At 35.6% G+C, this 144,179-nt stretch overlaps 6 protein-coding genes across 10 annotated transcripts in view; 4 read left to right on the top strand and 2 right to left on the bottom strand.

The window, feature by feature from the left end:
* LOC129000463 (uncharacterized) overlaps positions 1-14,328 on the top strand; it is a 15,530-nt gene extending 1,202 nt beyond the window's left edge. Inside the window, exons 2-7 of the mRNA XM_054427426.1 lie at positions 6,256-6,416; positions 7,130-7,231; positions 8,309-8,554; positions 9,464-9,685; positions 11,039-11,162; positions 14,120-14,328. Coding sequence (XP_054283401.1) covers positions 6,256-6,416; positions 7,130-7,231; positions 8,309-8,554; positions 9,464-9,685; positions 11,039-11,162; positions 14,120-14,328 — 1,064 coding nt within the window. The remainder of the gene's footprint in view (positions 1-6,255; positions 6,417-7,129; positions 7,232-8,308; positions 8,555-9,463; positions 9,686-11,038; positions 11,163-14,119) is intronic.
* A 19,201-nt stretch (positions 14,329-33,529) lies between these two features.
* LOC129000462 (uncharacterized) lies at positions 33,530-34,780 on the top strand. Its single transcript, XM_054427425.1, has one exon. The coding sequence runs from the start codon at positions 33,530-33,532 to the stop codon at positions 34,778-34,780; it is 1,251 nt and encodes a 416-aa protein (XP_054283400.1).
* A 149-nt stretch (positions 34,781-34,929) lies between these two features.
* Positions 34,930-37,126, top strand: LOC129000461 (uncharacterized). Its single transcript, XM_054427424.1, has one exon. It carries the CDS (start codon positions 35,195-35,197, stop codon positions 37,124-37,126), a length of 1,932 nt encoding a protein of 643 aa, XP_054283399.1. The 5' UTR covers positions 34,930-35,194.
* Positions 37,127-37,271: 145 nt separating this feature from the next.
* Positions 37,272-40,439, bottom strand: LOC129000460 (uncharacterized). The gene has a single exon (XM_054427423.1). It carries the CDS (start codon positions 40,437-40,439, stop codon positions 37,272-37,274), a length of 3,168 nt encoding a protein of 1,055 aa, XP_054283398.1.
* A 16,444-nt stretch (positions 40,440-56,883) lies between these two features.
* Positions 56,884-89,585, bottom strand: LOC129000459 (ubiquitin carboxyl-terminal hydrolase 22-like). The gene is made up of 11 exons (XM_054427422.1): positions 89,472-89,585; positions 83,510-83,642; positions 79,021-79,236; positions 75,164-75,336; positions 73,684-73,820; positions 65,916-66,023; positions 64,825-65,050; positions 62,059-62,198; positions 60,884-60,970; positions 57,656-57,718; positions 56,884-57,132 (listed from the first exon to the last, which is right to left on the bottom strand). Exons 1-11 carry the CDS (start codon positions 89,583-89,585, stop codon positions 57,090-57,092), a joined length of 1,440 nt encoding a protein of 479 aa, XP_054283397.1. The 3' UTR covers positions 56,884-57,089.
* Positions 89,586-92,390: 2,805 nt separating this feature from the next.
* Positions 92,391-141,033, top strand: LOC128999218 (glutaminyl-peptide cyclotransferase-like). Of its 5 annotated transcripts, none has more exons than XR_008491254.1 (7): positions 92,391-92,525; positions 114,894-115,037; positions 116,082-116,354; positions 116,742-116,897; positions 125,218-125,431; positions 129,748-131,452; positions 131,505-134,244. XR_008491254.1 is itself a non-coding variant. In XM_054425609.1 (6 exons), exons 1-6 carry the CDS (start codon positions 92,436-92,438, stop codon positions 140,642-140,644), a joined length of 1,050 nt encoding a protein of 349 aa, XP_054281584.1. In that variant the 5' UTR covers positions 92,391-92,435; the 3' UTR covers positions 140,645-141,033. The 5 variants fall into 5 exon arrangements, 1 of the variants encoding a protein (XP_054281584.1); XR_008491253.1 differs by having other exon boundaries at positions 129,748-131,458; XR_008491252.1 differs by having other exon boundaries at positions 129,748-131,462.
* The last annotated feature ends 3,146 nt before the right edge of the window (positions 141,034-144,179 follow it).

The following is a 144,179-nucleotide window of genomic DNA, read 5'->3' as shown; positions in this document are numbered from 1 at the left end:
AGGAGATATTGAGGGGTAAATGTGATTTTTCTTTTTAATTCTAAAAAGTTGTTTTTTAAATGCAGGAAAACCATGGATACCCATAAAAAAGTTTTTGTTCTTTGCATTTTCTCTATTAACTTACTCGTTTATGAGCTACAGGATGCGGAATGTACACAACAAGCCTTTTTCCTTAAGTGTAACATGCTGTAACTCCTAAACGAGTAGCTTTTAAGAGAAAATGTCAAAATTAAAAATGTTTTTAAATTGGATTTATTTACTAAAACAATCATAAACTACAGGGTGTTCCATAAGAAATAACAAAGTTGTCGGCCATATTGGAAAATGGCGAACATATTTTTAAAATTGAGAACCATTCCAAATCATCTAAAAAAATAAAGTGTCCCATAAGAAGTCAACTAACTGTATAACCCATGATAAAAAAGTTAGCTATTGGTTCACTTTAGGTGAGACATTCTGTATACAGGGAGTCCTGTAAGTAAACAGCCAAACCCCAGGAAATGGTTCTATGGGTGAAAATAAAAAGAAAATCAAGAGTATTTTTTTTCCAAAATCGCTTCGTTAACCAGATATTTGCCATTTTGTTTTTTTCACAAAAACATTATTTCATCTCTGAATTTTTTAACCGATCATTAACAAACTTGGTATGTATGTTGAGGTAAAATAGACCCACGTTAGAAAAAAAAATCTTAATCCACTAAAAATTTTAAAATGGCGGCCATTTAATTTTTTTAAATTGAAATTGCTAGAAATGGCTAATTTTATGAAAAAATGTCTGTAACACTTTTATTTAGCTTTTAAAATAATAAAAAATAAATAAATATTACGATTTTTATTTGTAAAATGAGGCAACCCTGAATAGCGAAGCCTTAATCACAATAATTTTACAACTAAAAATCGTTGTAACTTCAGTTATTTTTTATTCCATCTTCTTAAGAATTCAAACGGTAGAAAGTTCACCGTGTTCCCGTATCTAGGTAGGTTTGTCTTTTTTAGGTAGGTAAGTCATATTTATTTATATTGTAGTTATATTTGTGATAAAATGGAAAATAAAAAGTGTTACTTAACAAAATTTACAAAATTACTTATGAATAAAATTCCCAACCCCGTTTTCACACCCTCCTACCCAAGACCGGCACGAAAATCAGTGTAACTTTTTTACACATATTAAGGGAGGGTTATTGAACAATTTGGCACTCATTAGAAACTTTTTTTATGGGTGTCCATGGGATTCCTCCATTTAAAAAACAACTTTTTTAGAATTTTAAGAAAAAAATCACATTTACCCCTCAATATTACCTGAACCGTTCATAGTAGATAGGTATTGTATGGTATCTTTTTGTTCGAAATTTAATGTAGATTATATTTGTAATTTGTTATATTTAGAGAAAAACTCACCGTTTTTTTGAGGTATTTGCAAAAAAGTAAAAAAAGTCCTATTTTCACCCCCCCTTTTCTTTTAACCCTCCTTCCCAAATCCGACACTCAAATCCGTGTAACTTTTTTATACATATTAAGGGAGGTTTATTGAACAATTTGGCTCTCATTAGAAACTTTTTTTATGGGTGTCCATGGGTTTCCTCCATTTAAAAAACAACTTTTTTTAGAATTTTAAGAAAAAAAATCACATTTACCCGTCAATATTACCTGAACCGTTCATAGTAGATAGGTATTGTATGGTATCATTTTGTTCGAAATTTAATGTAGATTATTTTTGTAATTCATTATATTCTAAGAAAAACGCACCGTTTTTGAGGTATTTGCGAAAAAGTAAAAAAAGTCCTATTTTCACCCCCCCTTTTCTTTTAACCCTCCTTCCCAAATCCGACACTCAAATCCGTGTAACTTTTTTATACATATTAAGGGAGGTTTATTGAACAATTTGGCACTCATTAGAAACTTTTTTTATGGGTGTCCATGGGTTTCCCCCATTTAAAAAACAACTTTTTTTAGAATTTTAAGAAAAAAATCACATTTACCCCTCAATATTACCTGAACCGTTCATAGTAGATAGGTATTGTATGGTATCGTTTTGTTCGAAATTTAATGTAGATTATTTTTGTAATTCATTATATTCTAAGAAAAACGCACCGTTTTTGAGGTATTTGCGAAAAAGTAAAAAACGTCCTATTTTCACCCCATTTTCACCCCCTCCCCCCCAAACCCGACACTCAAATCAGTGTAACTTTTTTTTACATATTGAGGGAAGTGTACTCAACAATTTGGCACTGGTTTGAAACTTTTTTTTTTGATGTCCCGGTTTAGGTCTAATTGCACCGTACTACAGGTACCACATCTTATATTCATAAAACAGGTGTCCAATCCTGGTAACTAAACTTTTTCATTTTAATTTAAGTATAAGGAATATACCACAAAATTTGTATTTATAACAAACTAGCTGCTGTGCCCGTGCTTTGCAGCGGGAAGAAAAAAATATATAAAAAATAGTTGTTTAACCTTGTAACTTTTTAATGCTATGGAATATCATAGAACCCAACTTGTTGGTTTATTTGAAAGAGCTGTCAATATTCTTTGATTCTTCTTAAATATCAATACCTACAAGGTAAATATGGAAAAATCTAGAACCACTGGGGCGGAGCTCCAAGGGAGTTCAAGAACAGGAATGGGAGTGTATAGAAACCTTCTTGGGGGTGTATAAGAACAGTGCCTCATAAAAGCACACCGTTTTGTATTGTTTGGTTGGAATACACAGTACTGGAGTGCGGCAAAAGTTAGTAAAGCAGCAATTAGCTACTTTTCGTGCTATAATCGGTGCAAGGAAGCCTGTTTAGCCAAGGTAAAAAAATAAGTTTTTTCCAGATTCACTAATCAGCACCTAGCCTACTTAGGTTGCTGAACCATGTGGTGATACAATAGGATGGTTATGTTATATTTGGATTTTCTTGACAACCATTTCTAAGGTCTTAACAGTTTTTATAGAGACCAATATTGCAAACTTAATAGGATTGAAATTTCATTTTCAACCAACATTTTGGTATATGGACGGACAGACATTTAAACATAAAAATACCCCAGCCTCAGCAAACTTGAAGACTAAGTGAATTTCAATTTGTATGATTGGATTTTAATAGTTTTAATAGTTAGTTTAATAGTAATAGTTCCATAAACAAAACATATTTATTCCCCATTTAAATAACACTATTGTACCTGTTGCTCGAGTTCAAGTATTACAGGTGTTATTTTAAAACAAATTTATCTGTCATAATTTTCAATGACTTTAAAAGAGTCGACTCAAAGATTATAAAATACTCACGAGTCACGATGTACATAACGGTTCAATATAATCAAAATTTCTTGTAAATATCTTTTCATTTTCAAAAGCTGATCTTGTTTTTCAGTGTTTTCTACAAATATTTCCCACTCACAGCCAAATTAGGCTGTCCATAATAACGATTACTGTATAAATAAAAAAAAAATATTTCTATTTCTTCTACTGGGAGTGTTCTATGGCTTTCCTATGTTTTCATAATTTGCAAATCGGCTCTTTCAATGATTGTTCAAGAAATGCAGCAAAGTGTTAATTCAGGTTTTTTAGTATATCAAATTGTCCAGGCTTTCTCGCTTTTTTCCATTGTATACGCAAATAGCAAATATTTCATTTCAACCAAGTCAGTAAATGTTTGTAGCACACGTTTCCTTAAATTGCAACTAAAATATATTAACAGCAATTGATCCAGCTGATCATAATGTAAACAAATATATGTTCTTCATAAGAATATCATGGGAACTTTCAAAGCCACTGGGGCAGAGCCCAAGGGATTTTTTCAATAATGTAAGGCCTGTTTGCAAATCTACACATCTAGACGAACATTTTGGTATATAATATGTGGGATTAATTCTTAAAACAAAAAAGCCCTTATTGTTTACAAAGTTTCATGTAGCATAATAACAGTACTGTGGATTTACAAATACTGTACTTGGGTTTTGTTATAGATGAGTGAACGAATCTATGGAGTCGGAGATTAGTTGTCCACTTGTCTGTGACTCTGTGTGTTTGCGTAAAAAACTGAATAATCGTTGCACTTATAGCGTTCAAATTTTGCACAAATAATTATGACACCACTGGGAAGACACCATTAAAATTCTAGACGATTCCGCTCAGTAGTATTTATAAAACCCTAAGAACACATTTTTAAATTTGTCCCATAAGAATAACATTGGACAATAACATAGCTACCGGTACCTTCTTATTCTTTTTATTTGTTTACATTTTGCGACCAACAATTTTCTTGTCTACTTTAGACAAAGAGAATGACTTTTTCACTAAACATTTTTTCATTCATGGAGTAAACAGTTTGACATCTAAGAAGATATAATTGTACAACTTCCAGAATAATAATGTTGTGGAATGTTTGAGAATTGAATTAGTTACGTAATTTAATTAGTGGACTGTATTATAATATGATATAATATGAATATAATAATAAAATTGAAGTATCACTCACGACCGATCCTTTCTTCTCTGTACGAAGCGTGGTTGGCGGCCTGGAGTGTGGAGTGTAGAATTCTCAGGGGCCCCTTGGTCTTGGTCCAGCGGAGATCATCCTGCCATAGTGGATAACGTCGTTCACTGACACAAAGAGAATCCCGGAGGCGAGACACGATATTTATTTAGTTTAAAACCGATCACGGTGTAAAGAAAGTTCAAGGCACAAACTGGTGCGTGATAAGCGGTAGCCGGCAGAAATTATTGTCAAGAAAAAGATAAGAGGAAAAAGGAGTAGGTAATACTACGTAACTGTCAGGATTGCCAACTAGGAAAAGAGGAATAACTAGCAATGAGTCTGTGTTCATGCATGTATGCCAAAATGGGCTAAACCTAAATTAAACTTGATTTTGTCCTTTTTATTTATTAATTATATTATTTACACAACAAATAGATTGAACTTTACAATATTAAGCTACGCGCGCACTACGGCGGCACGGCACGGACGGGCAGTACGGCACGGACGGCATTTTTAAGAGGGGGTGCACGCACTAGGGTGGCACGGCACGGACGGACGGGACGGGACATCCGCACATCCGCAATTTAGGACAGTCGATAGTCTGCAAGCTAAAACTTGTCAGTAATGATGGATGTAGATAAAGTGGTGATGGTAGGTTTAGTTTTAGCCAAAGAACACGAGACATGAAGGCGGAAGCAAAGATTTTGGATGCACCACATAAACAGGAAAAGACTAAGTTTTGGAGAGTTCCACACCTTGTTTCCTGATCTTGTAGAGGATGATGTGTAAAACTTACCAGATTGTTTCAAGATCCCATTTTTGCCCATGTATTTTCACGCCGGACGTTATTAAAATATTTTTGATGTCGCATGTTGTACAGTTTCAGATATTTCTCAATGAGAACAATCAAATAACTAACATCTATGTTTGTTTAGTAAACATAGTATACAACACAAGAAAACATTGCGACTTTGACAGAGACCATTTGAGAATGGCGGAAGTCCCGTGCCGCCCGCCCGGTCGGTGTGCGGTGCTCCTGGTCGGTACGGGCGGCACGGGCGGTACGGCAGCTCGGAAATGTCCCAGAGTTCTCTGTCTCCCGGACTTTTTAACAAACGGTGGAAGCTGCCGAACATCAGTTGACGGCCGTCCTGCCGTAGTGGGCGCACTCATATTACATTCAATGTTATTAACTTTTAAAAATTGCCAAACCGGCCGCCCGTCCGTGCCGTACCGCCGTAGTGCGCGCGCAGCTTTAGTCGGCAGTTATATACAGTTTATGTTCAGTATTAAAATTCACATTTAGAAATATAAAGCCTATATGTACATATTTAGAATTAAGCAGGTTTTACATTGTTCAATCAAACAGATTTTTTGTTATCTATATCCAGGATTCATTATTAAAAGCACAATAATCAAGAGCACTACAAAAAGATAGCAAAAGTTTTATCAGGATTATAAAAGTATCAAGTTTGAAATTTCCATACTCTTACAAACAAAGTTTACACACAAAGAAATGTGATTTCTAGTCGCAAAATGAAACAATAAAGATTTTCTGATTTCTGAGTAAGTTGGCTGCAACAAAAAAGAAAGAGATTGAACATGAGTAGCCCAAGACCACTTATTGAATTGATGGTCCCCAGCAGGGGTCATTGAATTGATCATGTTTGACACTTTATTTCTTTGTCACTTTTACTACCAACTTTTTGTAGTAGTCTTTTGAGACAAGCTCCTCAGTCATTTCCATCAACTTCAATTCCTTATATGAACCCCCTTAAATTGTTTACAGGCTTACTACTAATACTTACACTGCCAGATGGCCTCTTGAGTGATACTTGCATGGATGTAGGAATGAAAAACTTTATTACAGGAAACCTTCATTTTCAAAAAATTGTGCAGCTTCCTCCTCCTAAACCAAGACCAGAACAGGAACTTAAATATGTGTTTGTTGTAAGTACGGTTTAACTTAATTCTTTGCTTTTACAGATTTTTATTGGATATAATCATTACATAATAAAGTACGAGCTGTTGGCCCGTCCTACATACGGGAATCGAGTAGCCAAGTCAATAAAATTGAATATGAATTCGGAAGCTAGTTACACACATAAAAGAGAATCATTCTAGTTCATAATTTATCGTCAATTATTGTTATAAATAGCCTATTGTAGGCTACACTAAACCACATAGTTTTCAAAATGTTTTCAAGCAAAAAATTACCGATTTTAACTGTTTTAATTCAATTGCCATGACCCAACTTTAACAATCAATTGCGGTTTAACTTTAACTTGGCCGATATTAATGAATTAGGTTCACAATCTTGGGTTCATTAATTGTAACAGAGATCTGGGGAATAATTGGTATTTGGCTTAAAAATGTCCTATAAATCGACATAATTTTTATCCTATTTGCTTCACAAAATTATCCAAGTCCATCACAGAGCACCTATCTTTCCAGACTTTGACCAACAAGTAATTTTTACAAAGAACAGAAACTACCGTTTGTCTGTTTAAACAAACTAATCAAATTTGAAAGAATTAGTTATTGGTGATGTCTTTCATGTGTACAATGTACCTACTTTACAAATACACATCTTTTGAAATTAATTCCAGGTCAGTATAAATTGCTCACCTTGTAATTGCATCACCGATTGTTTTCGATTCCAGCTTGTGAAGCATGCCATGGCAGTGCCTGAGTATGATAAAGAAAAGACTTTCCCAGGAGACAAAAACTATCAAAAACATTGGGTTAAAGACAGTCCTACGACAGTAAGTAATAGCTTTGACTATTTATACAACTAGACATTCCATCGCCATGTTAAAGTTGTCGCCAGTTTTTTATCCAAATCATTGTAACTGGTGTGAGCAATAATAGCTTGTGATGATGTAAATTAATGATTTCTGTTGAACACACAAACTCTTTTACCAAATTCAAACTATGGTAACGACTTATTGTGAGATATCTCTGTCATGTCACATTACTATACCCTTCATCATCATCTGTGTCCACAACAAAAATTAAGGTAGAAAATAGAATTTTACATTAGCGTATACTGTAACCGGCTCTCTTAACTTAAACTATGTTCTTTTAGCGAATTTCCCCTATAGGGAATAAGCTATTACCGTAGTACCTACTCATGGTAAGACCTGGACCCGGGACCGGTTTAATTTTTCGTTTTGAGGTCCCTAGAGGCTAAAAACACAATCCGTTCAAATTCATACACACATATATATATATATATATATATATATATACTAGCTGTAACCCGCGGGCTTTGCCCCGTTTAACTTCTTAATTTTCAAGATGATCTCGTTCGCATGGCTAAACCTAAACCTATTCCATGAAATACTACACGTATGTACCAAGTTTCGTGGCAATCGGTTCAGCGGTGTCTGAGTTTATCACTGCCAAATATAAATATACAAACATCCTCTTTTATACTTATAGATTTATTTATTTATGTGTGTCCGTTAGCGTGATAACTCGAGCAAAAATCATCCGATTTTGATGAAATTTTTGTACAAACGTGTAAACCTACGTTTATTCGAACGAGTTTGCGAACCAGCATGATCGGGCTATGGGAACAGGGGTTTATGGGAGGTTTTATGGGACAAAAATTGGTTTTCCCCATTTTTGACCCTAAAAACTTAAAATTTAGCATTTTCTTTCCAAACAATTTTGTAGAGCTTAAAAAAACCAATAATTTAGTACATTGAGGCGTTATTATGCGCCTAATAGTTATGGAGAAAATTCAAAAAAACTGTAAATTTAAAACATTTTTTACACTATACCTCAAGCACTGTAAACATTAAGCAACAATTTAAAGTGTTCACCATTATTTTCAGCACGGACGAGCACTAATGTTAATGATTGGAAGGTCTTTAAATACGAGATATAAACGCTTCATTAAAAACCATGTACCGAATTGGGAAGGAATAAAGGTTTCATGCATAAACAAAGATTATGTAAAAACATTGACAGGTGATATGGTATATGGTCTTCTTAAACAGTCAAAATTCTTGAATGAGCTGAAAACTGATTTGTCCTGGGTGGAGACACAAGAAGATTTTGACAAAATACAAAAAACACTGGTAAGAGGTTTTTACATGTGATGAAAATGTGTTTGTAAAAACCTAAACGAGATCTGCTTTCTGATGCATAGTGTGGCGAAACTGAAACTCCTTTGCTAAAACTTTTTCGCAACGTGCATTAAAAAAAACATACATTTTAGCTGCAGTAGGAAAATAGTATATTTCATCACTAGGGCCTAGGGTGAATATTTTCAACTTGGAGCTCAAGTTTTACAATCGAAGCGAAGCCGATGTCGGAAAATGAGTGGAGGTTGAAAAGACACTTTTTGTTTTGTGTGATGAACTATATTTTTCTTCATATTGCACCAATATTTGAGCAAACTATGTTGCATAGCTAAAATAGTTTTATTTAAAGATAGCCTCTCAAAACTACTTTGTTTTCAATTTTATTTGCTAATGGAAACAAGCAGCTGTTTAGTAAATGATCATATCGTTTCGTCTATTATGATTGTGATGGTGTACATTATACCATCAATGTGTCAAAACTATTTACAATAACACAACGATAAGTTACATTCGATTAAACAATCGATACATACTTTTGATACATGCGATTGTTTAGAATCAAAATTTACAATTGAGTTGACAACAGCTGATTTTCACTCCCTAGGGGTTAATAACTCTTTTTTTACTCCCTAGAGGATAAAAATGCTACTTAAGACCCTCAATGTATGCATTTAAAACAGCTGTTTTTGCTTCATTATGAGGAAAAGTAAATTTAGTGCATAGAAAATCAGCTGTTTGTTTATCCCTTGTTCTAAATTATAATTTCAGAAACAATCTTTCTTTGCCATTTAAAGATGACTACTTTCTACAAAAATATAAACAAAACATAATATTTTGAATCAACAAATGTTATTTTGACTCAACAAATGTTATTTTGACTCACATTAATACCTGGTTGTATAGAGCTCTGGCAAATGCAGATGGATGAATTTCTTAAAGGAACAGTTTTACGAAGATGACCAAGTTGGCCCCAAACATTTCACAAGGTGTTCTGAGGGTTTGTACACTCTGCTACAGGGGTTCATAAAAAACGAAGACAATCTATCAGAGAACGAAGAAGGTTTTGAGTGGGTGATGAATAACCCGGAGCAGATCTACAAACTGTGGTCAATGCTTGTGTTTCAGGTGAAATCTTGATGAGGTATAGGGTGATTAAAATTACTATTTCAATAAAGAGACTTTCAATGAAAAACAATTATAATGACACAGAGATGCTTAAATCTTTGATTGGTGAACTTTTCCTAGAGTTTTTACAAAGTTGTTTCAGGTACTGTGTTATACTTAAATATCCTTGGTTGCTGTGGCAACTATAGCTTAGGATTTTAGGATGAACCATCTCCTGGTCTACCTACAAGGAGTAAAAAAGTTCCTTCTTTTAATGTCAAAGTAGTCTAATAAAATCAAGCACACAAGACACAGACTCAATATTTACAAATACATATTATTACACAAAATGAAAAATACAAAAACATTGAGCAACAATACCGAGTGAAAGTCTCAAGTCTAGTCATTACCTTAGTATATAAGTGGTTTAAATACATTTTGCTACCAGAATGATTCTTATATTTAGGCTACCGGTTTGGACTCTCTAGCCTCTGAGTTTAGACCAGTCCACCGCGTATACGTCTCAGCACGTTTTACTTTTTAAATAATTGCTTAAATTCTTGTGTTTCTGTACGTGTTTCTTCGTGTGTAATTGTTTTACAAAATACTGACTTATTATAATTGAATGGAAATTGACACGTTGTGACTTGATGAAGACTCCCTTTGAGAGTCAAAAATGGTAGCCTAGACCATCCTAGACAGACTACAAGAACCACTACGGTTGTAACAGGTATTTAAACAATTATTATATTTACTACAAGCGATACAGAAGCTAACAACGCATGAAATTGCCTTAGTATTTATTTGTTATAATGGTGTGGATAATAATTTTGTCTGCTATTGGTAATCTGGTTGTTTCAGAAGCAACTATTTTAGCAACTTTTATTATAAAGGACATGTCAATGTGGTTGTGTGGACATCATTATTGTCTTTTGCGACCCAAAGCGTGACAAAATATTCCGCACTAGTGAGAACTCTATGACTATCCGCAGTACTACCATGATAATTAGACCGATTCGTAAATTACAAGGCAAAACTGTGGTTCGGATTCCACTATAAACTGTAGGTCCCTTAGTTGCCATAAGCTGTATGGGATATTAATTAACAGTCCTGTCTAAGGAACATGTCGGCCGTAGTCAGTAAAAAGAGTGCAAGATCGCGCCACTCATCCTACACTCACCTCCAATCATACTTGTATTAAAATACCTACCTTTGTATAGTCGCCATTTCAATGAAAAGTATTTAAGTACGATTAATTTTATTTACTACAAACAAACATGGTCATGAAGTATTTAACAGACAATTTTCCTTTGAGTGCAAACACATGTAGCCTCAACTCGTATATTTTTTTTTAGTTAATCACTTTTGTTACAGATATTACAAGGTCAAAAGGAGCCGGAGTGGGCAAAAGATAACTGGACATGGATACAGAGTTGTGTGTTTGAAAATTACAGAAAATTTCTAACTTATCACCCAGCGATACCTGCCATGTTATCAGGTACATTAATAATAATTTGACTTTTATCACTTTACTATGGAGCTCCTTTAATTTGTTCCCTTTGGGCTGGAATACATGGTTAAAACTAAAGAGTCTAAATCATCATAAAAGTAATGTCTAATAAAGCCGGGTCTGCACTGAACAAACTTTTTACAAAAATGTTAAACAAACAAGTTCTTTAGCACATTTTTGTAATAAACAAATAGTTTGTCATAAACATTGTTTGGCAAACAAAATATTAATGTTTGGACAAATATTTTAGTGTTTGTTTGAAAAAAAGTACAAATGCATTACATTGTTTAACAACAAATACGTACAAATAGTGTGAGACGAGTTAGCAGTAACAAACATGTAAACATTGTGATGTGTAAGGGATGAATGAATTTGTGATGTAGGCTACCATCGCCATCAGCTAGCTTGTTTCACTGCAGCAGTTATGGTAATCAACGAACCTTGACTGAGAAGATGGTGGCCGAGACAATAGTTACAAAGAAAGTATGAATGCAGGGAAGAGGATTTATGAGCATATTTCACAGCTGATTGTTTACATATCTTACTGAGTGTCCAACGCAGACTTCAAAATACTAACTAACTATGGTTTCTAAATAAAGTTTTTTCTTAATTTCTTGGCAATAAGAGTAAGCAATATTTAGGATACTTACACCTTTACTCCTCCACAATAGGAGGGTCGAATCATTCTTTGATATGGTTATTCATTATATCTGGGCAATGAAATAAAGAATATCTCAAATTGTTTCTGAGGTTTATGCTGCACTTTAGAGTCATCAGGAGCCAATAATTTTGCATTGTTGTTGACCGTCAGATGCCAGGCAGTGGTTGTCCTAGCGCCGATCAGCAATGTATTCACATTGAAGCATTTTTTAATCATGCACTGTAAGCTTGATTACCAAGCAGAAAATGTTATGACATTCTAAATATGTTTTTTATAGGAATTTCTTTTCGGATTTTTAAGACTGTTGACAGTTTAATTCAATATATTTATGTAGTTTGTCAAAATAATAATTGAAATAAAAAAGTAGATAGCAAATCACATCTGCGGTTTCAATAGCTTTAAAACGAGATATTTTGCAACTTTTTATCTTAATAAACAATGCCGTTATGGGCAGAAAATCCAAGATGGCTGGCGGCTTATCAGACTACCTATGTTAAGACCACATCTAATCCCAATGAATGTAAAGTGATGACAGCTGGCTTTAAGTGAACTTCACTATTAATACCAAGGCAAAAATGTGGTTCGGATTCCACTATAAACTGTAGGTCCCTTGGTTGCTATTAGCTGTATGGGCTATTAATTAACAGCTGTGTCTATGGAATATGTCGACAACAAGACTACAAGATCACGCCAATCATACTACACTCATCTCCTTTTATACTTGGCTTAAAATACCTACCATTGTATGGTCGCCATTTTAATGTAAAGTATTAAAAAGTAAAGTAAAGTATTATTTCTCAATGTATTGGTGCTCTTAATGGCAAACATATGGTGTGTACAATCAATCTGCAGTACAGTAGAAATCCAATCATCTGAATCAGTTGAGACTGCAGTCCGCAACACATTTGGATGATTAACATTCAAATAATTGAATTTTTCCAAAATTCAGGTATTTTACAGAATTTAGGCAAAGTCTAACTGAGCCTTTAATAATGCAATCGCAGAACGTGCCTGCAAAGATTAAGCAATTGAATATTCACTCCATCGCCATGGCGGAAAATTATGACTTTCTGAGACCTCGGGAGATAGACGATCATGTCCAAATGAACATGCAGATATTCAAGATTTTGCTGAGATCACAGAAAATGATAACAACTGTGTCCAAATGTATGTTTTGTTGCATAACAAGGCTTGGTAACTGCAGGCGACAATTACCGTATCTGTCTACACAACCATGAGAGAGTTTTTACACTTTTCTGCGATCACAGAAGACGATGATGTTTCTGTGACCACGGGGATGATGATAATTTCTTAAAGACTTTGGAAGATGTACAGTACAAGATTTTGACACGATCCCGAAAAACAATGACGCTGTTTCCACGACTGCTAGAAATGATTATGTGTCTACACACAATAGTTTTTGGATTTTGCAGCAATAAACTGTTATTGTGACATCTTCTACCTTCTTTAAAAATAATTCTTATTACGTGGTTTTAAATTTGTTTAAAATTCTTTCCCTAGGCAATTCGGATAGTAGAAGTTCTACTGTACTGCAGAAGTCCTTACTCATTAATAATCAAGAAAAATTACAACAACACACCACTAAATTTAAAATATACAACACACAAGGTTCTCTGGCTAGCAACTGGCATAGACTGTAGGCAAAAATTTCAGTTTTGCTCTGAGAGAAAACATGATCTCCAAACAAATATGGCCAACCCTCGGAGTTTTTTTTTGCTGGCGCATTCATACTGGAATATGACAAACAAATGTTTGTCAAACATTAGGAAGTTTGTCCAAACTTCAACAAACTGTTTTAACAAACATGTTTCCCGATTGTTTGTTCAGAGGGCACTTGGCTTAACATGTTGTATATGAAACATTTGAGGTGTGTGAGCCTGAGATTTTGGGTTGAGTTGAGCTTTAGATAAAAAATTCAAGCCTACAGTTTTTTCAAGCCAAGCTTTTGTATGAGGATCGTTGGTAAATTTAGGTCTCCAACGAGATCTGACGTGGCCAAAAGCTAATTCAAACCTGACACCAGTGGCACGTGCTTACACTTCATTCACTACTGTTCCCACCGGCATACGGCTAATAGTATTGTCTTGGCATAGCTAATACTTAATAATGTGAGAGAAAATCGTGGATCCGCTAAGTGTGAATCATGTTCTGCGATTAGGTTTCTGTGAGAAGGGAATCAACCTCTACTGAAATGCTCCTATATACCAAAGCGTAAAAAGTCCTGTGTTACCATTCAAAAGTATAAGTTTGCTTGTGGTTTCAGGCAGGATGATTCAGCAGATGGAGGAGGAGACAAGCATAGACAGACAAGTCTTGTTCCATGTTCACGTAACCTCTGACATTGCGCTATTGAACATGAACTGGACACTACCCTTCACCACACATTCACACTGGCCAGACCCTGGGGATGCTTTGATATATGAGTTCTACACTGAAGACAAGGTTGAAGTGAGTAAAGATTCACAAACCTAACATTAGGAAAAGTCAATTTTGTTACTTTAATTTCTTCTCTTTATTCATTTCCAATGGCAGTTCTAGATATTATAATCAGCAACTTCACATTTCAGTCCCCCATATTTTTAGAAATTGAATAAACCTGGTTATGTTGAGTGAGGTTATAAGAACTAGCAATCTTATATATATAGGCAAGCATGTTTCTTGAAAACTCTTTTTCTCAGCTCGTGTGCATCACAGGGAAAATCCATGCATGCATACTGTTAGAAAGATATTTGCCTGTAGATGTGCGGAATCCTTTAAAAAGGCTAAAAGATAAGCTGTTATATATTATTTTATCTGTTAGTGTGGACTCATTAATTAATTTGATTTCTAGTTACAGCAGATGTAATATTTACAATTCTAAGATTGAGGAGTGAATAAAAAGGATGGTTTGGTGCACAGAAACGTTGTATAATCCCGTTATCCTGACAGAATTTAGTGAACTCATCAGACTTGAATATTCAATTCAATTCAATTTAATTCAAAACATCTTTATTCATTAGTATATATTGTATATACAAGAATGGTGTCAAATTCATCATTACATAAAATATAAACACAAATAAAAGACAAATACAATACACAAGAACAAAACAACAAAATAATACAGTCATCTCTCAAGTAGGTATAAAACAAAAGCATACTTCAGTGAAAACAAAAATATAGTTCAGTGAAACAGCAATAGGCCTAAAACATTTTAAGTCAATGCTGTTATTGCTTAGCCCAGAAATCTTTGAATTTATAGAGAGCATTTTGTGTGAAATGTAATTTTAGGGCGTTTTTAAATCTGTTGTCATCTGTTTCATTTTTGATTTTTATTGGTAATTGATTAAAAAATTGTATTCCAATGTATGATGGTTTTTGTTTAAATATTTCTTTTTTATGCTTTTTAATTTGGAAATTATATCGGTTTCTTGTGTTGTAATTATGATTATCGACGTTTCTAGTAAATGTTGAAATATTACGTTTAACATGAAGAACAGTTTTGTAAATATAAAGGCTATAAACTGTCATGATACCCAATCCAATAAAATGTTTTTTACAGTGTGCATCAAAATCCAATTTAAGCATTGATCTTATTGCATCTTTTTGAAGATGTAAAATTTTTTTGAGGTTAAAATTTGATGTTGCTCCATATACTTCAAGACCATACCCAATATGGGTATGGACCATTGAAAAATACATTGATTGCAATGTTTTGATGTCACAAAAAGAGGACAATCTCTTCAGAGCAAAGACTCCTGAACTAACTTTTGAACAGACCTCTTTTACATGATCTGACCAAGACAGTTTTCTATCCAGTAGAATACCAAGGAACTTTGACTTTTCAGCAAGGTCAACAGTATTAAGGCAGTCTGTTGGTTCTGTGTCATTCCTTGAATTAACATTTTTACAAGAGAATTTAATTATTGTTGTTTTATTTTTATTAGTTAAAAGGTTCAAGTTACTTAGTCTTTCGTTGACTTTGTTTGTTGCTAGGGATAATTGATCAAAAACATTACTTCTATTGCTACTAGCTATCGTTAGATTAATATCATCTGCAAAAATACAAAATTTGTTATTTAATGTTAGATTTGAAAGACATTCTGGTAACTTTCCTAAATACACAAGGAATAGGAATGGTCCCAGGACTGATCCCTGGGGAATGGAATATTTAATTAATCTAGTTTTTGACTTTATTTTAAATAATTTATTGCCATTGAGGTGTTTAGTTTCCACATATTGCCTTCGACCTATTAGGTATGATTTTAATAAAGCTAAATCTTTGCCAATTATTCCATTAGAAGTTAGTTTTTCTAGTAAAATAGAATGGGATACACACTATCAAACGCTTTAGTCAGATCTAGAAATGCAGAAACAGTATGGTCACCTTTGTCTAATTTATCCACAATATGTTCAACAAAAGCTATGACTGCAGTAATAGTTGATTTATTTTGTCTAAAACCATGCTGTTCCGAATCTAATAAGCTATTTTTTTCAAAATAATCAGTTAGTTGCATCAACATACACTTTTCAAAAAACTTTGATAATGATGGTAGGATTGAAATAGGTCTGTAGTTGGCAGGATCCTTCTTGTCGCCCTTTTTAAATATTGGAATAATTTTTGAGATTTTTAATTCTGTGGGAAATACTCCAGATATCAAAGAAGCATTTATAACATGCAGTAAAGGCTTAAGAATTGCTCTTTTTGAAGCCTTAATGACTTTTGTTGGGATGTCATCGTATCCAGATGACCACTTGTTCTTTACTGAATTAATTATTTTATCTAACTGTTCCTCAGATATAGTGTGAAACTTAAATCTAGACTTATCAGCAATAACAGCATTGGACTGCTTGGGGCTATCCCCAAAGGAATCTTTATTAGTCAAATTTGGAATTATTGTGCTGTCAACTAAGTCTGCATAGTAATCATTCATTATGTTGACAACTTCCACGGGGTCAGTAACGGAATTTCCATTATGTTTTAAAATAATCTGGGATGGTAAATTAGCAGAATTTCTTCCAAGTTCAGTGTTGATTAAATTCCAAGTAGTTTTTGCTACATTTTCAGATAAAGTGATTTTATTGTGAAAGTATTGTTTCTTCTTTTCAATTATGAGTTTTTTTAACCTTCTTTTTTGCTGCTTTATGTTCAATTTAAATGTCACATTTTTATTTTTCCTTTTGTTTTTACAAGCGTTTAATAAGTTTTGCCTTTCTTCTTTGATCTCTCTATCTATCCAATTCTTAAATCCGTGTTTTGTACGAACATTAGTCACAGGAAAATTCTTATCAAAGTAAAACCTTAGAATATTGTAAAAAAATGTAAATTTTTTATCAATAGGGGTTTGGTAAAGTTGTGTCCAGTTCTCAAATTCTAAATCTTTTATAAAACTATTAATATTATTTTTGCTAAAAATACTTTTTGATTCCAATAATATTTTAGGGTTATTGGATTTTTCTTTACTCATAGTATTTATTGTGAGCAATTGCCCATCATGATCTGAGAGTGCAGTTACTAAACACAGCACTTTAATATAGGCTTTGTCAACTATTATAATTATTCCAGAGGAATTGGATTTCGAGAAAAGTAGTCTGCATTCGTATGTTCTTTTGATGGTCTCTGTTTGATTTCGTAATCGAATGCACTTAAGAATTGGGCGTACCTTAATAATCGATGTGCTGAGATGACTGGCATGGCTTTCCTTGGATTGAATATTTGTTGAAGTGGCTTGTTATCTACAATCAATATAAATTTTCTGCCGTAAAGATACTGGTAAAATCTCTTAATACCCCAATACACAGCAGTGGCTTCTTTGTCAAGTTGACTATAAGCCGCTTCACTTTTAGTTAAGGATCTGGAAGCAAATGCGATGGGTTTTTTCTTGACCATTTATGACATGGGACAGTACTGCTGAAAGACCAATAGGTCCTGCATCCGTAGCTAACGTAACAGGATAGTCTGGATTGAATGGAGTCAACACTCTATCACTTGTGATTTCTTCTTTGATTTTATTGAAAGGGTTTTCACATTTGTTATTCCATTTGAACTTAACATCTTTCTTTAGAAGCTGAGTTAATGGATGAATTATTGAAGATGCATTTGGAATGAACTTCGCATAGTATAGTGACAACCCGAGAAATGATCTAACTTCCTCTACATTAGTGGGACGAGGGGCTTTCGTAACAGCTTCTATTTTATTTTGACATTTAGTGACACCTTGACTTGTTATACGATGTCCAAGGAAATTTATTTCAGATTAAAACAATTTGCACTTATTCATGTTTACATGTAAACCATATTTCCTCAACGCCTGGAGACAATATTCTAGTCTTTGATAGCACTCTTCAAAAGAATGCCCTTGAATAAGAAAGTCGTCAAAATATGCAATAGTTCCATCTAAGTGTAACGGTCGTATTGCAGCTTCGTATTCTTCAGGAGCTAAATCTGGATTTAGATCAATTATGTTCCCTGCCATGTCTTTAACCGTAGTGTCTGTTTCAGAACTAGCATTATTAACTAAACGATTAACACATTCCTCCACAACCATGTCCTCGTTGCCATTTTCCGGACACAACCCTTCCTCGAGCGTAACCGAGCCAATACACGTGTCATTCCATAAGGTTGCGGTAACCTTCTGAGTATTCGTCACATAAATAACTGGTGGAGTCATTGCACTTCCTGCCACACAGTAAAGACCCTTTCTGTGTAACATATTCCCATCCGCAAAAATATAAGGGATATCATCTTGTAATATTAAATCTGTCCGAACCGGAACCGCAACTCTACAATGAGGAGGAATTCGTACGTCCTCTGTAGTGTAAACACCTATGTGTTGTTGTAACACCTCCTGTTTAGTATTGAAACTCAATAACCAATCCTTGTCCATACGCAATGTCAGCTTAGAATTATTAGAATCAAACTTAATTAAATTTTCGGCATAATCCAAAATCACATTATATTTCAAGAGAAAGTCATTCCCTAAAAGAACTTTGGAACTTAAATTTGATACAACATAGACATTTTGATTGAAACGAAAATCACCAATTGTAAATTTGATATCAGTTTTGCCTAATACATCTAAAGGAGAATTATTTGCAGACTTTAGTAAAACCCCTCCTGGGTTGACCATAGTATTCTCTTTAACTAGACTGCAATCTATTAATGATACATTTGCCCCTGAGTCTAGTGATATTTGTACATTCTTTCCATTTAATAACCCATTGACATGCAAGGCTAGCGTAGTAGTATTGTGATTGTTGTTTACTGACTCAACAATGTCACCGGACTTACACACCAAGGCCTCAGCGCTGAGCGGTGCAACGTCAGCCAGCACTACTCGAGGTCTCTGCACTGCTACGACCTTCTTGATCATCAACACAAGTATAGTTAATGACCCCCCACCTTAGCATGTCTAATACACATTTTTGTTGTAAGATTTTCTGTTCAATTTTGGATAGAATGTTGCTGTTACCAATATTTTCGAAAATGTCCTGATTTGTTGTAACACAATTTACCTGGGAGGGTTGAATTTCCCCTCCCAGCCCCTCAAGTTTTTTTGATTCCTGTTGTTACATTCCCTGGCAAAATGGCCAAAAGCCCCACATGAATAACATCCCCTGTCTCGTTGGTCATTGAACCTTACTCTCCTATCCTGACTAATACTCCTATGTCCTCTATCATAGCTCATCTCGTTCTGATTATAACCTCGTTCCACACCACGTCTCTCCCTGGACCTACCCCGGTATTCTCTATCCCAACCCCGGGACCAGCTTCTCCTACGTGAAGAATCCCTAACCTCACGAAAATCGTCACGGTATCTCCCTCTCGCCCTATCTACGTCTTGATAATGGATAGGCTCCCCCTTACGTTCCTCTCTCTTCCCGGAAAGATTGGCAACCTGTAGCTGCTGCACCAGCTGGGTTAGCGAATCTAGCTTTTTCTCTAAACCTTCGTTAACTGTCGTGTTAGGGGTGCCACCAATATTTTCCAGCCCTAACCTTTGCCTTATCAAAAATGATGACATTTCATACTTCGAAATGTTCTCCCGTAGTCTCCCCGTTGTCGAATTGTCCAGCATCGAAATTTGCTGGAGGAGGGCTGGGTTGAGTCCTTTTAGGATATGACCACAAATCCTGGCCTCCGACATCCCAGGGTCAACACCCGCACACAATTTTTCTACGTCCGCGAAATATTGTATCACCGATTCCGTTGGCAACTGAACTCGTGAGTTCAGCTTAGCTAACATTAACTCCTGCGATTCAGCTGGAGAGAAAACTTGTATGAACCTTCTCTTAATCTCCTCCCATTCTATTTCTCCATTCTTTCTTTCGATATTCTCAAAAATATCCAGGGCCGTCTGAGAAAGATAAATAGGAAAATATGTCTTAATTTTGTTCTGGTCCCAATTGTTGACTATAGCCGCCCTCTCGAATCGTTTTATAAATGAGACGATGGATTCGCCCGGCGACCCCGAGAAATTCCCAGGATGAAAGAAAGGCTGTTTTTCTTTATTTACGGCCATGTTTGGAAAACCAACAGAACCCGAAGTTGAACTGAAGTCGTCGATTTCTTCGTAAACGTTCTCAACCTCGTTCTCGTTCTGGTTTTCGTAAACAACTTCCCTATTTAAATTTTCATTTGAAAGCTGTTCTTGAATAAAACTAACTCTCCTATTCCACTTACTTATATCCTCATAAAATGATACACCTTCTTGCTTATTCTTATCATCTAATTTCATTAACCTAAGACTAGATCGTAAAAACTCTAAGTCAGCTCCCTTAGGTATAGGTAATTCTAATTTATGAAACAATTCTTTCGCTTGCTCCTTGTTTAAATTTTTTATGTCAGTTAAACTTAGACCCACATCCATTCTCTTCGTAAAATAAACAATTCATTTTCTATAGTAACTGTAACTCTAAACTTCTAAACTAGGTTAAGAGAATGCTTTGATCGAAAATATTGCCTCACTGTATACCTTAATAGACACAATTAGACTGGATTGCTTAATCCCTACTGAACAAAGTACAACAGAATCTATGTAGCAATACTGCTAACTATGCCGAGCTAGCACAAACCTAGCATGTCCTCACAGCAACCCAACTCGCTTTGTTTTGCAAACAGAAATTGATTTACAAACAAAAATATTTTAGAGCCAAATTAAATGAGGTACCAGAATCGAAAATTTTGTAAAAGTTTACAAAATTCCGGCGCCTACACCACTTGTGATATGCAGAAAACCCCCTCGCTTTTCATAGGTTATTCTGCATACGCACATGGGAGCGTAGCTTTATAGCAAACCCGAATCTTTAAACTTATTCTACTTTATGCTATGAGCTGGGTAGCTGTTCAATAAGAGAATCAGATTGTGTTCATCAAATAGGATTTTAATTTGTCTAAAGTAATCAAGCTTTAATACAGTGACAGTTACTCTTAAGTATAGCCTACTAACAAATGCCTGGTAAGAACCGCTCTGGAGGTAGCTTGAATCTTGGATTTATAATCCCCAAAAACGAAGTGAAACTATTCCCTTGTAATCTAATCAAATCAAAGTATAAATCCCCAAAAGAATTCCTTCAAAACAAAACACAAAACCCCAACTAACTTACAGTCCCCTTAAATCAAAACTTCCCGTACAAAACTCCCGACTACAGGGCCTAACCCCAAGATAGAGAAACCAGTACTCACCCAACTCTCCTGGGCACCTTGCCCCGGGCAACTGACCCCTTTCTCTACCTCAGGTGGCCTATTTATTGATCTGACAGCTACTGAGTGCAAAGCCCTCAGTGTTTACCAAAACACCTCCAGCACGCTTCCTAGTTGGCAAGGTCACTATCTACAATTCAACCTCTACAACCTCTAGTTTACATATATCTACAAATATAAAACCTATATCTCCCTTACATAAGTTAGATACTACCTGGTCAATGATTTTGTGAAACTCTTTTGGTGCATTTGTGATACCCATAAAGAGTCATTTTACTTTGTAAGTTCCCCATGGAGTGGAAACTGCAGCATAGTTTTGACTTTCTTCTTCTAACTGTACATGTAAATAAGCTTTATGCAGATCTAAAACACAGAAGTATTTTCCTACATTTAATTTATTTAAAAGATCTTCAATTCTGGGAATAGGATATTGAGTATCTTCTAGTTGAGGGTTTAGTGTAATTTTATAATCTGCACAGATCCTTACAGATTGATCTGGCTTAGAAACAATAACTAGTGGAGTACCCCACGCTGAGTGATCAACTTTTTCTAGGACCCCTTGATCAACTAAAGATTGTATTTCTCTTTTAGTTTTGTCTAGCAAGGCATAAGGAATAGGTCTAGGCTTCATAAATATGGGTTTTGTATTTTCTTTCAGTTGTAAAGAACATTTGAAATTTGGAATAACACCTATATGTTATTGAAATACCTACATCTTTGTACTTGTTTAAGAGTTCAGTTTTGATTGATTCGATATTATTCTTGTCTGGGTCCAAACGGTTACCAGTATTAGTTATCTAGGTGTTAGTAGTTTTAATGATAATGCAGAAATTCTACATGTTTGTAAGAAAGGCTTCATGCTAGACACCCTCGAAGAGTTCGAAATATACAAAGCCACTAAATCCGACCCGTACAACATGCTCAATGAAAAACTTAATTATGGTTCAAACAAACTATTCAACACAGTCTTAGATCACTTTGGTAACAATTATGTTGGCAACACGAGTCCTGGAGGCACAGCTGATAAACGAAATGGAGTGGGGTAAATAGTCAGTCGTCGTCGACCAGTTCAGTGACGTGTGCCGGCCGGCCAATTATGTTAAATGTCTACCGTGTTCGTGTTATGTTTGTTTATGTGTTCAATGTATTTAAGATTTGACGACATTCAACGAATGTAATATTTTAACGTTCCGTTTTTGATAATGACTACGCAGTAGTCGAAACTATAGTCAACGGATACCGACAAAGGAATTGTGGACGTCAAGGTACGTAACCTGTTACAGTTTTTACCTGATTGCAGTCATATTCAGAATCTACGTCGCTTCTTTCAGAAAGGATCGTCTCGAGGTTCACCTAAATTTTAATAAATAGGTACAGTTTTTATTCATGTTGAAGCCTTCCGGAATTGGTAATCAATTATAACAGGTTACGTACCTTGACGTCCACAATTCCTTTGTCGGTATCCGTTGACTATAGTTTCGACTACTACGTAGTCATTATCAAAAACGGAACGTTAAAATATTACATTCGTTGAATGTCGTCAAATCTTAAATACATTGAACACACAAACAAACATAACACGAACACGGTAGACATTTAGCATAATTGGCCGGCCGGCACACGTCACTGAACTGGTCGACGACGACTGACTATTTACCCCACTCCATTTCGTTTATCAGCTGTCTCCATCGTTTTCTGGTCTAGGACTTGCAAGTTGTCTTACTAAATGGGCAAGAGCAGCAGTTTGGGCTTGTAATGTTTCCAATATTGCTTTGTTTTGTTCAGTCACTTTTTGATTATCCATTTAGAATGTCCTGGGCCCTGTTTCATAAAACTACTAGTCTAGTATTTACTAGTCCATGGACTAGTAATACTAGTGTATTTTACAAGTCTACGTTTCAAAAACCTACTAGTGTAAAATACTAGTTACTAGTGTAGGGACTAGTATTACTAGTGGGTTTTACTAGTGTAGACAGCAATGTGTTTTGTCTGATTTGCAAGTTTTGTCTGATGCGGCGTATATTGTTTGTAATACAACACATCGTCTGTCAACACATACAACCGCGCTGCCCTACGAACCTTGGCGTCAGCATTCTCTGGGTCCACAATCGCTGACCTAATGCTAAACAAGTATCTATCTTCTAGCTGCAACTGTCGTATGTTTACTGTTTTAATAATGTTAATCTCAAACTCCTCCTTTGCTGCTTCCTGGTCTAGTTCTCTGTCTATGGGATATCTACTCATCAAATCAGCTATCCTCATACTAGCACCAGTCTTGTGTACAATTTTGAAATCAAAATCCATCAATTTTAATGCCAATCTATTTAATCTTGACGTCAAACACTTGATATTCGTGTAATACTGTAGGGAACTGTGATCACTCTGAACCTCAAAGTATTTTCCGTACAAGAGACTGCGGAAATGATTGACAGAAAACACGATCGCCAATAGTTCTAGCTCCGAAACACTCCACTTATTCTCCGTTCCGGAGATCTTACGACTTACGTAGGCAACGGGCCTCAAAGTACCATCCTCCTGGTACTGAAGTAATTCACCACTTAAACCCTTTCGACAAGCATCTGTTCGCAAAACAGTTTGCTTTTGTTCCGAAAAGAAAGCCAAAACCGGTGGACTGGCCAAAGCTTGTTTCCGTGCATTAAATGATACCTCGTGCTCCTCAGTCCAAATCAGGACATTCCTGCCAACCTTGTTTTTCTTTGTTAACTCAGTTAAAGGATATGCTAACTCTGAATATGACTTAATGAACTTCCTGTAATAAGATGTGGCACCTAAGAAACTTCTCACGTCCTTAAGTGTTTTCGGGGTTGGTATGTCCAACATCGCTTCGACCCTACTTTGTAAGGGTTGGATCCCTTCTCGACCTATCTTGTGTCCTAACAACTCCACCTCTGGATAGAAAAAATGACATTTTTGTGTCTTAATCTTCAATTTTGATTCCCTTAATCTTTGAAATGTTAATTCCAATCATCCCAACGCTTCCTCAAAACTTGGTGCGTATGTGCACACATCGTCCACGTAGACAACTACACCATGATAAAGCATGTCAGAGAAAACCTGGTTAATTGCTCTCGAGAAGCATTGTGTTGCAATACTAATGCCCATCGGTAGACGTTTCCATTGATACAAACCCTTGTGCGTAACGAAAGCTGTATATTTCCGACATCTTTCTTTTAATGGAATTTGGAAAAAGGCCTGATTAATATCCATTGTACAAAAATATTTTGATGACTCCAGTGTGTCTAGTATGGAATCGATTCTAGCTAGAGGAAATCTATCGGGCACGATAGCAGCATTTGTTTTGGAATAATTTACAACCAATCTAAATTTATTACCTGGCTTTTTGACCAAAAATGCTGGTGCAGCAAAATCACTCCGTGATTTCTCAATTACACCTGCCTTCTCTAACTCTTCAATCTGCCTATCCATTTCTTCCCGCTCTAGTTTACTTAATTTATATGGAGGCACAGCTATAGGATCTTCTGACCGCATTTCAAAAGAACTGGCAGGCACCCTCGCCTCATTTAAGTCCTCTGCATCTTTGGCAAAAACATCCAAATATCTCGAAATCAAAGCCTTTGCAGCTTCGTATTCTTCAGGAGCTAAATCTGGATTTAGATCAATTATGTTCCCTGCCATGTCTTTAACCGTAGTGTCTGTTTCAGAACTAGCATTATTAACTAAACGATTAACACATTCCTCCACAACCATGTCCTCGTTGCCATTTTCCGGACACAACCCTTCCTCGAGCGTAACCGAGCCAATACACGTGTCATTCCATAAGGTTGCGGTAACCTTCTGAGTATTCGTCACATAAATAACTGGTGGAGTCATTGCACTTCCTGCCACACAGTAAAGACCCTTTCTGTGTAACATATTCCCATCCGCAAAAATATAAGGGATATCATCTTGTAATATTAAATCTGTCCGAACCGGAACCGCAACTCTACAATGAGGAGGAATTCGTACGTCCTCTGTAGTGTAAACACCTATGTGTTGTTGTAACACCTCCTGTTTAGTATTGAAACTCAATAACCAATCCTTGTCCATACGCAATGTCAGCTTAGAATTATTAGAATCAAACTTAATTAAATTTTCGGCATAATCCAAAATCACATTATATTTCAAGAGAAAGTCATTCCCTAAAAGAACTTTGGAACTTAAATTTGATACAACATAGACATTTTGATTGAAACGAAAATCACCAATTGTAAATTTGATATCAGTTTTGCCTAATACATCTAAAGGAGAATTATTTGCAGACTTTAGTAAAACCCCTCCTGGGTTGACCATAGTATTCTCTTTAACTAGACTGCAATCTATTAATGATACATTTGCCCCTGAGTCTAGTGATATTTGTACATTCTTTCCATTTAATAACCCATTGACATGCAAGGCTAGCGTAGTAGTATTGTGATTGTTGTTTACTGACTCAACAATGTCACCGGACTTACACACCAAGGCCTCAGCGCTGAGCGGTGCAACGTCAGCACTACTCGAGGTCTCTGCACTGCTACGACCTTCTTGATCATCAACACAAGTATAGTTAATGACCCCCCACCTTAGCATGTCTAATACACATTTTTGTTGTAAGATTTTCTGTTCAATTTTGGATAGAATGTTGCTGTTACCAATATTTTCGAAAATGTCCTGATTTGTTGTAACACAATTTACCTGGGAGGGTTGAATTTCCCCTCCCAGCCCCTCAAGTTTTTTTGATTCCTGTTGTTACATTCCCTGGCAAAATGGCCAAAAGCCCCACATGAATAACATCCCCTGTCTCGTTGGTCATTGAACCTTACTCTCCTATCCTGACTAATACTCCTATGTCCTCTATCATAGCTCATCTCGTTCTGATTATAACCTCGTTCCACACCACGTCTCTCCCTGGACCTACCCCGGTATTCTCTATCCCAACCCCGGGACCAGCTTCTCCTACGTGAAGAATCCCTAACCTCACGAAAATCGTCACGGTATCTCCCTCTCGCCCTATCTACGTCTTGATAATGGATAGGCTCCCCCTTACGTTCCTCTCTCTTCCCGGAAAGATTGGCAACCTGTAGCTGCTGCACCAGCTGGGTTAGCGAATCTAGCTTTTTCTCTAAACCTTCGTTAACTGTCGTGTTAGGGGTGCCACCAATATTTTCCAGCCCTAACCTTTGCCTTATCAAAAATGATGACATTTCATACTTCGAAATGTTCTCCCGTAGTCTCCCCGTTGTCGAATTGTCCAGCATCGAAATTTGCTGGAGGAGGGCTGGGTTGAGTCCTTTTAGGATATGACCACAAATCCTGGCCTCCGACATCCCAGGGTCAACACCCGCACACAATTTTTCTACGTCCGCGAAATATTGTATCACCGATTCCGTTGGCAACTGAACTCGTGAGTTCAGCTTAGCTAACATTAACTCCTGCGATTCAGCTGGAGAGAAAACTTGTATGAACCTTCTCTTAATCTCCTCCCATTCTATTTCTCCATTCTTTCTTTCGATATTCTCAAAAATATCCAGGGCCGTCTGAGAAAGATAAATAGGAAAATATGTCTTAATTTTGTTCTGGTCCCAATTGTTGACTATAGCCGCCCTCTCGAATCGTTTTATAAATGAGACGATGGATTCGCCCGGCGACCCCGAGAAATTCCCAGGATGAAAGAAAGGCTGTTTTTCTTTATTTACGGCCATGTTTGGAAAACCAACAGAACCCGAAGTTGAACTGAAGTCGTCGATTTCTTCGTAAACGTTCTCAACCTCGTTCTCGTTCTGGTTTTCGTAAACAACTTCCCTATTTAAATTTTCATTTGAAAGCTGTTCTTGAATAAAACTAACTCTCCTATTCCACTTACTTATATCCTCATAAAATGATACACCTTCTTGCTTATTCTTATCATCTAATTTCATTAACCTAAGACTAGATCGTAAAAACTCTAAGTCAGCTCCCTTAGGTATAGGTAATTCTAATTTATGAAACAATTCTTTCGCTTGCTCCTTGTTTAAATTTTTTATGTCAGTTAAACTTAGACCCACATCCATTCTCTTCGTAAAATAAACAATTCATTTTCTATAGTAACTGTAACTCTAAACTTCTAAACTAGGTTAAGAGAATGCTTTGATCGAAAATATTGCCTCACTGTATACCTTAATAGACACAATTAGACTGGATTGCTTAATCCCTACTGAACAAAGTACAACAGAATCTATGTAGCAATACTGCTAACTATGCCGAGCTAGCACAAACCTAGCATGTCCTCACAGCAACCCAACTCGCTTTGTTTCGCAAACAGAAATTGATTTACAAACAAAAATATTTTAGAGCCAAATTAAATGAGGTACCAGAATCGAAAATTTTGTAAAAGTTTACAAAATTCCGGCGCCTACACCACTTGTGATATGCAGAAAACCCCCTCGCTTTTCATAGGTTATTCTGCATACGCACATGGGAGCGTAGCTTTATAGCAAACCCGAATCTTTAAACTTATTCTACTTTATGCTATGAGCTGGGTAGCTGTTCAATAAGAGAATCAGATTGTGTTCATCAAATAGGATTTTAATTTGTCTAAAGTAATCAAGCTTTAATACAGTGACAGTTACTCTTAAGTATAGCCTACTAACAAATGCCTGGTAAGAACCGCTCTGGAGGTAGCTTGAATCTTGGATTTATAATCCCCAAAAACGAAGTGAAACTATTCCCTTGTAATCTAATCAAATCAAAGTATAAATCCCCAAAAGAATTCCTTCAAAACAAAACACAAAACCCCAACTAACTTACAGTCCCCTTAAATCAAAACTTCCCGTACAAAACTCCCGACTACAGGGCCTAACCCCAAGATAGAGAAACCAGTACTCACCCAACTCTCCTGGGCACCTTGCCCCGGGCAACTGACCCCTTTCTCTACCTCAGGTGGCCTATTTATTGATCTGACAGCTACTGAGTGCAAAGCCCTCAGTGTTTACCAAAACACCTCCAGCACGCTTCCTAGTTGGCAAGGTCACTATCTACAATTCAACCTCTACAACCTCTAGTTTACATATATCTACAAATATAAAACCTATATCTCCCTTACATAAGTTAGATACTACCTGGTCAATGATTTTGTGAAACTCTTTTGGTGCATTTGTGATACCCATAAAGAGTCATTTTACTTTGTAAGTTCCCCATGGAGTGGAAACTGCAGCATAGTTTTGACTTTCTTCTTCTAACTGTACATGTAAATAAGCTTTATGCAGATCTAAAACACAGAAGTATTTTCCTACATTTAATTTATTTAAAAGATCTTCAATTCTGGGAATAGGATATTGAGTATCTTCTAGTTGAGGGTTTAGTGTAATTTTATAATCTGCACAGATCCTTACAGATTGATCTGGCTTAGAAACAATAACTAGTGGAGTACCCCACGCTGAGTGATCAACTTTTTCTAGGACCCCTTGATCAACTAAAGATTGTATTTCTCTTTTAGTTTTGTCTAGCAAGGCATAAGGAATAGGTCTAGGCTTCATAAATATGGGTTTTGTATTTTCTTTCAGTTGTAAAGAACATTTGAAATTTGGAATAACACCTATATGTTATTGAAATACCTACATCTTTGTACTTGTTTAAGAGTTCAGTTTTGATTGATTCGATATTATTCTTGTCTGGGTCCAAACGGTTACCAGTATTAGTTATCTAGGTGTTAGTAGTTTTAATGATAATGCAGAAATTCTACATGTTTGTAAGAAAGGCTTCATGCTAGACACCCTCGAAGAGTTCGAAATATACAAAGCCACTAAATCCGACCCGTACAACATGCTCAATGAAAAACTTAATTATGGTTCAAACAAACTATTCAACACAGTCTTAGATCACTTTGGTAACAATTATGTTGGCAACACGAGTCCTGGAGGCACAGCTGATAAACGAAATGGAGTGGGGTAAATAGTCAGTCGTCGTCGACCAGTTCAGTGACGTGTGCCGGCCGGCCAATTATGTTAAATGTCTACCGTGTTCGTGTTATGTTTGTTTATGTGTTCAATGTATTTAAGATTTGACGACATTCAACGAATGTAATATTTTAACGTTCCGTTTTTGATAATGACTACGCAGTAGTCGAAACTATAGTCAACGGATACCGACAAAGGAATTGTGGACGTCAAGGTACGTAACCTGTTACAGTTTTTACCTGATTGCAGTCATATTCAGAATCTACGTCGCTTCTTTCAGAAAGGATCGTCTCGAGGTTCACCTAAATTTTAATAAATAGGTACAGTTTTTATTCATGTTGAAGCCTTCCGGAATTGGTAATCAATTATAACAGGTTACGTACCTTGACGTCCACAATTCCTTTGTCGGTATCCGTTGACTATAGTTTCGACTACTACGTAGTCATTATCAAAAACGGAACGTTAAAATATTACATTCGTTGAATGTCGTCAAATCTTAAATACATTGAACACACAAACAAACATAACACGAACACGGTAGACATTTAGCATAATTGGCCGGCCGGCACACGTCACTGAACTGGTCGACGACGACTGACTATTTACCCCACTCCATTTCGTTTATCAGCTGTCTCCATCGTTTTCTGGTCTAGGACTTGCAAGTTGTCTTACTAAATGGGCAAGAGCAGCAGTTTGGGCTTGTAATGTTTCCAATATTGCTTTGTTTTGTTCAGTCACTTTTTGATTATCCATTTAGAATGTCCTGGGCCCTGTTTCATAAAACTACTAGTCTAGTATTTACTAGTCCATGGACTAGTAATACTAGTGTATTTTACAAGTCTACGTTTCAAAAACCTACTAGTGTAAAATACTAGTTACTAGTGTAGGGACTAGTATTACTAGTGGGTTTTACTAGTGTAGACAGCAATGTGTTTTGTCTGATTTGCAAGTTTTGTCTGATGCGGCGTATATTGTTTGTAATACAACACATCGTCTGTCAACACATACAACCGCGCTGCCCTACGAACCTTGGCGTCAGCATTCTCTGGGTCCACAATCGCTGACCTAATGCTAAACAAGTATCTATCTTCTAGCTGCAACTGTCGTATGTTTACTGTTTTAATAATGTTAATCTCAAACTCCTCCTTTGCTGCTTCCTGGTCTAGTTCTCTGTCTATGGGATATCTACTCATCAAATCAGCTATCCTCATACTAGCACCAGTCTTGTGTACAATTTTGAAATCAAAATCCATCAATTTTAATGCCAATCTATTTAATCTTGACGTCAAACACTTGATATTCGTGTAATACTGTAGGGAACTGTGATCACTCTGAACCTCAAAGTATTTTCCGTACAAGAGACTGCGGAAATGATTGACAGAAAACACGATCGCCAATAGTTCTAGCTCCGAAACACTCCACTTATTCTCCGTTCCGGAGATCTTACGACTTACGTAGGCAACGGGCCTCAAAGTACCATCCTCCTGGTACTGAAGTAATTCACCACTTAAACCCTTTCGACAAGCATCTGTTCGCAAAACAGTTTGCTTTTGTTCCGAAAAGAAAGCCAAAACCGGTGGACTGGCCAAAGCTTGTTTCCGTGCATTAAATGATACCTCGTGCTCCTCAGTCCAAATCAGGACATTCCTGCCAACCTTGTTTTTCTTTGTTAACTCAGTTAAAGGATATGCTAACTCTGAATATGACTTAATGAACTTCCTGTAATAAGATGTGGCACCTAAGAAACTTCTCACGTCCTTAAGTGTTTTCGGGGTTGGTATGTCCAACATCGCTTCGACCCTACTTTGTAAGGGTTGGATCCCTTCTCGACCTATCTTGTGTCCTAACAACTCCACCTCTGGATAGAAAAAATGACATTTTTGTGTCTTAATCTTCAATTTTGATTCCCTTAATCTTTGAAATGTTAATTCCAATCATCCCAACGCTTCCTCAAAACTTGGTGCGTATGTGCACACATCGTCCACGTAGACAACTACACCATGATAAAGCATGTCAGAGAAAACCTGGTTAATTGCTCTCGAGAAGCATTGTGTTGCAATACTAATGCCCATCGGTAGACGTTTCCATTGATACAAACCCTTGTGCGTAACGAAAGCTGTATATTTCCGACATCTTTCTTTTAATGGAATTTGGAAAAAGGCCTGATTAATATCCATTGTACAAAAATATTTTGATGACTCCAGTGTGTCTAGTATGGAATCGATTCTAGCTAGAGGAAATCTATCGGGCACGATAGCAGCATTTGTTTTGGAATAATTTACAACCAATCTAAATTTATTACCTGGCTTTTTGACCAAAAATGCTGGTGCAGCAAAATCACTCCGTGATTTCTCAATTACACCTGCCTTCTCTAACTCTTCAATCTGCCTATCCATTTCTTCCCGCTCTAGTTTACTTAATTTATATGGAGGCACAGCTATAGGATCTTCTGACCGCATTTCAAAAGAACTGGCAGGCACCCTCGCCTCATTTAAGTCCTCTGCATCTTTGGCAAAAACATCCAAATATCTCGAAATCAAAGCCTTTGCAGCTTCGTATTCTTCAGGAGCTAAATCTGGATTTAGATCAATTATGTTCCCTGCCATGTCTTTAACCGTAGTGTCTGTTTCAGAACTAGCATTATTAACTAAACGATTAACACATTCCTCCACAACCATGTCCTCGTTGCCATTTTCCGGACACAACCCTTCCTCGAGCGTAACCGAGCCAATACACGTGTCATTCCATAAGGTTGCGGTAACCTTCTGAGTATTCGTCACATAAATAACTGGTGGAGTCATTGCACTTCCTGCCACACAGTAAAGACCCTTTCTGTGTAACATATTCCCATCCGCAAAAATATAAGGGATATCATCTTGTAATATTAAATCTGTCCGAACCGGAACCGCAACTCTACAATGAGGAGGAATTCGTACGTCCTCTGTAGTGTAAACACCTATGTGTTGTTGTAACACCTCCTGTTTAGTATTGAAATCATAGATCACTTTGGTAACAATTATGTTGGCAACACGAGTCCTGGAGGCACAGCTGATAAACGAAATGGAGTGGGGTAAATAGTCAGTCGTCGTCGACCAGTTCAGTGACGTGTGCCGGCCGGCCAATTATGTTAAATGTCTACCGTGTTCGTGTTATGTTTGTTTATGTGTTCAATGTATTTAAGATTTGACGACATTCAACGAATGTAATATTTTAACGTTCCGTTTTTGATAATGACTACGCAGTAGTCGAAACTATAGTCAACGGATACCGACAAAGGAATTGTGGACGTCAAGGTACGTAACCTGTTACAGTTTTTACCTGATTGCAGTCATATTCAGAATCTACGTCGCTTCTTTCAGAAAGGATCGTCTCGAGGTTCACCTAAATTTTAATAAATAGGTACAGTTTTTATTCATGTTGAAGCCTTCCGGAATTGGTAATCAATTATAACAGGTTACGTACCTTGACGTCCACAATTCCTTTGTCGGTATCCGTTGACTATAGTTTCGACTACTACGTAGTCATTATCAAAAACGGAACGTTAAAATATTACATTCGTTGAATGTCGTCAAATCTTAAATACATTGAACACACAAACAAACATAACACGAACACGGTAGACATTTAGCATAATTGGCCGGCCGGCACACGTCACTGAACTGGTCGACGACGACTGACTATTTACCCCACTCCATTTCGTTTATCAGCTGTCTCCATCGTTTTCTGGTCTAGGACTTGCAAGTTGTCTTACTAAATGGGCAAGAGCAGCAGTTTGGGCTTGTAATGTTTCCAATATTGCTTTGTTTTGTTCAGTCACTTTTTGATTATCCATTTAGAATGTCCTGGGCCCTGTTCTCTTCAAGCTTGTAAGTAATGTGGTGATGTGAACATTATCACCTGATAATATTTATTATTTGATTTGTTTGTAAATATTGTATTTGTTCTTAACTAAAACATGGTTGTAATTTTGAATGAATAAAAGCCATACTTTTGGTTTACTAAGTCTTTCTTACAACAATTTTATTCATTCATTGATAAACTCAGTTAGTGCTACATTACAATGGAGAAATTCCTTAGACCAGACAAATTGCAAATTGACCCGGAATCTCCAACTGCCTCAGAGGAATGGACGCACTGGTTACAAACATTCGAAGACTTTCTAACCATGACAGAATTCGTTGAAGACAAGGACAAACTGAAACTACTAACTAATCGATTATCTTTTACTACTTATAAATTTATCAAGGAATCTGAAACTTACCAAGACGCTTTGAGAGTTCTTAACTCAATTTACATCAAACAAAAGAATGAAATATTCTCAAGATATTTAGTAATGACTAGAAAACAGCAACGAGGTGAGACTATTGACAAATATGTGTCGGAACTGAAACTTTTGAGCCAAGATTGCGTTTTTGAAGCTGTTAATGCGATTCAATACAGGGATCATTACATTCGTGATGCTTTTATCAATGGCTTAACCTCGTCATACATACGACAGAGACTATTTGAAAATAAAACTTTAGACCTAGCTGAAGCAGTGGAACAGTCTAGAGCTCTTGAAATGGCTCAAGCTCAAGTCGAGAGCTATCCAAAATCTATGTACGGAATGCAAACTTGTGCAACGAATGAATTGGCAAAGCAAGCTTGTCAGTACGAATTCCCACTACAACAAAAGGAAGAAGCGACTGTTTCCGCTATTAAAAATGTTGATGGCAAGTGTTATTTTTGTGGGCATGATAGACACTCTAGAGATCGCTGTCCAGCCAGAGAAGCAACTTGTGGGAAATGTAACAAGACAGGGCATTATGCGAGAGTCTGTAAAAGTAATCCAACTCAACATTTTAAAGTAAAACAGAAGACGTCTAGTACATCAGCTGCACTAATAGCAACTACACATAATACATCTGTATTGAAGGACTCTACTGTTGAAGCTAAAGTGAATGGCCTGAAAGCAAATTGCTTAATAGACACCGGGAGTACATCAAGCTTTGTAAACTTGAAGTTTGTTCAGTTAAACAAAATTAAAATGTATAATGAAAGTGGACAAGTATCACTAGCTGCTTCTAATATGAAATCAAACGTCCACGGGTTTGTTAAAATCAACCTAAATCTGTTGAATCACAATTACAACAATTTTAAGTTGACTGTTCTTGAAGATCTTTGTACTGACGTGCTTATCGGACATGATATCATGAAACTCCACTCAAATATACAAGTTTGGTTTGGAGGTAAGAAACCTCCTCTGTTGGTGTGCTCCTGTGCCAAAGTTGAACCACCCAAACTATTCTGCAATTTAACTCCAGATTGTTAGCCAATAGCCACAAAATCACGACGTTACTCAGATGAAGATATGCAATTTATAAAACAAGAAATGGAAAGACTACAGACTGAGGAGATCATTGAACCTAGTTCGTCATCTTGGCGTGCACAAGTGTTGGTTGTTACAAACGACAAAGGGAAGAAGCGACTGTGTGTGGACTATTCGCAAACGATAAACAAATTTACTCTGTTAGACGCCTATCCCTTACCAAACATAGATGATCTAGTATCCACTGTAGCGACGAACAAGGTTTTTAGTGCCATTGATCTAAAGCAAGCATACTATCAAATACCAATTTCTGACGAAGAGAAGAAGTACACTGCTTTTGAGGCTGCTGGTCGTCTTTTTCAATTCAGAAGAATCCCATTTGGCGTAACCAACGGGGTGGCATGTTTTCAAAAGACCATGGACCAAATCATTAGAAAAGAAAAACTGAATGGAGTGTATGCCTATCTGGATGATTTGACCGTATGTGGAAAGGATCAAAAGGATCATGATGAGAATCTAAGAACATTTTTAGATGCTGTAACTAAGTATGGACTTGTAATCAACAACGAAAAGAGCAAGTTCAACCAGTCTTCAATAACCTTGTTGGGACATTTAGTTTCCCATAACTCTATTCGACCTGATCCAGATCGGCTAGAATCTCTACTGTCACTTCCTGTGCCCAAAGACCAAGTTTCACTAAAGCGAGTCCTAGGATTTTTCGCTCACTATTCAAAATGGATACATCGATTTTCTGATAAAATAAGAAACCTGACACAAGTCAATTCTTTTCCTTTGTCACAGGAAGCGGTTGCAGATTTTGAAGCCCTCAAACTTGACATTGCAAACTCAGTAATTACTCCTAGGAATGGGCAAGAGCCACTGGTAGTGGAGACTGACGCATCTGACATAGCCGTGGCAGCAACTTTGAGTCAAGATAATCGGCCAATTGCTTTTTTCTCACGGACTCTAAACAAATCTGAGAAGCTGTATTCAGCTGTTGAAAAAGAAGCTGTTGCCATTGTCGAAGCCCTTCGAAAATGGAAATCATTTCTTATCGGAAGAGACTTCAGATTATACACGGATCAGCAAGCTTTATCATTTATCTTTGACAAGAGGCATACAAGCAAAATCAAGAACGATAAAGTTATGAGATGGCGACTAGAGCTAACACCTTATCAATATGAAATAGTGTACCGACCTGGTAGGGAGAATGTAAAAGCAGATACGCTCTCTCGGGCATGTGCGGTTCGCTGGGACAATGCTAAGTTGTTTGAATTACACAAATCTCTCTGCCATCCGGGAGTCACTCGAATGTTTCATTGGATTAAAACTAAAAATCTAAACTACACTCTGGATGATGTAAAAAGGATGACGTCAGCTTGTCAAACATGTGCAGAAGTGAAGCCAAGATTTCACCAATTCCAAGGCAAATTGATAAAGGCAACCACTCCCTTCGAACGTCTAAATATTGACTTCAAGGGCCCTCTTCCATCAACAACCAGAAACCGTTACCTTTTAACCATGGTGGACGAGTATTCTCGTTTTGTATTTGCTTACCCCTGTAAGGACATTAGTTCAGCAACAGTTATCAGATGTTTTTCAGATCTATTTTTTATGTTTGGAGCCCCGTCCTTTGTACATTCAGATAGAGGTTCATCTTTCATGTCGCGAGAGCTGACGGACTTTCTTCACAAGTACGGAGTAGCTACAAGTCATACGACACCTTATAACCCTAGAGGGAACTCTCAGATTGAACGCTTCAATGGAACAATATGGCGAACCATCCTACTAGCTTTAAAAAACCACAACCTGCCAGTTGCTGCATGGGAAGAAGTATTACAGGAGGCACTTCACTCAGTCAGATCTCTTTTATGCACTGCGACAAACTGCACACCGCACGAAAGATTCTTTATACATAGCAGAAGATCTACCAATGGAGACTCCTTACCATCTTGGCTATCCGCTCCTGGTCCTGTCCTGCTTAGAAAGTTTGTAAGATCTAATAAATATGATGACCTTGTGGAGCCAGTTCAACTTTTGGAATCAAATCCACAGTACGCTCTCGTCAGAAGAAGAGATGGGTCAGAATCACAAGTATCCCTGAGACATCTTGCACCCGCTGGCCTACCTCCTGGTGATCTACCTCCTGAAGACAACACTAATGAGAGAGAGATTGTTGAAAATATAAATTCAGACATTGACCACAATGAAGTTCAAAATGAAACTCAACAAACGGTATCTCAGACCCCAACTTCAGAGACGGCCGTGGGGGAACTACGTCCAAAGAGGAATGTCAAGCCTCCGTCATATCTAAAGGATTACGTATGCTATACCTACCTTGAAAACTAGTGGGGGAGAATGTGGTGATGTGAACATTATCACCTGATAATATTTATTATTTGATTTGTTTGTAAATATTGTATTTGTTCTTAACTAAAACATGGTTGTAATTTTGAATGAATAAAAGCCATACTTTTGGTTTACTAAGTCTTTCTTACAACAAATTGGTAGTTCTTCTGCTATGTATAAAGAATCTTTCGTGCGGTGTGCAGTTAGTCGCAGTGCATAAAAGAGATCTGACTGAGTGAAGTGCCTCCTGTAATACTTCTTCCCATGCAGCAACTGGCAGGTTGTGGTTTTTCAAAGCTAGTAGGATGGTTCGCCATATTGTTCCATTGAAGCGTTCAATCTGAGAGTTCCCTCTAGGGTTATAAGGTGTCGTATGACTTGTAGCTACTCCATACTTGTGAAGAAAGTCCGTCAGCTCTCGCGACATAAAAGATGAACCTCTATCTGAATGTACAAAGGACGGGGCTCCAAACATAAAAAATAGATCTGAAAAACATCTGATAACTGTTGCTGAACTAATGTCCTTACAGGGGTAAGCAAATACAAAACGAGAATACTCATCCACCATGGTTAAAAGGTAACGGTTTCTGGTTGTTGATGGAAGAGGGCCCTTAAAGTCAATATTTAGACGTTCGAAGGGAGTGGTTGCCTTTATCAATTTGCCTTGGAATTGGTGAAATCTTGGCTTCACTTCTGCACATGTTTGACAAGCTGACGTCATCCTTTTTACATCATCCAGAGTGTAGTTTAGATTTTTAGTTCTAATCCAATGAAACATTCGAGTGACTCCCGGATGCCAGAGAGATTTGTGTAATTCAAACAACTTAGCATTATCCCAGCGAACTGCACATGCCCGAGAGAGCGTATCTGCTTTTACATTCTCCCTACCAGGTCGGTACACTATTTCATATTGATAAGGTGTTAGCTCTAGTCGCCATCTCATAACTTTATCGTTCTTGATTTTGCTTGTATGCCTCTTGTCAAAGATAAATGATAAAGCTTGCTGATCCGTGTATAATCTGAAGTCTCTTCCGATAAGAAATGGTTTCCATTTTCGAAGAGCTTCGACAATGGCAACGGCTTCTTTTTCAACAGCTGAATACAGCTTCTCAGATTTGTTTAGAGTCCGTGAGAAAAAAGCAATTGGCCGATTATCTTGACTCAAAGTTGCTGCCACGGCTATGTCAGATGCGTCAGTCTCCACTACCAGTGGCTCTTGCCCATTCCTAGGAGTAATTACTGAGTTTGCAATGTCAAGTTTGAGGGCTTCAAAATCTGCAACCGCTTCCTGTGACAAAGGGAAAGAATTGACTTGTGTCAGGTTTCTTATTTTATCAGAAAACCGATGTATCCATTTTGAATAGTGAGCGAAAAATCCTAGGACTCGCTTTAGTGAAACTTGGTCTTTGGGCACAGGAAGTGACAGTAGAGATTCTAGCCGATCTGGATCAGGTCGAATAGAGTTATGGGAAACTAAATGTCCCAACAAGGTTATTGAAGACTGGTTGAACTTGCTCTTTTCGTTGTTGATTACAAGTCCATACTTAGTTACAGCATCTAAAAATGTTCTTAGATTCTCATCATGATCCTTTTGATCCTTTCCACATACGGTCAAATCATCCAGATAGGCATAAACTCCATTCAGTTTTTCTTTTCTAATGATTTGGTCCATGGTCTTTTGAAAACATGCCACCCCGTTGGTTACACCAAATGGGATTCTTCTGAATTGAAAAAGACGACCAGCAGCCTCAAAAGCAGTGTACTTCTTCTCTTCGTCAGAAATTGGTATTTGATAGTATGCTTGCTTTAGATCAATGGCACTAAAAACCTTGTTCGTCGCTACAGTGGATACTAAATCATCTATGTTTGGTAAGGGATAGGCGTCTAAAAGAGTAAATTTGTTTATCGTTTGCGAATAGTCCACACACAGTCGCTTCTTCCCTTTGTCGTTTGTAACAACCAACACTTGTGCACGCCAAGGTGACGAACTAGGTTCAATGATCTCCTCAGTCTGTAGTCTTTCCATTTCTTGTTTTATAAATTGCATATCTTCATCTGAGTAACGTCGTGATTTTGTTAAATTGCAGAATAGTTTGGGTGGTTCAACTTTGGCACAGGAGCACACCAACAGAGGAGGTTTCTTACCTCCAAACCAAACCTGTATATTTGAGTGGAGTTTCATGATATCATGTCCGATAAGCACGTCAGTACAAAGATCTTCAAGAACAGTCAACTTAAAATTGTTGTAATTGTGATTCATCAGATTTAGGTTAATTTTAACAAACCCGTGGACGTTTGATTTCATATTAGAAGCAGCTAGTGATACTTGTCCACTTTCATTATACATTTTAATTTTGTTTAACTGAACAAACTTCAAGTTTACAAAGCTTGATGTACTCCCGGTGTCTATTAAGCATTTTGCTTTCAGGCCATTCACTTTAGCTTCAACTGTAGAGTCCTTCAATACAGACGTATTATGTGTTGTTGCTATTAGTGCAGCTGATGTACTAGACGTCTTCTGTTTTACTTTAAAATGTTGAGTTGGATTACTTTTACAGACTCTCGCATAATGCCCTGTCTTGTTACATTTCCCACAAGTTGCTTCTCTCGCTGGACAGCGATCTCTAGAGTGTCTGTCATGCCCACAAAAATAACACTTGCCATCAACATTTTTAATAGCGGACACAGTCGCTTCTTCCTTCAGTTGTAGTGGGAATTCGTACTGACAAGCTTGCTGTGCCAATTCATTCGTTGCACAAGTTTGCATTCCGTACATAGATTTTGGATAGCTCTCGACTTGAGCTTGAGCCATTTCAAGAGCTCTAGACTGTTTCACTGCTTCAGCTAGGTCTAAAGTTTTATTTTCAAATAGTCTCTGTCGTATGTATGACGAGGCTAAGCCATTGATAAAAGCATCACGAATGTAGTGATCCCTGTATTGAATCGCATTAACAGCTTCAAAAACGCAATCTTGGCTCAAAAGTTTCAGTTCCGACACATATTTGTCAATAGTCTCACCTTGTTGCTGTTTTCTAGTCATTACTAAATATCTTGAGAATATTTCATTCTTTTGTTTGATGTAAATTGAGTTAAGAACTCTCAAAGCGTCTTGGTAAGTTTCAGATTCCTTGATAAATCTATAAGTAGTAAAAGATAATCGATTAGTTAGTAGTTTTAGTTTGTCCTTGTCTTCAACAAATTCTGTCATGGTTAGAAAGTCTTCGAATGTTTGTAACCAGTGCGTCCATTCCTCTGAGGCAGTTGGAGATTCCGGGTCAATTTGCAATTTGTCTGGTCTAAGGAATTTCTCCATTGTAATGTAGCACTAACTGAGTTTATCAATGAATGAATAAAATTGTTGTAAGAAAGACTTAGTAAACCAAAAGTATGGCTATTGGCTTACAATCTGGGGTTAAATTGCAGAATAGTTTGGGTGGTTCAACTTTGGCACAGGAGCACACCAACAGAGGAGGCCTAATCTTTTTACTTTCACCCCTGAGTCGCCATTCTTACGTACTTATTGAATTAAATAATTATAACACATAATTGTAAGAACTAAAAATAATGTCTTGTTTTTATTCATTTCTCAATCTTAGAATTGTAAATATTACATCAGCTGTAAATAGAAATAAAATTAATTAATGAGTCCAGACTAACAGATATAATAATATATAACAGTTAATTGCAACAAACGGCCTGGCTGAGCGATCAGTACAAAACTTGAAACAAAAACTCAAAGCAATGACTGAAGATACAGGAAGTCTGATAGAAAAGCTGAATCTTTTCTTATTTAAGTACTGCTCAAGCCCTCTTACCACTGGTGAAACGCCTGCAGAACTATTTATGAACAGGACTATACGTACTAGGTTACATCTCATACGTCCTATGGGAAATATAACAAGAAAAATACCTGATGATCATCCTGCCAAAATAAGATTACTAAATCCAGGAGATAGAGTTCAAGCCAGAAACTATGTAGGATCTACACAGTGGATGGAAATTCGGTACAGTTTTACAACGTTTGGGAAAACTTCATTATCATCGTATTAGACAATCAAAACAAAATAAAGAGACATATTAACCAGCTCAGAAAAACACAGGTTGAAGCTAGTGGGTTATCAAAAACACCAAGATATTTTCATAGATACCAAGAAGCAACCCAAATCATACCAAGTCAAACAAATGTTTGTAGCTCTCCAAATGTCTTGCCATGGAACACACCTTTAGGGGATCCTGCACCATCAAGTTCCTTTTCTCCTCAAATCTTACCTCAGCCTCAAATGGATTCCTCAGAGATAACCACATCTGGATCAAACATGGATTACACAATGTCAGAGCCACCTGTAGGTGCTAGCCAACAAAACATTGAAGAACCTTCAGCATATATTGAAAATATTGTACAACCACCTGTTCATAACCAAACACCATTGCAGTTAAGACGATCTTCGAGAATAAGGAATTCTAAGAAATGTAGTTGTTGCAAGTGAATGATGAACTAACGTTGAAGTCAAGTGGGGGAGAACTGTTTATATTATTATATCTGTTAGTCTGGACTCATTAATTAATTTTATTTCTATTTACAGCTGATATAATATTTAGAATTCTAAGATTGAGAAATGAAAAAAACAAGACATTATTTTTAGTTCTTACAATTATGCGTTACAACTATTTAATTCAATAAGTACGTAACATAAGCACAACAAATTAATTTAAAATTTTGAAGAATTAACGTGGGCCTTATTTGCTGGTGACGAGATATAAACAGAGAATCAAAACAAATGGAAGAAGTTCCAATGACGTGAGTTGAAAAAAGAGAAGTTTGACAATGCATATTTGGTTGAGTTTTCATAACCATGGGGAGACCTCTAGTAGGGGAGAGCGGGGCTATACTGTATACATAAGGGAGATTGGTAGTTACATCGCAAATAACAAAGTAAAAGTTATGTAAACACAAGCAATATATAATTTAATTATTTGGCTACTGATTGTATATAAACATTTTGGAACTATTGCATTTCTTACATGTAAAAATTGGTAATTAAAAAAAGTTATCTTGAACGAAATAGCCCCGGGGGAGGGGGGGCTATTCCGTACTGTAGAAGGGGCTATACCGTACAGTTCAAAAATCATTTGTTTAGGTTAGTAATATAATAGAACTGCAACAAATTATTGTACAAACACATTTTATTACTATATATAGGTTGTAGTTAAGAAACAGTGTATTACAATTTAAACATTTTAGAATAAATTACATTTAAAAAATCAACCTTCATGAAAAACATGAAGTTTATAAAAAACTTATAAAATTGCATCCCAAAATTAAAAGAAAGAAGAAAAAGTCCACAAATGTAGTTCTCTGCAGACTCCGCAGCACTGCAAGCTGAATGGACCCCCCCTGAACATGAGCAGCACCCTGTACCAGAGCTGTACGGTTTAGCCCCAATCTGTACCTCGTGGGAATTTATAAACATAAACTCAAATTCCATCCCTTAACCAATCATCGCTAAACTAAAAGAGAGCTTAAGGGATGTAGTTTATTATGAACTCACAGTTAATAGACTACGATTAAAGCTACTTCACAAACTTTTTATTTAGTACTGGACGAAAATTAGGAGCAAGTGAGTAGAAACATGTTTTTTACTGAAACATTGAAACTAGCACACATAGCAAAACGATACAGATACTGTAAACTTGTGCATTCTGTTGCTAGATAGCAGCACTTGTCGGGATCACCTAGCTTGAATTCTAGGCCAAAAAATGGGTGTACAGTCTAGCCTCGCTGTACGGTTTAGCCCCGCTCTCCCCTATATATACTATTCAGTTGATTTAAAGTTACTTTAAAATCAATTGATCTGATATCCCTTTTCGAAACTGAAGTTGTTATTCCCATATGTTTTTTTCTTAAATGGGGTTTGGTGAACTACAAAGTGTGCTATTTTTTCTAGGCTTACTTTAATTACAACAATGTATTCATTATATACATGACATTCATTATCATCAATACTAGAGGACCCATCATGCTGCTCCGCAGCGTTAAAATAAATATAATTTCCAAGAAACATTCAAATTTATGATTTTTGATTGAGTAATATAGTATCTAAAGCTTAACTGATTCAAACGATCAATAACTCAAATTAAAGCCTATAATTTACTGAATATTTTGAGTCTATAACATATAAAAAACATTAACAATACTGGAGCTATTGATTTTAATCGTAGAAAAACCTTATGAAAAATGATTTTTATGTTGGTTGTTCACCTTGCATTTGCTTGAAACTCATCTGATTTGAATACCTAATAGCTTAAATGAAAGCCGGTATTTCACTGAAGGTTCTTAGACCAAAATATATAGGATTACATAATTATAACTGGTAAAATACATCTTAAATTGATGTAAGAATACGAAAATGAATGACATTATGTTTTTTGGTTGAGTAATACAGTAGGTAAATTGTATGCCGATGCTTGATGTAAAATCTGTGCGTGCTTACCTTCAATTTGAGACATCAATCATGAAAATCGGTCGGGTAGAAGAGCCAAACGAACTCGGAAAAGAAAAACCAATTTTTTAAATATATAAGATGTATGTAGCAAGACATTTGCAGCGATGTTCTCAAAGAACAAGAAATTAAAATCGCATACTACTATGCATATGTTCAATCATTGTCATCTTACTAATATTATAAATGAGAAAGTTTAGATGTATGGATGTATGGATGTATGTTTGTGACAAGTGAACGCGAAAAATACTGGTCGGATTGGGCTGAAATTTGGCATGATGATAGCTCACATTCCCGATTAACATATAGGCATATTCTTATTTCAAAAATCCTTTCGGGCTCCGCCCCAGTGGCTCTGGAGTTTCCCATGTTAACCTTATGAGAAATGGAATTATTGAATCTTATCAGCTGTTTCAATTAAACAAGTTGGTTCTGTTCTATGATGTTCAATAGCATTAAAGTTACAAGGATTACCAACAGGGTTCAGCACTATTATTTCTTTTACATTTATGACAACAGCTAATTTGCAACCAAAAGGTGAGTGAGCGTAGCGAACGAACTTCAACCTGGAGGCGAGTTAGCGTAGCGAACGAGCTAACCTGAAGGTGAGTGAGCGTAGCGAACGAGCTCCAACCTAAAGGTGAGTGAGCGTAGCGAACAAACTTCAACCAGGATCTGATTGAGCCATGCGAACGAGATAATCTTGAAAATTAAGAAGTTAAACGGGGCAAAGCCCGCGGGTTACAGCTAGTCTGGAATAATTGCTTTTAGTGGTGCTTACAAAACTATCTAGCAACCTCTTTTTGTAGCCAATAAAATAATACTTAAAGTCGCTTTTAAAAAATAGTTAAGATATCCAACTGACGATCTTATTGTGGAATCAGGAGTTTTGACAGTCCGGCAGTTAAAAAAAATATTTTAGAGTAATTTGAAACGTATGAATTGTGATGAGTAATAAATTCTCTGTATGAACCAAAGTATTTTACAGGTATGGTCTTTTTCTGGTTGGCTGAGAAATTTTGACCCTATTTTATCAACGACCAGAGAGGAGTTTTTTCAGCATTATAAAAACAGACACATTTATTTCGATGAAGAGCAATGGAACAGCCTTTGTGATTATGACAAAGAAAACAATCCCACAAGTCTTCCTAATATCCTGCTCACTGATCCTACTATAAAAGATGAAAAACTGTTGTTGGATTATAGAGAGACATATGGATACAAAGAAATCTGAACATACCTGAAGAATCCTTAAACTACATGTTCAAAGGCTCTCTAAGCAATAAAGTGTTCCTTAATGCTTAAAGTGTGTTTAACCCAATGGCCTAACAATTGTTTATAACTTGAGTACCGATTTCATAATAAAATAAACTACTGTATATCGAATTGGCCTGCTAGAAATACCTACATTGACAAATTATAACTTTTTTTGTTTGGAACCCATTATTGGTTTTGAATTTTCATTCAGGAATCCAAAGCAATAAAATTTATCTTTGGAAACAAATTTAGAGCTTTTTTTAAACTGAGTTTGTGGAGCTATTTTAATATGTAGTTATAAGAAGTTGTTTTATTTTATAGTTAGTTTTACCATTAACTATTGGGACACTCCCAGTCATGAGAGAGACCCATGAAATTCTTTTATTGCAAAAAAAGTTGTACGAACAATCTGTGGGGCTGGCCCTGTGGATAGCTGTCGACTTCTTTTTATTAACCTTAAAATTATGACTGTAGTAAATTTGTATATTTTTTTACATCCTCCTCTGCACTAAAGCTAAATTACATCAATTCACTTGAAGGGAGAGTACACACTCTTACAATACAAGAGGCAAATCCAATCTAGAAATTCTTGCCCATGGATTGGCCAAAACACATAACAGCCATGAAATAAATTGCATAAGGTCTGGCAGCAAAACTGGTTTCTTTTAATAGGTTTGAGTCTAAAATGTCTGAGTGTCTCATCAAAAATCCATACTATTGTGTAACAGAGTATTAACTTTCTGATGTTGATATTCATTGATTTTTCATTTAGAACCCACTACTGTATTTTTTATAGTTTTAGTTTTTATTTCTATTGACTATGTCTATCCCTTGTGAAAGGTCAATGACAATAAAGCTTTTGATTCTCGATTCTTGGCTAAACACAGATTGACTATCCATTGACTATTCTGTGTATATTCAATGGTTTTACCATAGATAAAACACACTCACTTAGCAGATTTCTCATCCTTATGGAACAGCTGAAGCCAATTTTATTGTTAGTTCTGTCCTGTAAGTACTTTAAAGGTTGTGTTTTGTTAACAATTTGTTTCTTGTTATTTCAGTCCTTTGACCAAATAAACCCCCCCCCCCCCCACAGTAAACCTGCAGACTAAGCGAATTTGTGAAATGTTTATAGAGTTTAATATAAGTGCATTTTCCAAATTTGACCAAAATATGATCATAAACAGGCAAACTTCAACAGTTTTTTAGTTTTTTTATTCTCCATAAGAAATTTAAAATTGCAATTTTTTTGGAAATTTCTCTGTAACCATTAGGCGCATAGTGACACTTCAACGTACTAAATTATTTGTTTTTTAAGTTAGGTATACAAAATGGTTTAAAAAAGATGGCAAAATTTTATGTTTTTAGGGAGAAAAATGGGGGAAACCCATTTTTACCATATAAAACCCCCATAAACCCTAAAGTTCCTATAGTCCGATCATGAGGTTCACGAACTCCTTAAAATAAAATGTAGTGTAGGTTTACACATTTGTACCAAATTTCATCAAAATCAAATCCTCAAGTATCGTGCTAACGGACACATATCTATATCTATAAAAGAGGAACTATGTATGTATATACATTATGGAATCCAAAACCGCTCGACAGATTGTGATGAAACTGTCAGCATCTTCCAAGGATAGTTTGTGTAAAGTTTCGTGCAGATCCGTCAAAAGGGCTCCGCACCAGAGGGTTTTATAAGTGGGCCAATATCATACTTTTTGAACTACAATGTTTACAAATAAATCTATAAAAGAGGAAGTTTGTATATTTATATATATACTAGCAGAGTACCCGTCCTTCGTACGGGGTTGGAAAATAAGTATGCAGTTATACTCGACCTTTGCGTTTGCAATGTGAGAAGACACGGTTTGAGAAAATTGGCTTCCTCAAATTTATGGTATGCTATTGTATTACACTTAGCCATATTGTTCTACCAATTCACCTACACAATAGAGAAAGATAGATTATTAAAAATTCACAATAATCACAAATTATTCATGAAATTAAAAAAATAAACGTAACTGTAATAAAAATCCTACTCTCATTGCGTATCACAGTTTTTTGTTGCTGAAAAAAATAATAGTGCTGCACCCTGTTGGTAAATCTTATAAGTTTTTAATGCTTTTGCATAGGCCTATAATAGAACCAACTCTTTTAGTTGACACAGCTGGCTAAATTTTTTAATTCCCTTTAAAAATACTATTACTCATAAGGTTAACATGGGCAACTGCAGAGCCACTGGGGCAGAGCCCGAAAGGATTTTTGAGATAAGAATTTGCCTATTTGTTAATCGGGAATGTGAGCTATCATCATGCCAAATTTCAGCCCAATCCGAACAGTATTTTCCGTGTTTACTTGTCACAAACATACACACATACATACATCCAAACTTCCTCATTTATAATATTAGTAGGATTTGAACGTTATGGTCTCCAAAACCGCTCAACAGATTGTAATGAAACTTCCCGTCATTATTAAGCATTATTCGAGGATGGTTTGTGTGAAGTTTGGTGAGATCCGTCAAAAGGGCTTCACCCCCATGGCTCTGAAGTTACCCATGTTAACCTTATAAGTACTTATATTTAAATGGAATTAAAGAATCTTAACAGCTGGTTCAACTAAACAATTTGATTCTGTGATGTTCAATAGCATTAAAAAGTTAATAGGCTTACCAACAAGGTGCAGGACTATTATTTTTTTTTTATTTACGACAACAGCTAATTTGTAATTAAAAGCCTAGCGAACAAACTTTAACCTGGAGGCGAGTTAGCGTAGCAAACGAGCTAAACCTGAAGGCAAGTGAGCGCAGCGAACGAGCTCCAACCTAAAGGTGAGTAAGCGTAGCAAACGAACTTCAACCAGGTCGTGATTGAGCCATGCGAACGAGCTAATCTTGAAAATGAACGAGAATTTGACATAAAACCACATTAGGACAGGACGACGCCTGTCGGGCCAACTAGTATAATATAAAAGCAGATGTTTACTTTCACAAAAACTGTTTTGTAGGTTTGAATAATCACAACATTCTGTATTAGTCATGATTTGAAATAGTACCAAAATGTTTCTCCAGAGTGCAGCACAGAAAACTATTTTACTTTTGAATAAGTCCAAAAATATTAAACCCCAAATGCAGCACACCTACGCACTATAAACGTTTAAATTCTCTTGAATAAGTCCAAAAATATTAAACCCCAATTGCAGCACACCTACGCACTCATAAACGTTTAAATTCTCTAACGTTAAATATGTAAACATAAAAACCTTTAATTTGACATAAAACCACATTAGGACAGGACGACGCCTGTCGGGCCAACTAGTATAATATAAAAGCAGATGTTTACTTTCACAAAAACTGTTTTGTAGGTTTGAATAATCACAACATTCTGTATTAGTCATGATTTGAAATAGTACCAAAATGTTTCTCCAGAGTGCAGCACAGAAAACTATTTTACTTTTGAATAAGTCCAAAAATATTAAACCCCAATTGCAGCACACCTACGCACTATAAACGTTTAAATTCTCTAACGTTAAATATGTAAACATAAAAACCTTTATCAAAGTACTAGCAGAGTACCCGTCCTTCGTACGGGGTTGGCATATAAGTATAAATGCTTATTGTAGTTATGGGAGAGGACACGGTTTAAGAAAATTTTGTCTTTTAATTTATACGGTATCCTATAGTGTCCTACAGTATCTACCATAGCCCTAATTTTCTACCACTGCACCTAAACCATGAAAAAAAGTTAAGTTCTCATTGTGTACCACAACTTTTTGTTGCTAGTTGGTTAAAATTAGCGTTAGTATTTTTCGCGTTTACTTGTCACAAACATCCATCCATCCATCCATACATCCAAACTTTCTTACTTATAATATTAGTAGGATAAGTAAACTGTTGTAATATTGCTTGTTTATGGATCAATTTTTATCAAACTTGGCAAATGTATTTATTTCATAGTAAGCTAATGATATGTTCCTTAAAATCACACTTCGTTGCCCTCCCTGTAGGCAGCAAAAACCTAGGTACTCGTTAAACCTAATGTTATCGTTGGTGCAATTAGTAGCGCCATTTGAACAGCTACTGCAAATCAGCGCTACTATTCTATTTGCTAGCAGCTATACCCGGGCCTTGCATCGGGGTCAGTATGCAAAAGAGACAATGTTGGTTCTTAGAAACATGCCAAATGGTTTTCCAAATGCCAAATTTAGAAACAAAATTTAACTGTACTACTTAACTTGATAATAGTACGTTTTTGTTAAATCTTACTGTGATTACTTATTTATGCTACCTACCATACAAAACCAAAGATAGATTTTAAGGTATAATAAAAGAATGTATTTCATGGTTTGCACTGTAAACGAAAAACTATCACAATAAACCTCATAAAACTCAGAATAAGAGCCTAGATTGATAGGGCAATGATTATAGAATCTTAATTATTTCCTATATCCATGAACAATTTTTTTACAACGAATTATTCCCTCTAAAATATTATTACAGCATTTCACAAATATTAGAACAGACTCAGTATAATAGATCATAAACATAAACAAATGAAGTAACTGAAAGATTCATATATTATACTAATGAAATTCAAATTATATTAACATATGGTTTGACAGCTCCATTTAAGTAATGTCAAATAATGTTTACATTCGGGCTAGTGACATCATTATTTTAAATTTATAATCCTTACCCTCTCTGTTCTAATATTCGTGCAGTATTTAATATGTTTGAACCAGCTGTGTGGAAATATGAAATCAACATTCATTTGACAGTTAGTTCTGCTTGTTTACATTTTTAAACTTTGTAGGTTTGTTCTTTGTTACCATGGATACCATCAATCAATATTTACTTTTAAATCTCTCACCTCAAATTTTTGAAAGCCCACGGGGCAGAGCCCTAGGACAATATCGAAGCGGGAATAGTTCTATATGTATCCTCGGAGCTGTAGCTTCATTTGTGTGCAATTTGAGCCCAGTCGGTTCAGTAGTTTTTGAGATTACCTCATACAAACACACACACACACACAGACACCACCTCTTCTTTATAATAGTATAGATAGATTATCTATATATATAAAAGGCAAAGCCCTCACTGACTCACTCACTCACTCACTCATCACTAATTCTCCCACTTCCCATTTACCTAGGAGGCTGAAATTTGGTACACTGATTCTTTAGGCATTAAATAGGAAAACTGAGTAGTTTTTATTCTGATCGGACTCTCGGGCTCCGCCCCAGTGGCTCTGGAGTTTCCCATGTTAACCTTATGAGTACTCATATTTAAATGGAATTAATGAATCTTAACAGCTGTTTCAATTAAACAAGTTGGTTCTGTTCTATGATGTTCAATAGCATTAAAGTTACAAGGATTACCAACAGGGTGCAGCACTATTATTTTTTTTTAATTTATGACAACAGCTAATTTGCAACCAAAAGGTGAGTGAGCGTAGCGAACGAACTTCAACCTGGAGGCGAGTTAGCGTAGCGAACTAGCTAACCTGAAGGCAAGTGAGCGCAGCGAATGAGCCCTAACCTAAAGGTGAGTGAGCGTAGCGAACGAACTTCAACCAGGACGTATTTGAGCCATGCGAACGAGCTCACTTATGAAGTAAAACGGGGCAAAGCCCGCGGGTACAGCTAGTAAACAATAAAAGATATGGCATGCCTTAATTTTTTTGTCTTTTGTTCTATACCCACACAATCTAACATAAATTTTTAAGTGAATAATAATCGTGCGTGCTATCTCGGGTATTCAAATGCCTCTCAATTTGTCACTAACCCACCACATTACTGTCATTAAAAGAAGGAACTCCAATAATACTAATGCGAAACTTAAATCCACCGAAGCTGTGCAATGTTACCAGACTGACGATTAAAAAAATTACACCAAAATTTATTGAAGCAAAAATTATCAGGGGTAAGTTTAAAGGAGAAATAGTCTTAATCCCAAGAATACTGATGATTTCATCCGAATTACCCTCTGAATTTAAGCAAGTACAATTTCCTTTGTGTCTAGCTTTCGCAATGACCTATATACTGTAAGGCACTAGGGCAACTCCTGACTATCGTCGGTTTAAATTTAGAAAATGCATGCTTTTCACACGGACAGCTGTATGTTGCGTGCTCACGTGGTGGTATTTACGCCCGAAAACTTATATATCTATACACCTAATGAAAAAACAAAAAAAATTTTATAAAATTATTTATACTATAATATTATATAAATAATCAAAATGTGCTATAAAATCTTTAAAACCCATAAGAATAAAATGTTTGCCAAGATCACTTGAACCACAAGCTGAAAGAAGAGGTTCCTATTTCTATAGAAGAGTACTAGTTTGTTAAATAAAGCTCAGACTAAAACCCAATTTAATAATTACATAGATGGAGGTATGTTTTCATCATCAATGTTAATTACAAAATATGTCACCATTCAACTAATCCATTATTTATTAACTTTTTTGTTGCAACTTGTGTTTTGAGCTAGTAAGTTTGTATGTTACCCTGTACATACAATACTAGGGAAATTTGTAGAAGAGGTTTACAACACAAAAAGACAATGAAAGGGGCAATATTGTAAAGAAGTTTATTTGGGCTACCTAGCTACTTAATATATTGCAAAAGGATTATAGAAAATGTAACAATCAGAGACATTTATATTTTCCTAATTATATCATAAATACAATACAGCACCATGGAATAGTTTTTTAATTTAATTTTTGTATACAGGGTGTTTATGAAGGGTGTCACAAACAGGGGCTGATAGTTCTTATCAATCTAAACAAAAAGGTCCATATAAACATAGGTTGAAAACAAATTTGTTTAGCCGCTAGCCGCCATTTTGTATTTTTTACAAAACAATTTATACCTCAAGAATCATTCAAGCTACAAAAATCAAACTTTGCACATGTAATACCCAGTTACTTCGATCTGGGCATTGGCACCAAGAAACACATTTTTACTTACGGTATAAGTTCTATTTCAAAGATTAGTTCTAGACCTGTGATATAACCAGGAAAAAAAATCTATTATCGCCATAATATGCATATAATCTTTGGAAAATTTAACAAGGGCCTTACGGAATGAAATTCCGCCAGTACGGTTACTTTGTGATCATAAATAGTTGAATATGGTTTATGTTACCTTGCCTAAAATGATCCTGTGTAGTTGTAAAACACAACAGCTGTTTCGTGCTACAATGAGCACATCTTCAAAGTGAAGAAACACAAAATCAACTCATTTAGCCCGCGGTTGAGCACATCAAAAAACACATACAGTACATGAAGTTCACACAAAAACACTATTACAAACACTTGGCCAAGTGCCGCGAACACGCGACGCGGCGCCGGTAATGTGTAGGTCATGACTGGCGCGTGGTCACGGTGGTATCGGAGACATTCACTTCCCTCCCCATCACCTGTTGTTTATCAGGACCCTTGTGCTGATTGGTCGATCAATTTGAATGACAGCTGCTCATTCAAGATATGGTCAGGATGTTCTCTAGCTGCTCTATAGATTTCAAATTCTTCTATTGTATCCATGCGCCTCTTGTTGTTGCAAAAATGCATGACTTCCAAATTTGTTTCTATGTCAGTGTAGTTATAGTTGTGGTTAATGAGATGGTTGACGAGGGTGGATTTGTTGTTTCTTGTTGGTAAGTGTTCTTTAAATCTGGTTTTAAATGAACAAGCAGTTTGTCCGATATAAAAATGTGGGCAGTTGTCACATTTGATTTTATAAATTCCTGTGCCACGAAATACGGGTGTGTTCACTTTACTACGGGGATTGTTCTTGGTCTGTTGTAGGATGTTGGAAAGTTTATTGGAAGTTTTGTAGGCTATCGTAATATTATTTCGGGACATCTGTTTAGTTAGGGTAGTATTTAGGACTGTGCCAAATTCAGAGCTGACATATTGTTTGTTATCGGTTGCGTTGCTTTGTCTAGTCTTGTTGTTGTGTGTGCTTCCTTATCAATTTGTCAATTAACGAGCTGTTGTAACCATTGGCTACTGCTATGTGTTTTAAGGTGTCGACTTCATTTCTATAGTTTTCATTACTCAACGGTATGGATAATAGTCTGTGAACGTAACTGTTGAAAGCTGCTGTTTTGTGGTTATGAGGGTGGTGTGAGGATGAATGGATTGTCTGATCCGTCGTTGTTGGCTTCCTGTAAATATCAAAATTAATTCCTTTATCTGTTCTGGTTATTAATACATCTAAGAAATTTATAGATTTATTGTTCTCAGTTTCTATAAAAATTCAGACCATAAAAATTCATTCTCTATGTGGTTCATAAACAATTCTGATAAAATACTCGACAGAGGGCAGCCCATGGTTAGTCCTTCGTTCTGTTTGTAAAATTGGCCATTGAATGTGAAGTAATTTTGATTTAAGATGCATTCTGTTAATTTGATTAGTTCTCTTTTAGCAACTGTCGACAAAGAAGAATTTTTATGTAAGTTAGTTTCTAGGATGTGGATTGTTTCTCTAACAGGCACGTTGGAGTATAAATTAACGATATCGAAGGATGCGAGCATGTATGATCCTTTTAATTCAATGTTTGTTAATTTGTTAACTAAGTCTACAGTGTTTTTTACGCTATAATCATTTTCAAGAACTATTTCTCTCCTGATTATTTTATCTATTTTTTGCGAGATCTTGTATGCAGGGGATGTCCTAAAATTGACAAGGGGCCTTATTGGTACATTAGGTTTATGAATCTTTGGTAATCCTCTTAAGACATCCTTCAACAGACCAAGAACAATCCCCTAGTAAAGTGAATGGCACAGGAATTTATAAAATCAAATGTGACCACGTTTTTATATCTGGCAAACTGCTCGTTCATTTAAAACCAGATTTAAAGAACACTTACCAAAAAGAAACAACAAATCCGCCTTCGCCGACCATCTCATTAACCACAACCATAACTACACTGACATAGAAACAAATTTGGAAGTCATGCATTTTTGCAACAACAAGAGGCGCATGGATACAATAGAAGAATTTGAAATCTATAGAGCAGCTAGAGAACATCCTGACCATATCTTGAATGAGCAGCTGTCATTCAAATTGAATATTATTTATAACACCGATACCACCGTGACCACGCGCCAGTCATGACCTACACATTACCGGTGCTGCGTCGTGTGTTTGCGGTACTTGGCCAAGTATTTGTAATATGTTTTTGTGTGAACTTCATGTACTTTATGTGTTTTTTGACGCGCTCAACCGCGGGCTAAATGAGTTGATTTTGTGTTTCTTCACTTTGAAGATGTGCTCATTGTAGCACGAAACAGCTGTCGTGTTTTACAACTACACAGGATCATTTTAGGAAAGGTAACATAAACCATATTCTGCTAATTTTAATGATCTAGGGGCTATCCATCAAGAAATTGTAAATAGTTGCATAAGTAAATATGTGGACGTTACATACATATCCTTTGTATCGGTATTTTTCCTGTGTTTGCTTTTTCTGGTTTGCTAATGTCATCTGGTGAACCCACAGTTCAGGTTGAACCCGACCTTGAACCTAAACCAATCGCACTTTCTTAATCTTGGCCAGATTTTGCAGTTCAGGCAGAAATAATCCTGCATGAATCCATACGAATAGCAGATGTAACTTTTTAAAGGCTTGCGTGCTTTGAGAGAATTGCACAAATAGTTATCACCATACCTTATGAGGTTTGTTTTCTAAAATTTTGTACATTTAACATAATTATGAAAAGCATTGTTTTCAAGCAAGTGTTCTACATTCCACTATCTCAAAACATTGCCAGAAGTAATTGTTTGTACGTTTCTGTTGTTTATTGCTCATCTTCATTTTCTACAAATAATATCAGGCAGTTTTTGAGAATGCATTGTGAAATTTTCTTTCATTAATATGACACTCTTATGTGAACTAGGAATTTTTTTGTAAAATGAAAACGCAAAAAATACTTTATCCTTCTTGGGCAATAATATAGACAAAGTCTTTGCCAACACAACAATCAATAGAACAAGTGTGTTGCCAACACGATGATATCATAAAAAATATTTCAAAGTAAATAATAAGAAAGCATGTTCATAATAGCATATCTAGATAAAACTATTGATTTGAGAATACATTTTTATGTAAAACTGCAGAATCATGTAGTTGTTTTAATTCCCAACAACATAAGATAAATGTTATTTGTTATAACCTTATTTAGCTATGTAAATCAAATCTGTAAATACTCTAACTATTCATTCGATCAGCGGTCGTTTCCAGATTACAACTTAAATCAAAAGTCGAGCAACACAAAACAACTAAATTTGACTTAAGACTTTCTCTGTATTATTTGATCAGTATTCATCATCTGAATTTTTTTCTTTTGTACTGTGTTTAGGTTGTGGCTTGATTTTGATTTTAAAATATGCTATGATTCTTTGTTTTGTTTACATTTACCTTGTTATTTTGTAACCATCATGGCAACCCTTAAGGCCAATGTTAAAATTTAAAAACTTTGAGTTCCTTTTAAATCTTTATATATAGGCATTATCAAAAATTGAAATTGTTTTTGTCTAAACCTTCCAAACATTTGACAACACAACCTTGGTAAGTTTGGCTTAAATATGTTTAGCCGTTATTTAGTTAATGTGTTAGAAAGTTTACATTGAAGTCGGTCCCCTTTGATTATAAAATCAAACTGTAGCGCATACATTTTTGAATCCACCATAAAATAAAAGAGAAAAATTTTGTCAACATCAGCAAACATATTACCAGCATGAGACATAATAAAATAAAAACAATAAAAAAATATTAAGACAAAATAAAAACAGGCTTCAGATTTTAAAGTAAGTTTAGAATTCTACTTGAACTATATAAACAAAATTACACCCATGTGTATTTTAAGGCAAATGGTACTTTTAACGATTGAATGAATTACATGAAAGCCTTGTTATTGACTTAAACCAGCTGGTACATTATCCAGACTCATTTTTGCACATTGGTCAGGAACAGCTAGTTCTAGTTTTGAAACATCATAAGCTACTGAACTTTTGTAAATAATATGTTAAAATTTTAACAAAATTGGTGCTTAGCATTTGAGTACCTTGGAGTGAACAGTTATCACAGCTGTTGAAAGTCTAGATAGCACCATGTTGATTAGAAACAATATTGTTACTTATCGGGGGAAACTCTCTATCAAGAAATAGGAAGACTGTTTACCATAAGCATCAGCACAAGTTCTGTTGTATACAAAACGGTATCCCAAATAATATATTCCTTTAGTATACAAAAAAGTATGTTATGCAGTCAAAACACTCATATGATTTAGACACTAAACATCACACCATTACATAGTAATTACTTAGTTATGATTTAAGTATAAATTAATCAAAGATCTAAATAGATCCACCAATAACGCAACTGGGGTTTTAAAATAACATTCTGATATTATTTTCCATGACTATAAAATAAATACAAAATCAGTCAACACACAAAGTGTAAGATCCTAAAAACAGACTTTTACAATTAAAATACATTTACAATATCAACATACTTACATGCACCGCTCAAGTTAGAAAAAATGTAGATCGCGCTTGATTCCTGTAGAAAGGAGTCGCCTTAGTATTAGGAACATAATACACGTATAATCTAACTTACAATCTAAATAATTAATATCACAATGAAAATACATTTTGTTACATCGGCAGTTTCAGCTTCCAATTTAAAATAATTTGTAAAACCACTACTTTGGTTCTATACTCGTAATTCAAAAATATTTTGATATTCCAGATAAAAAAGTTAGTTATGTGTTTCATATTTCATTTGTATTGACGTTTTGACGTATTTAGCGACACATACAAACAACTTGACAGCTAACTAATCTGTGATTATCCACATTAATTCTTAATATATTACATGCTTGCTAGCTGACTGTATAAAATCGTCAAAGATACAATCTTGTACTTGGTTCAGGTGACAGTAAGTATACAAAATGTGTACCTTACAGCCAACAATGAAACGTTTGAATGCTTGTCACCAGAAAGTTATTTGTGACAATATAATTTAAAAAATAATGTTGGGCAAGATCTTACACTTTTTAAAAATGGTATGATTAATTAAAAGTGAATTTTTTCTTCTCGTAACACCCTAAGGGTTAAACAAATTTTTTAATTATTGGATTCAGTATAAAAGAAAGTGGAAAGTGTAACGATCAATTGTTGTTTCAAACATTCTATTCATACTCCAAAATCTGTTTGTGGTAGAAGAGTAGATAGCTGAAACAAAACAAATAAAATTCCAATATCAATGTTGCATATATGGTGGGGTTAACTAGTTTTATAGATAAGTTGAAAGGGTTAGAAATTACAATAACAGATCTTTAACTCATACTTATGGATATTTTATTGGCTATTTATTCCAACTAATAACACCTTCTTGCCTAAACTCAAGTAGTATATATATTGCAAATATTTACGTTAATACTGGTTGTTTTACCCTGCTACTTTGCTTAAGGCTAAGAATGTCAAGAAGAATAATGCTACCGCTCATAATTGATTATAGAAACGCAATTCTACAGCTTGAGTTAGTTAGACCAAACATTCTTTTTCTCTATTTTCACCATAAATGTTCTTCTCAATAATTATTATTCTCTCATTTATAATATTTCTACATGCAATTTGACACAGGCCAACTACTACCAATACTCCCACAAGAGATATGCAGATGCAGATACTACCAACTGAAATATCATTTTCAGTAACTAGTAATACATTTCCTACATTTGATAAAATGACTCACCCTTCACTGTCCAATACTTGACTGATGTGAGCTCTGGTGATCATGTGATCATCACACTTGTACCTGGAACATAGGTAAATTACCTTGAAAACACGTTGACACGTTGTACAGTTGAACACGTTGAACAGTAAACACGTTGACGAGGGTCATTTTACAGCCTGAGGCTTGCCAGGGCGAGTGCCGGCCAGGTATCAGTGACCGGTTCTACGTTGCGGTGGGTATGGGGTGGAAAGATCGATCAGGGACGGTGAGCATTGTTTGTTTTATGAATAAAATAAAACTGTTATATCCTAACCTAACCTTGCCAATTATGAAAAAAATGTACCGGGTCTCCGTTACATCCTGCCCACTACACCCCCTTCCACTATTACCAATACCCTTACCCTGAATCACTCTTACGCTCTGGGGAGTCAAACGGCACTCGGGCCTATCTGACGGTTTTGACAGTTCATAATCCCCACGGCAAAGAATAGAACGGCACTTGCTCCGTTCCCACCTTTCACTGCCTTGGTAATAAAAAAAAAAACAAAATTGATTGCAAACACAGTTAAAGCGAAAAAGCAAACAAAAGACAAATATTAGATGTTTTACCAATTAAATTACAATAACTAGTAAATTACAGCACATCTATAGTCCACAATGTAGGAAACATTCCCAAAAGTTAGTTAATCCTAATGGTAGGACTATATTGACCAGATAAGCTAGCTGATCCTTATCCTTGGTCATAATAATTCTTAAAGTTACTTAAAACAACAATAAGAGTAGTTTTTAAAGAGGAAAAGCAACTTGGCTTTAAGAACTTGTTAACACGTTCATTGTGGTTGCGCGATGGCCGGTGGCTAATGTGCTGCAAAGTTGAGTGCACGAAAATGTTTAAATTGAGTTTTTGATCCAAATGAGAGAATATTGTAGCATGTACTGCTTTCCAGTCGTTGTTGACGTAATTTAAAAGAACCAAACAGATAGTAGCACTAAACAAAGCTGCTAGTAGGTCCTCAGTACTTCCCAAATGCGGGGAAAAAGCAGGGGCGAAAAACCTGAATACTCAATTTAAAATACCGCAAAAAAGGTGTCAAGCACAATTTTGAGGTTAGGTTCCTTCCACAATGCTACACTACAGTAATTATCGTTATTCTATTCAATTTCACTAAATCCAAGACAAAACCCCACACTACACTAAATTTGGAACAGTGGAAACAAATTATTCCGGATTGAAGTATAAAACTGGCACAACAAGCGGCAAGCGAAACAACGTTCCCCGTGCGAGGCTGAGCTCACACTGGACTACTGGATCAATACTTTACACAGCTAACGGTGCCAAAGAAAGAGACCCAGGAAGTTAAAGATACACAAATAAGAAACACATTTAAACTGATATTTCTCCCCTTTCAGGGTCTTCTTCAGAGGTAGAATTACTTCAACTTCCCATTCTACCTCTGAAGAAGCCCTGAAAGGGGAGAAATATCAGTTTAATTTAAAATGTGTTTCTTTTTTATTGTACCTTTAACTTCTTAGGACTCTTTCTTTAGGTGAGTTTGTTGTCCATCCTTCTAACAAATTAGTAAAACAACAATATTACTTAATTGAAACTTAAATTCGTAAAACAACAATATTAATTAATTGAAACTAAATTTTGGTTTAAAAAAATTTTCCGAGTCATAAACACATTTTTTCCTAAGAGTATTACCAACAAATTGTGTTGAACAGATGTACCAAAACTTTACCATTTATAGTGAGACTAGCTGTACCTGCGGGCTTTGCCCCGTTTAACTTCATAAGTATTCGCATGGCTCAATCACGTCCTGGTTGAAGTTTGTTCGCTACGCTCACTCACCTTTAGGTTGGAGCTCGTTTGCTGCGCTCACTTGCCTTCAGGTTAGCTCGTTCGCTACGCTAACTCGCCTTCAGGTTGAAGTTCGTTCACTACGCTCACTCACCTTTTGGTTGCAAATTAGCTGTTGTCATAAATTTAAAAAATATTAGTGCTGCACCCTGTTGGTAATCCTTGTAACTTTAATGCTATTGAACATCATAGAACAGAACCAACTTGTTTAATTGAAACAGCTGTTAAGATTCATTAATTCCTTTCAGATATGAAAAATCATAAGGTTAACATGGGAAACTCCAGAGCCACTGGGGCGGAGTCCGAAAGCCCGATCAGAATAAAAACTACTTAGTTTTCCTATTTAAAGCCCAAAGAGTCGGTGTACCGAATTTCAGCCTCCTAGGTAAATGGGAAGTGAGAGAATTAGTGATGAGTGAGTGAGTCAGTGAGGGCTTTGCCTTTATATCTATATATATAAAATCCAATGTATGTTAGTTTGTATGTATGTATGTTTGTTTGTTTGTTTGTTTGTTTGTCCTTTATTAACTCCGAAACCGCTCGACAGATTGTAATGAAACTTTCAGGTATTATTAAGCATTATTCAAGGATGGTTTGTGTGCAGATCCCTCAAAAGGGCTCCGCCCCAGTGGCTCTGGAGTTTCCCATGTTAACCATATGAGTATTCATATTTAAATAAAATTAAAGAATCTTAACTGCTGGTTCAACTAAAGAATTTTATTTTGTGATGTTCATTAGCATTAGAAATTTAATAGGTTTACCTACAGGGTGCAGCACTATTATTTTTTTAAATTTATGACAACAGCTAATTTGCAACCAAAAGGTGAGTGAGTGAAGCGAACGAACTTCAACCTGGTGGTGAGTTAGCGTAGCGAACGAGCTAGCCTGAAGGCAAGTGAGTGCAGCGAACAAGCTCCAACCTAAAGGTGAGTGAGCGTAGCGAACGAACTTCAACCAGGACGTGATTGAGCCATGCGAACGAGCTCATCTTGAAAATGAACGAGCATTTGACATAAAACCACATTAGGACAGGACAAAGTCTGTCGGGCCAGCTGGTATTTAGATAATTCTTAAAATATGTAAGTAACATTGGTGAGGCAAAGTAAAATATCGGAGATGTGAGCAAAATATCATCTAGGTCTAGAAAATGAATGACCACTTCTGTATTCTTAACCCTACACTGGCTCAGTAATACTATACATTAAACAATAGTTTAAAATGTGAAAGCGGGCTGATGTTTGAAACAGTTTGTATTGACGGTTGGTCATGAGCAACCTATCAGCGTAATCAAAATTGGATTTCTCCATTTTCTTATGACACATTTCCACAAAACAGGAAGATTAGTAATAAAGTAAAATAATCAACAGATTTGTAACAGACTGTACCAGTGTCTATGCTGTTGTCTGATGTATGCTGTGTAATGGCCTGTATCCAGTGACCCTTCATGATTAATCACCGCAAACAGAGAATACCTGAAAACGCATTCACTGTTAGTACTGTTTATTGATATACTATTTCATCAAAAATACCATGACCTGAAAACAAACTTTGATACATGGAGGAACTGACTAACCTAAATCCAACTGAACTTACTGAGGTCTTAAAATATTTTGTTAAACACTTTTGAGAAAACATTCATTTGAAACAGTTAGTATGGCACAAATTATTGTTATGCTACAGTCCAATTGTTGTTTAGTGGTACTGTGTTGACACACAGCCAAACATCAGAAATGTATGCAATTATACTTGCCTGAGCCATTAGGTCGGGCCAAAATCAGGTTGCTTTGGAAAGTATTGATTTAAAAAGTATTAATTGATATCCTACAATTGGTTTGTAAAATATTTCCACTAAAACAACAATATTAAGCAATAATAAAGTATCTCCTGCACTTGTGGTAAAATTGGGAATTTATCCTACAATTGTGGTGAAATCCCGAATATCTCCAGAAATTGTGGTGAAATCATAAACATCTCTTTGGGCAAGTATAACTCAGGCATTATTATTAACATCCCCTGCGATTGCGAGAAAAACGTGAACGTATTCTGCAGTCGCAACAAATTGTGAACATCTCCCGTGGTGGTTGCAAAATCGTGAATGCCTTCTGTGATCACTGAGAAATGGTGAACTTTTTACTGTTGTAGCAGCAAACTTGTGCTCAGGAAGATCTCTCAGTCATGGTCACAGTGAAATTATGAACATCTCCTGTGATTGAGTAAAATCTTAATTTCTTAAATGTCTCCTGTGGTTGTGAAATCATACATTCTTTATTTTGCAATCCTTGAAGATGCTTTCTGCTGTCATGATAATAATTAAAAATATATGCTCAGCCTGATTCAGCTCAAAAATCAAACTGCTCTCAGTGCTCTCATACCGAGAAAAAAATTCTTTTTTAATTCTAAAATAATTACTTCACCCGACCTTGGCCTGAAAATTATTCCCGGACTGAACCTGGACCTAGATTTCCCGGACAAATGACGGGGAACCAGCAACAAATTAACACTCTAACAATAATGACAGGGAACCCCTAACAACAACCTATAGGCCAACACAGTTCATTACCTGTAGTCCTCTAGGGTGGAAGGAATGTGGGAGACGTGTGTGTTGCGTTTGTGAGACATGAAGGGACTCATGTCAAGCTCCTGAGGAAACACCACCTCCGTTGATATCTTCTTGTGCAGTCTGTTGGAGTGCTCAAACCTCTGTAAAAAACAAATTAGAACTTCAAAAGTAGTGTTTTTTATACATAATTATAACAGAATTTAATTTTTGAGTTTTTTTGTTAATCTAACACCAGAATCACATTCTTGACTTTATAGACTACTGTTCCAGCCATTGCCACACCTATATAGCAATCAGTCCCGTCATAGTTGTCTCGGAGATATCATCATTGTCTCCTGGGTTTGCGGAATCATCGTGAACATCTCTCACAATTGTGGAGACATCATCCTCAGCCTTAATACTGACAATAATTTTTGCAAGTGCTGAAACGTCATCATCATCACTCACGACGCAGCAAAATCGCCAACGGCTAGAGCGAATCACCCACCAAGAAAATCCCGTATCAAGTGCAATCCCATCCCAATAAATAAATAAATAATATAAATAAAAATGCCTTTATTTAGCAAGCGTTCCTCAGTACATACTGCTTTACAGGATAACTCTTGTCAATTTAATTACTAATACTAAATAAAACTAATAACAAAAAGTACATAATCTATTTACAAAATTTGAGGTCCTTTCTATACATTTCTTTTAGCTTATTGCTAAAGGCTGGAACACCCAGCAACTTAAGATCACAGGGGCGGTCATTATACAACTTCGGCCCAAAGTATGGAAAGCCTCTCCTGCCAATCTCCAGCCTCACTCTCGGGTAGTGAAACAGCTTTTCCTGTCGAGTATTGCACTGAGACACCCGATCGTGGGAGACCAGTTTTTCCATCAGGTAAGCTAGTTCTTTTTTGACCAGTACCCGATGAACCAGAGTGCAATGATCGGGAATACACGATCCCAAAAATTTTTGTTGAAAACACCAATGTTAATAAAAAGTTCATCTTGATTCAACTTAAAATTTCAAAATGGCGGCCATTTTAATTTTTAAACTTAAATTACCGTACTCAAAAACTGCTAATTTTATGAAAAAATGTCAAGAACACTCTTTTATTTAGCATTTTTAATTCCCTATCAAACGATACCAAGTTCAAAAAGATCAAATGAGAAATAGCTGAAATATTACGATTTTTAGTTGTAAAATCCATTTTGAAATTTTAATTTGAATCAAGATGAATTTTTTTTCTAACATTCTAACATAACATTTTCTACTTCAACCTACATACCAAGTTTTATAAAGATCAGTTGAAAAAATTCAAAAATAAAAATATTTATGTAAAAAAATACAAAATGGCGGATATCTGGTTAACGAAGCGATTTTGGAAAAAAATGTTATTCTTTATTTTCTCTTTATTTTTACCCATAGAACCATTTCCTGGAGTTTGGCTGTTTACTTACAGGTCAGCCTGTATAATTAAGTACTATTATTTTACATTTTTTTTTGCGAATTGGCTAATGTTTTATAAATATTCTTCTGTCCTGAAAAAGCATTTGGCTCTAGCTTACTTGACCTTCTATTGTTCTGTTCTATACTGATTAATTTGCAGTACACAGTGTTTCGCAATTTTTTTGTTTGGGTAAATTGTCATTTTAATCGTTATGGTTTTTATATCTGAACCAAGGTTAATGACTTAACATATCATGATTGCATGATACTATACTTGGTTCTTCACAATATTTAGGTGGTTTTAGGGGAAGAAATCTATCCCCTCCACTTCACCATTACCTTTTAAAATAATAGCTCAACAGCTGATTCAGCAATCTATCTATACTTATTTAATACGCAAGCAGGTTTTTTGACACAATTACTCCTCCGAAACTACTTAACCGATTGACATGTTTTTGGTGTCATTGGAAAGAGCGTAACGTGAAGTTGTGCAGGAAACATTCTTTTTAGGGAAATAATTAGAGAGTGAGGCCCTGGAGCCCTTTAAAGTTTCGTATTTCTCCATAAGATTAACATGGGATTAACAAATATTGTTATGAAACTCCAGCTGTGATGTATTAAAAGTGAGAAGAAGAGCATATGTCAATATTGTAAACAGTCAATAAGTCTGCTAATTTAACAGTTTGCTACAAACATTTACTTACTTGGTTGAAAAGAAATATTTAATACTGTATTTGAATTTAGGTTGGCGTAATTATTACAATATAAAAAAGCAAAAGAGCCTGGATAAATTGATATACTAAGAAGAAAACTGAATTAACACTGACTGTGCTGCATTTCTTAGTAATCATTGAAAGAGCCGATTTGCAAACTATGGAAACATAGGAAAGTCATAGAAACCCACCTACAGGCGTTATTTTAAAATGAGTGTTATTCATTTTAAAATAACGCCTGTAATACTTAGCAATTGCTCGAATTCGAGCAACAGGTACACTAGTATACATTAAATACAAAACTATGGTGGGGGAACTCATACCTTCTAAATATTGTGAAGAAAGTATAGTTTGTTGTAATTTGGGTAATTTATACAGTATTGCTCGTTTTTATGGGCAACAACATGTTAATGTCATGTTGGAATAATCTTGGTGTTCAGTTATCCGTGATCCGTGTGGTCTTCCTCCCTCCCCATTACCCCATATAATCGTGGTCCTGATTCCCCCCCCCCCCCCGTACCTGCCTTTCTTATTCCCCTACTCTTGACCTCACTTACAATGTCTGCACTATTGAAACATATTACACTAACCTCACATGCTGATAGCCTAGTGACGCACCTTGAGGTGGAAGCAGGCGACCACAGGAAGTGTTTTTAACGTGAGCTGTTTAGTGCTCTCCTGGTAAGTATCACAATTGCTACACCATATCTTGGCTGTTGTGCCGAGATGCTCAGCCCGAGTGAATTGTTGCAGACATTCTAGCAGTGACAGCGAGGTGCCCACTCCACTGATAGCCAGGTCTAGCGAGATGTCCCAGAATGGGTCGATAGTTGTCGACACTCCACTACAACAAAAATGAGCTGGGGATTACGAGAAAAACTTTTGGTGCAGTATGGTTCCATAACCTTAGCATAATGTGAACCAAAAGGGTGCAGAGTTTGAGAAATGCCAAGTGACTGGTTAGAAGGGCAAAGATCTTAAACTAAGACATTAAATTACGGAATATATATGTGAATTATTTAAGAAAATACATTGATGTTTTTATGGTTGTGGTCTGACTATTGACTGTGTGGGCTAATGACACTGAGTTAGGTAGCCTAGTTATCCACCAGGGAAACTTTCAGTATTGTAAATACACCACCATGCCTTTGTGTTTAAAGGGTTTTGTGTAACTTGCGTAAAAATTCTTTACAGGTTCACCAAGAAATCCGGGTTATCGGCTGCCGAGTTTGTAGGAGTTTACTGTGGCAAGGTTTAAAACCGTTTTAGTTCCAGTTATTTGGGCAGTATCTATATATTGTTAAATAGGGGAGGGAGGAGTTTGATATGTCATCATTTGGGTTTATTTTGAAATCTTCTCAGTCAAGCATGAGGGAATAAATACATGGAGGGAGGGGACTGTATGTCGTAGAATCTGAAAATATGTGGTTTTGGCGACATATAAAACTGAACGAGTCCACACAGACAACAAAAATTGTCGTTTAACGGAGAAGGTGGGATGTTTGTGTCTTACCTCGTAGTGCTGATCTGTTACATCACTAGGAGAGTCCAATTTATTTTGGTATTAATTAACTTGATCCAATTTTCACTAATTAAAACAAAACTAAACATTGATATTCGGTCCTAGAGTAGGACTTCTTCAATGTAGATTTATGAGAAATGTTAGTTAAAAACGTGTCTTATTTATAGAACTCAAAATATCAACATACCTGCAAGCAGTACAGACAACATCCGATTGTAGCCCTCCTGTAAATATCTGGTCAATGATACAACTGCAATGGTGTGGTGTTTGGCACAATGTCTTTGCTGTGCAGTGCCTGTAAATGACAGTCTTATTTATTTAGGATTTTGTATCTATACGAGCTGCCATATCCGTGCTTCACAACAGAGGAGAACGTGGTAAAGAATATTGTTGTTCTTTAGATCTACTGGATAAAATAGTTACACATCTTATTATTAATTTTAGAATTAAAACTTAATTTAACCAATTAGTGAGTAAAATTATTTTCTTGACATTGAGATAATGGGTTTAACTCTCTCAGACAACCATTACGCAGTGACTAAGTGGAGCTGATGTGTTTAGTCAAGCCTAAATATTTTAGTTACCGGTAAGCTTCTTTACCTGTAGCTTACAATATAACTTACAAAGAAAACTGTGAGCATTATTCTATCAAACGTTTACTATTTACTACCTTTCTTTAATTATAGATAACCTTCTTAATAATAAATACCCTCGCCGCAGCAAACCTGCAGACTAAGTGAATTTCCATTTATTCGGTTTCCAAGGTCCGATTATGCAGGTTCACTAACTCGATCGAATAAACGTAGGTTAGCACGCTTGTACCAAATTTCATCAAAATCGGATCACTTTTGCCTGATTTATCGCGCTAACGGACACATATATAACATATACAGTAGACCCCCTCTTAACCGACCCTAATGGGACCGAACCTAGTTCGGATAACTCAAATGGTCGGTTAAAACGGGCAATCCCTAAAAACATAACATAAATAATTGCTGTTCATTTGGAATTGTATAATCCATATTTTGAAGTCGTACTTGCACTATTTATAAAATAAACTACATTTATGTCAATTTTTTTGTATTGATAGAAAAGTCACAAATAAACACAAAACATGGTTACGTCAAATACTTTCAGTGGAATAAATTATAGTTGTAGGCAAGGGTCATTACAAATTCTTATTTTAGTAACTTAAGTACTGTAAGATTAATTAATTGATGCTTGTCAAATTTATCGTAATACAATACAAAACATTTTGTCAAAATTAAAGACACAAGAAACCATTTTGTTACAAGACAAGGATGTTAAGAATCAGAATCAGAATACTTCATTCTTGAACATAGAGTACAGAATAGGCGTAAAACATTACAGAGAATTAAATATAAAAGAGCATAAAGGTTTTGGGCTTTGAGGCGCTATCGGTAGTGATGGTTATTACTATGATGGTTGTTTATTTCTCAATGGAACATCGGTGATGTTCTCCAGTTCATGAACTCCTCAACTGTGTAGAATGGTCTCTCCACGAGCCAAGCCGATAAGTGTTGTCTGGTGCTGCTTATGCTGGGGCCTTTTATTGTCTCTGGTAGCAGGTTCAGGAACTTCACTCCCATGTAGGAAGGATTTTCTTCAAAAAGAGTTAGATGATGGACTGGAAGTGTGTAATTCATAGCCTGTCGGATGTTATGGCTGTGCCTATCCATACCTCATTGGAGCTGTAGCCTGCTAGGATAGCCACAGCTAGAATATACAGGCTTGTAATCGTTAGGATTTTTAGCTTACGGAATTTCGGTCTGTGACTTCCTCTCTTGTTAATGTCTGCTAATATTCTTACTGCTTTTTGCTGGTGGATAAGCAGACGTTGGAGGTGGGTGCCGATGGGTTTCCCCTCCCCATACTTCAAGGCCATATTGAAGATGTGATTCAAACAGTGAGTGGTAGGCAATCTTGGCTATGTTGGTGTCACTTATGGTTTTTATCCTTCTTATCACGTAGACACTGCTACTCAGCTACTACACAGGCTGTCAATATGGGGGGGGGGTCCATGTCAGTTTCTGGTCTATTATTAAACCTAAATACTTTGCTTCTTCTGGGCCTTCGATGTCTGGGATCCTGCATACCCCACCATTTCTCCTGCCAAAGACCAGTTGTGTTTTCTCTTCATTAACTACTAGGCTGTTGTTTTGGCAATATTGTATTTCCATGTTTATGGAAACAAACGAGCAGATTTCAAGGGCTTCAGGGTTTTTCCTCCAAGGAGGAGTACGGTATTATCTGCATACATAAGAGTCATGCTGTAGTCTTCCAAATAGTGAGGGAGATCATTTGTAAACAAGGATGGGACCCAGCACAGAACCCTGTGGAACACCCCTTACTATACAGGTAATAACTTTGATCTTACTGTTTGTGAACCCCTTTTCAGTGTATTTAAGTTCAACCATCTGACTTCTTCCAGTTAAATAGCTCTTGAACCATTCTGCAGTTTTCCCACCAATCCCAATTTTTCTTATGATCTAAGCAGTCAAATACTTTGCTAAAATCAAGTAAAATTGTGGTTGGCATGTTTCCTTCTTCTAGATTATCTATTACATATTCAGTTAGCGCTATTATGGCAGATGTGGTTGATTTTCCCTGTACAAATCCATGCTGATGTGGTGTGAGCAGTTCATTGGATGATAGGTGTTGAAGAAGTCTGTTTAGTAATATTTTTTTGAATACTTTGGAGAATGTGGAAATTAATGAAATTGGGCGGTAGTTCTTTGAGTCTAATGGTTTCCTATCATGAATTTTGGGTATACGTTTGCAATTTTAAGCCCACTTGGGCAAATTCCCTCTTGGAAAGAACGGTTGATGATGTATGTTAATGATCCAGCAAGTTCTTCTTTACGTTTTTTTTATAGACTGGCGGACATATCATCTACTCCAGCAGATGTTTTATTTTTTAGGTAGGGTAGGGTGTTGATCACTTGAGTCAGTTCCTGTTTGTTAGTTAACTGAAGAGACATCTCATGTGTCTGACAGTGTACCTCTGTGATTTCAGATGACTGATTTTGGTTTTGAGGATTTTGTGCAAGGGTGTCATTAGCTATGTTAACGAAGAACTCATTAAGGCGATTAGCAACATTTTGAGGATTGTTGGTTTTGAGGCCATTTATTTCTAGTGTGATTGATTGTTCTGATGTGTCTCGAGTCGGCTTTCTTTCTCTGTTGATGACCCTCCAGAGTGCTTTGGTTTTATCATCAGCTTGCTGTATTTGGACTGCTGAGGGCCTGTCGTCTTAGTGTCTTCAGTTTCAGGTCGTAATCTTTTTTTCTTATTTGACATTGTAATTTTGTTCTCTTCTGTTCCACTCAGTAGGTATTTGTTCAGAGCCTGTAGAAATTATTGCTTTAGTACCTCAGCTTCGTGGTTTGCTATAGGACGTTTTCTGGGTTTTTCCTCGACTTTACCATTGGGCAGGTTTGGTTAATAGCTCCTGCAATAATCTTGCTGAAGTTCCGATAGGTGTCCTCTGTTTGATGTTCATTGAAGACACTTTCCCAGGTTTCTTGGGCAAGAATAGATTTTAAGTGCATGACATTCCTTTGGTTGAATCTCCTCGAATAGAAGGTTTGATTCTGAGCTTCTGGGGCAGAGGTATTTAATTTGCAGAGCTATGCTGTGTGGTCTGATAGTCCGGCATTGAGAACGTCAACCTGAATATCATCATTGCCTAGATTTTTGCAGACACAGTCGATTGAGCTTATTGTAGTAGGTGTTATTCTTGTAGGATGCAGGGGGAGCAGTATCATATTGTTGCTAAGAAGAACTTCGTTTAGTTTTGTCATTTCAAGGCTTGGCTCCAAGCAGTCTATATTGATATCACCTATGAGAATCTATAATATTAAAACATAACAGGGTTTTTTTATTTCACGATTCTGAATCAACCACTTGACAGATTTTCATGATTTTTGTGTTGAAAGAAAGATAATTATGAGAACTAGGGAATGTCGAAGCCATAATTTTAGTTTAGGGTCCCAGTTTTTTAGAAATTAAGTTTTAATTTTTAAAAAGTCTAGCAGCCGACGCTAAACTTCTAAACTAGCTTTTAGTATGATATAATTTGCTTAACATATGGTAAATAATTCTTCAGTGACTGTTTGAAATTACCAGAAAAAACATTGCTCTCATGGCGGACAAATACAAGATGGCCGTTAGCTTCCATCGACTCCCTTGGAGAACAATCAATTCAAAACTACAAAGAACATTTCTTATCTAACAGTTTTCTAGATATTTAAATTATAACCACTTTGGAGATTGAACAAGTATTTTTGGGCAATAAATAACTCTTCAGCAACTGTTTAAAATTATCAAAGATGGTCACTAGCCTCCAAGGACTCTTAATAGTGAATCTTGTTTCTATAGACTAATTTTGCATAAATTAGAAATACAAATATTTCTACATAATTTAGTTTTCAATTTGCAATTCAGTAAGTGTGTTTTAATATCCAAGTGTTATAGTGAATAAATGCAAAAAAGTGAAATTTGCATTACCTAGTTGTACGTAAAAAGGACGATGGACCCTAGGAAAACTAATAAGATCCAAATGATTATCAAAATCCAAAATAAATGTATACCACCACCCCATGGTAGATCAATGATAATATGGAAATATAAGGAAATAAAAGACATTGCAAGACTGGGGGAAAATACACCCGCCGCAGCAAACCTGCAGGCTTAGCGAATTTCCATTTGCCTCATTGGATTTCCACTAAATTTTCTCCTTAGAAATATCACATTTATTCCCAATTTAAATAGAATTAGTTTAATGAATACTTAGGTTTGCTGCAACAGGGAGGATAAAAAGTGTTTTTTATGTAGAATGTTAATAGGTACTGTAGTTTAGTAAGAAATCAATGTATTTTCCAAATTTGATCAAAATATGTTCATAAACGAGCAAACTACAACAATTGACTTACCTCCATAATAAGAATAACATGGGAATTTAAAAATTACAATATTTTTGAATTTTCTCTGTATTCATTTGGCAAATAATAACGCTTCAATATACTAAATCATTTGTTTTTTTAAGCTCTAGAAAATGGTTTAGAAAGAAATCGTGAAATTTTGTGTTTTAGGGTCAAAAATGAGAAAAACCTTTTTTTACCCCATAAAACCCCCCATGAACCCCCGTTCCCATTGTCCGATCATGCTAGTTCGCGAACTCATTTAAGTTTATCCCGCTTTACACCTTTAAACCAAATTTCATCAAAATCGGACAAAGATTACTCAAGTTATCGCGTTCACGGACACACATATGTATATACAGGGTGAGTTTCTACTTAGCGTGTTAACTTTGCCAGTAGGTTCTACTCACTAAAAGGAACAAAAAAGGTCCTATAAACCCATGTCCGGTTTTCAACCGTTTGGCTGTAATAGGGGATTTTGTGTTTTTCTTGTTTTATTAGACTTTACTCCACAATTTATGTAATAAAAATATACCAATTACTTTAGAGAGTTATAGTTAAAATCATTGGAAAGAATATTAAATTTGCTATAAATTAAAGGTTTCATTCAACAATTATACCATTACATAGTCCACGTTATATCCAAAATAAAGTAAAAATGTCATTAAATTAATTAATTACGAAAATGTTCATGAGCCCACTTTGATACATAAACCTGCATCTATGCAATGTTGAAATGCATAAAAAACTTGGTCATTTAATAATCTTTCAAATGATATGCTATTCAATACTATTATTGATATAAACCAGTGAGAAATTACTAATAAACTACAATAAAACACGGTTTACGGATTTTGTTTTTGCACAGTTTTACTGTTGATAATAATTACTGTATACTCCATGTTGTATTTTATTGAACAATCTGATCAGATTTGTACATTATTTTAACTTTTAAATATTTATTAAAATTATCTGAATTAATAAAATGTATAAACTCAAGGTTTTTCACATTTTCAAAGATGTAGTGTGTTTGATTCTTAAATGCTGTATAATTAGTTTTACCTTGTGCTTGATTAAGTCAGCTTTTATTGATTTGTCATCTATAGCTAGATAACTCAGCTGCTTAAACATACCTTGTTGAGTAATTTGCTGTTTTAACTTTATATTTCCAAGTCAATTAAGAGTTTCTCAACATTTATTAAACTATGGAGCCTTTTATTAATCAAGAGTATGCCAACATGATGAATACAGTAATTATTATTAACAGTAAAAACTGTGTCAAAACAAAATCTGTAGACCGTGTTTTATTGTAGTTTATTAGTAATTTCTCACTGGTTTATATCAATAATAGTATTGAATAGCATATCATTTGAAAGATTATTAAATGGCCAAGTTTTTTATGCATTTCAACATTGCATAGATGAAGTTTTATGTATCAAAGTGGGCTCATGAAAATTATCGTAATTAATTAATTTTATGACATTTTTACTTTATTTTGGATATAACGTGGACTATGTAATGGTATAATTCTTGAATGAAACTTTTGATTTATAGCAAATTTAATATTCTTTCCAAGTATTTTAACTATAACTCTCTAAAGTAATTGGTTAAGTTTTTATTACATAAATTGTGGAGCAAAGTCTAATAAAATAAGAAAAACACAAAATCCCCTATTACAGCCAAACGGTTGAAAATCGGACATGGGTTTATATGAACTTTTTTGTTCCTTTTAGTGAGTAGAACCTACTGGCGAAGTTAACACGGCCAATAGAAACTCACCCTGTATATATACATATACAGGGTGTCACAAAAAAGTGTGATGGGCTATACAGGACCTAATTCTACATGCAAAAATAAGTCAAAAATGAAGAATAAAATTTTTTGGATTTCGGCTTAGTTTTGCCGTAATCAGCCATTTTGTTTTTTGGGGAAAATATTTATTATTTCAAAATCCCAATGAGATATTTTTACGAAACTTGGCAAAATTGTTTACACTATAGTAAGTAACATTTATAAAAAAAATTATTATTTTAACTTTCCAAATTTCAAAATGGCTGCTGTTTAAATTTTTTAATGCCAAATTTCATGAAAACCGGAACCTAAATCAAAATTTTGTAAGAGACAAAAGTTTTAGTATTTATTATGACAAATCCAACAAAACAAAAATGAATAAAATCGGTTCATAATTAAAGAAGCTGTGTTTATTTTAGTAATTTAGACTGAAATTATTAATATTAAAATGTATTAAATGTAATGTAATAATTTATGTAACGTATTAAGTAATTTCAGTCTAAATTACTAAAATAAACACAGCTTCTTTATTTATGAACCGATTTTATTCCTTTTTGTTTTGTTGGATTTGTCATAATAAATACTAAAACTTTTGTGACTTACAAAATTTTGATTTAGGTACCTAACGGTTTTCATGAATTTTGGCATTACAAAATTCAAACTGCCGCCATTTTGAAATTTGGAAAGTTAAAATAATATTTTTTTTATAAATGTTACTTACTATAGTGTAAACAATTTTGCCAAGTTTCGTAAAAATATCTCAAAGGGATTTTGAAATAATAAATATTTTCCCCAAAAAACAAAATGGCGGATTACGGCTAAACTAAGCCGAAATCCAAAAAAATTTATTCTTCATTTTTGACTTATTTTTGCATGTAGAATTAGGTCCTGTATAGCCCATCACACTTTTTTGTGACACCCTGTATAAAAATTTGAACGAATGGTGTTTTTGGCCTCTGGGGACATCAAAATGAAAAAGCAAATCGGTCCCGGGCCTAGGTCTTACGATGCCACCTACGGTAATAGCTACTTCCCTATAGGGATATTCGCTAAAAGGGGGGAAGAGGAGAAAGAAGAGAGAGGAGGTGAATTTTTGCGTTCAAAAACCTCTTGAGGTTTCAATGCCTCCTTAATAATTTACACTTGGGAATCTAGATACTTAGAAATGCTGTTTATTTCTTGCAATACACATTTTGATCTAGTTTGATGCAAGCTTATACCTGTGAAGTAGATCCAAAGTGGCGATGAAGAACTCATGTGCGTCTTGTTGTTCATAACCAGCCAAGTGTCGAGCATGTGTCCATATCAAGTGCAGTAGCCTTGACAGCACCAACGGTGGTTTACGCCCTGAGTAGAACTGTAACATAAATTGGGAACTCATAATGTTTCCTAATCAAATGGTATCTGTTACAAATTCTCAATTAGATTCATTTAAATATTTTATTCTGAAAAACCAACAAGATAGAAACAAATACTGCCCTGACTATTCATATTCATATTCATATTCAAACATCTTTATTCGTAAATCATGTACATTGGTGGTACAGTGAATAGTGTCAGAATACTTAAAATAAAAATACTATTTCTATTTATGGGAGGTGGAAAATTCATCAAAAGAATATAATGCTAGATTTATTAAATGCTCCTTTAGAATTTTCTTGAATTTAGATAGGTTCGTTTCTTTTTTTATGAATTCAGGGACAAATTTTAGAAAATCATTACCAGCATATGAGGGTTTTTTTTTCAAAAAATTTTAATTTGTGACGCTGGACAAACTCCCTTCTCCTCCTAAAATTATAAGAATGCACTGAATTTATTACTTGTTCAGATTAATTTTTTTTGCGATAAGAATTGTTTCATAAATATATTGCCCATAAACTGTAAAAATTTGTAATTTCTTAAAATGTTCTTTTGCCGAATCATCTCGTTTAAGCTTAAGCATAATTCTGATAGCTTCTTTTTGTCGCTTCAGAATACTATCCATATTTAATATTTTTGTTGACCCATATAATGCTAAACCGAATGAAATATGGGAGTGAATGTGTGCAAAATATATACTTTTTAGGGTTTTCAAATTACAATAAAAGGACATTTTTGATAATGCGAACATTCCAGAGTTAGTTTTGGTTAAAACTTTCTGTGTGTGCTTATCCCAATTCAAATTTTCATCTATTGTTAATCCCAGAAAATTGATTTGATGTTCCTTTTGAATATTATTTGAGTTGCAAGTTATTGTTGGATCTTTTGTAATTCTGTTCTGTGCTGTACTATTCATGCCTGTTGCTTCCTTGAGTCCAACTACTTTTTGTTTCCAGTCCAGTTTATTTCTATTTCTGTCGCTGCCTTTGGATTAACAAACTAGCCCAATTCATTCTAATATAAATTATATAAATACACAAAATAATGAAAATATTACTATTTTTTTGCTTAACTTGTTCATTTATCTTAAATTCATAACAGTATCCATCAATTTATAATGATCTACAAACATATAAAACAGACACCGTTCCTATGGAAAAAGTATCTTCATTGTACGTCCAGGGGCCTGTTTCATAATAAACTACAAGTTACAAGCTGTAACTTGTAATTTGTAATTTCCATTAGATTTGCATTGGGTGATCAGCTGATTTACTAATAATATTAGTTTGTAGTTTATTATGAAACAGGCCCCTGAACCTGAAAAGCAGTGACTTGGCCTACCTCTTGAAACAAGGATGATATTTCGCAGACCAGACAGTGTCCGGGAGTGTCCTGCAGTTGGCACACGTGTCTGTCACTCAGGAAGTAGTCCCTCAGTAGCGGAGTGTGTGTCAACGCCTGCATGATGCAGTTCATGAAACATGTGTTGCCTAGGTTCAACAGGCCTCGGAGACCTGCAACACCGGAAACAAAATTCATTATGATTGAGAAAAGTACAAATGTCACAAACAATTTACAGATTATTTGGGTAGTTTTTACAGATAGTGTAACATTAATATTAATAGTGTTTTCTTTCACAAGTCATGATCAGTTTAATACTGTTTCCCATTGAAAGGTCTGTATAGCAGCCAATCTTGGATTGTGTAAAGGGTTATCAATCTAGAACCAAAGCCCAGAATTTTTCAGAACTGCTTCTTAACGAAAAATAAGTTTTTTTTCCATGACCACTACTGATTTCTAAGTAAGGTAAATTACTTTACAAGAGTTACCTAAGTTAAAGATGACTTTCCAAGTAAAGTGGATAGCTCTTTCTTTATATTATTATATTTTTTAAATGCAACCGATGATATTGTCAAGACTTTACAATTCAATGTTTCATTGAGTAAGTTGTTTGTGTTACCTGTTCTGATATATTTTTCATTACAAAAAAATCATACTACACAGTATTAAAGAGCACAGGTCAATCTAGCAAATTTTACAAGTTTGGACCACTTTTCCAAAAGGGTTTAAGTACTTTCATATAAAATTTAAACAAAAAACAAAATTGAATTTTAAAAACAACAAAATAGAAGTAAGGTCAAGTGGGGTAAGTGTACGCTCTAAATCACATAGTACAACTTTAACCAAATATTAAAATATGCCCGTAAGTGCAATAAAAATCAAATTTGCTGAGCTTATTCTTTGGAATGTTTTGTACACGGTATGTAGTTTTTTGATTTTGTTAAAAATGTGAATTTTGTGTTTTTGAGAATTAAAAAAAATTATGTTTGGGGTGTGTCACACTCCCCCCCCCCCCCCTATTGTAGCTTTCCACTGCATCCTTATATATAATACGTGAAGGCGATTTCTACGAAACACTACTCCTCCGTTAATAATGGAAGGATTTTTACAAACGAAGTGTCAAAATAAAGTATTTTTTGTGTAGATGCCCCCTTTCACCAATTCTTGTAATAAAAATCCTCGGGCTTTACCCCACAGACCATCAAAATTGGATTTTCTCCCATAAGATTAACATGGGGGAATTTAAATATTTAATTGGAAACATTGCCCCCACTGATTTGAGAGAACGGCTGGGCATAGAAACTTGGTAGAGGTGTCCAAAGAAAGGTCTTGGTCTGTAGATGAGTTATCAAAAATAAAACTAAGCAAAATCCCTTAGGGCTCTGCCTTAGAAGCCTTTAAAGATCCATCCACAGAGTTGTTTAAATTTTGGCCATGTGAATAATACTTTTTAATAAAACAGCTGTTCATTTTTTTAAATTGTATTTCAAACAACACATATTTATTGGGAGTTACTGAATTCTACCAAATCAAGTATTTGAAAGGTTATTTTATGATTTTAAAATCGATTTTCCTCTTTATCATGTCATGTTTTGCAATATAACGTTCCATTACGAAATCAGTAAAAAATCCTTTTATCACAGCAATTCTTAAATTATTTCTTATAGAAACTATCTTATATCTATTGTACGGGTTGATATCTCCCTTTTTCACCACTTTTGCCTACATTTTATCATATTATTCTACTCATATCAAATATTTATGTAGAAATATCTGCTCTTATCGTATCTAACAAAATCCAAACATAGAAACCTTGCCTAAAATGGTATCCATCTTGACAAATTATTTGCACCTGCCTATATTACGGACTTTGGCATACTGGGTTGGTAACATTATTGAAAATAACACTAGATTTTGGCTGTAAAATATGGTACAAAGAGAAAATACGATTTAAGCAGCTACTGTCATGACAGAAAGGTCATATTCCTTTTAAATAAGATCACATAATCTTTTATAAGATATGTTGATTAACAATATGTACACGTCAATATATACGTAACAGCCAATTTACAGTATTTTTGTTTTTTGGAAATGTCCCATTGCTATGTCATTTGCATTATTTGTTGCCAATGAAGCCGCCAAGACCATATGGACTAGGAGGCCCCTAACAGTTCAAGAATTAAAGCCAACTTCACTTCAAGTATTCCACTACACTTAACATTCCGTAGAGAGATTATATTGACAACTATATGTTGTTGATAAGGCTGAGACAACTAACTGACATCCCCCATGTCAAGGAATTCCAGCTTTAACAGTAACCCCACAATCAATTTCTCAAAACTATGCTAGAGGGTTCATTTATTGGCACAGAAGTACGATATGAACTGAAGCGACGTGACGAAGGAAAAATTAAACTTACACTGTAACGGATATACCTCCCTTTGAAGTTAGAATATGTCTTTCCAAAAAATATTTTCTTTCCAAATAAAATCATATTACACTGATGAAATAACAGAAGTGTTTAGCTACAAAAGACCCACCAATACAATATTAATACTATTTAAAGGTTCTTCCAAAGGAAGAGATATCATATAACATACTAATAATAACTCCGATGACTTACGGTATGGGAAATATTTTAATCATTGAATGATCAACCAAATTTGGCAACTAACGTGATTAAAATCATTAATGTTTTTATACTTATTACTCTTTAAACAATGCTAAATGCTCAAAATATGTATTTTCACCCAATTTATCGCAGTTGGATGAATTAACGTAAGCCTTGAAAGTAACCGTCGATTTCGACGGGTTTCACCTAGTATTACTTGGTGTTGGGACTACTATAGAGGGGAACATTAGCTTTCTTTTGATTTTTTATCTATCAAAATATCTCAATCGGTTCAGGAGTTATAAGCTTTTTTGTAAACCTCCGCAAGGGAAAACAAAAACTCCAGCTTTATTAAAAATTCTAAAGAAAATAAAAACCTTATGATTCCACTATTCCATTGAATTAACAATTGCTAAGTCTCAAAGAGCAGAAAATGACCTTTATTTTGGGGTTTTAATCATTTAAATATCTTAAACTAGTAGTTAAGAGTTTCTTCGTTAACTACTCGTTAACTCCGCTCGATGATGTAACTTAAAACCTTAATTTTTTTTAATGTATTTGACATTAGCCCTAAATTTTCCTATATTAAACCTTAAAAAGCTAAATTTACAAATTGCAAGTTTTTTCTTGTCATTCAAGCAAGAGATAACAAAGTTTTCTTTATTTTTAGATACCGGTAATTTATTAGTTATTGACGTGTACACTTGCCCCATGGGAAAAAGTACACTTGCCCCTAACAAGTTTTCACACAGGGTAAGTGTACGTCCTCCCCTCCTAACTCCCCAAAATTGACTTTTAGGGCTATAAAAAGGTTATTTTTGAATTGTCAGTGTTGAATTGTTTTCCGAGCGGCACTTGTGTTTTGAGTAAAAACGTAAGAGGTTCTTAAACACGTCTAAACTCATAGTAATCATAGCAAGAGAATTTTTTTGTGATTATAATTTTAAAGAGCATAGTTTGAAATAACAATGGCTAAGTTTTCAAATTTTTGTATTAATAAACAAATGTATTATTAGCTGGAAGTCCGCTTTCTCCGGGCGTACACTTACTCCACTTGACCTTACGTGAAGCAGTCCCAAATGCTATTAAAGATTAAAGGAAAGTACTATTGTCTGGACATATCATATTTTATTGACTTTATGTATTTTTAATTTATTAAAACTAACTGTTACAACTTTAACAGATATCAAAAATTATAAAAAGTTAGTAGTTTGTTAGTTGATGGTTTGATGTACAGTCCGCTCACCTAATGTAGAGTCTTTCAGTATAGTCAGCACACGAGGGTTTCCTTGCATTAGCTGAACCTCACGTGGAGTAGGTGACCATGTGGAATACACTGAGGACATACCCAGACTGACGGCTGCCATTGTCACGTTAGCCTCGGCAACCTCTGCCAGCACCGAGTCGTAAATGTAGTCGCCACATTGGAAGCAGAGGACATTACCGTATGCAAGGTCCACCGCTGAAATATATTTCATTGATATGTATGTTGATTTACAAACTCTAATTTCATAAGTATTAAACCTTTGAGAATAGAAAGAGAACTAGGAAGATAACTTTTCACAACTAGGAAGAAAATTTGAGTGCCAATAAATATCAACACACCCATAGCCTACTAATATATTCTACTCCTAGGTAGGTTCAGCAAGCTGTGGCTTTTCATGCTAACAGGATTGGGCAAATAATTAAAGAACTAGTTTTTTGGTAAAAAGCTCACAATTTTTACTACTATGGCCATATTGGTCTGAATGACAAACTCATTCTTCTGTTGGTATAAATGTATGAACCAAGTTAGATTGAAGCAGGAAGTATTAACAAGAGTATATTGTGACTCTTTGCAATCAATTAAGGATGTAACATAAAGCACAAGGGTCTAGGTTTAAAAGATTTGTGAGGATAGCAGGCTTGCCTGAATAAGAAAGTCTAAATTGGCACAACAAACTCAAAACTTTAGGCCCTACACTATAAACTAAACAACTAAACATTAGAATATTTCACTGTGACTGATAGAATAGATAGGAGGGAATGTGTTGAAGATTGGAATGTGTTGAAGATTATACTATGGACCTAATAGTAGCCAGGAAGGCTGTTTGCAACAGATAACTCTTATTAGTTCTTATCATCCCTTGCATTGTAAATCCACACTCAGTTAAATTTCTTGTGAATATCATGATTTTTTTAACTGCTTGGTTTGTACCCCCATTCCCAAGTTAAAGTTGTGGCCAGTTTTATCCCCAAGTTAAAGTTGTGGCCAGTTTTTTTTATCAAAATTGTCGTGGTTTATGTGAGCCACTGACAGATTGTGCAGATCTAAATTACTAATTTCTGTTGAATAAACCACATTTTTTACCAAGTCAAGCCAATGGAATTGTGAGCTAAAGCAACTGTTATGACCCATCAACTTTGTCAGTAACAAAAAATTAGGTATAAAATAGAATTTTATAAACTAGTGCATTCTGTGACTGGCTCACACAACTATGTTCTTTTTTAATGAAAAAAAGGGGACAGCTGGTCCATATAGATGGATGTCTACCCTATCAGTTAAAAGCCTATGAGAAGATAACAGATAGTGAGTTAAGTTATTTTACCTAACCCGCCATGTTAAACTTCCCTATCCCAAGCGTGATGTATGCAACTTCCTTACTTCTCGAGTGATGTAAAGTATCAAAAACTCACTCGGTGATGTAAAGAAACCCATGTGAGAAACCCACACCAACGCTAGAAATCAGCTGTGCGCTTGAATGTTATTGTTATGCTTTAAAGTATTTTCCTAACCTAGCTTTTGTTTGTAAAAGAACGTTACTGTTAGAAGATGAGTGAAATGGATAATGGAAAATATTGTACATAAACCCATGTATATTGTCGGGTCAGGTAAAATCTTGTACGTTACACGTTACGCAAGAGCGTGTTTACATCACTTAGGTGAATTATGCAACTCGCTTCTGCTCATTGCACAACATTCACTTGCGTGATGTAAAAACGCTCTTACTACACTTGTAATGTAAATAGCTATAAATATATTGAAATTATTTACAGAAATTTTGTATAACCAGTAACAAAGTCAAGTTGTCTGGTTAAAAGGTGTCCGGATAAGAGGAAGTCTACTGTAGTTGTGTGAGCCAGTCACAAAATGCACTTGAGTCTAGATTTCCATTTACAGTAGACCCCATCTTAACCGACCTCGTATTAACCGGATTTTCCGCCTTCAATCGTAAAATAATACAGTTTGTTTTAACCGACCTTGCTTTGAGAGCAGTTCGGTTTAACCGCCGCTTTCTAACGGTTCACTTCTGAAAACAAATATTTATTTTCAAGATGGTTTAAGAAAATTTCAGCCAATATTCCAGAGAGGGGGGAGCCCATAGCTAGCCCATCTTTCTGCATGTAGAATTCATTTTGAAATCGGAAATAATTTTGCTTGAAGATAGTGGTTGAAAATAAATATTTGTTTTCAGGAGTGAACCGGCTCAGAAATAAAATTCTGTTTTATTATAGGTATGTGGATGATACCATAGTTTTATTTAACGGTAATGACAGGCAATTATGTATGCTTAACACATATTTATGTAGCATGCATAAAAACATCAGCTTTACATTAGAGAAGGAGGAAAACAGTAGATTAAATTTTCTGGACCTCACCATAACAAAAAACAATGGTACCTTACAATTTAAAATATACTGAAAACCTACTTATACCGACCAAACAATCCATGCTGAATCACACCATCCTCACACACAAAAATTAGCAGCATACAATAGTTTTGTCCACAGGTTATTAACAGTCCCCATGAATCAGAGTGACTATGAAGATTAAGTTAACATATTAAAATATATAGCTATCTCTAATGAGTACAGAAGCTCAATTATTGATAATCTGATTTACAAACATAGAAATAAAAACTCGAATGGAAACGAAACAAAAGCTCACAAAATATTCTTATCAGCTAAATATGGTTATTTTCTAAGCAATAAATTTAAGAACCTTTTAGCCAAAGATAATATCACAGCTTCGTTCAGGACTACTAACAGTCTTGGAACTTTATTGGAAGAGCGACCCCAGACTTCAACTCCAGAATATGAGAAAACTGGAGTTTACGGCTTTCATGTACTGATTGTGAAAAGTACTATATCGGTCAGACTTCTCGCTCCTTTAAAAAGAGATTCAAGGAACATTTGCCCAAGAAAGCCATGACCAGACATCTGCTTTTGCTGACCACCTCGTTTCAAATAACCATAATTATTCAGATATACACAGAAATATGCATATTTTACACTCTTCAAAAGACAGATCTCAGACAAGCACATTAGAAGAATTTGAAATATATAAAGCTGTAAAATCGGATCATCAGAACGTCCTGAACGACAAGCTGTCATTTTCATCTAATTATATTTATGACACTACAATCAAGGTATTGAAGGGTATGGATGGAGGGGGTGGGTAGACCTCAATGAAACAGCTGATAAGGATTGGACGACGGGATTCCACTGACCACCGGCAGTCTAGACTATACCTTCGCCGGGGATGAGTCGTCGCAATAATTTTGGCCGTGTCTTCAGTGTTAAATGTCCGTGTTTTGTGTTTGTGACTATGTGTGCATGTTTTTTACACCTTTTGACGACCTTCGCAAGAAGAGAAAAAATGTTTTGACATCCTGATCGGCCTGATAAAGATCCCTATTGTGGATTGAAACCGGTTGCCGGGAGCAACATTTGGATAACTTTTATGCAGGTATTTAAACCACTTTATTGAAATATTGGTTATCCGGAGGCTAAATCACGACGACCTTTTGAGTTATCCGACCTAGGTCCGGTCCCATTAGGGTCGGTTAAGAGGGAGGCTACTGTACTAACTAATGTTAGTTGCTAACAAAATAAATGGGTAATAACAGTTGCTACAACGTCAATGCTATAACAATAAGTCATGCCAATAGTTGGTAAAAAGATTGGTGTATTTGACACAAGTTAGTAATTTAGATTAGCGCAATGCAAAATCTGTCAGTAGGTCACATTAACTACTGTATGACGATTTTTATTGAGAAACTGAAGACAACTTTAACACGGTGATGAAATGTTTAGTTTGTATAGTCAACGGTTGGGGGTGGGACTAATTAATTATTTAAGTTACAAAAAAAAGTTACAGTAATCTATTTTTGAATAGTAGCTATGGTTACTTTTTGTTATCATTTAAATATTCTGGCTAAATGACACCACAAACATTACTTCAAATTAATTGTTAATAATAAAAAGATATTACCTTATATAGGTAATAACAATCTATGGCTAAATTGGCATTCAAAATTGTTATTGATGTGTCTGTAAGAAAAATACATTTTTATCCAGTTGGCTTATTCCTTGTAAGTATTTATAAATAATAATAATGTACTAATGTAAGAATGTATGTGAGTGACTATTCTGTTATATGAATAAAAATTGTTTCCTTAGTTAAAATATTGTAAAAACTATATTTTACAATTCTTGCTTTGGAATCCCAATGGGTTTCTAAATATTTTAAACACTTTCTTAGATACCTACACATACAATAAGCTGCGGTGGATAGGAATAAGTACTCAATATCAAGTACCGGTAGTCGTTAAACTAATTTTATTTAAATAGGGAATAAAAATGATTTTTAAAGGAGATATTTTAGTTAAAATCCAATCAGGCAAATGGAAATTTGCTTAGTCTGCAGGTTTGCTGCGGCGGGGGTAAAAGCTACTTAACTTTAGGAAACTAACCAAGAAAGTGTTTCTTAGTTTTGGAATGATCTTGAATATGACCACTACTGTAACATCCTATGTATATACAGTGAAGACAAGAATGAAGTCTTCGCTCAATCTTCTTACAAGTGTAACAATAACAATGCAGTGCCTGCAACAAAGACACAATTGTTAAGTGAATACAAAACTCAAATTAAATATTTTATGTTAAAAAATGGCAACCAAAGAAAAAACAAAGATGAATTCAAATTTATTTTTAGTCTCTAAAACTGATCCAGTAAGCCCGAAGTATACTTACCGCTACTGGAACTTTTAGCATAGACAGAACCAAATTTGCATGGAAGTTTTAATATTTCTAACTAGGAATTTAGCCTTGCTGAATATGAGTTTATTCAAGACCAGAGCTTGATTTCAAGTAGGCCTACTGTAATTAAGAAGTTGAAACTACAACCTGTTGGAAACAATAGCCTAAAACAGGGTTCTGCATTTTGGTTCGTCCATCCTAGTTTAGTCTCAGGCAACTAATTTAGAAACAGTTGTTTTATTTTCAAGGCTTTTGTCGTCTTACATAAAATTATTTTCACACAATGTTGTCGTCAATACACACAAAATATACACAAATATACACAAGGATACACAAATATAAAATTTAATACACAAGGATACACTAAAGTACGATTTACGACATGAGATACGTAAACCCATTTTATAAATCAATTCTGGAGGCATGGCTGTATAAACTGTAAGGAACTGTAAAACAAATGCTATGTAATGTTTTATTCAGCAACAACATTTAAATTATTTCAATAGCCTAAAGAAAGTAAATTATAATAAAATTTTTTATCAAAGATAATCCAAAATTATTTTTATATAGAGAACTCCCAGACCACTTTCCCACCTCAAATTGAGCAGATATGTAACTGTATTAGTCATTTAAAACTAAATCATGAGTACTTGAAAAACAGTGACTTGGAAATTTAAAATTTTTAAAGACATAAAACATACAATTACATTATTTTAATTAGGCCTATACCTCAGGATTAAACACTGTTCACAATTTGTGTACAGTACAAGTTTATCTACAACCGCTTTCATTCACCAGTCAGTCTCAAATCAAATCAAATCAATCTTTATTTGCACAAAACATTTACATGATAACACATTGTAACCTTAAATAGGTGCATCGTCAATAAAATATTTTTTTAATTTTCACATAGAGACAATACTCATTCAATACTAAATGAAACAAATGAAATTTTAGTCAAGGTGGCGTCTACCTGCAGAATCCCAGTATTCATTAAATTCTGAAACTTTGTACATGGACAAATCTATCAAAAACTGTTTTAAAAACCTTCTAAAATTAGTTAAGTTGAGATTTTTTACATGTTCAGGCAATCTGTTAAACACTCTTTTACTAACCTCTAAAGTTGAATTAATAGTTCTTTGAAAATTACATTGGTTGATTCTTAAATGATTTTTTGTCTTGTTCCATAGTTTATGAACAGAACTATTAGTTTTAAACTGATCTAAATTAATTAAAATATATACTAAACATTAAAAAAACATACAAAGATGGAGCAGTCAATATATTAAGTTTCCTAAAAAGTGGTTTACAATGAGATCTACGGTTAACATTTAAAATTAATCTTAACGAGGTGTTAGCCCGTCCTACGTACGGGAATTCAGTAGTCAGTTAAAACCGAGTACAATTCAGATCAGCTAGTTTACACATATAAAGACAAAGTTTCTTGCAGTTGTGACAAATCATCTTGTAAACAAATGTTGTGCGACCAAATATGTTTTTATTCCATCATAGGCCTATACGATATGCATTTTAAATCCGACAATTTTACAATAGAACAGCAATTCTGCAATTTTTACGATGTGAAAATCGTTGAAGTGAGATTTGCAGCCGCATTCGCACAGATGCACACTGATTATAAGTAGCCTACAGTAGAGAGAGAAATAGAATAGTCAATTACCTAGTCAACGATACCACCTTCCATAGCATACCTGCCTCTTCCATAATTATTATATCACCACAATACAACTACTATACACAATTTCCAGTAGGTCTGAATAAAAACGACCTAAAATAAAACGATAATATCCAATAGACTTTAAAAAAATTTAAACTTAATTTCTAAAAAACTGGGACCCTAAAATAAAATTATGGCTTCGACATTCCCTAGTTCTCAAAATTATCTTTCTTTCAACACAAAAATCATGAAAATCCGTCGAGTGGTTGATTCAGAATCGTGAAATAAAAAAACACTGTTTTGTTTTAATATTATAGATGCTCTCTTCTGTAACAATAACAGCTCTCTTATGTTACTATCACAGCCCCAAGCCAATATGCCATGACAAATGACTCTGTATATGTGCAAAATATATAGCAGATAAAACATCTAAACTAACAATTGACTTAAGTCTTCTAATAATAAAAGTAGCTTTGGAAATTTTATTGCACAGGTAACTTATGTGATTGTCCCATTTTACATTAGACTGTAAAAACACACCTAAAAACTTTACAACAGACAATTCATCATTACTATTTCCAAGACAAAATTCAAGACTCTGTGTTTTCTCTTTATTTAAACATAACATATTTGCAGCAGCCCAATCTTCAATTAGCCTATTTGAACTAAGAAACAGTTGATCAGCAAAATTTTTATCCTTACACTGAATTTGCAAGGCCAGGTCATCTGCATACGAGTGAAAATTTAAAAACGTACGTTTTCAGGAAAAGCACTTTGCAAATTTTTTCCCCTTTTTACAAAACTTTTATTATTATTTTTATTTCATTAACATTTGAAGTTTCATAAAATGTCCATGGTAACGCAATATCTTTGGTATTTTTTTTTTTTTTAAAGAGCATCTTTAGTGGAAAAACACAAAATCCTGTCACGACCATAACAGACGATTAATGAATATTAAAAATAGTTAATATTATTTATATAACTATGTTTTGCTATAAACTAATTTACTTTTATGACCGTTATACAATAAAAAGGTCACTGAGCTTTTGGTATATTTGGTCTTTCTAGAAAAAAATAAAAAAAACTAAAAAAATTTAAAAAAAAGCCAATAAAATGTTTTTAAGTTTGTATAACTCCGAAAAAACTTACCTGAGACCCGAAAAATCGTTATGTTTGTATAGAGGTGTGCTTCTTTAGTGTATAAAACATTAAAATATGACGATATTTTAATTTTTGAAATTTTTATGATAGAAATCATAAACGTGATGGTCAGGGACAAGCGGTACGGTCGTGAATTTTCTGAAATAATCTAAATCTTTCTAAACAATCCTTCAATTATACTGTTAGTTATAATAAAAATAAGTGTTCCAATTGAACTAAACTGTTCAAATTACAATTACATTAAAGTTATTGTCACGACCAAACATACTATAATCCATAAGGCTGGATTGGTCGTGAAAAAACCCGCGATGGTCGTGAAACTTTGGTCGTGAAATTACGTGTTATTTGGCTCTGTTCTGGCGGTAGCCCTGCACCTCATGTTCGAGGATACAAAGTGGACTTCTAGGTTAATCAAGCAATTGAAATATCTTATAAACAAAAATTAACACCATGTCTACTTCATCGAATGACTACGTACGGTCATGGACACACCAAAATTACAAAAAACACAATCTTTCCTTTATTAATCTTGTAATTCCTCCTTTCAACTCGAAACGACCGGCACTACAATCCTGACGTACACCCCGAACTAGTCTCTAAAACCAACTGACTCCATCGACGCCAGGCTTGCCACTGTCGTGCTCCAAAGTTGAAAATTTTTCCCAAATGGTCGTGACGCCAAATCGAGGGACAGACTTATTTTGTCATGGTAGTCAGTTTGCAATGACAATAAAATTATAATATGCTCCTTTTTTGTAAGTTTAATAACCATTGATGACATAAAAATATGGCTTTATATATTTCGGCATGAATATTTAGTCTAAAAACAGCGTGAAAGTTGGAAAATGTAGCCTAGGGACGCATCATGGTCGTGAATTTCGAGACTTTAAAAATACGAAAAAAATACCTAGAACCTATTTAAAACCAAATAAATGTGTGTAACATGTTGCCCCCGTCCCAAAAAATATTAAAACAAATAATAATAAACTACAAAACGAAGTAAAAGGCCAGGGACATGAAAACGTACGTTTTTAAATTTTCACTCATACATATATAAGGTGTTACATGATCATTTAACAGAGCAGGTAAGTCATTTACATAAATAATGAAGATAGTAGGGCCTAAAACAGACCCTTGTGGCACACCAGTCGGGACTGGCAGGTAAGGTGAAAAACAGCCATTGTAGAGGACTGACTGATATCGCTGTGACAAGTATTAGTGTATCAATTTTACAGAGAGAGTGTCAAAACCATAAAAAATAAAGCTTATTCAATATAACATCATGGTCTATAGTGTCAAAAGCTTTTGACATATCATAGAAATGTCCACGCACAATTTCTCTAGCATCTAAACCAGATATACAATCTTTCGTAAAATTAATGATAGCATTACTTGTCCCTCTCTTCGCCCTAAAACCATACTGCATGTCAGAAAATAACTTATTACCCTCAAAATAAGCTTTGACTTGAACATTTAACAAGAACTCAAAAACCTTAGATAAAGCTGGGATAATTGATACAGGGCGGTAGCTGTCATACTTTTCTTTACAGCCTTTCTTAAACACAGGTATCACTTTTACAAACTTTAAACATTGTGGAACAACACCCTCATCAATGCACGAATTAAACAAATATGAAAGCACTTCTACAATGTATGGTGCAGCAAGTTTTAAAATTAAAGAATTAATAAAATATACATCTAGACAGGACTATCGCTTAACGAGTTAATTGCACTCATGTTCAACTGACACAATAGAAAAAGTAAACTTATTCTGTACCCCATTTATATTGAGTTTATCCAGATAAAATTGTACACCTTTATTTGACTTAGGAACACTTAGGACAGTAGCTTTTACGGAGTTTATAAAAATTGTCATTAAACTTTGAACAATCTAAGTTCAAATAGTTACCATCAGCTATTGGTTTCTCATTTTTGTTCAGGCCCTCATTTACAATAGACCAAGTTTCCTTGGGTTTATTACAGGCATTTTGCACTCTATTGGAATTATAGGCTAATTTTGCCTCTCTAACTGCTTTTTTATAATCACGCTTAAGCCTATTATAATTATCCCTATACTCTATGCACCCAGTTGTTTTAAAACGGTGATACATCAAAAGACACTTTTCTTTTAACACAGCTAAATCATTATTGAACCACTTAAATTTATTTTTTGACCTTTTACTAACAGCTTTTTTAAGCTTGACTGGGAAAGCTATATCAACAATGAAAGCTCAACAACAGTCAGTGGTTCTTACGACTAACTTAGTTTCAATCGTCGACGTTTGACTGTTTCCAGTTATTCCAACAATTGGTTGACTGGCTCCAGTCGCCGTAGGACCGGGAGTATAAAGTGACTAGTTTCAATAATATCCGGGAGAACAACCGACTAGTCGACGGTTGTTTTCCAACAATCGATTGAATTGGTTGTTTTCAATCAGTTGTTCCCATCACTAGTCTACATTTTTTTAAGGAAAATAAGCGAGTTACCTTGTCATTTGACAACACAATAATTGACTTAGTTTAAAAAAAATTATCTAAAACGTGACTTAGGCTGGGCCTAGGTCATGTTAATCCACTCATCTCCATTCATACTTGGGTTAAAATAAATACCTTTGTATGGTAGCCATATCAGTTTAAAGTATCAAGTTAATTATTATGCCACCATTTCGGTTAGAGTTAAACACGATTAGCCACCGATTAGCCTACTCTACTGGTTAAACATAACCTCAGCCACCGCCTGGTCACCTGATCCACATACATAACCTAAACATTAAAGCCCTTGGGTGATTTTCATTCACAATAGATAATTCGTTGGTAAAAATAACAATAAAATTAGTTACCTTTGTCTTTCGAGCTTCTGCTGAGGTACTAGCAACGAAATATGAGTGAATAGTCTTGTAAGGTTGTATTCCTTTAACCAACTTAAAATTATTCAAGTGTTTACAACCATCCATAATGTTCTTGTATGTGATCCTTAAACAAGAGATGTTTTAAAAGGTTAATTTTCAACACAACTAAAAATTGATAAGAATAACTTAATAAGAAGCACAAAACATAAAAATATCTTTAACTCAAAATTATATTAAAATTTCGCCTGTGACAACTAACTAGGCCCTGGGGCTAGTGCTACTTGCTTTGCTAGTGTAGTGTCTGTCTGGTCTGTCTGTCATAGTGTCATCTGTTAGTTTGTCTGCTCTGGCTCTGCTTGCTTAACGGCAGGCAACGGCAACAAATAATATTCCGATTCAACGTTGCTCAATCTGCTCACTCACTACCGCCTTTAACAACGGCCACCTTTAACTCCAAGCCGCGGCCTTTCTTTCAATTATTTATTATTTTTTTAATTAGTAAACCTTCATTCGATTTTATTTTATATTTTTTATATTATCTGCAAGTTTGGTTAGTTTGGTTAGGTTATGACAGTTTAATTTTATAATAAAAAAATTTTACAATTAATTTTATAATTAAAAATTATAAGTACCCCTTCATTCGATTTTTATCTTATATCTTTGTATATTATCATCAAAGTTCGGTTGGTTAGGTTAGGTTTTGACAGTTAAATTTTATAATAAAAAAATTATGTTGAAATTAATTTTATAATTAAAAATTTAAGTTAAAATTAGTTTTATAATTACAAATTTAAAAATTATTATATAATTAAAAAGTTAGTTTTTCCAACCAAAATATTATAAAATAAATTTAAAGATTGTCTTAAATTGGCGTGAGGGGCTCTCCCACAATCCCCCAATCCTTCGCACAAGAGGTTCTCGCCAGTTTCTGGAAGAGGAACATTTGTGAGATGCTAGAGGTGTTCCAAAACGGCACACGGAAGATTTCTCAGGTGCCGTTTGACGTCAATAACTGCTGACGTCACTTTGAGGGAACACCAACACCATTACCGCAACGATACGGTTTTGAGCCATCGGCCTCGGTGGTGTAGTGGATAGCGTGTCGGGCATTTCCAGTGCCGGAAGCAAAAGGGGGCCGCAGGGGATTGGGAAAAACATTTTTTAGATAAAATTTAAAAAAAAAAATTTATTTTAAACCACCAGTTTGCCGCGATCACAGGTGACCATAATGATGTCTCCGTGGACCGAGGGAGATGTTCACGATTTTGCCGCGGCCTCGGGTGCTTGTGATGATGTCCCGTGATTGCGGCCCGCGGGAGACGTTCATGATTTAGCCGCGGCCGCGGGTAACGGGGATGTGTCCTTATGATCGCAGCTCGCAGGAGACGTTTACGAAGTAGATGCTGTATCGAGTTGTCAATGATGATGTCCCCGTGATTGCGGCCCGTGTGCGGGAGATGTTCACGATTTCGCCGCGGTCACAAGTGTCGATGATGATGTCCCCGTGATTGCGGTCCGCGGGAGATGTTAACGATTTCGCCGCGGCTGGGGGTGTCAATGTGGATGTCCCCATGGTGGCTTACCGAGGAGGATGTTTACGATTTCGGCACGGCCGCGGGTGACAATGATGAAGTCCTCATGATCGCAGTCCACGGGAGATGTTTTAACACGAATTTGCCGCGATCGCAAGTGTCGATGATGATGTTCACGTGATTGCGGCCCGCGGCAGATGTTCATGATTTCACCGCGGCTGTGAGTTTTGATGATGATGTCCCCGTGATCGTTGTTCACGGGAGTTGTTAACGATTTTGCCGCGGCTGGGGGTGTCAATGAGGACGTCCCCGTGATGGCTTCCCGAGTGGAATGTTTACGATTTCGGCACGGCCGCGGGTGACAATGATGAAGTCGTCATGATCGCAGTCCACGGGAGAGGTTTTTAACACGACTTTGCCGCGATCGCAAGTTTCGATGATGATGTCCCCGTGATTGCGGCCCGCGGCTGTGAGTGTTGATGATGATGTCCCCGTGATCGAGGTTCACGGGAGATGTTAACGATTTCGCCGCGGCTGGGGGTGTTAATGAGGACGTTCCCGTGATGGCTTCCCGAGTGGAATGTTTACGATTTCGGCACGGCCGCGGGTGACAATGATGAAGTCGTCATGATCGCAGTCCACGGGAGAGGTTTTTAACACGACTTTGCCGCGATCGCAAGTTTCGATGATGATGTCCCCGTGATTGCGGCCCGCGGGAGATGTTCACGATTTTACTGCGGTCCCGGATAACTATGATGGCTTTGACTTGGTTTAGGAGAGATGTCCACGATTTCATCCAGGATCACAGGTGTCGATGATGATGTCCCCTTGATGTATAGGAGATAGTCACTATTACTTCCGCCTTCCGCGATCGCAAGGAATTTTCACCACAGGGGAAGGGCCGCTCAAGTAATTTGGCCTAGGGCCGCAAGTACCCTAAATCCGGCACTGGGCATTTCTAATTATATTTTATTAACAAAACTATTTTTAGATTAGTAAACCTTCATTCGATTTTTTCACAATCAGCACGTTTGGTTATGTTATGACAGTTTAATTTAATAATAGACAAATTATAAAATTGTCTGTTTCTTCAGACGCAGCAGTTAGTGACGTCAGCAGTTAGTGACGTCAAACGGCACCTGAGAAATCTTCCGTGTGCCCCACCGGAGTTGGGAGTTGTTCGGTTCCAGTTTCGTCAAGTAGTTACTTTAGTTAGCAACATAACAACAACATAACAACAACAACATAACCTTTCTTTTGTAAAGTTCAGTACTGAGCTTAGTGAACTTCAAACTTGAAATAAGGAAGTGAATGCAAGCAAATCGAAAGTGTCCTTCAGAAAGCGGTTCTATTTTATCTTACACAACTCCCGTTATCTCAGTCAGTACCGTTCAAGACGGCGAAGTCTCATGTGTTGGCAGTGATGGGGTTATTACTCAATGGATTTTTGATATTATATCTTTTCAACTTCTTTCAAACTGGAGTTGTTACTGTAGACTTTCATTTACAAAAGGTAACTTATCTTTAATAACTCATTATTACAATATAAGGTAAATGCACCAGTAGCTGACAGTGCTCCAGAAGCTGACAGTTTGAGTTTCTTAACATTATAATGTGGTCTCTTAAAAATATTTACACATGATTGCATTGTTAGAAGAACATATGTTTATTCTTGATTTGTTTACAAAAAAATCAGTTAAATTTAGCCCATACTTGCGGAATGGTGGTGGTTTGAAAGCGACCCTGTCCGTACACATCACATTTAGTCGATTCCCTTAATGAAATTGTTAAGAAAGTTAGTTTAGTTTTTTGTCATTTCGCTAAATTTCTTAAATAGTATTAATGATTAGGCTCATTATTTTTATCAATTATACCTTTGTTGACAATTTCATGAAAAATTTGGGGCGTTAGGGGTTTTGGATTTAACATTATATCAATGTCAGGCTTTGGTACACAAAAGCCATACAAGTTCCACTAGCTGACAGGGGATATTTGCTACTTGCACAATATTAAATTGGTTTCACCCATCGAAATTTGCATGCTATTTATAATTTATGTGATCTCACATTTTTATAAAATGATTTTAATTTTTTAATTTATAAGCCAAATTATCTTAAAAAATGTATATTTTTTTTAAATATATATAAAATATATACAGGGTGACAAACAAGTCTGGAAACGGTTTAATATCTTTTTAAATAAATCCGTTAGAAAATTCAAACCTTCCACATCAACTTACATGTATGAAAACTACTTTTTCCAAGCATTATCATTTTTTTACCTCTACCAGGGGACGGCCCACGAGGAGTAGGTACATAATCTTTAATGTAAGCATATGTTGATATGCACATCATTTTAAAGGTCTGGTCAAGTGGAGTTCATTGCCAGAAACTGCGTCAAAAAAGGTTCATCCGTTACAAAATGGCGGCTGTCCAAAGTTCTTGTGGAATATACCCGCACAGGCCTTAGTATTGGTAAATACTCGTATTAAACATTAGCTTGAGAGCTGAAACTGTATTTTTAAGTCAACTAGCTCATAGATTAATATTATAAAATCTTCAAAACAAATTTTACCGAGTTTCAGATTTCCCGGCTAATGTTGAATATGAGTATTTACCAATAGTAAGGCCTCTGTAGGTATATTCCGCAAGAACTTTGGACAGCCGCCATTTTGTAACGGATGAACCTTTTTTGACGCGGTTTCCGGCAATGAACTCCACTGGACCAGACCTTTAAAATGATGTGCATATCAACCTATGCTTACATCAAAGATTATGTACCTACTCCTCATGGGTCGTCCCCTGGTAGAGGTCAAAAAATGGTAATGCTTGCAAGAGTAGTTATCATACATATAAGTTGATGTGAAAAGTTTGAATTTTCAAACGAATTTAGTTAAAAAGATATCAAGCCGTTTCCAGACTTTTTTGTCACCCTGTATATATATTTTAATGTAAATATTATTTATTTTAAAATATGTAAAATAAATTTTCTTAATAACGTTTTATGTGATTTTATAATTTAATTATTAAGTTAGATTTTATTCGTCTTATAAATTATAAAACCTTTAGGTTTAGCAGCTAATACATTTAAGTTCCAGTGTCAGCTACTGGGACAACTGACTGTCAGCTACTGGTACAAGCACTTTTTTCACTGTCAGCCACTGGAACACGTACAAAGGTTGAATTAAGTTTAAAAATGTTATAAAATATATTTAAAAAACCCTTTTTGTATGACAAATTTGAAAACTACACTAAATTTAGAATCACACAAAATCCGTAATATCTCTTTAGTTCCTATTTATTCAAAACCACGGATTATTAAGTGCGTATAGTTTCTTATACTGTCAGCTACTGGTGCGTTTACCTTACAGGGTGTTTATTTAAACTAGCTTATTTATTTTTATACTAGTGTAACTTACCTGCTGCTCGAATCCGAGCATTTGCTAAGTAAGTATTACAGGTGTTATTTTAAAACGAATAACAGTCATAAAATTTCTAATGACTTAAGGGGAGGCGGTAAGGTAAATATATCTTTTAGCGAATTTCCCTATAGGGAAGTAGCTATTAGCGAATTTCCCTATAGGGAAGTAGCTATTAGCGAATTTCCCTATAGGGAAGTAGCTATTAGCGAATTTCCCTATAGGGAAGTAGCTATTAGCGAATTTCCCTATAGGGAAGTAGCTATTACCGTAGGTGGCACGGTAAGACCTAGACCCGGGACCGATATACTTTTTCATTTTGATGTCCCCAGAGGCCAAAAACACCATTCGTTCAAATGTTTATATATGTATATATATATATATAGACATATATATATATATATATATATATATACGTCCGTGAACGCGATAACTTGAGTATTTTTTGTCCGATTTTGATGAAATTTGGTTTAAAGGTGTAAAGCGGGATAAACTTGAATGAGTTCGGGAACCAGCACGATCGGACCATGGGAACGGGGCTTTACGGGGGGTTTTATGGGGTAAAAATTGGTTTTTCTCACTTTTGACCCTCAAAACACAAAATTTCCCGATTTCTCTTTAGACCTTTTTAAAGAGGTTAAAAAAAACAAATAATTTAGTATATAAAAGTATTTTTGTTCAATTATTAGTAACGGAGAAAATTTAAAATAATGTAAATTTAAAATTCCCATGTTATTCTTATGGAGAATATTGTCAAATGTTGTAGTTTGCTTGTTTATGGATATATTTTGATCAAACTTGGCAAATTTACTTATTTTGTACTAAGCTATCAATATTTTACTCAAAAACACACTTTATTAGTTTCCTTGTAGCAGCAAACCTAGGTACTCGTTTAACCTAATGTTATTAAAATAGGCCTATATTTAACTGAAAATCAATTCAGACAAATGGAAATTCGCTTAGTCGGCAGGTTTGCTGCGGCTGGGGTATTTTTTAATTTTTGTTGTTTTTGTTTGAAGTTTGGGGGAATCATCTAAAAATCGTCCTACTTCTAAAATTTGAAAAATTTATTGTTATTTATAAGTTTTAGCGAATTTCCCTATAGGGAAGTAGCTATTACCGTAGGTCTCATGGTAAGACTTAGGCCCGGGACCGATTTACTTTTTCATTTTGGTGTCCCAAGAGGCCAAAAACACCATTCGTTCAAATTTTTATATATGTATATATATATATATGTCCGTGAACACGATAACTTGAGTAATTTTGATCCGATTTTGATGAAATTTGGTTTGAAGGTGTAAGGCAGGATAAACTTGAATGAGTTCGCGATCCAGCATGATCGGACCATGGGAACAGGGTTTTATGGGGGGTTTTATGGGGTAAAAATTGGTTTTTCTCACTTTTGACCCTCAAAAAACAAAATTTCCCAAATTTTCTCTAAACCTTCTTAAAGAGCTTTAAAAAACAAACAATTCAGTATATCAAAGTGTTTTTGTACGGTTATTGGTTACGGAGAAAACTAAAAGAATGGTACATTTAAAATTTAAAACAATGGGTGAAACATTAAAATTTTGAACAGCTATAACTTTTGATAGGATTGACATGACCACTAGGTTGCGCCATTATTTTTTTTTCACGCCCTCTCATTTTATATGTCAAAAGAGGTACCTTGCAATTTAAAAATTTTAAATTAAAGGTTGGGGCAGAAAGGGGGTGAATGGGAACTTAACATTGGGCGTGTTCTGGGAACATGTACCGGTGCACCGGTGCAGATTAACCGGTGACTTACTCACCGGGGCAAAAGTCTTGGTATCCTAGAACGGTTAGTCGCCGGTTTACGGTACACATCGGATTATAATCTACACATTCACCTACTATTTGCTTTATAATATTTAAATAAAACAAACAGATTTGCCCTTACGGAATAAATTATTTAAAAATTATTATTTATTATGTAATACTGTATAACCCCCTCATTGAATAAATTTTAACTCATTACGCAACATAACCTAAAAAACTAATGAACATTATTCGGTGGACCCGCCATCTTGCCGTAGCTGCAAGCTGTTGTCAAAGAAACTGACCAATCAGAGGCCGTCGGTGTATTATGCACCGTACAATTTCTCCGGTGCATGAATCTTGTACTGGTGGAGGAAAAAGAGGAAATAGCTGTCTGCTAGGTTAACTCACCAGTCTCCTATAACAACACATTTTTTGCACCGGTGCACCGGTATATGTTCCCAGAACGCGCTCATTGAATTCTCAACAATTGTGGCCCCTACGCCAATAGATGATTCCTGCAAACAGCATATTTCTATCTATTGCAGTTTTTACATTAAATAAAGAAGCAAGGAAAAAAAACACTCTGTATATATATATATATATGGCAACATTAGGTAACTTAGGTGACATTTGTTGCTGTTTGATGATGATATTGCATAGGTTTGTAATTTTGTCAATACTATCATATTCATGTTAAAATTTGAGCTGTTGAATTTCTCTACCGTAATTGTTTTACAATGAACATTTTATGAATGATTACCGTATTTATTTATTCCAATTATTTCTCCATTATAGATAGCCTACAGGGGTACAGTTCCGCGATCTATATTATCGGATTAGGCTAATATAAATAAATATAAATTATATTTGGTTTGATATAAATATCACATTAGATTTAATTTTACAATTATGATTTAAATTAACACTAACAAAAATATGTATTCATTTAGTTGTTTCTTTATTTTATCCTTAGTTTAATTTAAAATTTGAACAGCTAAAACTGGAAGGAACTACAAATTTTCTTACCATATGCGGTAATTATATTCATAAGCTTTATTGTTTTCTTTGTTAACTTTCATAAAATATATTTTGTTTCTGTTTGAATAGCCTAAGTTGATAACTAATAATTAAATTTTTAAAACAGTGCCAGGAGACCAAGCTTTGCTCGGATAGAACTAAACATTTTTGGTCTCAGTGGGTTAAAGTAGTGGGAGAACGCATCATACATTTTTTGGGAGGGTTTTTAATGTTGAAAAAATTGAGTTAGGCTATTTAAACGTTAGTTTAGGCAATTTTTTGGATAAGACTGTTTTATTCATACTGTTATTGTTTTCATTGTCTCTTCGTTTACAATCGTCCTCACCAGTTGCATACTTTGCAGCTAAAGATTTTTCTTTGTTTGAAGTTCATTGTTGGTGATGGTGAGTTAATGTTGTTAAAAAGTTTATTGCGGACATTCGTGATGGAAAATGTCCGCAATAAACTAAAGATTTTTATTAGAATTCATAATTCATTCTAGCATTACTGAACAACACTTCTAGAGAAACAATAGTTGGTACATTAATTAACCAACACCTCGAATACAGGCGTTACGATGAACATAACCTCACTAACCACTGCATTTTACTTATTTGACAGATTTTGCGTTGACAGTCAACAGATTGTAGCGCTTAGCGCTCATTGTGGCAATAGTTAAAACTAGACTACTGTTTGGACGGAGTCCCAAACGCCCTATATCTTTGTATTATTTGCATTAGAGCCTGATGCAGCGCTGTGATTGGTAAAATTTTTCCATGCAGTTTATACGGGAGTCTGGACTTAAATATCTACCGAGCAAAAACATGTTGCGTCCATTATCATCTGTCCTAAACACATTCACTCTGCTAACGTTTATGTACATTCAAATTCAAATGCAGGAATAAAAATCATTTTTTATGTTTTACTATTGTTATTTACTATTATGTATTTTACTATTAATTTTGTTAGAAAATGGGAGGACTCTGTCCCAGAGCCCTTATGGACTAGCCGCCACTGTTTGGTCTTCAGTTAAATCAAAACTTTTGTAAACCTCTTCTCGTTGGTCAGTAGAATTTGGATAATTTTGTTTATCTTTCCAATTCCAATTTGAGCATTAAGTGGATAGCACGGTACCTATTTCAAATCTTAGAATTGTCTGTTTGCAATTTGGGTGTCATATGCTTTTTCAATAGGTAATATCTCTCTTCCGGTGACATGCCGATTGTAGGCCTATAGGTTTGAGAAATTTATGTCTGTACAGTACTTTACGACTTTCTTCCAAAAGTCGAGCAGCGATTTGTCCATGCTCCTGCTCAAGATGATTGGCCTGTTTTTTATCATAGCCTATTGCTCGGCCATATCTGAAATTATTTGCTGAGATTCTGCGACATTTTGGTAAGATGTATGAGCTGGTTGGGACTGGCTCGGTTGAAGACGAAGTGGTACAATTTGTTTCCTGACGATCTATTGTAGCTCCTCTCCCCTCCCTTGCTGATTCTGTATATATTTTTGTTTCGCAGGTCTTCTGCGTTTCATTATTAATCTTTAAAAATAACATTCAAAACATTTAACACTAATACTGTTGGTATGTACCTAATAAACTAAATAAATATTACTATTCTTTAAAATGTTTAGTCCAAACTAACCAATACAGCTATTTTTGTTTACACGTCAAATCAAAATATGACAATAATATAACCTGTACCGGTCTGCTATTTTTGTTAACTGCAGCTATAAAAAGGAATTGACAATAACATGGGCACTTTCAAGGGATTTTTACCAGCCTTGTGACCAACTCCAATCAATTTCTCGTGGCCAAATACCCCATATTTAAAAAAAAATCAAAAATCCTCGCACAAAAATAGAAGTTTGTCTGTACACGGGCTTGTTTTAGAGTACCTATAGAATCAATAAAAACGTAAACAGATCGATCATAACTAAATTCAATGTTTACTTTAAAAAATTACAGAGTTTATTGTAGAAATTATTTGTTGAATCGAATCAACATAAGCCTATTGATATTTAAACCAATAATATATTGCATATTATCTGTGGAACTGTACCAAGGATACAGTTTTGTACTAAATTAGATTTACAAGATGGCCGATTTTTATAAACAGAATAAACCTTTTAATGAAATGAAATGAACAGATGTTTCTATCTCATGAACAGATTTTCCGCTTACAAGAAGATTAAAATCATCGGCATATAAACAGATGGTATTTCTTGTTGAATTTGAAATAACATTTGGTAATCCATTGTAAGAAATAGTAGGGGACCCAAAATAGAACCCTGTGGTACACTATGTTTAATTGTTCTCAACTGTGATCTTGTTGTAACCATCTGGTTATGATAGTGTCTAATTTCTACAAACTGTTTCCTATTAGTTAAATATGATTGAAACCATTTTAGTGAAATTCCTACAACCCCTAGTCCTTCCAATTTTTGTTTAAATAATTTATGATGAGATACACTGTCAAATGCTTTGCTTAGGTCCATAAATATTCCAATTACTTTTTATCTCCCCTATCTACTGAATCAATAATTGACTCAATATATGAAGCAGCCGCTGATATTACAGAATGGTTTGATCTAAAACCGTGCTGCTCTTTATCGAGTAGATCATTACTTTCTAGAAAGTTAACGAGCTGATTATATAGCTTTTTCATAAATTTTAGACATGACAGGCAACAAGGCTACTGGGCGATAGTTCGAAACATCTAATTGGTCCCCTTTTTTATAAAGAGGTTTTACTTTAGAAATTTTTAATTTATCTGGAAATATGCCGGATATAAATGATGAATTTACTAAGTGTGCAAATGGTTTTTAAAGTGAACTCTCGGCATGCTTTATTACTGTTATGGGAACATCGTCGAAGCCTGAAGACGATTATATTTTTGAGATTTATTATCAAATTTAGAAATTATTTTACTGATATCTGTCTCACTGATTGGTTCACATTTAAATTTATTTGTTTTGTTATTTATTACTAAATTAGGTATTGATAAATTTGGTGTATTTATTTTTGGAATTACATCAGAATCAACTAAATTGACATAAAAATCATGAAAAGTGTTACATATAACAATAGGGTCATTATATACTTTTGAATTTACCTCTATTTCATCTATGCTCTTCACAACCTTTTTTTTGTGTTTTTTATAGGCTATTTAAATTAATTAAATTCCAAGTTGTCTTGGATACATTCCCTGAGCTCATAATATTGATCTACCTTATTGATATTTACAATTAGACTGTACTTTAATTGATTTGATTTGATTCAATAACAAGATAATACACGCATAACTTATGTCGTATAGGCCTAGCAGTAGTAGTCATTTTGGGGGTTCTAGGACAGAGGAGGGAGGAGTGTAGACCACGTGGGTTGAGGTAGGTAACCTCACTTTGCCTAACCTAACCTAACCTTACAGGCAGAGACTGATCCTCTGATTTGGACGACTTTACAGAAACGACAACAACTTTTGAATCTCATTTTATATAGGACCACCAATAGGTTCTCAACTGCACAAAAATGGCGCCGATTGTATCATTCGGTGCTCATGTTTTCACTAGAGGATTTGTATGAAGATGCAGTATTTCGATCTCAATGTATACTCAATGTACACGCCATTTGAAACTCACGTTCTAGGACAGAGGAGGGAGGAGTGTAGACCACGTGGGTTGAGGTAGGTCGGGAAGGGAGGTGTGTCCATGACGTCACATGTAAACAGAGGATGATCTTACAGACAGAGACTGATCCTCTGATTTGGATGACAATTTTTTTTTGTGTAGATATAAAGAACGTTAAATCAGTTCTCATTTGGTATACTTGTCGTATAATAGGATCTCACGGCTGAGATCGAAAACGACAATAGCTTTTGAATCTCATTTTATATAGGACCACCAATAGGTTCTCAACTGCACAAAAATGACGCCGATTGCAACGTTAAATCAGTTCTCATTTGGTATACTTGTCGTATAATAGGATCTCACGGTTGAGATCGAAAACGACAACAGCTTTTGAATCTCATTTTATATAGGACCACCAATAGGTTCTCAACTGCACAAAAATGGCGTCGATTGCATCATTCGGTGCTCATGTTTTCACTAGAGGATTTGTATGAAGATGTAGTATTTCGATCTCAATGTATACTGACACGCCATTTGAAACTCATTGTTTTCATGTTGATTTTTACGTGTCTTCTGAGTGACTCAGCACGTGGTTCCGACCACGCCAATCCTTCGGAGGCGAAAAAATATTTTTTTGTGTTTTTCAGTTATTTTGCGTATTTTATTTCTGTTATATTAGTTTATTGTTGTAAACTCGATCTGACCATGGCTTTTGGGTATCAAAGCAAGTTTTTCGTTGACACCGTTGTTGTAGTTTCTAATCATGACGTCTGTCAAAACGTTGTTGTACCTGCATGGGAGATACAATTTTCTTAGATTGCCACAAGGGTCTTCTTCGACAGTAGCGGTTACCGAGGGACCGTATCTCGTCACGACTCGCTGCAACTCCACTATTCTGTAGGGATGCTCATGTCGCAGCTCTTCGATTTTAGTGTATTTGGGTGCTTGGCACGCGTTAAGCAAATCTACCAATTGCGCCATGTCTCTCACTTATATAAATGTGCAGTTACATCACCTTGATTATGTTCCTTGATATGTCGTAGGCAAACGCGTTTTCAGAGACTACGATGACATATGCGGTAGTGCCTGAATCGGCCGATGGTGATGCGATTGCGTTTGTGAAATCGAATTCTATTTGAATGTCACTTCTAGAACGGTCTGTATTCATCGGATGAAGATGTGTGTCGACAACATACAGTGGGTAGTGTGAAATAAACTCGCTCGGGTCAATGATCATTGAGCTGTCATCGAAATTCACCTTACGATATCTCATGAATTGCTCGTAAATCACTCTCCAACGTCCCTCAAGGATTGCAGCGTTTTGTAGTTCTTGAGGGTAACGTTGACCATTTATTTTAACTGCAAAGTTCTTTATATTTTCGCTGTCAAATTGCGCTGGGTTCTTTTTCTGATCATTCGTGCGGTTAGTTTGAAAGCACATGATTACGAATCTAGGGTTGTATACGTTTCTATAAACGTTTGTAATGTCGAATGTGTACGTAGATCCGAACACACCCTTTTTGTCAATACATTGCCACTGATAATAGTTGTAGACCAACTCGTCTTTTTCACTAAGTTTTGTTAGACCGTCGATTAGTTGGATTTTGCTAGTTGACGTATATTCCACTATGGGAACTCTGAGAACGAAGGAAGTGATTTTCACTTTGCCGTCCTCAGGATCGGTAGCTGCGGCAGCGGTTCCTTTCCAATGGTATAGAGCGTCGTTATCTTCAGCTCTTGTGAATACAATCTCGAATCCACCTTTGTACATGGGGTATCGCATGTGGTCAAAGAACCCTAACCCGAGATGCGCTAAGGTTCCAATTGCTTCGAACTTGCCACCACCAAGCGAGTATCTTGATGCGAACCCACAGTTTTGCAAAGCGGGTTTCATCGATTGAGGATAGTTTAGAATACTTTTGATAGTGCTTGTAATTCCCGGATGATCGACCACATCGATTGTTGTGTTGTGTTTTTTCAGTTCGATTCTTGTAAATAGGTATGGTATGAAATTGTCAATAAGGGCTATAGTGGCAGTCGCATCATATGCTTTACCATCGGATTTTTTTACTACCTCACCGCAGATGTGATATTGAATTGCCGAGTCATAAAACGTGTCTCCGTGATCGAGTTTGAAGATTGTGTAATTGTTTGGTGTGTTGAAATTCAACTCGGATATCGGCATAACAGCTCGGTACTCGCTTTTCACCACTCCGGTGGAGAAACGTTCGTACAGTGCTTCCATTGTCTACAATGACTTAATAACACAGAAGAACAAAAAAAATATAAGCTAATTATTTTTATTTATTTTTTAATTACATGGTATATATATATAGGCTTACTCATCGAACTCCTCTTCCATGTAAGCTTTGTGATCATCCAAAAACTGTTGTGAAACGATCTGGAATTTTTTAATGTATTCCCAATCGACTTTGTTTGCGTAGTCGTGTATGAACGACTCGGAAAGTATTTGGTGCTTGCTGACAGCAAACCACGCATGCTCAAAGTTTGGTGCCATCTCACGAAGGAAGCTCTCACTGAATTTTTGCCTCTTCAGAATAGGACCCCAGTCAACACGATGAAAGTAAATACGTAGCATATCGATGGAGAAATCATAGTGAACTGACAACAGGTCCCAGTTGAGGTACCTATCGAACTTCATAACGAGCTCGTCGGTGAGTACACCGTTCGGTGCCTTCGGTTCGCGGGACAAGATTCGCCAAGCGTTGTCCATGCTGTTCACTTATATATACCCATTTTTTTCCTACAGGGATATGAACACGCGGATGTACCTAAACCCATCCCTAGTTTACGTTTCAACCACATCGCACCTGTGGTCGCGAGGGCTACGCTCCTCTCGTTAAGGTCCGCGTCGCTAGACGTCACTCTATCCCACGCCGCTTTCTGTAACGCTTTATCTGCGACCCATCTGTCTTCGGGCTTCCGGTGGTCTCTGTACCATATGTCGTGCTGTTTACACGCATCGTCTAAAGGGTTCACACCCTTGTCACCACGACCTAATCGTTCAGCGAGCTTCGTGCCTGGACCGCAGAAGTTGTACGTATCGAATTTCCAGTTACGCGGGGCGTGTAGTTCTACAGGTAATTTGTTGATGATGTCGTTCAACAATCCCGAGCCTTCTATCGCGCGTTCAGGCAAGGCTGACAAACATCGTACTACGTATTTGACCCCGTTCGGTTGGTCAATCAGTTCTTGCATACGGTCGGATATGAATTTAACAACAGATAGTTTTTCGTTGTGAAAGTTGTTGTTGCCTGCAACCTCCTCTGCGTAAATAAAATTCAGACGGTTGATGAGCTCGTTGAGGTCTTTGATGTAGCGATATTCAACCGGACCGTCATGGTAGCGTTTTAAACCGGATCCCGTCAATAGATCCCTCTCCATATCTTGTTCAATCGGATCGGTCGGTTTGATAACTTCGTCCCAAATAGGTTTTATCATTTTCCGCCATTTTTGTCCTGAACTAGATTTTGGACGTCGTGTAGTAGGATCATTTTTCTGGAAGATAGAGTTTGTCATCAAAAGCATATCTTTATATGTCTGCCAATCGTTTGATGTGTATTCATTAGACTGCACAAACCCTTTCTTCGTTAAAAGTTTCCAAAGTCCTTCAGTACCTTTAAATCGTTTGTTGTTTACAATAATGTCATCATAATCAAACCCAATCGGTTCAGAACCGATTTTTAGTTGCTCATCTATCTCATCGAAATAAATGCCGAATTGAGAGTCACTAGCTCGTGGTAGATATTTAGCTCCGACCACTCCGAGATTAACGACCTTGGTATCCATCAACTGTTTTATTGATTGATCCGCAACTACTTCCATTTTTTCATCTTCATCATCATCGTCTTGAGTGGAACCAATATAACCGACTCGGTCCGGTGTACTAGAGACTGATGGTCTAAAGTTGCGTTTCATTAGCTGGTTGTATTTTTGTTTTTTCAGCATTTCTTTTGTTTTTTTCTCCAGTACCTCATCCTTTTCTTTTTTCTCTTTAATCGCTTTGGTGATAGCCTCGTACTTTTTCTCCCTTACACGTTGTTCCTCCATTTCCCTAACATGTATTTCTCCAAACTGGTTTTGCAGAGTGGTTTGCAGTTGCTCCAGCTGTCTAGCTTTTTCAACTGTCAGAGGTTCATCTCGCGTTTTACTTGTTACTCGTGTTGGGGGTTTTGTGATGTCTTGTATTGCATGTGTATTGGGATGGGAGTTTGTAATCTCCTCCAGTTTCTTAGCTCGTTCTTTCTTTTCCTCCTGTTCCGCTGTCCGAAATTTTTTGACGAGATTCTTTTCTAGAATCTCAAGTCGCTTAGCTTCTTTTGCATCCATTGTGCACTTAGTAACACATAAACACAACGTAAGATTCACATCGTTATTCCAACATGTACATGTGAAACGTTTATTGATTGTAGAAACGCTCTTTACATAAATATGACGTTTATTTAGTGTAGAAACGCTTTCGATAAAAATATAACGTTTATTTAACGCAGAAACGCTCTTTAATTTGAAATATCGTTTTTTAGCATAAACACTATCATTTAGTGTAAATACGCTCTTACGTATAAAATATCGTTAATGTAACAAAATACACGTATTTGATGCAAAAATGTTTTTATTAGGGATATAGCGTTTCCTTAAACATACATCTATATTTACCTAGATGCGTTTTTTTAGTAGTGTCTATTGACATAAAACCGTGAGGTTCCGCCCAACACTTTTTACACATGCCTACAAACTCTTGGTATATCATATCGGATCCAACGAAGTCGTTGTATATCTTTTGTGTATAGTGTTTGTTCTGTGTGAATATACACAAAAGATTAACGTTATTCCTTATTACTTGCATGTCTACCCGCCCGTAGCTCTGACTCAAATAAATGCAAGATACCTGTTTATGACGCCCTCGTATGAAATAGTCTTTTATTTTTGTTTGTTCTTCTAAAAGACAATCGTCAAACACCACCAAAGAGTTGGACTTACATTCGTCTAGAGGTATCAAGTCACTACAGTTTGAGTAAAAGTATGCAATAGTTGTGCCGAGTGCGTGCTCTACTTTTTCATAGTGTTTACGTAGCTGTGTGTATGCTGGCTGATCAATGGATCGGCTGAACACATAAAGGTTTTTGAACTTTACACCCTTAACGTTATAGATAAAATTGAGCAATAGGTTTGTTTTTCCACACCCTGATGAACCGACTATAAGACATCTTAATGGGTGTGGTAATAGATTATTTATGGATCCTTCTTCGATGCAGTAAACATTGATATCCATTTTAGGACTTATATAAATCTAAAACTATTACACATTCAACGTTTTCGTTTTGAAGCAAGCGATTGTTTTGATCTCGGAGAGTGATGTCGATTCGGTTGATCGTTTGTAAGCCATTCCTCAGAGGAACGTACAACTTCTCCGTTGGCACTTCATATATCTTGTAGCCATGTGCTACATTCAGGAAGAACGTGTACAACAGTTCTGCTTCCACATGTTTGTGTCTGTTCTCATCGTGGTTGATGTAACTGTGCTCTACGATGTTGCAGTGTACCTCTATGGCGTCTACAGCCCTGAAATTGGGTGCGTTTGGCGCAACCAGAAGCGTATTGGCATCGTAAAACGATTCCTGCTCGGTTAATGGTTTCTCTCCAGGACTTGAGAATCCGAGGAATGAAGCCGCCTTTTCGTCGAGATAAAATTTCAATGGACTTGTTATTGCAATACGATCATTTTCCCTTTTGATTGAAAATTGGTTGGTAGGTACGTTAAGTTTCAGTGCAGTAATATATTCGTCGATTTTTTCATTTAGTTTTTCAATAGTCCAATATCCCCTTGAGATCGTAAATGGCGTCGGGATCAGATAAATATCGCTGTCCCAAAAATATATGTTACCCGGTTCTAACACGTTGTTTATGTAGTTCTCCGACATAAAGCTAACTAGAGCTAGTCGGCACTTGCTACCATCACTGAGGCGGATAGGGTGCTCTGGATGGAATGTCATTTGGCATCCTTTGCCCCGGATTTTCACTAGCGGCATCTTTGTCACTTATATCATTACCATTTTGTGCTCTCTTTAAATTTATAATGTCATCGTGTATATTACCCAATATCGTGTTAAGGTTTGTCTGGAATATAATCAGTTTTTCATTTAACTCGTTTAGTTCTTTCCTTACGATCACGTCATAAAGATCTTTTGATCTGCTGACTTTTCCTATTCTTCGATGTCCGTTTAAATTCACCACCTCAGGGTTCGAAACATCGAATGTTTTTGTTAGTCTATCCACCGTTGATTTTACAGTATCTAATTGATATTTGTTTACAACATCATGTTTATCAATTGCATTGGAGACGCTAACCAAACGTTTGCTTTTAAAACCAATGAAATTATCCTTGATGTTCATCGTAGATTCTATTTTACCAAGTCTAGTGTTTAATGCTACATGGCTCGAATCGTCGTTAGGTGTTCTCATCATTTTCTTCATTTCCGAAAGACCTGATTTGACAAGATCCCTAATTTCAGACTTTGTTTGTGATTCGATTTGTTGACGAATTGAGCTTTGGTAGTCCACCTCGTCCCCGAATCTATTGAACATGAATCTTCCGCTGCCACCACCAACTCCATACGTATTTATCATCCCGTATAGCTCTTATGATATCATCCCAAGGCTCATCACTAGAGTTTCGTCGTAAAACCTCCAAACACAAATGACCACAGATAGGTGGATCATTATACTCTTGAACAGCAATGTCATTATAGAAGAGATCGTTTGAACCTAAATAGTCTATTAGTTCTAGTGGTGGGGGTGCGTTTCCAAACGAATCGAAATAGAACTTTTTGTTTTTGTCTTTAACATAACAAGTCCAATGGGTTCCAGAAGAATCGATATTACCCAGATTCAAGATTCCACATTCAAACTCCATAGGGGCTTTGGGTAATATCTGTCTCATAAACACTCCTCGAAAGCCACGGATGCCTAATTGGTTAGCATAAAGTTCTATTTCTCCCAGTGACATAGGTTCAAACGACTTTACGGGTTTTTTAAAAGAGAGTCCAGCTTGTTGTTGATGCATCGCTTAAGACCGGCTCCCTTGGGGTCTTTTTCAATTATTGAATCTAGCTCGTTATCGATCAGGTTTTTCAACCACGGCACGAATCGGTTCTTGAGAATCGGTGCCACCTGATGTCGTATCAATGGAGATATGAAACGTTTTCCATATGGCACCTTTGATTCAACCATTTCCAACATCTCTTTCAAAAGACCACCCTCTTTGTTTTTCAAAAGCTGGTCGTAGCTCACAGCCAGACGTAGACCGGTTTTGTTCCGGATAGCTTTTTCAACAGCCTTGTGTTGTGCTTCGTTAAGCAGTATATGATCCGCTCCACGTGAGAGGCTATCATTAGTTAAACCAATTATAGCAGTTCTACGCTTCTTAAACGCGATGCGTAGCTTACGCTTCTGACCGTCGGACAAGTGAATTCTGTGTCTGTGCAGTTCACTCATTTTTAAGTGTTTCCCACTTATATAAGAGCCAATGGAAATCTACTGTATGAAATGCAAAAGGAAAACCACTTCTCAAGACAGTGGGGAGTATGTCAAAACCGTTAACAACAAATGGCGTTTAAATACGACATGCAATATTTGCGGTCAGCGTAAAGGCGCCTTCGTCAAAGTTCCTAAGCCCAGTATGGCCGCCAAGGAAGTACATAGACCAGTGATCAAGCACTTTCCTCGACGACGTATTGTTACCCTAGGTATAGACGATCTGTGGGCCGCAGATCTGGTTGTCATGAGAAAGTATGCCAGTGAGAATGATGGCTATAATTATATGTTGAATGTGATTGATACCTTTTCAAAATTCGCCTGGTCAGAGCCGTTGATGACCAAACGGGGTGCAGAAGTAGCGGAATCGTTTATGCTCATATTGAAGCGGGCAATTGACGTCAACGGTCACACCGCTCCCAGACTGTTACACACCGATAAGGGTAAAGAATTTCTTAACCGTGATTTTAAGTCAGTTTTGCAATCATACAACATAAAAATGTATCATACTGAAAATGAGGAAAAGAGTGCAATCGTTGAGAGGTTCAATCGTACGTTGAATGAAAAAATGAAAGTCATATTCGAGACTCGAAATTGTTTTCGGTGGTTGGACATAGTTCAAGACCTGTTACATCAGTACAACAATAGTGTCCATCGTACAATTCGTATGAAACCTGCAGAGGTTACTAAGGCGGACGTACCTAGATTGCTTGAGAGGTTCTCCAATATTCCTCATACACCTAGAAAAATAAAATTTCAACTAGGAGACAGAGTGAGGATTGTGGCAAAAAAAGATACGTTTGCCGATAAATACAGTCGCAATTGGACTAGAGAGATATTTACCATATCCAAAGTGCAAGACACCTTTCCAATAACCTATAGAATCAAAGATAAAAGTGGTGAAGAAATAATTGGATCTTTTTATGAGAAAGAGCTACAAAAAACCTTGTGCACACCAGGGCAATAAATAACAACAGTGTAAAACACGAAAAAAATATATTTTACAGGAATAGTTTTTTTTACATTTTTTATGTACATTCAGTAGGAATTCTTCTATGTCCCCAGGGTAGCGTCCTTATTCCGTCTCGAAGAACACACCGTTTGTCGTCCTTTGGCGAAAGTGATTTCTTGAATTGTGTCATACTATAAACATCGTGCAGGTGGCTTCGGATGCTGTTGATTTGTCTGTACACATCTTCGAGAGTCTTCAAACATCTGCGATAGTCATCTATTGTGATTTCATTTTCCACCACTGATTTCTTGATTCCTTTAGCCTTTTTAGATGTTTTTATACAATTCAAACCTTCCTCTACATCAGTAGCATACATTTTTGACTTCAGACCAACGTATTCAACCATGATCAGACCTTCCAGCTCATCTTTCATTTTTCCGAGAACCTTTTTGTTTACTCGAGGCATACCAAAAGGGTTGGCACTTTGATATGCACTCGTGTCGAACTCGTCAATCATTTCTTTCATGTCCATGTACCAGTCTTCTGTATATATGATGTAAATCAGTGAGTCGGTATCAGTATAGGCGAGTATGACTCGATCACCATATCTGCTCTTCATCACTTGATAGTGGAAACGGTATATAAGGGTTTTCGACACATCTAGAATAGCCGCCCCCACGTAAATCGGTTTGTTGAAAAGAAGTGATGTTTTGGTCATGTGCACAGCTGCAAGATGGTCCGTAAATATTTTCCGACTCTTGAATGTCGGTTTGGCAATGAATTTATCCGCCTGTCGTTCGTCGGTTACCAGACGAACATCCACTCTATTCCGAAGGTTTTCCATAGTTTTCCCAAATACCGCGTTATTCATAAGCTTGTAGAAGTCAATTTCGAATTTATTCTTTGCTTTGGTCCTCATGTTAGTGTTTAAATCGATGTATGGTTTCATCCACGGTTTTTGAGAAAACTCAAGAACCCGATGTATATTTTTTAGTTTCATTCCGAGGTTCAGATACTGTTTTAAATTTCTGTAGTGTACAACGTATCTAGATCGGTCGTACAAAGTGGTGACCAGTTTGGATATTTTTGACCCAGGTGGAATCATGTGGTGAGGTGCGAGTGGAAAGTCTGCATGGTGGTCATGAATTTCTTCGGGATACTCGAGGTCAACTTCGAGAATGTAGCCGGTGGCTGCGTCATCACTGATGTCTAAAACATTTATTTCAGTATCTTTTCGCCATCTAAAGTCACCGAATGGCATTGCCTGCGACATAGCCCAAGCATATAGGTTATTCGCATCTAAGTACACCAGGTAGCTAGGTTCTTTGTTCTCATCGAAGCCTTGACTCATGTACTTGTTGTTGGCTCGAGCTTGTCTCAAGCAACACTGCGAAACACCTCCACGAATTCCTTTTTCAACCATTAGAATCATATCGAGGTCGGTTAGTAACTGGAGCTCTACATCAGTGAGTTTCAGCATCGCCGACCAGGCTAATCCGGGAGCTGTGAAGTACCATGCTGGATCGAGACTATATGTTTGAAGGCAAACGTCTCTGAAGTTGTCCATAACATCTGCCAACTGGAGGACGTCAATCTTGTTGTAAAACAATGTGTACTCTCTCATATCTTTGATGTTGAACTCATTCCAAACCTTTTGAGCATGCTCATAATCTGATTCTGATACATCACACTTATTTAATTTGTTTTTGAAATCATGAAGTTCCGGCAGAGTTGTCATATCATATTTTGTTATGTTATCCATAAAGTCATAGGGATAAACTCCTTTTCTTGTTACCAACTCTATCTGTGATGATCTGACAAATCTCTTTGTATGCTCCAACTGATCTGTAGTTAAATTGTTAATCAATTGCTCTAAACTTGCACTTAAAAACTTAAAAGAGTCCAAGAATCTCAGTTCCAACCCTCCCCTAACTTGAACGGTGAATGATATATATCGCTCATCATTTTGGGGAATCACTTTGAGTTTCTCACCTTGTCGTCCTATTTCTTTGATGAACTGATGTATGTCATAGCCAGAAAGGTTGTGCAAGAAAACAGGAATAAATTTGGGCTTAGTAAACAATAAGTTACATTTGGAATGGGCAGGGCCTCGATACAAACCGGTGAGGTGGTCGTGATCCCTCACTTTGTCGGTTTCATTGAGAGGTTCCTGGCAGATGTGACAGGTTACCGCTTCTTTATGTCTACGTATCTCTTCTTCCTGCAATGGTTTCATTGGAATGATCTTTTCGTAGATTTGTTTTATCTCCACGGCCTCCTTTTTCAACGCCTCGACAAATTTTCGTCCAGCATCTTCCCCGAAATATGTCGTTGGAGGCTTTTCACTGCCAGAGATATAGTAACAGAAACTTATAGCTTCGTGTTTCTGATAGCTGTATGTGTACGATCTCTTAGCACCGTTTTCATCAACTCCCGATGGTTCACAAGTAGAAATCGGGAGGAGCATGCTCTCCAGATCAGCATAAATGACATAAGGAACTTTCATTGATTTATTGTGTTCCGTAAATCTTATTTTGTCATTTTTTCCAGCGGTAGGGAGCTTTATTTTTAAGGGATCATGTCTAGAGCAGTCCTCCATATGTGTCTTCAAATTGTCTTCGTTATGAAAGTGCTGAAGACAACGTCTGCATATATAGCATTTTCCTTTATGTTTTGTAGCTTGACTGCGAACTAAACGAGATAGGTTTTTGATTAGACAGTAGTGTGAGTTCGTTCCATCTTTAACCAACAACAGGTCTACATGCACGGGCTTTTCTTCATCTGTTACACACAAGGGAAAAACATCACTATTTTCTTCAAGACCGTATACATTGATCGATAATCCTGCACGCTTTTCAAATTTTTTTACATCAGTCAGTTTGACTGGAAAATCTATCCCATCAAATAACTTGAGAAATCCATCTACGTAAGCAGTGTAGCTGTCGATCCGCTCCGGGTGTACGTTTGAAGGGTGGAGTGCTGCTAGACAACACCACATGAAACAACGCTGATCATTGTTTTTTATGTTTACAACAGCACGTTTCAAGCGAATTTTTTCTGGCAGGGCTATGTAACTAGACCCTTTCAAAGGCTTAAGTCGGTTGATATGTAAAAAAAGACATTCAATCGTTTTCATGTTCCAATTGGAGCCTTTGTGATTAAAACTTTCCATCTCAGTCAATAGTTTTTGTTTTGCCTCATTTAACAAATCTGATAGATTAGAATCTTCGTAAATGATGATGTTTTTCGTTTTGAATTCGAAATCAGATTCGACTTTTTCCGTAATCCCTTTAGCGAACTTTGCCTTAAGGATAAGTTGGATTTTCAATGAAGTTCCCTCATCACGAACCTTTTCAATTATAAGTTTTTTGGAATCTTCAATAAAAGTTTCAACACTTTTGTAACCATTTACTTTGACATTATTGATCTCAAACGTCTTCATTCGACCTCTGAACGCCGTTTTAGATTGGATGATTTCAAGATTAGGTGGTGGCGGAGGCTTACGTGGGACTTGCACTATGATGGATGGCCGAACTATGATGGATGGCTGAACTATGACGGATGGTCGGTTTAGTTGCTGTTTTTGTATCCACGCCGCTTGGTGAGCTCCACTCCCAGTATGACGGGCCCAGTTTTTCCTAGTAATACTGAGGTGACATACATCACAGAACTTTAATGTTTTTGTATCGGCTCTCCTGACAGGTAGAACCTGCACGACATCCGAAACATCTTCTTCCTGCTCTTGAATGTCCATCATCTCACTAGCACCTTGTAGTTGTTCCAAAATATCCAACTCACTATGTTGGGCTCGACGACGCTTCGGTGATATAGGACGGGTCTCGTTATCACTGTCGTTGTCAGTAGGAAACGACCGCTTGGTAGCACTTTGAACAACCGGTGACACATGATGTTCTCCGTCAGAGACCGAGGCAACATCCAAGCGGTGTTCTTCCCTAGCACCTTGTTGTTCCTCAATATCGTCTTTATAACGTTGGAACCAACGACGCTTCGGTGGTGTAGGAAGGCTGTCGTCATCACTCTCGTTGTCACTAGGAAACGATCGCTTCGTAGCACTGACACTAGCCATCACCGCAAATCCTCGTCACACTTATAAATGGTTGAAAACTTACTTTTCACGCACTACACAATTTCAAAGACTCGAAAAATAGCACCTCTCACAACCACCTCTCAGAGAAGACTGACGCAAGACCGCGCGGGCTGTTGCACAATCGTCGAAACACATGACCATATATGGTAATGTTCTCGAACGTTCCAAGATGATCACGTGACCTATCACGTGGCATTTCCTTTTATGGTAATGTTTCTAGAACATTCCATGATCACATGATCCCAAGACAAGTGACGTCACTAAACACGGAACGACTCAACTCAGAAGACACGTAAAAATCAACATGAAAACAATGAGTTTCAAATGGCGTGTCAGTATACGTTGAGATCGAAATACTGCATCTTCATACAAATCCTCTAGTGAAAACATGAGCACCGAATGATGCAATCAACGCCATTTTTGTGCAGTTGAGAACCTATTGGTGGTCCTATATAAAATGAGATTCAAAAGCTGTTGTCGTTTTCGATCTCAACCGTGAGATCCTATTATACGACAAGTATACCAAATGAGAACTGATTTAACGTTGCAATCGGCGTCATTTTTGTGCAGTTGAGAACCTATTGGTGGTCCTATATAAAATGAGATTCAAAAGCTATTGTCGTTTTCGATCTCAGCCGTGAGATCCTATTGTACGACAAGTATGCCAAATGAGAACTGATTTAACGTTCTTTATATCTACACACAAAAAAAATTGTCATCCAAATCAGAGGATCAGTCTCTGTCTGTAAGATCATCCTCTGTTTACATGTGACGTCATGGACACACCTCCCTTCCCGACCTACCTCAACCCACGTGGTCTACACTCCTCCCTCCTCTGTCCTAGAACGTGAGTTTCAAATGGCGTGTCAGTATACATTGAGATCGAAATACTGCATCTTCATACAAATCCTCTAGTGAAAACATGAGCACCGAATGATACAATCGGCGCCATTTTTGTGCAGTTGAGAACCTATTGGTGGTCCTATATAAAATGAGATTCAAAAGTTGTTGTCGTTTCTGTAAAGTCGTCCAAATCAGAGGATCAGTCTCTGCCTGTAAGGTTAGGTTAGGTTAGGCAAAGTGAGGTTACCTACCTCAACCCACGTGGTCTACACTCCTCCCTCCTCTGTCCTAGAACCCCCAAAATGACTACTACTCCTAGCTATTAATTCATATGGTAGTGGTAGGTTAAATAGGTTGTTTACTCTTTGTATACATATTAGTTACGCCAATATGGAAAGGATTAGGCATATGATATAATTATTGAAGGTAGAAGACATTGATACAAGTGAAAATACCGATAGTTTTTGTTTCGATAGATTTTGTAAGTTTGATAGAGTTGTATGTCAATGTTTTGCACCAAATACATTGATTATCAATTTATGAGAGTTTCATTTTATAAAGTCATCAAATTTTGCAGAATTACCATGAACCAAGGGCCTTTAATAGTGAGGAGCTGACAGAAGTTGCTAAACTATCGAGCCTCCCTCGCTTTGATGAAATCCTCTCTCACATACTTGTGCCTCGAGTGGTCGGATCAGATGGACATAGGAAAGTCAGAGAGGTGAGTGCTTCAAGGGACAAACTTAGCTACATGCCTAACTTTCTTTGTTATTCTTATCCATTATCCACTTGGTAGTTGCAAAAATAACTCATTTGTTAGTAAATTAATCCTTGGATAACTTATAAATTGATAAGAAGAAGTACAACAAATGTTGTATTTTAAAATTAGTTAGTTTTTTTACTTTGACTGTTGCGTTGTTAAATTATAATTGGTAGATGGTGTAAGTTAAGCACAGTAGTTCAGTTTCAATGTTAATTTGACTGACAGCACCATTATCTTTTTTAGCTTAATACCAACGGACAAGGAACAGTTAAAAAATAAATTTTTATGTAACGGTAGAGTTTATTTTTAATAATTATTTTATAACATCAACACACACTCTATGTTGAACAAAAAAAGTAGCTACCTAGTCATTGTGAAGAGGTGTAAAGGTGTCAGCACCGCTACCGCATAGTGGAGCCTGTTCTTCTGCTGTCTTCCAGCTCCTGATTTTAATAATTATTTTAGCAATGTGTTATGTGACAACTCCGATGGAAGCAATGACTTTTTGTCAGTAGCCTATGCATGAGTTGAACCACTGCACCTCAGTTTTGTGTGTATCCCACAAGATATGGGCAAATAGGTAGCCTACTACCCCTTCATTCATGATTGCAATGAAAAATTTCCATAATAACTACAGTTGTTTATATAGCTAATAATTGTAATGAAACTGTGGCCCAATAAAATTAGTATTTCAATATTTGAATCCAAAGAGAAGCCTCTATATAGATTTCTAGGTAAAACAAACTTGTTTGATTCCAGGAGCCCTCATGCTAGTCCTTTGTGTAAACTGTGTGATACATCTCCACAGCCTCCTCCTCACAATACCCGTGCCTATAAATGTATTTTTCATTTATTGAGGTAATGTCTACGTCCACCTCTAATTTCAGCTCTACTTCTTCAGTATGTGACTAACCCAAGTGCGTTGTTTGATTAATTTATAAAAAATAATAAACTTTTTATTCATCTAATATTGTATTTAATTCCATATTTTCTATTTTATAGTACATCACTAGCCAGTTACGAGGCCTGGGCTGGTCAGTAGAGCACCAAGAGAGTGTGCAGACGACTCCGCTGTTTGGTCAGCTGACTTTCACTAACTTAATTGCTCGGCTGAATCCATCAGCTGACAGGTATCTGACACTGGCATGTCACTACGACAGTAAACACATGCGGGAGGGAGAGTTTCTGGCAGCGACGGACTCCGCCGTCCCTTGTGCGATGATGTTAGATTTGGCTCACGCTTTGTCACATCGGTTGGAGCCTTTTAAAAAGTCGGTGAGTGAAAAAAAAATGTTCTGTACAAAAAGAACACAGAACAAAAAAAGTGTAGTGATTTGTACGTTTGCTTCTTATTCATGTTATTTACCGAGAATAAAATGGCTTGATTTGAAACTCGTTTTTCGTGTCTAGTTCATGTACGATGATACTGAGTGCTAATGTCAATGAAATTTTGTTTCTATTATTTTAGGGTTATTTTCTTGATTTGTGCTTCACTTTTTGGTTATATAACCAGTGGGCCATAGTCATTGTGATTAGCCTATATTGTACTGTTTGAACCAACAATAAGATTGTCTTCAGCTGTTCCATAAGAATGAGAAATCTACTAAGTTAGTATGTTTTATCCTTGCTTAAACTAACATGATCTGTTACGTTTTTTTTTAGAACTTGAGCCTTATGTTACTATTCTTTGATGGTGAAGAAGCATTTGTAACATGGAGTGCAACAGATTCCCTTTACGGATCTCGCAGCTTGGCTCAGACTTGGGAGAAGCGCAAGTATCCACATGCAAGATCCGACACTACGGAACTTCACAGGATAGTAAGTAGCAAACTCAACTGCTCTATATCATCCAATATGCGTCAAGTATTGTTATAATAAATGGGACTTGAATTTCTCTTGTAAAAATATTATTTTGAAAAATCAACGAGTCTATTGGGAGTGATTACAACAGTAGGTAGTTAGTTTCTAGCATCTGTTGTGTTATAGTGAGTGATTTCAATAATTAGTTTCTAACTTCTGGTGTGTTATAGCGAGTCATCGTAAAAGTTAGTTTCTAACCTCTGGTGTGTTATAATGAGTGATCACAACAGATAGTTTCTTTGTGCTGTTGGAAAATATGATTTTCTTTCTTATACACAAACTTTTTAGTCATGCCAAACTGAAAGAGCAGCCTACTAATAGATTACAGCATCTTTTAAGGCCTCATTAGTTAAAGTATGACAAACTGTAGAGAGAAGATCTTCAATGGTGGCACACTTCATAAAATAATCTTACAAAAGTTATTTTTCTAAACCTGTTTTGCATAGCTCCCTAGGTAGTTCAAATGAGCAACAAACCAACATCTAATTCTGTGATTTATCTTATGAAAACAATAATCATCCTATTATTTATTATGGCCATTTGTCACTAAGTTTAATTAACCTGAACTTGTTTTGAAAACTAATGTTCTGCCTGTGTGAATCATTCACACTAAAACCTTCTCAAATCCCACTTGAAGCACTCAAAATACAGTTATTCTGTGTAATAAGTGCAACGTTGATTTCAGGAATAAATGTGGGTTTAAATTTAAGATAATTAGGCTAAACTTTTCAAAATATAATGTTAAGTTTTTATGTAATTACATGTTTACATGATCTATTTGAACACTGTACTTGAAGTAATAATATGGCCATACGATTTTTTGTATACGATACGATATGATTTTGTTTTGATGGCTAAATATAAAAGCTAAAGAATCCGTGTGGTACTTACTTTTGAGTTGTTCTAGTTTAGACTTCTTTAAAGTGAATAGGCCTAAGCTTATTCTGATTTAATCAGATTAAGACATCCGGGGTTTTATTGAAGAAAGCACAACCTAAGTTTGTTTGTTGTTTTTACCTCATGGATGAAGTAAACACAGAACACTTGGATTTGAAAAATAAAGATATGTTTCTTTTCATTAATTTAATTCACATGTTTCAGCTGATCAAATAACGTAAATAAACATTTCAAGTCTAAATCCCTTACAAAATGGTATAATAGATCATTTTTACAAAAAACTATTGAAAAATGAGTGGTTTGTATAATTTCCCCATGTAGTGTGTAAAAAGAGCTTTAAAATGACACCTCATTTATGGAAATTGGTGAAGAATTAAGGAAGTTATGGCCTATCGACAAAAAAAACACTGTAGAAATGATAATATATATAGATATAGATAATTTATTGTCAAACAAAACTAAATTTATTATTTTTGAATAGTAACACAGAATACATATTTTATAAAATGATAACTTATCAATCAATCCCAAGTTTTAGAGAAAATAATGAAATATTGTAACACTTTGGTTTACAGTTATGCCTAGCCTACTATTGAAGAAAAATTATTTTTAACAGGAAATGACATTCATATAAGGGAAATGCTCTTGAAAAACCAAATAGAATAGTACTTGTGGTAATCAATATTAAATTGGCATTAAGGTTCAAGTTCAACTCTTATGATAAAAGGAAACAGTCACATTATAATCCAGGAAAGCTTATCTGATAGACAGATTGTTATTTTTAGGTTTCTTTGTTGTTGTTTTTAATTTTTATTTCTATGATAAGGTTCTTTGTAAATAATAAACATTATTCTTTAAAGTTGAGGGAAACTTAAGTGGTTTTCTCCTCATTTATAATTTTTCAGCTAAGTTTTATTTTGCAATGATTTAATAAAAAAAAAAAAAAACTTTTTCAGCGATGATAATTCATTCACCAATTTTTACATCTACCGATTGGTAAACTAGGTTACATACTACTCTTGAAGTAATTCGATATCATATATGGGTGTCGAGGGAGCAACATCAAACGACCTTCAGATTTTATGATGATTGGGACATAAAACTTATGTTACAATTACACGAATCAATCATTCACCAACAATTTCAATTTATCACATGATAAAATAATAAATCCTATATTCTAATACGAGCTATGTCTTTCTGTCTGTCTGTAATATATATGTGGAAATCAAGCAGAAGGATTTTGACTAAATTTTGGAATTTGGTACTTATAGCCTTAAAAACGTGATTGATTGGTGACAGCCACTACCTCAGGAAAATTCCTATTTCGCTCCACAACTCGTTTGAAAATTAAAAAATTTTACATTGGCTTTATGGGTTGCCAAGTAACTATGTTGGTTGAACAAAATAAAAATTAGGCCCCTAAACAAAACACTTACTACAAGCCATCCACAGTATACTAGTAAATTATAAAATACAGTACAGTACAAAGTGATAACCATCAGTAGTTGATGTAACTATTGAGTAAAGATTACATTGAAGATCACTCGATATATGGGAAAATAGAGCAAGTCAGTGTTGATAAGTGGTGAGTGTTTTGTGTTGGTGCCGTTTGAGTGCACTGGTATCAACTCAATGTTTCACTTTTACTAAGTGTAGATTTTAAAATTTGTATGCACTCTTTTTTATATTTTACATAATTTGGACAGTTGTATTCATAACGAATTGAAATTCCACTGGAACTTAAATAATCAAAGCCAAAATTTGTTGTAAAAACGTGAGCTTTCCTTTATATTACAATTGAAATAAACTATACCGAGCCATGCCTCTGTCCCCCGGTACTAATTATTAAATTAAAAGAACTTGAAGTAGGCCTATTAATCATGGGCCTATTGTGTAAATGTATTAATGAATTAGTATTTTGAAATATTGATAAACAAACCATAACGTTACATTTTACATTGTGTTATAAATGAGGGAATCATAAATTAAATATTTTAGGATGGTTGTCAATTTATTCACAGTATTATCATAGTCACCATTAACAAAAGTACCGGGGGAACAAGCCATGGCTCGGTGTAGTTTATTTCAATTGTAGTTTAATAGCAATATAAAGGAAAAACTTTAACATAAGGATACTCTCTAAAATACTCTCGTATGATGGATTAGCTGAAGACTGATTAATTAAGAAGAAGAAGAATTTGGGACTAATTCATTCAAACATTGTTTACTATGAAGATTTATTGTAATACAATGAACTCAATTAACTTTTTTACTAATTCGACTGGTAAATTATGTTAACTATGAAAAAGAGTGCATACAAATTTCAAAATCTACCCTTAAATAAGAGTAAAACATTCAGTTGACGCCAGTGCACTCAAACGTCACTAACACAAACACTCTTTAACACTTGCTCTATTTCCCCTATATCGAGTTATCTTCAGTGTAATCTCTGTTCAATAGTTACAACTGATGTGTTTTCCTAATTGTACAGTATTTTGTAGTTTGCTAGTGTACTGTGGATAGCTTGTTATAAACACATGTTAAAAGTATTTTGTTTTCTTTTTCCTTGTTATTTGGTTCAAACAACATAGTTTTTTGCTAACTCCTAAGGCCAATGTAAATTTTTTTAATTTTCAAATGAGTTGGGTAGCAAAATACAAATTTTCCTGAGGTAGTGCCTATTCCCAATCAAGTTGTTAGGGCTATAAATCCCTAATTAAAAAAATTTGTCATAATCCTCCTGCTGGATTTCGAGATATATATTACAGACAGACAGATAGACGGACAGACAAACAGACATAGCTCGTATTAGGCTATAGATAGATAGATAGAGTAAAGGATAGAATAGTTACTTAACAACCCATAAGGCCAATGTTAAATTTTAAAATTTTAAAATGATTAGTGTAGTGAAATACAAAATTTCCACTGTAGGCAAGAGTTAAGAAGTGTTCTGGGCCAGAGCGATATGCAGCAATGTTAAAATGTTGCCGTGCGGTATTTGCAGGTGCACCTCCCTTTCTCAGCAATCGCATATCGAATACAACGACAACAGATGAGTAATACAGTGAATATCGCTTTAGTTACTTCAGTGCACCACAAGTATTTTTACCGTGATGGTGGTTTTGCAGTATAGTATTATGGAAGACGTTAGGAAACGTGGGGAAACGATTGTACAACAATCGCAATGTATTGTAGTTTTCTTGTTACCTTACGGTATGAAGGTTTTAAGTAAACAGCATTTTTTTATTCAAATAATCGAACACACAATATTGGTGAGTAATTAACAACTATGAACTTTGGCTATATAATATACGAGGTGTGGCTAGAAAATAACAGGACTGGTTTTCTGTGAGATAATTTGTGCGAGTCTCAAGGTCAAATACCATATAGCCGGGTCGCCTGACATCCCCTCTCCACATTCCAGCAAGTTGGGCGAGCTTATCTTGTTTAGTCGGGCCTCAGCCTTCGTTCCTGTTGGACCTTGTATATGCCGCTCGTCGGAAAAATGGTAGGTGTCTTGATTGAGCAACGTGTTAACGTGAAATTTTTAGTGAAGCTGGGTAAATCCGCAACAGAGACTTATTCTCTCTTACAAGAAGTGTTTAGGGAAGAATGTATGTCACGCACACGCGTTTTTGAGTGGTATAAGCGTTTCAAAGAAGGGAGAGAAGATGTTGAAGATGATCCGCGCCCAGGACGTCCTTCAACCTCGAAGACTGATGAAAACATTGAGAAAATAGGCAAAGTAATCCGTCAAAATCGTAGATTGAGTATCCGTGCAGTTGCCGAGACTGTGGGAATCGACAAAGAATCGGTTCGGCAAATATTACATGAAAATTTTAATATGAGAAAAGTGTGTTCAAAAATGGTGCCAAAAATTCTCTCGCCGGAACAAAAGAAGTCACGGATGGAAATCTGTTCTGACATCTTAAAAAACATTAAGGAAGATCCTGAACTGTTGGAAAGAGTTATTACGTGTGACGAATCATGGTTTTTTACCTATGACCCAGAAACTAAGCGACAATCAATGCACTGGAAGAGTCCGAATTCACCACGAATGACGAAAGCTCGAATGTCAAAATCAAAATTCAAGGCCATGATGATTGTTTTTTTGACATCCATGGAATTCTGTATGTAAATTGGGTTCCTGGAGGTCAAACCGTGAATAAAGAATATTATCTAGGGGTTTTGGCCACCCTCCATGAGCGAGTGCGAAGAAAGCGACCAGAGTTGTGGAAGAACAAGTCGTGGATTCTTCATCAGGACAACGCCCCAGCCCACAATGCACTTGTTGTTAAAACATTTTTGGCCAAGCATGAGATCCCTGTGTTAGAACATCCACCCTACTCACCAGACCTAGCTCCGTGTGACTTTTTTATGTTCCCAAAAGTGAAGTAAGTGTTGAAGGGGACCAGATTTGAGACTGTGGAAGCTGTGAAACAAAAAGCGACGGAGACTTTGAACATGCTCTCAGAAAATGACTTAAAACACTGTTTTGAACAATGGAAAATTCGAATGGAGAGGTGTAGGGATAGTGGAGGGGAGTATATTGAAGGTAATAAGGCAAAAGTTGTAAAGGAAATGAAATAAAACTAGTTACACAAAAAATCCCGTTTTTTTCTAGCCACACCTCGTATACAGAACGTTAATTTTACACGAACATTAACATGTTTTTTTTTATTAATTTAATATTAATTTTTTTTTATTTGTTCGGCCCAGCCATTTTGACGTACATGTATTGTACTTCTACAATATAAATAAAGTTGAACACTAAAAATAAATTAAAATCACAGTTGTCTATTTTAGTTTTAACGCTGTGGATGTGAGCCCTGACTGCCGGGTGGAAATGAGCATACGTCGAGCCGTCAAGTATCAAGCGCCTGCATTTTTAGAATAGACCAGGGCTCAGGGGACTTCTTAACTCTTGCCTACAGTAGTGCCTGTCACCAATCACGTTTTAAAAAATCCTTTGCTGGATTTCGTGATATATATTACAGACAGAGAGACACACAAACAGACAGACATAGCTTGTATTAGAGTATAGGAATCTACACCTTTAATATTAAAAAGCCTTTAAGATTAGTTAATGTTTTTATAACACTAACATAGCTTTTTAACTATTTTTAAGTTTTGAGTTAACATTTTTGAGTTTGTAACAGTTTTATATCAGATCATTTACAAATACAACAATTTACCAGTAGTCATTAAATCTGAAGAAAACAGCTAATATTTATTGATCGGTGAGTTGACAAATATGTATGAAGATTAGCTTTGGGTCTGTAAAAACTCTTGCTTAAGCTACTGTGAGCAAAAGTGTTCTGGGGTTCCGGTTAAAAGTATGTGTAATTAATCTGTTATTTGTGCACCAGGTGGTTCGCAAGTTTGCGGAAATCTTTTTGCAATAAGCATATTTGTGACAAAAATAAAGTTTTGAACACACTGTACAACTCCAATGTTATCATAAAAAAAGTTCCATTTCTGCTGCAGTTTCCTTGTTTAATAATCAGAATCAACATTCTTTACTGTTATTAAGTAAATTAAAATACGGAAGTACCCTGAAAACATTTTATTTCAGGGTACTTTCGGTATTTTAATTTACTTAATAACATTTAAACAAAGTAGCCCTCATTGGTGTAAATACTAACAAAATTCTTTACTCTATATGCATAATGGAATAGAAATACTATTTGATTCAGTTTGGCAAGGAACCTGTTAATTGATGATAACTTTGAAGAAAATAAAAACTCATTCAAATGGGGTTTTTTACTTAAATTGCTGATTGAATATAAGTAATCATGGAATGTTGGAATACAAACTCAATCAAACAAGTGGAAATTAATCAGCAGGTTTGCTTTAATAGAGGTATTTCTTACCTTACTGTATTTTACACAGGAACATTGTTGTGTGCTTTGGAATACTGTTGTTTTTTATAAGTAATCATATATAACCTTATATAATTCTTGTGGTTTTGATTATCTGTAAAGTAATAAGTATTAGTGTGTTATAAATGATAACTTATCCAAGGATGTGTTGAAATAATACTTGTTTGTATACAAAATCTTATTCTTATCACATTCGCTTTGAACAAATGCAAAATGTATTCAACCTTCTTCAGTTTAGTGCAAATTGGCCCAAGGTCTAACAAACAAGTTAATGAATTCTCACATGTCATTCACATGTTAAAAGTCACACTCTTTAAATCTGTACAGCCATCAACCTTTTATCCCTCAAGTTATTCTTGACACATTTTGCAAGTTGTTGATGAAATAAAATAAAATTCATTGAACTTTGCTTTTAAAAATCAATGAGAAGGTGCTATAAATTTGCTTTCAGGTTGTGGGAATTTTTGGTGTATTCTGTTTTTTTTTTGTCCTAATTTAGACATTCTATTCTAGTTATTCTACAATCTATTTAGTTAAGACAAAAGCTGTGAAAAATAAAAAATGTGATACCAACGGCCAGCCAACATGCTGTAACTACTTTTATTATTCATAGTACCAGGGGACCTAGCCATGGCTCGGTATAGTTTATTTAGATTGTAAACGCAATACATATAAAGGAAACTCATGTTTTATGTACAACTAGTTTTGGCTTTTATTATTTCAGTTTCAGTGGAATTTCAATTTATTATGATGGAAATTTTCCTAAACACATCTGTCCAAATTATGTAAACTATAAAAAAAGAGTGCATACAAATTTAAAATCTACCCTTAAATAAGAGTAAAACATTTTAGTTGACACCAGTGCACTCAAACGCCACAATCACGAAACACTCATCAACACTAGCTTTATTTTCCCCTTTATCGAGTAATCTTCTGCGTAATCTTTGCTCAATAGTTGCAACTGATATTTTCCCCTTTTTGTACTGTATTATGTAGTTGGCTAAAAGCTAGTACCAATGGTATTCATTGCTAGTACAGTGGATGTCTTGTTATCGGCAGGAATTGGGCATTACTGAAAGACTGTTCTCGTGGGAAAGATTTGAAACCAGTGATCACGTGTCTAAATACAATGCTCTCCTAAATTTATGTCGAATATCAAAGTAAACAGTCTGTTTTAATGAGTTTTTGGGGACGTCGGTATAACCGGAAAACCCGTTATCCGGACTGGCCTCGGTCCCGAGGAGTTCGGATAAGAGGGAGTCTACTGTATGTATACCTATGGATTTATTTGTTTACGGTGTTATACTCATTTGACATTTCCATCAAGTAACAGTATAATATTAGGCTATTTTATAAATAAATTACATTTTTTAACGTAAATAACATCATGTTTTAAATGTGCTATTCTGTATATATTCATTTAAACTGTAAATGGGCTTTGATCTACACTTTTCCCGCATTAAAAATAAATGCAGTACAGTTACACATTTTTTCAGGATCTGTTGGTACTTCTGGATTTGCTGGGGACTCCTCAGCCTTCTTTCTACAGTTATTTCCGCAAAACACAAAGTTGGTATTTGCAAATGGTTGCTGCAGAAAGGAGCCTTACTGACATGAGGTTGTTGAAGAAGATTAACAATGAAGTTTACTTCAACAGAATGCATCTCGACGCTCATATTGATGATGACCATATGCCCTTCCTTGAGCGAGGTATGTACCTAAATCTACTAGCCTATTTATTTTCTACCTGAATAGATATAAACATTACTCAATTAATACTGGCACAGTAGACTTTCTTTCCTTTGGACACCTCGAAACAGGACACTGGTTAAAAAAAAAGTGTGAAAGATCCCAATATCCGAAGGTAGTATAAATATTAACGGATATGCTTCAAAACCACACATTACGAGTGCTAAATGATGGTTGGGGAAACCAACCAATGGTGTGGTTGTACATTTTACATTGCGAGAATGCTCACCATTGCCGTAGAAAAAATACAGGTTGCCTATTCAACATACAGGTTCTTTGGAAACAGCAGAGTGAGAACACCGTTCTCACGTGTTCTTGCCCCACTACACCACTGAAACCAACGTTACAATCTGTACTTTACTAGATGAATGGGGTGTGAATTGGTTATTTGAGAGACACAGTGGTAAGTGTGTGAATATTACGCATTTAGTGTTTGAACCATCCAAAGTCCAAACAAACTATCCATTGTCGGCTTTAAAATGTTTGGAAAAGGGTGAAAAGTTGGCTCATTTGTCTAAGGAATCGAATATCGGGCATTTAACTATAAACGACATAAATAATGAACACAATTCTTTAAGAGGAGTAGTGAATCATCTTCCAAGGTAAGAAAGAAATTAAAAGCAGGTGAATTTCCGCAAGTAGAAGATGCACTTTATAATAGGTTCATGCAAGAAAAGAGCCGACACACGCCTATTTCAGGCAATATTATCATGGAAAAGGCAAAACTATTTTATAACAAAATTATGAAAAATAACGACTTCTGTGCAAGTGTTGGGTGACTAGATAAATTCAAACAGTGCTTTGGAATTCAATTGCTAACTTTAACTGGATAGAGGCTTTCGTGTGGTTTAGAGGCTGCCGAGCCTTTTGTTGAAAAATTTAAAGAAATCGTGGATGAAATGAACTTAGGCCCAGATCAGATCTACAATGCTGATGAGAGTGGTCTGTTCTGGCGTCTTTTGCCGAAACAAAAATTTATTCATAGAGAGGAAGCTAGCGCCCCAGGTCGCAAGTTGGCCAAAGATAGGGTAACTTTTATGCCGTGATGTAATGCTAGTGGCACGCATGAATTAGAATTGCTGGTTGTTGGGAAAGCCAAAAAGCCAAGGGCTTTCAAAAACACACAGTTGCCGGTTTCATACACAAATTCGACAAAGGGATGGATTGACCAAAACTCTTTATTCGGAATGGTTTCATAAAATTTTGTTCCATCGGTAAAAAAATTTTTGAAAACACGGAAATTGCCTCAAAAAGCCCTTTTGTTGTTAATAATTATTGTCCTGGACATCCAGATGAGGATGAGTAAAAAAGTAGGGATGGAAAAATCACTGCTTTATTTTTGCCCCCTAATGTAACTGATACTCCAGCCAAAATGTGATCCAAACTATAATACAGTAGAACCTCTTAAATCCGAACCCCTGTAATCCGAACGTCCACTAATCCGAACGCCTCATTGCTGTACTGTATACACAGTACAGTAGTTCTTTATTGTATACTGTATTTATTGATATACGCACCATAATTATTTCAATTGTAATGTACAGTAGGCTACTGTTTATTCCCTATGTTTACTTCTGTATTAAGTAAACACTGTATTTTACTTTATAAAGCATTTTTCACTTTTCCTAGCTATTGTTATGTAAAAACAACAATATGTTCTGTAATCCGAACTATTCAATAGTCCGAACTACCTCCGGTCCCAATTAGTTCGGATTAAAGAGGTTCTACTGTAACAGATTACAAAAAAAAAACCCTGCTGTACAGTATCTTGAGGTCTGATCAAAAGTCTGATTAAAAGAGGTCTTGTTACAGGTCTGAAGGAAACCAACCTGAAAGATGTTGTTTTTTTAGCGAATTTCCCATATAGGGAATAAGCTATTACCGTAGTACTCATGGTAAGACCTGGACCCGGGACCGATTTACTTTTTCGTTTTGAGGTCCCTAGAGGCCAAAAACACCATGCATTCAAATTCATATATAGGGGGGTTCACATAATGCAAATGCATATGTGTGTGTGTGTCCGTTAGCACGATAACTCGAGCAAAAATGATCCGATTTTGATGAAATTCGGTACAAATGTGTAAATCTACATTTATTCGAACAAGTTCGCGAACCAGCATGATCGGACTATGGGAACGAGGGTTTCTGGGGGGTTTTGTGGGGTAAAAATAGGTTTTTCCCGTTTTCGACCCTAAAAACACAAAATTTCACAATTTCTTTCCAAACCATTTTGTAGAGATTAAAAAAACAAATAATTTAGTATATTGATGCGTTATTATGCGCCTAATGGTTACAGAAAAAATTTCAAAAAATTTAAAATTTAAAATTCCCATGTTATTCTTATGGAGAATAAGTCAACTGTTATAGTTTGCTTGTTTATGAACATATTTTGATCAAATTTTGAAAATACATTCATTTCTTACTAAACTACAGTATCACCATTTTACAACAAAAAACAATTTTTATCCTCCCTGTTGCAGCAAACCTAAGTACTTGTTAAACTAATTATATTTAAATAGGGAATAAATGTGATAATTTTAAGGAGACATTTGAGTGTAAATCCTATCAGGCAAATGGAAATTCGCTTAGTCTACAGGTTTGCTGCGGCGGGGGTTTTTTATCTTGCAAGCGCATGGGAAAAACTTTCAACAAAAACAATTGTTTGTTCATGGGCGAAGTTGTGGCCTTCTCTTGATTTATTAGAGGATTACAAAAAACAATAAAATCCTCAAACGGCAGTGACAACAGATGACAGTGTGACAACAGATGCTGAGCTAAATGACTTGAGAGAAGCAATAATCGAACAATTTGTAGACGATCCAAAAGATCTGACCTCAGTCAATGTTACCGCCTGGTTAGAAGGAGCAGGCGACGAGCATTGTCAAATCATCATGAACGATCATGACAGACGATGAGATCATCGAAGATGATCTAGCTAGACGGCAATGACGTGGAGGAGGGGAATGAGGAGGGCGGAGCCACCGACAGCTGCACACACAGTCAACACAGATTCGGCGCTCTGTGCCTATGCAACTGCAATAACTTGGGTGGAATAAAACGGTGCTTCGGCTTCCGATATTATGACACTAAAGAGATTCCAGGAAAATGTTTTAAAACTTCCTTTTTTTAATGCAAAGAAGCAGAAAAGCATTACAGACTATAATATTTCTGTTGTTTAAGTAGGCCTTACATGTAAAATGTACAGTAGGCCTACAGTTCTGTAATTTTCATTTTGTACACATACAGTATTTAGTGATTATATTCGTTCATTGATTGAAAATTGTACTGTACTGTTGTTTGCTGTTTCATATTACTGTTCCTTTTTTTAATAATACGTTAAACAACATTTCATTAGGCCTATACTGTAAAGAAATTCAAATAATTATATCATAGTTTTCGTAAGCAATAAAAATGCTGTTTATTGTAAAACTACTTCATTTTCTGATGCATTTTCACTAATCCGGTATTTTCTAATCCCCATATAGGCCGAATTAACGAGATCCTACTGAAGTTTAGCACAAAATTTATATACTAGTTGTCCTAAATCACCAGTTCAACCCAATTCAAATGCAATAGAAAAATGTACAAAACTAAGTGAATAGTGTATGCTTATGCTTAACAATAATTGACCACAAATGCATATGTCAGCCCAGGACCAGATCTACTTAAATACAGATTGTTACATTTGAACCCAGATTTGAAGTAGTAACTTTAGTACCACTCTAACTATCCAAATTATATGGGAATCTAACTAATTGGTATGATAAAGAGTTTGTGAGTCGGATATAAACAGCTCATGATTTAAGTGAAAATATTCATACATTAAAGAATCAGAATGTTATTGGGATACAGTAGTTGCTTAATTCCAAATACTGTATAGTTGATCACAAACTAGTAGAAACTGAATGCAGTATGAACTTCTTGCAGATACAGAATCAAATGAAAAACTATGATATTTTTTAACTAGTTATGCAACCTTTAATGACAAAAATATGAACTATGAGCATTGTTTACAACTTGCTTTTGTCCTCAACCTGTGTAAAGTGACCGCAATTACACATAGATTACACACACTTCTATTTCCATGTTAATTAATTACCCATACTAGTGGCTGATAAAACGTTTGGTAGCTGGTTAGTTCTGATTGGTAATATAGTTATTATTGTTTGTTAGTAATTTGTTAGTAAATTGTTGATTTGGGCATTGTTAACTCTCGTACATTTAAAAACTTTAGGTACCATTCTGTAATATTGTTTATAATTGGTAATTTTTTCCAGGCGTTCCATGTCTACACATCATTCCTACTCCATTTCCGACAGTTTGGCACGAGCTTTCCGACAACTACAATGCACTAGACATGCCAACTATCGACAACTTAAACAAAATACTCAGGGTCTTTACTTTAGGCTACTTAAGAGGGGGTGCCAGAACTAAAACAAAAAGGCCTAGAAATTTAGATGTTTCTACATATGACTTATAACGTCCAAACTGTTTTAAAATAGGAGACTCGGCCAAACCTACTGTACTGTACTATCTATAGCCAATGAAAATTATGTAACATAACTTAACTTGTCACATTTTCATTTAAATATCAACATTTTACATTAGATTTTATGTTGGGGTTTATAAAACTCAAACTAAAGCATTGACAGATATCCAAAACAGTACGGTTTTATGAATGACGCTGTTACACAGTTTATCAAGTTTCTGGTCTCTAACAGTCAAAAGCTTGTTCAGGAACGGAAATTGTCCAACATTTCTAAAGTTGAACTGTTAAGTTGATCTACCATGACTGATTATTTGGAATGTGTTAAGTTGAAAGTTAAGGGCTTTTGTTGCTGAAAGTTAGTTCCTCCGTAATGACATTCCAACAAAAAATATTGTATAAACAAAATTTTAAAACAACATTAGCATTTTTACATTTTAATTATTGTTAATCCATCTTGATATTTTGGCAGCTTAAGTATTATTAGTATAAGTATAGGCTAGACAATGGTTGTAAGGGTATAGAATATTTTTATATTTAATCAAATGGATTAGTTTTGTAATTTAATCATACATTATGAGGGTGTTACATTTCGGTAGGTAAAAATAGATTTGCTATGTATGCTGACGATTACGATACTTAATTTAATTTATTTTTTTTAGCTTATTAGCATGTACATGGTGCAGCATAAAAACCGATCTATTTTCTGCAGCACACTGTTCAGCGACAGGTAGTCTGAGGGTGGTTGAAGTAGGTTCGTTTGAAAGCCTACACGATGCCATTATCTGTGGTCATAGACCAGGGTTGTTGTCACTTGAGCAGCGTGAATTTGTTTTCGAGTCTTTTAAAAAAAGTAATGATTCAGTCATTGCAACTCAACAGCATTTCCATGCATTCTTTAAATTAGGTCGACATGGAGAGGTTCTGTTGCGAATATGTGTATGGATAATCAACAAAATTAAACAGAATAATACTAATTAATCCGTATGGATAAGAGTTAAGATCGAACCTCAAAATTAGCGTAATCGAGCGGTCAGACATGTTCAAAGCAGATGCTTGTTTTCGGGAGGGCCTACAAGGATTGTGTTCCACAGCAGCACCAACTCTATTGCATGTTAGTTGTCTGGCTTTCCGATCTGCTTTGGATGGCTTATCAGCTTCGTTTTGAACACAGAAGCCGTTGTTATAAAGTTGGTAACACACTACATGAGTGTGCTACTTAACGGAATCCACGTCGCCCTAATTAAAAATTAAAGGAATGCATGGAACCTCCGCTGAGTTGCAATGACTGAATCATTACTTTTTAAATTCAACTCAACAACAAACTCACATTGCTCAGGTGCCCAATGCTCTATGACCACAAATAATGGCATAGTGTAGGCTTTCCAACAAGCCTAGCCCACCACTCTCAGACGCTGAATAGTGCGCTGCATAAAATACATAGTTTTTTTGCCGTTTTTTTATTTGTTTTCAAAGTGATGTCTGTGTGTGTGTGTGTGTGTGTGTGTGTGTGTGTGTGTGTGTGTGTGTGTGTGTGTGTGTGTGTAGATGTTCATAAGCTATTGCAACTTTTGTGATTTTTCCCAACATCATTGTTACCACAACCACTTACCCATGATAAGGGGTCTTGACAAGCTTATGGGAGAAAGTATGTGTAAAATTGCTGATACCGCTTATTTAATATGTACATATGTGTCTTACTAAAAAATAATAACTTTATCAGTATCTTTAAATTTAAATCTGGAATCTAAACATGTTAAAAATCTCAACAAACTAGTCAAACAAATGTCAAATTAACAAGACTTGCTTGCAGTTGAATTTAAGCTTTTATTGGACCGCAATAAAACAAATTGTGCTGTGATTTTGTTACCTCTTTTAAGACTTTTATTAATATTTTTCACTTTTAGTTGATTGTTATGAGTTTTCAGTGAGCACACTAGAAGGTTTTACCAAGGTAAAATAAAAGCAGCATTCAACTAATTCTATTGCTTTAAAACTGGGAGTACTGAACCCAATTCTCCATGCCCCTATGTTTTACAGTTTTTAGTGTCATTAATATGCTGGAAACTTGACTAAATAATTGCTTCAGTAAAAATCAATTTTAATGTCAGTAACTAGAACTACCAAATCAAACTTTACTAAAATTGTAATTAGTTCTTAATTTCAGTCCTGTTGGATTTAGTTGTAACTTGTAACCTTCCTACTATTTTTATTTGCTATGAATTTTTGCTATCGAATTAAACTTTTTTTAATTTTTTGAACTGATCATAACTATTTTGGTTAGAGACCTTAATGTATGGGTTTCTTCATATAGAGTTAAGAAATTTGAAGGTTTTTTTTTGGTGCCCCGTAATACATTCAGTGATTCAGAATATATTTTTCTTGCCACTTCACCAAAATTTACTTAGGAAGAATACTTGCTGAATGCTTTTACTTTGTTCATGAACTATCACTGTGTAGGTTTTGTTTTGTTATGAGTTATGAGTTAACATTTTGTTTCTTGTTATTTCAGTTATTGAAAACCTCGTTTAACCAAATGAAACGACTTAAACATAAACAATGACTTGTCCCCTAGTTGTATAACCATATAGCTGAACAGTAAAGCACAAATCATTAAATTAACCCTAAAATAATATAAACAAAGTATCGTCGACACTAGCGATCACTGATCAGTGTCACCAGACATGAAATTGACACAAAAGCAAGCTTCAAAATGTACAATGGGATAAGAAGTCTGCTTGTGTTGGTTAGTCTATGACTATATCTATTAGTTTTGTTCCAAATTTAATTCTGAATGAGTAGTAGATGGTTTCAGTTTCTACAGGGTGGGGCAGAGTGGACTCCCTGATTTGATCGGTTAACTGTATAAAAACCATACAAGATTACTACAAAAGCTTTTTATTTCTGAAATCTAAATACAATGCCATTTATTTTTCATTAAGTTTTAAAAATGATATCGTCCAGGTGAAGACCTTGACGAGCGATGCACATATTTAGCCGTTCAATGAAGTTTTCAAAAACTTTACGCAGCATATCTGGCATTATTCCAGTGATAACATCAACAATTGCTTCCTTAAGGGCTTCCAAGGTCCTTGGTCGAACTTTGTAAACCTCAGTTGCAGATTCGGTCGCCCGTACACTTGTAATCCATTTCCTTAAGGTTTTAGCATCGGGAACACTATCATGACAATTCAAACCAAACCGTCTACGAAATGCACGCTGGGTCGCCACCACACTATCCTTATTTTTAAAGAACGTTTTGACTACAAAACCACGATGCTCGCCAGTTTATGGCATGGTGACTACTAACAATGGCGTCTTTCCCCCCACCACATGAAACCTCTCCCACTCCGCTAACTCGCGCGCACGCTCTTCAGCGACTGATTGAAACTAGGGAGTCCACTCTGCCCCACCCTGTATTTAGTTATCAATGAACGTTGGTTTAAACTACTTTTTAACCCATTAAAATTAAATCATCACTATTTCACTATTAGATCACAATATGAAACTGACTATTGATAGAACTACACATTCAATCTTTATGTCCATTTAGATCGAATGATTATTATAGTACCCAAAAGTCAATTAAATATAGGAGTATGTATTTGGTTCTTGGTGTAGACCTACTATTGATGTATGGATACCCTTAGATTTCTTGTTTAAGAATTTACTTTTTAACACATTATAAGGCATTTATTTTTTTAGTTCTTGTGTAATGGTTATGTTTAACTACTTTTTGGAACACTTAACCATCATAAAAATGTCACTATTGAACTATGTTACAAAACTTAAATCCACTATTTTACAAAATATTTCTGTAATATAACATTTAACCTTCTCAGTCATTCTAGAGACTTCTTTGGTTGATTTGTTCCTCTGATCCGTCCATACCCTGTATATCGGGATGTGCAGCTAGCATCTCCCCCAAAAAGATAGTGATCATTTCTTAGTCTTATCAACATCTAAAATCAGGTACTGGTAATGTTAGATTGGCTCAACATTTTATACAAAATATGTTACGCACTAGGATTGGAATTTATTTTGACATAGTTCTTAGCATTCATGACATGTAACCAAAATAACATATTCATGAACAAAAATTGTATTTGTAATTTTCTTGTTAAGTTTTGGATAATGTTTTTGAATTGTATACATTATGTTTAATTCTAATAACTGACACCTTTTTGATACCCAATGATGTTTTTTGGAATTGTAAGAAACTTAAATGTTTTGCTAAATATCTACATGTATTTATAAAGACAATCAAGAGCTTTAGATATATGCTTTTTTGTGGAAATAATTAAACAAATAAAACAAAATTTAATCTATAAGGTCCTTTAATCATACATCCCTCTAAACTGTTACAAATCCGGAATGTGAAAGTGTGTCCAGCACAGTAAGATTAATATTGTTATCTTATGGAAGAGTAAAATAGTGAAAGGTATTTTATTTTTGTAATGTTATTTATCATCATGGCAGTTCTTAGAACCAAGATCAAGGTAAGGTTCTTAACGGGATATGAACAACTAACTACAGTTATGAAAATTACCTGCTTTATAACGCAGACATGCTCAACCTTATTAGCTCCATCTAGTTTACTACTCATTGTTGTACGTTTGACATGAATCAATAATTTAAAAAAGCTGCATATCTCAATTAATCAAAACTAACGATTACTACTTGATAATTTTTTATCATGGAGCTCCTAAAGCAAATTTATTTTCACATCAATAAATACCGTATGTATAAGTAAACCTCAATTATGTTAGAAGAAAAAAGACGATTGTCCATAGTTTTTTGTTTGCTAATGGTAATTTAATTATTTATGGAATCATCAATATTCTTCTGTTAGTTATAGTTGTTGATGCTTCGAGTTCTCAAGATATTTTTAAAATCATCAATCATGGGTTTTTAATAAGAACATTTTGCAAACCAATTCTTGGCAACATAATGTCTAATATAGACATGTTTCCAAGACTTTAGAACTAGAATAAACATTATTTCTAAGAAAGATTAAATTCTGTGAAATGTCAATTACACATTGCCAGCCCCAGCTTGCTAGCTTATTAGTAAAAAAGCAGGCTTGTTAGCAAGTGCCATATAACTAACCAAAGTCCCCACAAACTAATAACCCCCACCTCTGATGTCATTAATAACCATCCTTCTTTTCACTTGTTCTCAAGTAACTAAGAGTAGGCCTACAATTGGATAATTTTACAATCTTTTTTGTTCACTGTGCTGTGGGTGGCGTGCATCAGATGTTTAACAGCAGCTATCAGGGAGGTGCGGCGATACCCTTGGCTAGTGTACGAGATTTATGTGAGAGCTAGTAGCTTATAATGTATGTTATTGAGCCTTTAGAGTATTTTTCTTTAAAATACCCTTCACTTAACTCATCTAGAACCATAACAGAAGTTGAGATTATAACTCGTATTTGACATTTCAGGACCTACTGGTACTTCTAGACCTGCTTGGGTACAAGAGCCCCACCTTCATCAGCAGTTTTGCTGACACTCATGAGTGGTATCAGCAGATCATGTCGGCAGAACAGAGACTGCACAATCAGAAGCTGCTTGTCAATCACCCTAGGTCTTACTTCTTTGACTTTCAACTGAACTTGGGAGTCGGCGACGACCACGTTCCATTCTTGGAGAGAGGTATTTCATGTTTATATTGTGTCGAGCTTGGTAATTTTTCCATCAAGGATACCAATTTGCTGTTCAATTTGTTCTTCTAGAATTGATGCAATCACTGCAATAGGCCTATGTTTCATATATACTTAGTGATCTTTCCAATAATTATTTCACGTGGCTAGTGCAAAGCTACTACTCCATTCTAAAATCTCATTACCACAAATACATTTTATTACACATGCATTCGATTACACTGAGGGACACATAAAGATTTCATTTGATAATTTCATTAATAATTGCAGTAAAATTCCCTTGCAGTTCTATGTTATTTGATATTTTGGGTTGACGACTTCTCTGTGCAACGATAATGTTTGAAAATGGAACAGTTATGCTCCTAACTATCAATAGGGCTACATAATGTTTTTAGGAACATTCATTTCCCAATAAAAAATTATGAGAGGACACGGTTTAAGAAAATTTGGTTCTTTTAATTTACAGTAGGATATAGTAAAAAATGTGAAATTATAATTTTTCACAGGTTTTTTTGCTAGTTGGTTCAAATTAGATGTTGTCATAAATAAAAAAATAATAATAGTGCTGCACCCTGCTGGTAAACCTTAACTTTTTAATGCTATTTAATATCATAGAACCAACTTGTGTAGTTGATAAGGTTAACATGGGAAACTCCAGAGCCACTGGGGCGGAACCCAAAAGGATTTTTGAGATACGAATGCGTCTATGTAATTGGGAACGTGAGCTTTTGCATTTATCACACCAAATTTCAGCCCAATCCAACCAATATTTTTCACGTTTACTTGTCACAAACATCCATCCATCCAAACTTTCTCACTTATAATATTAGTAGGATAGGATTTAAATAGTAGAATGATACTACTAAGCTACCATTCATCATGTACTATTTTTTACATTTTCTGAATGGCAAACACAACATATTTAACCTCAGTAATCATTTCAACTGTAAAGAAAATAATAAAGTTTGTTTTTGTAAATCGTGCTACCCTGTTTACAAAAATTTACGGGTCCGCGGAATTGGCTAACTCTGGAACTCGCTAACCCCATGTTAAACGCCCTATCTTCAAATTTGGTCGATGGGAGGAACTCGCTAACTTGTTCGGTTTTGGAATTGGCTAACTCCGGAACCCGCTAACCCGCTCTAGAGCCGGGTTAGCGAATTCCGTCCTCGTACGGAAGTCGCTAACTCGGTCCCTCGGCAGAACTCGCTAACTCCCAATCAGAAGCCTCGCGGGCCGTCCAATGGGAGCCAAGCACGAAGATTTTTGGCCAGTGTTGCCGAAAGTGTAGTACCTATATCGTATCGGTACCATAATGTCGTATCCTACGAATAATTAGGAGTAAGATATTATTCTTATGGTTATTAGGGTAGAAAATGCATTATAGTCTTACCATAGACTAACCAACACAAGTAAACTTTACATCCTAGTGTAAACTTTGAAGCTCGTTTTTCGTGTCTAATTCATGTCCGGTGACACTGATCGCTAGTGTCGACGAAATTGTGTTTCTATTATTTTATAGTTAACTTCATGATTTGTTCATTACTGAACTGGTTATACCCTATTTATACTGGTTAAATAAATAGGGTACGTGTTATAAGTTGTGATTAAAACGTTTTATTTGGTTAAACGAGGTTTTAAATTACTGAAAACAAGAAACAATTGTAAACAAAACACGACCTCTAAAGACAGTGCACCGGACATAACTACTATGAGAAATGTACTAATATAAGGGAGTATGTTTTATATGTGGTTTTCTTACTTAAATAGTAGTTTATTGGGATACAAAATGATAATACTGTACATTTAATTAGGATATTATACATGTTATAAAATATCTATTTTCGTAGTCCACCATTTGTTTCTTTTATTCGAATAAATACCATTTTGTTAACTTCTGCAATAAAAATTATTAAGTTCGTATTTTATATACTGGGCTCGTAACCTTTAATCATAAAATTGAATCATAAATCATGATAAAATTTACACGTTAAACGTCATTACAGAAATGCATTGCAGTGGTAATTTATTTAAAAGTAGAGCTATTGAATTTAAATAAATATTGACCAATACATTATAAAGTGGTAGGCCTAATGTATTAATGGATTGCATAAAAAAATTTTCTATGTATAGTAAAATTGCAAATTTCTATTATCGTAGGCTATTAGGCCTACTGTAGTGTACAACCCGTGTCATCCTCTTAATTTTGTTTAATTAATATTAATTTTACGTCTTTCAGTAGGTCTACTTTTTAAAAGTTTTGAGTTTTTATGGTTCTAAACGGACCCAGGCGTCAGTGGCGGTTCTAGGACCTTGTCAAGGGTGGGCCACCGGGGGGCTTGGGGGGTGTGGACTGTGGGTGGAGCATTGGGGGGTTCTCCCCCGGGAAAATTTGGAATTTTCAAAGCTGTTTGGTGACTTTCTAAAGACATTTTTAACACCTAAAACCTTGCCTAATTGTCCATAAACTCCGCATTTCACCTGTTGTTTTTCATTAGCAAATAGACATTTTAAAAATTAAACTATGGCGATTGCATATTGCATTCATGAATTTCAAAACACTGTAGACTACGGCCATATCCGCCTAAAAAAGCCGTTGGGTGACTTTCTACAGCCAGTTTTAACGTCTAGAACTGTGTGCAAAACCTCCCATTTCCCCATTTTTATTTGTCATGAATAAGTTTAAAACTAACTATGACGATTGCATTCATAAATCTCAAAACATATTGTAGGCTACGGCAATATCGTCCAAAAGGCTGTTTACTGACTTTCTAAAGCCGTTACTGATGTCTATTTGTGTCCAACTGTCCAAAAACCTGCAATTTCACCTGTTATTTGTCTTTGTCATGAGCAAGTAAGTAGACATTTTAAAAATCAAACTATGACGAACTTGCATTCATGAATTTCAAAACATCGGCCTACTGTAGACTACGAAGCCATATCTCCTAAAAATAAGCCGTTTGGTCACTTTTATATGGCCATTTCTAACGGCTAGAACTGTGCTCAATAATTATCCTAAAACCTTCCATTTCACCTATTATATGCTTTTTATATGTCATGCAAGCAAGAAGATACGTTTTACTTATGTTTTTCTACAGTCCATTTCATAGATCTGTCACAATATGTATAGTATCGAATTCAGTACCGGTAATAGCATTGACTACCTATACAAAACTTTAACATTAGTGTTAATATAGTAAATGGTAAAAGGCTACTGGTGCTACCGCTGATTGCTGATTGATGCCTATGTAAAGTTAGTGGCTAGCAGACAATTTGACAACTATGGAACATCAGGAAATCAGCTGTTTTCCCGTCCTCGTATGGTCCTTGCTCGCGCGCTCGGCGCTCGCCTTTGCCCTAGCATGTCAACAGCTGACTGCTGTAAAAATTGGATGATGCTTATAACCACAGCCACCTCTGTATAACTAACTTTCCATTGCGTAATATTGTTTTATTTGCGGTGCTATTGTCCACAAAGTTGATCTATGTGGAACTTAATACTACTCCTGCCATCGCTTATTAAGTTTAATAAAATCTACATTGATGTCTGTTTTATGACATTGCGTGTTTTAAGGGCGAAATGTACGTTTAAATTTATTTTTCCAGGGTCCAAGGGGGGGGGGCTTTAGCCCCTGTAGCCCTCCCCCTTGGAACCGCCACTGCCAGGCGTTCTTGTTTGTTACCATTTTTATGAATGGTGGCTATAGCTAAAACTACCTGATCTTATCTAAAAACAAAGCTATTGTCTATTGAGTAGACAACACACGCGTTCAGTACCGGGGAACGGGGAACCGAGCAATGGCTTGGTATACACTCGATTATAAAAACAATATAAAGGAAACCCAACACTCAAATCAGGAAAATCCGTCAAGTCGTTGATTAAGAATCGTGAATTAAAATAACCCTGTTCCGTTTTATGTATTATATCTTCTCCTATTATTTACTAGAGGTGCATAGGTGTACAATCTAAAACCTGTTTTAAAACATGTAACATTATTACTAAAAAATTCAACACATTTTAGAATTAGGCAACTATTTACTAGTAGACCTACAATGCTTTGGTTATAATTGATATGAAACTTAGTCTATGTCATATTTTTTACACGTAAGTTGGAAGATTCAACGACGAACATTTAATTTTAAATCTATGAATTAGTTATGAAAGTTACAATGGTTGATTACTGTATTAATTGATGGTTTTGGTTTATTACGACATTACGATTAAATTTGTTTTCCGTGTTTGAGAACTTGGGTGTATTTTAGCTTAATTTCGTAGATGTTTAATTATTTAGTACCAATTAAACTGAATTTTCAATATTTTTCATATTTTATTATTTTGTTTATACTGATAGCATTTATGTTTAAGATCAAAATCATAAACATTTAATTAATTGGCCACTGTACAGTTCAATAAAAAAACACTTTTTCATTACTTGTTAATTGTCTTTTAATTACTTTGGGCTAGTTATCTGTTCAAAGTGGAGTTGATAACAAAAAACAATAACATTTACTGTATCTTCATTGACACTGATATTTTGAAATACGGCAGTGTACGATTATTTCGTCGTGCAAGGTTGGCAACGCTCCATGCAGTGGGCGCGGCTGGGTTAGCGACTTCCAGAGTTAGCGAATTCCGCCGCGAGACAAAATCGAGTTGCGGGTTCCGGAGTTAGCCAATTCCTGACTGAGACGGTTAGCCAGTTCCAGAGTTAGCCAGTTCCGACACATGACCGAGTCAGCGAGTTCCTGAGTTAGCCAATTCCTACGTCTCAAATTTACACTAAAATTCTTTAAATAAAGCCTTGTAGTTGTGATAAATCTGCATTTATAATGTATCGCTTTTCCAGGTGTTTCAGTGGTCCATGTCATACCCACTCCGTTCCCTGAAGTTTGGCATGAACTTTCAGACAACTATGAAAATTTAGACTTTGACGTGATCCACAATCTCATCAAAATTTTGTATGTATTCACTCTGGAGTATCTAGAAGGGACGACAAACTATCCAATCATTGAGGAGTTATAAACAAGTTTTGTTTGTGGATTCCACTGATCAGGGACTGAATTAGTTAACTAATTGAATTTTTATCTCCTATTTGGCATTCAATTCTCTTTCTAAACTTAAACAACAGCATACTTTTAAAATCTGTTGGCTTGGCTTGACTTGCATACTTTTCACATCCTGAATACTTGTTAAAAAAATATTAAAGTAAAGTGTCTTTCTAAAGCGTACCATTTAGTACAACAATTCAATACGAACCAGAAGGTTATTACGAGGAAAATTCCCTGACAATTTGAAAAATTAGTAAAACTCCCTCATTGACATCTAGCTTGTTTATAGTTTGATAAGGTGTCAAACAATTTTACAAGTATGAACTATTTGAGTCAAACCTTTTTCATTTCTGAATGCCTTCTGTTTTATTTTCTGTTATGATTTCTACTTCTATACAGGTCCTAGAACTAATGAAAACATAACAATATTTTTACTCTGGTGTTTTGTATTGTTAAAATTTACATTAGGCCTAGGTACATAGTTTTGATCAATAAATTTTACATTGTTCAGGTAATAGGTGTCTGATTTCTACTATTCCCAGATACCTCCATCATCAAACACAAGTCGACACAAAATATTCCCTAGTATTTTGACAATAATTTTAACAAGGAATAAGGTTAAAATAAAGACAGTTAAAAAAATAAATAGTTTATTAGTAATGGTAACACATGAATGGCCCCAGGCATTAGGCACGCTATAAGGCGTTACAAAAGCTTCGTCCACATTTATAGATATTAGCTTACACATTCACACACTAAGCTACATGGTTCATCCCTTTATCACAGTTTGTATTTCTATTTACCACTATAAAAAGTAAACCAGACTGGAGTCTCCTTAATATGACATCATTAGGTATTATCATTGACTATATATATTATTAACTTTTTTTAGTTTAAAACTAACTGGAATTAGGTATAAATGTCATCAATATTAATTTAGCAAGTAGATAAAATATTGGGACAAACAAGACATCAAGAATCATTGAAAACTGTTTTCAGCAATCGTTAATACAGTGAGTGCATTTGAATCATTATAGAAGTATTCTGTTCACTAAAATTATGATTAAAATCTATTTGTTAATAACTTACTCCAACTGAGACATCTCAATCTAGGCAGTAATTATATAATGTTTGAGTAAAAAAAATATGTCTAATAAAATTTGAAACATTAATTACACTTATACAGTTAACTCGTAATACAGGAAATATATATTAGGTTAGTCGGTGGCTCATTCGGAAGTGTTACAGACTTTGGGCCCAAGGTAGCAATGTTGTGGGTTCGGATCCTGGTGACTGCCGCAAACATTTTATCAGCACAGTTCACCTTTGTACTGTACCGGCTCACCCCATTGCTTTGATGGATATGCGTTCCACGCACGTGCCCATAGTCTATGGGGACGGGCAAATGCAAGGTTAAAAGAGGCCGCCGACCACTTTATAAAAAAAAAGAGAGGTAGTACCTATGTGGTGGTCGATTTTGATTGGACTCCCCTATCATCATCAGACCCAATAGGCGATTGACAGTCATTTGAAATAAAATCAAGTCTAATTAATGAGTCCAATCAAAATCGATAACCTCTCATCAACTTTCTCGATCACCTACGGCCGACCACTGCCGGTGGCACAAAAATCTAATGCACTGTGTGGATGAGTGCGCGAAAACGTTTAAATTTAGTTTCATCCAAATGAGAGGCATATGCTGCTTCCCAGTCGTTTTGGACGTAGTTTTACAAGAACCTAACAGGTAGCAGCACTAAACAATACTGCTAGCCCGCTTTCAGTATTGTAAAATGTAGGGAAAAGCAGGGGTGAATTATCTGGATACACCATCAAAATAGCAAAAAAGCAATAAAGCACAATTTTAAGGTTAGGTTGCTTCCACAATGCTGCAGTACATTCATTAACATTATTCTATTGTATGTCATTAGATCCAAGCCTCCCACACTACAATACATTTTTAACCGTCCCTACCACCAATAAAATAGTCGGATCAGAAAACCAACTATACCAGATTGAAGTATAAAAGTGGCACAATAAGCGGCAAGCGAAACAACGGCAGTGGCTAACCTCGCATTGGAGCTATAGTTTGTGAACAGCGCTTTGACGAGTATACTCGTAGCGCGTCACTGGAAAGAGCTAGCAGTGATGAGATTACTCGTCATCCGCAGTGAACGTGTTAAAAAGTAATATAAACTTAAATATTTGACTCATTAGTTCATGTTATGTTATAGTTTTGGGTTAGTTTGAGGATTATAATTGACATAATTGCTTAATTTGAATTTCTAATTGAGCGAAGCGAGCGGAGCGAGCGTAGTTCACTTTCCCTCACTTTGTAACTTCTTTGTAAGAGCATCAGAATGTAATGGCTTGACCAATTGATATGAAATTTGGCCAACAGCTAAAGAATACTGAGCACAATGTTTTGGTAAAAAATATTTGCAAATTTCCTTCTGGATTTTATTTTACGGGTCACGCAATTTCGCTTGTTATTTTAATGTATGTTGAAAGAAAAATTATATTTGGCTTATGACATATGGGTTTATCTCGTTTTATTTAAATAAGATAAACATATGTTAATTGTTTGTAACTGTTTTGTTTACATTTCAATGTTTACTTTCATCCTAGTTTAAAGTTAGTTTATCAATGGAATTAACAGTTTTGCTATATTTGTTTTGAGCATGGCTAAAAGACCACGTCGTAATATTGGTTGTCACACCAATAATGCAAATATTGTAAGATAGTGGCGTCGTGAACAAAAAGAACCAGATGAAGCAGTGGCGGAAGAAGCTGATAATGATAGGCAGTTTGCTAATCAACTCCAACATGAATTAGATGCACTACAATTTTTTACTTGCACTAACTGTCATCGCCAACAACTAACAGCTTCAAACCAATCACCGATTTGTTCGCGTTGTCGTTCAAATGCAACTAAATTCACGGCGTTAAATAATATGGATGTGTCAAGTGTCCCGAACGAATTAACTGACCTGACGATTGTAGAACAAATGTTGATTGCACGAGTACATCCTGCTATGCCCATTTTGTATAAGCAAATAGTCAGGATGGCCAGTTTCACTACAAAGGGACAGGAAGTTACAGGAAGTTAGTTCATACAGTATGAACTATCAGATAAATTTGTCATTCCTTAGAACTTAAATAATATCGGGCAAACAAACGGTGAATCTGTTGAATGGGAACATATTGTAGGGTGTTAGCTGCTTTAGCCATTGACAATCTTTAAATAATGCTTCGCTCATTTATGCGTCTAAAGTGTAACGGCAGACCACCCTAGTTTCTATGAAAGTGACGTATTTGTTGTTCTAAATAATATATATCAATTGAAATATAAATAGGGCTTAGTTTAATAATCAACGACGTATAAGTTTATATCTTTATCCTATTCTACAGAAAATATTTTCAGTCATTACAATGTTTCATACACTTTTGGGTAATTCAACTCTAAAAATTGAAGTTTATCTGTAATCCTATGGTTTTACTCTTGCAATATT

Source organism: Macrosteles quadrilineatus, unplaced genomic scaffold, assembly GCF_028750875.1.
Source record: "Macrosteles quadrilineatus isolate MER2022 unplaced genomic scaffold, UCM_ALF_1.0 Scaffold_8__2_contigs__length_117827958, whole genome shotgun sequence".
Lineage (NCBI taxonomy): Eukaryota > Metazoa > Arthropoda > Insecta > Hemiptera > Cicadellidae > Macrosteles > Macrosteles quadrilineatus.
Note: the sequence above shows the minus strand (reverse complement) of the source record. Positions and strands in the feature narration are given on the sequence as shown.

Bases quoted from the DNA above. Each gene is read 5' to 3' on its own strand.
- LOC129000462 (XM_054427425.1), top strand. From the start codon at position 33,530: ATGGAGAAATTCCTTAGACCAGACAAATTGCAAATTGACCCGGAATCT.
- LOC129000459 (XM_054427422.1), bottom strand. From the start codon at position 89,585: ATGGATGGTTGTAAACACTTGAATAATTTTAAGTTGGTTAAAGGAATA. The intron at 75,337-79,020 runs GTGAGCGGACTG...CCGGTGTTGCAG, and splicing joins ACTGAAAGACTCTACATTAG to GTCTCCGAGGCCTGTTGAAC. The intron at 66,024-73,683 runs GTATAAGCTTGC...TGTCATTTACAG, and splicing joins ACTTTGGATCTACTTCACAG to GCACTGCACAGCAAAGACAT.
- LOC128999218 (XM_054425609.1), top strand. From the start codon at position 92,436: ATGGGGTTATTACTCAATGGATTTTTGATATTATATCTTTTCAACTTC. The intron at 92,526-114,893 runs GTAACTTATCTT...CAAATTTTGCAG, and splicing joins TAGACTTTCATTTACAAAAG to AATTACCATGAACCAAGGGC. The intron at 135,614-140,468 runs GTATTTCATGTT...TCGCTTTTCCAG, and splicing joins CGTTCCATTCTTGGAGAGAG to GTGTTTCAGTGGTCCATGTC.
- LOC129000461 (XM_054427424.1), top strand. From the start codon at position 35,195: ATGGACCAAATCATTAGAAAAGAAAAACTGAATGGAGTGTATGCCTAT.
- LOC129000460 (XM_054427423.1), bottom strand. From the start codon at position 40,439: ATGGAGAAATTCCTTAGACCAGACAAATTGCAAATTGACCCGGAATCT.